This window comes from Cryptomeria japonica, chromosome 7, assembly GCF_030272615.1.
Source record: "Cryptomeria japonica chromosome 7, Sugi_1.0, whole genome shotgun sequence".
In the NCBI taxonomy this organism is placed as follows: domain Eukaryota; kingdom Viridiplantae; phylum Streptophyta; class Pinopsida; order Cupressales; family Cupressaceae; genus Cryptomeria; species Cryptomeria japonica.
In genome coordinates this window covers 763,444,635-763,588,813 of record NC_081411.1, presented here as the reverse complement: position 1 = coordinate 763,588,813, position 144,179 = coordinate 763,444,635, and positions in this window count along the sequence as shown.

Genomic DNA, 144,179 nt, shown 5'->3' with positions numbered 1-144,179 from the left:
AGAAGGAGGATTCATCAACTTCTACTTCCTCACAATCAAAAGGAAAAGGGAAAGCATTCATGACTTCAACAAGTGCGAAGAGTCACTATTTTTTGTAAAATAAAAGAACAAGTTCTTTGTGCTACTGCAAGTCATGAGTCAGGGAGATGGATTCTATATTCAGGGGCTTCTCATCATATGGCATCTTTGTAGTCTATGCTCTCTACATTTGAGCCTTGCACCATGCCACAGATTTTGATGGGCAACCATACATACATGGATGTGATTGGGAAATGAACTATTGCCATTAGGGATAACTCCTTCAATGATGTGTTGTGCGTATCCCATTTGACAAATAATCTCCTTTCCATCTATAAAATCATACATGGTGCAACTAAGATAATTGTGGAATTCACACCTGAGTTAGTTTTCATTAGAGACTTGGAGACTAGAGCTATCATTGTGACAAGGGTGGTGGATCATGCATCTTGGTTATATTCCTTTTCAGATTTTGTTGATGAGGATGATTTCAAATATGATGATTCTATAGATGATGATCACACTTCTTGTGATGATTCATATTTTGAGGAGAACTTTGGGTACTTGAACTTGGGGATTCTTACATGTGACCCCATTGTTGAGCCTTGTGTTTCATCTCCTCCTATTGATATTACATCACCTATTTGGTGCAGAAGCACCTAAGACTTAGGCTATCTATTTTCCTTAATTTTGGATTGTACTGACCTTAGCCAAGTTAGTATTAAATAAGGACACTAGGAGGGTCCAAGAGTTAGTGTTTTGAGTCAATGTAGGCCTAGGTTGAGTTCATTCTTCTTAGGTTTGCATTTTTGTGTAAATAGTGGGTTGGAGTACGTAATTGACCTTCTTGATGGTCAAAAGTATCTAAAATTGGTCTAGGCATTAGGGAGGGTTAAATTAGCCTTAGACATGTTGGGAAAGTCATGTGTGATGACTTAGAATAGGTCTTGTAGGTTGAGAAGACCAAAAAGTGCAAAAATGCAAACTTGCAAAATGTTGTCATGACAACTTTTGAAAGTTGTCATGACAACTTTTGTCTTGAATTGGTTAGCGATGAAGTTAGGGATTTTCCAATGCCCTAAGATGACTCCACACATGGGAAAAGATATAATTACCTTCTCTTGCATGGATACCAAGGTTGGAGAATGTGTTTTGCAAGTTCAACAATCTGAAACTACTCATTTTCAGACTAGTTGATAGCATTTTGGCTTGATTTTTACTCATTTTGTAATTGAAAATGGATTGAATCCATTGATACAAAAATGGAGTGAGTTTAAATAGTGTCTTATAGTATTTTTTGTTCCATTTCAAGCTTTGTAGATAGTTTACTTTGGTGTTTTCTTGCTTTGGTTTGTAAACAGCCAGTTTTGGCTTGTATATAGCAGTTTTATGTGAAAATGGTTGCCTCATGAATTCCACATGTGCTACCATCACGGCCTATTGGTAAATGAATGGAAACCACTTTTACGGTGTACATATTTAGGGACAAGTGTTGGAGATGAGTTTCAGTATGAGTGTCACCTTGTTCTAGGCGAGTCCAAGAGCAACCTGGCTAGAGGAAATAAGGTGAAATTGAAGTGTTAAGTGCAGGGCCGAATGCCAAACCACCATATAAGCTTTTGGAGGGGTCCATGAAGTTAGGATAGAGTTTATAATTCAAGGATAAGCCTTGATAAAGTCATTTGATGCCTAAACCCCAACTTGACCAGTTACTGCTAGTTAGAAGGCCTAGAAATCCTTCAAAACCCTCATTTTTGGGATTAGCATATTGAATGGTGAAACAAGAAGCCAAAACCAAAAAAATCTCTTGAGGTTAGGTTAAAAATTGAAGAAAATCCAAGCTTTCTAGGGGGTCTTTTGGACCATTTTAACTCAAGCCCTAGAAAGCCATATTTTGGAGGCCTAATAGGGCTAATTCCTTGTAGCCCTTTCCTAGGCAAGATTTTGAAATCGGTAAGAAACCTAATGATTGAAAACCTCAAATGGACCCTAAATGCATTCAAAACATGTTAGAAGACACCTCCACACCTCTACATCAACTCATGATAGTAGGAGGTCAATTTGACAAGTTGAAGCCAAGAAGCCATAATTGAGCACATGGGAAGCACTGTGAATTGGTAGGGTTCCTAGCCAAAACACTTGAAGAAAACACCTTGGAATGGTCAAGAGTCAAGCCCTTGAAGAGACTGAGAAGGAATTGGAGGTCTAGAGAGAAAATAGGCCTGGTGAGTTGGTGGAATTGAGCAACACCAACTAGGTGAAGTGTTGAGAAAACTAGGTGAACCCCATCAAATTGGTATCAAAGCCTATAAGATTTGGGCTAGGTGAGTAGATGTCCTTAGTGGAATCTGTAGGAGACAACAACATGGTGACCAATGCAGATTTGGAAAAGAAGGTGGATGATCAGGAGGAAGAGAATAGACTCCTGAAGGAGACGTTGCTAGAATTGGAGAGTAAGCTTGGTGAGGTTGAAACCAAGGCAGATGAAGTGTTGGTAAAGGTTGAAGGAGTAGAAGGGAAAGGTAAAGAAGTGTCAGAGATAGAAAAGGTGCCTGAACCTTATCCTATCCTAGAGAAAGAAACTTTCTTGAAGGCATTTCAAAGGCCTTAAGTGGTAAATCACTATAAGGATTGTCATTGTTCACCGGTAAGATGGAGGCAAAAGTGGTCCTAGAGTGGATAGAAGGCATGATAAACCATTTTGAATGTGAAGGCATAGCTGAAGCCCAGAGAGTCAAGGTAGCCAAGTCAAGACTTCAAAGATTGCCTTAGATTCAGAGGTAGGTGACAAATCGATGATAAGGAGAACTTTGATCAAAGAACCAGTAAGAGAAGAGCCAAGCCAAAGGAGGTCCTTATTTAGGATCAAATGCAAGATTATGGACAAAGTTTGCAAAGTGATCATTGATTCAGGGTCTACGAACAATATTGTGTCAGGAGAAGCAATGAGTAAGCTCAAATTACAAAGGATACCTCACAACAATCCTTATAGAGTCACTTGGTTGAGCAAAGGCAAACATGTCCTAGTTAATGAGAAAGCATGGGTAGATTTTACCATTGGGAGGTATAAGGACAAGGTGTTATGTGATGTCCTACCCATGGATGCATGCCATTTTCTATTAGGAAGACCATGGCAATTTGATAGACAAGCTATCCATGATGGAGCCAAGAATGCATACTCATTCAAGAAAGATGGAGTCACATTCAAGATTCAGTCTATCCTTGAGGAAGGTGAAAGGAGGGCAGTAGGTCCTAATGTTCTTTTGGTAAGTGAAAAGCAATTCTTGAAGACACTTGAGGAAGGTGAAGGTATAGGGTTTTCACTAGTAATGAAACCCAAAGAGAAAGACAAAAAAGAGTAGCCAGATTTGCCAATAGAGGTGCAAGATTTGTTGAAGAAATTCAAAGGCATAGTAAGTGATGGATAGCCAACCACCTTACCTCCTAAAAGAACCATAAGCCATCAAATATACTTCATTCCCAGAGCATCCTTGCCTAATAAGGCAGCTTATAAAATTACTCCCCAACAAAATGTTGAGATTGTCAAGCAAATCCAAGAGCTCTTAGACCAAGGCCTAATTAGGAAAAGTATTAACCCTTGTGCTGTCCCTACCATGTTAGCCCCAAAGAAGGGTGGTACTTGGAGATTGTGTACTGATTCTAGAGCCATAAATATGATCACCATCATAAATAGGTTCCCTATTCCTAGAATAGAAGACCTAATGGATTGTTTAGGGGAAGCCAAGTACTTTACCAAGATTGACCTTAAAAGTGGATATCACCAAATTAGGATTAAGGAGGGTGATGAATGGAAAATTGCATTTAAGACTACTAAGGGTCTTTATGAGTGGCTTGTAATGCCATTTGGCCTATCCAATGCTCCAAGCACCTTCGTAAGACTCATGAATGAGGTGATGAAGGACTTCATAGGTAAATTTGTGGTGGTATATCTCGATGATATTCTCATTTTCAGTAAGGATAGGGCAGATCATATTAATCATTTGCTATATGTATTACAAAGATTGTATGATGAAAAGCTAACCATGAACTTGGATAAGTGTGAGTTTTTTAAGCAGGAGTTGGTTTACCTTGGTTTTGTGTTGTCTCAAGGAAACCTCAAGATGGATCCTAGCAAGGTTGAAGCAATAGTAAATTGGCCTACTCCTATGTCAGCAATAGAGGTGAGAACCTTCCATGGACTAGCTCAGTACTACATGAAGCTCATTAGGCAATATATGTGCACCAATGTTAGACACCATTAGAGGTGGAATGAAGGAAAAGTTTCAGCAGGGTGAAGAAGCAAACAAAGGTTTTGAAACCTTGAAGGAGAAAATAGCTACTCAACCGGTGCTAGTGTTGCCTAGTTTTGAGAAACTTTTCATAGTGGAATGTGATGCAAGCAATGTTGCAGTAGGTGTTGTCCTAAGCCAAGAAGAAAGACCAGTAGCTTTCCATAGTGAGAAACTAAGTGATGCCAAGAGGAAATACTCCTCTTATGATTTTGAGTTGTATGCTTTATTGCTGGCTTTGAGGAAGTGGAGACACTATCTCCTCCCTAAAGAATTTGTAGTCTATATGGACAACCAAGCATTGATTTTCCTAAACTCACAAGACAAAATAAGTCATAAACATATGAAATGGGTGGAGTATATGTAGGCCTATGCATTCACCATTAAGCACAAGAAAGGGCAATTAAACCGAGTAGTTGATGCATTAAGTAGGAGAGTTTTGACAGTCCAAGAAATCCAATTGAGAAGCCTAGGTGTTGACATTTTTAGAGACTTATACCCAGAGGATGAAGACTTCTCAAATGCCTACAAGGTGTGTAAGGAGTATCAAAATCACTTTCATAGTGAGTATTCTAATTTTACTTTGCAAAATGGACTATTGTTCAAAGATGGGCAACTTTGTGTGCCTAGAGGCTCAATGAGAAAAAATCTTATACAAGAGAAGCATAATGACAACCTTAGTGAACATTTTGGAGTCAATAAGACTGAAGAGTTGGTTCAGAGGTATTACTATTGGCCAAGGATGAATTAAGATGTGAAGAAGTACGTGGAGACTTGCATAGTTTGCCAAAAGGCCAAGGGTACTTCTACAAATGCTGGTTTATACCAACCTCTTCCCATACCAAATAGACCTTGGGAATGCATTGGTATGGAATTTTTAGTAGGTTTACCAAGGACAAAGCAGGGATATGACAACATTTATGTCATTGTGGTCAAATTTAGCAAAATGGCTCACTTTGTGCCTTGCAAGACTACTCATGATGCATGCCAAATTGCTCATTTTTTGTTCAAAGAGGTAGTGAGGATACATGGTTTACCCATGAGCATTATTTCAGATAGGGACTCAAAGTTCATGAGTCATTTTTGGAAGACACTATGGCAAAAGCTTGGCACCAACCTCCCTTTTGGATCAACCTACCATCCTCAAAGAGATGGGCAGACCGAAGTGGTGAATAGAAGCTTGGGAAACTTATTAAGGTGCCTTACTAAGGAATATGGTCAGACATGGGATCAAGTACTCTCACAAGATGAATATGCATATAATGACACCATTAACTACTGGCAAGAGCCCTTTTGAAATGGTCTATGGTGTGCACCCAAGAGGCATTTTGGAGTTGAGAGACTTGGGAAGTGCAGCAGCAAGAAGTGGATATAAAGAAGAGTTTTCTCAATCAATGAAGGAGGTACATGAATCAGTCAAGCAAGCATTGATGGAGAACACAAGCAAAATCAAACAAAAAGTTGATGAAAGAAGGAAGAACCTCCAAATTCAAGTGGGAGACCTTGTCATGGTTCACCTTAACAAAGCAAGGCTACAACAAGGAGTGCCTAACGAGTTGCAAATGAGAAGGATAGGTCCATGTGTCATTCTAGCCAAGTATGGACAAAATGCATACAAGGTGGATCTACCTAGTGACATAGGATTGTCACCAGTTTTCAACATAGTAGACTTAGATGCCTACAAGGGACCAATTCAAGGTTCAGATTGTAGTCACTCGGAGGTATCAGATGATGTGAACAACCTTCAATTACCAACCAAACCAAATCCAAAGGCCGAGAAGGTGTTGAGTTCAAGGATCACCTGTGACTATGCGTAAGATGATGAAGAGTGGCATCGTACATGCTGTTGGCTTTCTCCCTACTATGCAATACATGGGGTTGGTAGTTGAGTGTGCTAGGCACTATAACCCTGATAGTAAAGATGTTATAGCACTAGATGGAAGAGTGTTGGCTAATATTAGTGATGTAGCCATAATGGAAGCATTTAGAATCCTAGAATATCATAATGTTGTATATGTGACCAAGGATGAGGCCAATCAAATGTATCAAGACCACATGGAGGAGTACGAAGCCATCATCAATCATTCATGGCTGGACAAACCAAGAAAGGGCACCTCTAAGTTGTCAAAGAAGAACTTGGTGAGGGCATATTTTAAAGAAGATATTGGAGACATGATTGTTTTGTTGAACCAAATAATAGGTAATCCCCAAGGTGATAGATGTGAGCCTTGGATGTATTACTTCATAAATGAAATAATGAATGGAGTCAAGATGATTGACTAGGCTCAGATAATAAGCAACAACTTGGACAGTCAGCTGAGAAATTTGGAGGGAGATAGAACCTTCTACATGAGTTCATATTTGTTCTATTCCCTTGCTAGAACTTACAGATACAGAGGCCTCACCTACAGTGGAGAGGTGAGAAATAAGGAGAATCAGTTTCCTATTTACGATTGCTACCCCAAACTGCATATGGAAGAAAAGTTACATTTCAAGAGGGTGAATGATGCATTCTTTATGCATATCACATGAACACTGCAAGGTGGATTGCATCAGAGACTCTCTCAAGAGGCTAAGGACTTCATAAGAAAATTCGAGTATTGGTATATCCAATACCCAAGATTCACTTATATCAAAATTCAGGGTTTTTCTAAATCTCCCTACAAGCTCCCAATGTATCCCACCAACCAAGTTGTGCTACTGGAAGTTGTGAGCCAACTGGAGAGCTTTTCAAAGAGTGCTTGAGGCAGAGTTTAAGAAGCTTGGAATTGATCAGAATCTGATTCCCAAAGAGGTGACATGATTTTCTTTTGTTTGGGAGAATGGTGCAGGAGCACCTAGGACTTAGGCTATCTAGTTTACTCAATTTTGGCTTGTACCGACCTTATCCAAGTCAGTAGTAAATAAGGACTCTAGGAGGATCCAAGAGTTAGTGTTTTGAGTCAATGTAAGTCTGTGTTGAGTTCATTCTTCTTAGGTTTGCTTTTTTGTGTAAATAGTGGGTTTGAGTAGGTAATTGACCTTCTTGATGTTCAAAAGTATCTAAAATTTGTATAGGCATTAGGGAGGGTTAAATTAGTCTTAGATATGTTGTAAAATTAATGTGTGATGACTTAGAATAGGTCTTGTAGGTTGAGAAAACCAAAAAATGCAAAAATGCAAAGTTGCAAAAAGTTGTCATGACAGCTTTTGAAAGTTGTCATGACAACTTTTGTCCTGAATTGGTTAGCAATAGAGTTAGAGATTGTCCAATTCCCTAGGATGAATCCACATGTGGGAAAATATATAAGTACCCTCTCTTTCATGGATACCAAGGTTGGAGAATGTGTTTTGTAAGTTCAACAATCTGAAACTACCCATTTTCAGACTAGTTGACAACATTTTGGCTTGATTTTTACTCATTTTGTAATTGAACATGGATTGAATCCAATGATCCAGAAATGGATTGAATGTCACTAGTGTCTTACAATATTTTTGGTTCCATTTCAAGCTTTTTAGATAGTTTAATTTGGTATTTTCTTGCGTTGGTTTGTAAACAGCCAGTTTTGGCTTGTATATAGCAGTTTTATGTGAAAATGGTTGCCCCATGAATTCCACATGTACTACCATCATGGATTGTTGGGAAATGAAGGGAAACCACTTGTAAAATGTACATATGTAGGGAAAAGTGATGAAGATAAGTTTGAGTATGACTGTCACCTTGTTCTAGGCGAGTCCAGGAGCAACTCGGTTAGAGAAAATAAGGTGAAATTGAAGTGTTAAGTGCAGGGGTGAATGCCAAACCACCATATAAGATTTGGGAGGGGTACATGAGGTTGGTAAATAGTTTTTAATGCAAGGAGAGGCCTTGAAAAATTCATTTGATACCTAAACCCCAACTTGACCAGTCATTGCTAGTTAGAAGGCCTAGAAACCCTTCAAAACCCTCATTTTTGGGGTTAGCATATTGAACGGTGAAACAAGAAGCCAAAACCAAAAACATATCTTGAGGTTAGGTGAAAAATTGAAGAAAATCCAAACTTTCTAGGGGGTCTTTTGGACCATTTTCACTCAAGCCCTAGAAAACCGGATTTTGGAGGCCTAATAGGGCTAATTCCTTGTAGCCCTTTTCTAGGCAAGATTTTGAAATTGGTAAGAAGCCTAATGATTGCAAACCTCAAATGGGCCCTAAATGCATTAAAAACATGTTAGAAGACACCTCCACACCTTTGCATCAACTCATGATAGTAGGAGGTCAATTTGACAAATTGAAGCCAAGAAGCCATAATTGAGCACATGGGAAGCACTGTAAATTGGTAGGGTTCCTAGCCAAAACACGTGAAGCAAACACCTTGGAATGGTCAAGAGTCAATCCCTATAAGAGATTGAGAAGGACTTGGAGTTCTAGAGAGAAACTAGGCCTGGTGAGTTGGTGGAATTGAGAAACACCAACTAGGTGAAGTGTTGAGCAAACTATGTGAACCCCATCACTATTGCACCTGATGATGCGGATAGTGCGACAATTTTGCCTTCTTGTGATTTAGTGCAATAGGATATATCTTGTCTTCTAGCTTCAGTTTCATGGGATGATTACTTGACAAACATTGCAGGTTTGTTTGTGGAGTCCTACATTGCAAATTTGGGAGACATCATTGATGATATTCATTTTCTCTTTCATGAAGATGATCCTTCTTCGATTGTTGTGAGGGCACATTGTGACCCTCTTGTTCATTCTCTACATGATCATTCTTTTGAGGTTGACATGATTGTGGATTCTTATGTACAGTAGTTGGATGAGGTCTCTTTATGCTTAGAGGAGACATGTGAATCTTTGGATCATGTTCTACATTCATCTCCACTAGATCTTGGAGTGCCTTTTTCAGCAATGTGGAGCAGTTCACCACCTTTGGAGGGGGTATTTTTCAGCATCGACATGGGGACACTTGAGCACTTTTTAGAGATTCCATTCATCATGATTTTTTTTCATACATCTTCCCTTCATGATTGGCGAGACTTCATGGATACACCTTTGGTTTTATTTCTTCCTAAGGGGAGGAATGTTGTTTGACATTCATGGAGCAGTTTCTTAATTCATTCTCGAGCTTCTACCATTGGTGCAGACTATACATTGAGGGGGGGCTTCCTAGCTTCTCTTCTTCTCTCATATGGGGGGGGGGGGGGGAGGGACTTTTTCCTCACTTGGGGTTTTGTTCCTCATATTCTTCTATGGGAGTTCTCTTGTATTGTTTTCATCTCTCTTTTGGGGGAGGTTTCTTTCCCATTGGTTTTTTCTCTCTTTCCCCGCTTTATGAGAGATTTCATTGCATTGGTTTTCTTTGCATTTGCATTTGTACATGGGTACCTAACATGGCCTCGTAGCTAGGACCCATCTTGCATTGCTTAGTTGCATTCTAGACTTAAGTGCATTCCCCTAAGTTGCACTTAAGGGGGGGTGTTGGTGTAAATATTTATTCATCTTGGATATTATTACAGCTTACTTAAGTTTACTTAGGATAATGCATTTCGTAGTAGTTTGGGTATGAGACACTTGGGTGTTTGTGCCACATTAGGATAGTGTGTGTAGGATAATTTCCACCTTTTATGGTGTGATCTTGTTACTACTCTATCATATCCACTTATTGTGGAGTGTTAATTCCACCTTCGATGGGTGATCCACCTCATGTGGAATATTTTATTATTTCTCCTACCTACCACACCTATTTCCTACCTATCCTTGTTCCTTATTGAGTCACATGTCATGTTTGTGTGCTCACATATCCATATTGCCTTGCCTATATATGCAAGCTCATCTACATTGTATGTAACAACTGTTGAACAACTATTGAACTATTGATCATTTATCTATTGATGAGAATACAGTTTATTCTTGTCCTATATTTTGTATATTTCATTGAGCTCTTGATCTTGGCAAAATCTCACAGATATTATGCCCTTGGGGAGTTATGCTGATGGTAGCATGTAATTTGATTATTATCTCCATCTCCATCTCTCTCCTTTATCTATATCTCCTTACCTCTCCCTATATCTCTCTCTTTTCCCCTCCTATCATTTCCACTGTATCTAGCTCTCTCTCTCTCTCTCTCTCTCTCTCTCTCTCTCTCTCTCTCTCCCTCTCCCCCCTCTCTATTTTTTTATAAATATTTTTTCCTCTTTATATCTATCTCTATATAGCTTTTACTCACACATTTTGTCTTACTTCCTCCTGTTTATGGTGAAAATTGATTAACAATAATATTGAAAGACTAAATAGATTCAACCACAAAACCCTAGCCTAACAACAACAAAGATCCACCATAACATATGAAGATTACCTAAGACAATGAAAATCAAATAAAATCACAAAGATTATAGCATCACATGTCCAATAGGGTTTGAATCTGCATTCTTCCTATCTCCATTGATCTTGCTTGATATATTTGCTCTCAGATTTTATGTGTGCACAAGAGCTCAACAAAGAACGGAAATGTGGTTGCAAGTAGGCTTGATCGCATATGAAAGTTCGAAAGCTAGAGTCGACGGGGCTGAATAGAATGATTAGAATGATTAGAACAAATTAGGTCTGATAATGAAGGAAGAATCTCCTTATAGATAAGACACTATAGGAAATGGAGGGATAAGGTTGAGAGGTGTAAAAGATAAATGGTCGGCTAGGATTAGAGGGTAGGTAAAAGAAATAAGAAAATAATGAGAGGGTAGGTAGTATATGAATTAAGAGATGAATGACATGTGTCATGGGTAGAAAAGGCTAATGAATTAATTAAATAAATAAAGATTTATTTAATTAATAGAGGAAGTGGGATCAATTAAATAAATAAGATATTTATTTAATTTAGGAAAAGGATAATTTAAATAAATAAATGTATTTATTTAAATGAGAAATAAGGCTAGAAGAGGATAAATAAATTAATTAAATAAATAAAGATTTATTTAATTAATAGAAGAATTAGGCTTAAAAAATTAAATAAATAAAGATATTTATTTAATTAGACTAGACAATTTTAGGTGTCTACACTTCTTTATCTTTATATCTATATCTCTCCCACTCACACAAACACACACTCCAGCCTATTTCTCCCTCCCTATCTCTATTCTATCTCACCGTCTCTAGATATTATACACTCCTCTTCCTTCATCTCTCTCACTCTCCCCATATCCCTCTCTACCTTTCTATATATCACTTACTATATCTTTATCTTTCTATCTCTCCATCTCCCCCTCTAATTCTCACCATCTTTCTATCTCTATTTCTTCCTCTACCCCTTTTCACTCCTTCCATCTCTCCCTCTTGCTCATCCCCTCTATATTTTACAATATATATTTACTCTCTAGATCCTTTATATCCCTATATCTATCTCTTTATATCCTTATATATCGCTTCTCTACATCTTTCTATCTTATGTCTCCCTATCTCCCCATCACTCCCTCTTTTTATACTTCTCTACTTCTTCTCTCTAATGTATATACACACACTCCATGTTTCTCCCTCTCTCTTTCTCTATCTCTATATCTCTATCTTTCCCCCTCTTTATCTCTCTAACTCTCTCTAAAGTCTAAACCTTTCTCTCTCTATTACTTGTCTTTGTCAACTCCTTTCTCTCACTATGGCTCCCCCCCTCCTCTCTCATTTTCTCCATATCTCTTGCACAAATATATCTTTTTCTATATTTATCTCCGTCTTTTTTTGGCTCATCTATCTCTTTCTATACATATATTTCTATCTCTCTCTATCCCTCTCTATCTATCCATATCAATTTACCCAACTCTCTCCTTGGGTCATCCCTCTCTTTATCTTACCCTCCTCTCTATTTCTCCCTATCTCTCCCTCCCTCATTCCCTCCTTATCCCCCTATTTATCTCTTTAGGTCTCTACCTCTCTCCCTTTTTCTTCCTGTATATCTCTATATCTCTCTCTTTCTCTTCCAATATATATCTATGTCTCGTATTTATCTTACCCTCTCTCCAGTTCTATCTGTCTATTTATTTATCTCTCTCCCTCTTCCCCTCTCTATATATTTGTAACTCTCTATTTCTATCTCATCATATATATATGTATACACTATCTCTTCCTCTTTGTCTCCCCCCATCTATCCCCTCTCTCTATCTCCCCCTCTTTGTTGCTCTATCTTTTTTTCCCTCCTCTTTTTCTCTATCTTCATCTCTCCCCCTAATCCCTAGACATGCCTCCTTCTATATATCCATCTCTGTCTCATTCTCCCTCTTTATGGACCTCTATATCCATATCTTTTTTCCTTTCTATATGTATCTCTCCCTATCACTTCTTTCATCTATCTGTCTATCTCTATCTCTCTCTACCACTATATCTATCCCTCTCTATATATCACTTTCTTTCTCTATCTTTATCTTTCTATACCTTCATCTCTCTCCAACTATTTATTTTCCTCTTCCATATCTATATATTCCTCTCTCCTCTCTTTGTGTCTCTCTCATATCTCTCTCCTTCTCTCCATCTTCCTCTTCCCATTCACTATATCTATCTTTGAATCCATCTATATCTTCATCTTCTTCTCTATCTCTATATCTATCTCTTTACCAATCACTCTCTCACTCTTACCCCTCTATATATTGTTACAAGCTAGGGTTGTCATTGCAATCAATTTGTCAATGCCCAATAAAACCACTAGACTTATAGAATCCATAGGAGGCTATAAAACCATGTCACGAATCCCCATGAGGGACGCTGACCCACTGCCAACATATATCCCTCTTTATAGTCCTATCTCAACCTTACTTTTGCACTCACCCTAGTGCAAAGATAATATGAGCCTATTTCTACTAAAACTTGATTATCTTCTAAATTCAAAGGTTTCATTTTAGTTATGATTGAATCCTTGTAAGTGGATCCATAGTTGATTTTAAGCTATCACCTCTCAATGAATTCCTTTTTTGTACAAACAACATCATGGATACAAATTGACCTCATGCACTACACAAATTTATCAAAAAAATAGACCAAATTTTCCCCAATTCACCTGCCACACCTCTTTGGCATACCCATGTTGGCATTATGGATGAATTGATTATGTGTTGCATTGATGTTACTGACATACAGGTTTTGGTTACCGGTAGAAGATCTAGTGTTACTGGTAGAAGAGACTATTTGTTAGACACTTCCAGCATGTTTGGATCAATGGAGTATGTTTGATTTTATGTGATACATGTTCCTTGAGCATGTTTTGGTCAGTTGGTATTGACTTGGTAATCAGATGCTATCATACACTCTTGTAAACCCTTACCGACATTGGTTTAAGGTTTAACTGGCAGAGCTTTCATTGAGAAATCTTGACAAGATGCATAAGTGGTGTTGGTGCAGCTTCTACATGGATCTCAGGATACTGGAGATGTTCTTTGATCATGCTACAACTTCTTAAGGACATTGCTTCGGCGTGGTGGACCCAGAATAGGTCTGGTGCCTATCTAGGTTATGGACTAGTATCATGTTAACGTGTTCTCTACACGTTACTGGGATGTTTTGGGATGTTCTATGGATTGGTCATTGTTGTTTTGGTCTTATGCCTACATGGCATATTATTGTAATATGGATTTATGTAATGATCATTGTAATATCTTTTAGGTGGCTAACCTAATTGGTTTAGGCCTTAGGGCTGGTATAAAATGATGTAAGATCTCATTGTAGATCAAAGGATGTGAATGTGAAAAATATATTCGTAGTCGTGGAATGTAATATCATATGTGAAGGAGATTCGATCGATCATAGGTGATCGAATTGGGATTAAGGAAGAGGTCAAAGGCCTTCGGTATTGAGATTAACTGGGATTGTAATCAGGCATGGTAGATGCTATCTTTGACAGTTCATTATTTTGGATTGCTGTCCATTTATCTTGAGGTAGTTTTAACCTCTCTATAGTCAAAGAGACTCTTTTGTAATGAGCAATACGCTCTAGGCAGTGTGCCTTCTTGCATATGCAGGCCTCTCATTGTATCACTTTCTGCAGAAGTATCATCTGACTGTGGGTAGGCTTCCCACTATGGTTTTTCCCTTTTTGGATTTTCCACGTACAAATCATGGTGTTATGTGGTATGGTTGCTTTGTATTGATTATTTGTTTAATTGTTAAGTTGTATTATTTACCGTCATCCATTTCTGCTTTGTTGGTACTTAATCTGGTTAAAGGTTATTAAGTTGATTAATTGATATAATCTATTAACAACTGATTGCCCCCCCTCTCAGTTGTTCACCGGTTATCCTAACAACCCATTGCACACCAAAGTGCAATTGCTAGTTTATATTAATTTATTAAAATAAGAGTTGTACTTAATTAATATTAAATAAATATTATTATTCTAATATAATTTTAAAATAACAATGATTCAAAAATACAATAATTAGAAATTATAACAAATATTTGTATTACAATACTATGATGGCAAGTACTCGCCACTACGTGGCACTTGTTGAATAAGACATCAATAAAAAAATAGCCTTAAACTTCAACGAAGTTCAATGATATCAAACTACCAATTGCACCTTGGTGTGCAATGGGTACGCCGAAGAGGTATAGAATGTGAATTAGGAAAAAAAATTGTCTATTATTTGCATACCTTGGTAGTGTACACGAATTCAATTGGTAGAGAGATGTAAAAGGGCAAAGAGGGAGATACATAAGGGTAGATAAATCTGAAGATAGAGATGGAGAGACAAAGAGATATAGATATAGAGGTTTAGGAAGAAGGAGATAGATAGGTAGAGGGAGGGATGGATACAAAATCTTCTTGAGATTTGGTCTTTCAAGCAAATAGTTTGAGTTGTTTGTCAAAATATTCTAAGTTGTCATTTTGGTGTGAATGAAGAATAGTGATTTTACCTGAGTGAAAGGTTATCATTCACTCCTTGCTCACCCAATCCTCGAATTTCTAAATTTAAAGAAACCAAAAAAATGATAACTAAAAGCCCATTAATAAATTTAACCTTTGCCAATAGCCACCCACTTTATCCCTGGTAGTTAGAATTTTTGGACTTTAATTGGAGGAGTTGTGCAACTATTGGTACCCATAACACACAACTACTAGGTCATTTTTGCATAAGTATGGGTCATTTTTGAGGTGGTTGTAGCCCAAGGTTATTGGGGCATCTTTAAGTAGGTATCCAACAGCACTTTGAAATGCCCACTTTTTGACCTTTGCATGCATAATAGAATCTGTGGGTGTGAAAAGTTAGTTATAAAGACTACTGATACACTTCCCGTATGTCTCACATGGAAGATCAATTTAAACTTGTAAATAAATATCACTTGATTGTGGAATACAATGAATGATGTATTTATGCTTGTACAGAAAAAGGAGAAGAAAAATCATTTAGATCAAAATAAATTAAAGAGAAAAGGTGATGAGCTTGCCGTTATTATGGAAGCAAACTTTGATTTCCAAAAATAGTGGAGAAATAGTGAGTACCGAGGAATCAACAAAGGCCCTTTAAATTTAAATTGATCTCATTATACCACTGCAATTCTACTGCATTTTTTAACAATAATACAGCTATCTATCCATGGGACCGTACCGTCGGATAGACAATACTGGTCAAAAATGCCTTTTATTTTACACAAATACAATGTGACTATGAGTTCTTGGAGTCAAAGAGAACAACGGACTACAACTTCTTATTGGGTCTTCATTTCCTAGCCCCTAAATATCCTACACTATTTTTAATTAGGAAGTCTGTGTTGGAGGGTGCTATTTATTTAATGGCAAGCCTTAGTGGTAATCAATTTGCTTTCTTTATGAATAAGTTAGTATTTATAAACATATTTATATGTTTAATGACTATTCCACATCCAAGTTTAAATAAGAAAACAGTCAATTAAGCCATCACCTCTAATGCAATGTGCTGATTCTGGATGAAGGATATCTATAATACTTTTGTAAAACATCATTGAAGCAAAGAATAAGAATGTAAAGCTAAATACATGGTAAGGAAAATATGATTGGATGGTCCTTTATTTCTATTTTTGTGAAACAAGTTGAGCCAGAATAGTTTAATCCAAGCTACAGGCAATGATGCTAAAGGATGTTCCAATTGGCCTTTTGTTTTGAGGTGATTGTGATGTTCCGATCAAATCAAACAAGGATGCTCTCAATCCTTAATCAGTACAACATTGAGTAGCGATCATTAAATATTGTTAGAGTACTGTGCTTCAGAAAATAGTTTAATTTTGTGAAGGAGCTGTATTTTCCTGAGTGTGTTTTTTGTAACTGTATTGAGTTAGTGGTAAGATTGGTTGCATGGCAGAAAATTTAGCAGTTTAATTACATCCTATGGTATTAATATAACAATATCAAAATTCACACATTGATTGTATCTAGTGCAAGCAACCACGACTGAAATATATATGAAGGTGCTTCTTGTTGTGGGGTGGGAAAGAGTGAAGGGCGTTTGGAAATCAAATTTGGAGTAGTTGAATCCATTAATTTTTTGTGTAGTGAATTATATCGGCAGCGTTTCTTGTCCATCCAAGTGGCAAGATATCCAGCTTCTAGTAAAAAATTTATGGCAAAGCATTTTCCTGGAAGGAGGTATGAAAATGAAGGCAGCTTTTATGCCTTTAGCTGCACAAATTAGCCTTCAATCCTATTTAAGACTTGCACATTTGTTTGCAGGCAGAAGAAGTGTCTTTGCCTGTTGGGGGAGGAGGAGTTTATGGGAGAGCTCTGCAGTGGATTCTGTCTTTGGTGCAGAAGCACAGGGATAAACTGGTGATCCGAACCAACAAAAAAACACTTCTCTATTTGTTTTCTTCAGTTTTGTTGGGATTGATGGTCTCATTGGCATCTCTTCGTCAAAATGGTATAACTCGTACTAAATTTCAGTATGTGAAAGCATCTCGAAGTATCACAAATCTCAACATAGTCTTTCTTAGCCAATTATAATAGTACCATAAGAGAATGCATGCTACGCCTTTGAGCCCAAAATCTCTGCTAAGGATATACAAGATGGCTCCTTATTTTTCATATGCTAGCATGGCTCTTTATTTTTTATGTGCTCCTCTACATTTGGTTCCAAAATTAGTCGTTCATCCTGGTCCAGATGCATTGAACTCTAGAAGTGCTTTCATTGTACAGATTTCATCTACGATTTATGTTTGGATTGGAAACACTCGCAACCCTTGAATCATGAAAGGGGAGGAAGAGACTACTGCACTCGAAGCGTTGACCGCTTAGACTGGCTCGAGTGGGGTCCACATAATCCGTTCCCGTTTTCATTCTTGTAAGCTAACCGTCAACCACCATAGTCAGAAGCTAGCTGTAGTTAGCAACCAAAACCGAGTTTAAATTCACTGTTCCCGCGCTGTGGAGGATGGGACGTGCTTAGTAAATGAAACTGCAACCATTCGTTTGAATTTCAAATTTGAATCTCTTTCTTCGATTGGATCAAACAGCACAGCCATAAGAGTTGCAAGAGTAAATGGGCCATCCTGAGATTTGTTAACGGTTGGAACTGTATACATTACATAACATCCAGAGAGGAGCTGGAACAGTTTGGCATTGTCTGATGTATTTACTTGAAGCGCACTTGAATTTCAAGTAGTGGATCCGCTTTTAAAGAATCAAAGGGAGTTGTCTTTCTTTTCTGCTACCATTGCTTTCTTTTCTGCAGTGACGATATTCACATGGCATCCATATTGTTTAGAGAGCAATTATACCAAGATTGAAGTAGAATAATTACATGTTTTGTTTCCCTTGTCTGCGATCTTTTGTAAAATATGTATATATCAGTTTGTAGAGTATGAATTCTTTTTGTAGCCCGTGTTCTCTCCAACAGAGATGCCATTGTGTTGTTTCAGTTTTGTCTGGTATACGTTGGCTTTATACAATTCTTATAAGAGAATTATATGAAAAGAATTTGACTTTCACGAGGAGAGAACTATGATACCCTTAAATTGGAAGATGGATCCTTAAACTATAAATTATTATTCTAATAATATGATTTATTAGTGATTAAGTGATGCTTAGAGCTTGTGATATCACAAGGTTAGATTTTATGAACTTAATTTGAGAATACTTATATATTAAAATTAGTTTAAACATTAATAGTAATTTTTAAATCGAAGTATAGTATTTCATGAGTAAAATGCATAAGGCTTACCCCATGTCCCCATGCGGCTGCTTAAGTACAATTTCTGCTTAAAATTAAGCGGTCAGAGTGTTCCCATGCAAATTTTTAATTAAGAAGAAAGGATAAATTGGAATCTTTTCCTATTTAAGTGGAGCAGCAACTGCTTAAAACTTAAAAATAAGCTTTGAGAAAAAGGGGGGGCTAGAAATAAGCAGCAACTGCTTATTGAGAAGGTTGACATGTGGCTCTCCAAAACAATTTCCCTCTATTTATTTGTTTCCAATTTTTCTTCCACAATTTATATGACCAATTAGAATTAAATATTTATTTTAATAATGCAATTTAAGATGACTGCTTATTTTATAAGCAGCAAAATTTTACATTCATGGGGCCACCAGCTCCACAAATTAATGCGAAAAAAATTGAGCAGCACCAGCTAGCCAAAATAAGCTAAGCAACCGCATGGGGACCTGCCCTTATGGATAAAAAGATTTATTTGTTTTTTAATAGTAAGACTACATATGATTATGTTTTGGTTCAATGGATTATAAATTTAATTCATTAAATTATCAATTTTTTATTGAATAAGGAAAAATTATTTTACAAGTTTAATTTTAGAATTAGATATTGTGAGCTTGTATAATGTTAATATACAAAATATGGACATACTAATCTATGAGGTTGGTAATTTACATGTGGTTGATATTTGAGTTTGCATTGAATTATATTTCTAATGTTTGTGAATTTAATTGAACCATTGATGAATATTATATATAACTATACTTCTTTTTTTAAGCTATATGTATGGATTTCTTGGTATTTCTACAATAAGGAACAACTACCAATGAAAGAACAAAATAATCATCTAAACCTTATCATTTAACCACTTTACATTGTGAATAATGTGAATTTTGACTATGTATGGTAGACAAATAAACAACTTTGCCTAATGAAAACTAAGACCTTAAGGGTGAATCAATTATATTAACAATGAGTGATTAAAATTTATTATTTAAGCCTCATGATTAGCAATGGTGTCTATTTCTTGATATTATACCACATTAATAATTTTAATTATCTTAGGTATGTATTTAATGTCTTTTCAGATTATGTAAAGTAGACAAATGCAAATTTGTAATTTAGAAGACAAAAATTGTTGATCTTTTAATGGTTTATATATTGTTGGACTCCTAAAGGTAAGGTATTCCTTTAAGTCATGATTTGAATGGGGTAAATGAATGTACTATATATACCATCACATTTAAAAGACTAGTATCAATAGATGTGGAATAATAGCTTGACCAATTATTCTTCCATGAAAGGTATTCACACCCATGTGATTTGCAAGTGCAATCTCATGCCTTCTATTCATGATATGTAAGGAATTTGGTAAAACGCATTTGGGGTTCCATCTTCAGTGTGTGACATGGAAATCCCTTGAAACCATTCATTTTAGTCTTTTTCCATTTATTCTTTCATTATAGAATTTTTTTTTAAGGACATTTAGGGTTGGGAGTGGAAGAAGATTTGAAAATATGGAAGCTTAAAGGAGGAGAAAATTAGTATATCCGTGAAGCTCATTTAGAGGATAAAATTTATCACCTACTACTTTTCATTATTTTTTGTTTTCAATGAAATAGAAAATAAACCTTGCATTTAATTTTAGTTGATCTATGCTTGTTCTTGTAAAATGTATGGCTTTTATTTCTCTATTGATAAATGACTGTTGTGTGTGTATGTATGTTGAAGAGAAGGAGCACCCTCATGTTGTTTGTGGGATGGGAATGGGACCGACCCCTCCATTCTATTTTTGGTGATTGTAATCCCTATCACCTTTGCTATCATTTTGTTGGTCTTACACTATCCTTGTTGAAACTAGATTATTGATATTCCTCTTGCTTCAGTAGTGGTGAGATCCTTATATGATTTTTTGCACCATAGTGTTTGGGTGGAGATCATTATCTTCCCATTGATATTCTTATCATGCTTACCTTGAGCCTCTATTATGTTGAATTGATTGACTTCTAATTAGAAAAAGGCAATAAATAACATCATAAATTGTATATATTTATTATTCATAAATGTATTGTCCCTCTTTCAAAGGACCATGTAAGTTGAAGGGTTGTGATAGAAAAAAATATTTTTATGTGATAAATCTCACATGAATGTGTTTTATATGTATCGTGCTTGTAAGAGAGTAAAAATTATTAATTTTGTTACATAAATAGAAAAAGCGAGACTGAAATTCATTCAATAATTCATAGATTTAAAATATTAAAATATAAGGCGGAAAGTGTATAGGTATATTGATTTATAAATATTTGACATGGATTAAGTTTGATGGTTTTATCATTATTTATGATGAAAATTTTGAAAGTACCTCTTATTAACATTCCTAATCCTATGTCCTCTTGTATAAACTAAAACAACTATGTAGAGAATAATCTTATGATTATATTTGGAACATAATAAATTGCATATAAAATATCACATAATTTTAATAATATAGAATGAATCTTTTAAATTTTATGTTATTTACTTAGAACCTCCTATATTATGACCTTCCATCCTATTTCCAAATTATCCTATCTTGCATGACCTAATAAAACATTCCTTACTTTTGGTCTTGGGTAAACACATACAAACATCTCCTGATCTCTTCTCCCAAAGATATAAATTCAAAATATTAAATCTAAATTATAATAAAAAAATATTAATAACAAATAATATCACTTATAATATAAATCAAACAAATTAATCTTAATACAATACTGCTTAGAAAATGCACAATCAACATATACAGTAAATCTTAGTTTTAGATGAAAAGTTACACTATAATTTCAAGCCATATCACATTACTATCATCAATCTTGCAGACCATATGAGTAATGCTTTTCCAGAGCTCGCAACCCTAAATAATAGTGAATAAAAACAATTTAAATTCTAAAAATAGTTCATGCGAATAATCAGGACCCCACATAAACAGTTTGCCGATTGCAGAGGAAAACCAACAAACTTTACTGAAGAACACCACAATAAATCTGTAGCCCCATGAGAAAACTTGCAACAAACGCCTCGCTAAACGAAGGAAGCCCGATTGAGTCGTTACCTCTTCACAGTTGTGAAGATACTCCACGATGGGTCATGTTCAAAAATCCTCCACAACAAATAATATTCTTAAAATTTGTATGCAAACATCATAAACTACTGCTTCACCCATCCACTTCCCGCAACCGTAGACAACTCCCTTTGATTCTTTAAAAATGGATCTACTCCTTGGAATTGAAGTGTACTTCAAGTAAACACAGCAGACAATGCCCAACTATTCCAGCTCCTCTTTGGATGTTATGTAATGAGTACAGTTCCAACCGTTAACAAATCTCAGGATGGCCCATTTACTCTCGAAACTCTTATGGCTATGATTTTTTATCCAATCGAAGAAATCCTCTTCTTAGTTCTTACTCCTTTCAGTGGGGCGGGAGATGATAGATTCAAATTAATAGTTGTAGTTTCATTTACTATGTACGTCCCATCCTCCACAACACAAGAACAGTGAATTTAAACTCAGTTTGGGTTATACATTAGGTTGCTACCTATAGCTAGCTGCTGACTGTGGTGGTTAATGGTTGGCTTACAAGAATGGAAATGAGCATTAGCTATGGGAATGGATTATGAGGGCCCCACACTAGCCACTCTAAGCGATCAACGCTTCGAGTGTGTTGGTTAAGCTCAGCCGTTTGGAATCGAGGGTGAAAGTAAATAAATTTTTCAATTTACAAAGTAACTGATTAGCCTAGCCCATGCAAAAATAGGAGCTTGGAAACAAAGTTTGAACATCCATCTGAGCGTAAAAAATAAAGGAATCATGTTAGGTGTTGTGTTTGCGACTACCCTAGTAGACCTATTTGCAAAATGTGGAAGCATAGACATGGTACTTAAAAATGTTTTGACACAATGCCTCATTGAATTGTAGTCTCATGGTTTGTTGTGATTATAAGACATATAAAGAATGAATTTGTTGAAGTGACTTACTTCCTAGCTGATGCAATCGAAGTAGATATGGAAGGTGCATTTTTGGTTGAAATGGATTCATTGAAAAGGCATTAAAATATTTCAAACAAGTTTTATGACCATTGAACTCTAAGACCAAAATTTGAAACAATGAAATAAGAGGTGAAGTGAACCGGCATATAAAAATATAGAATATATATATGAAATATGTGTTAATCAAAGAGGGGGAGAGAGGTTGTGGAAAGTAGAATCGGTTTGAGAAGTGTGTGTGGCTACAAAGAGAGGAAAAATGACAATGGAAAGGCAAGAGAGGTCATCTTGCATTAGTCTTCTCGTATAGGTAGAGAAAGGCATGTTAACTTTGCAGAGCTTGAAGAAGTATGCGAATTTGTTGGAGATGATCAATTCAAAGTGATGATCAATGTAGAGAAATGATTGAAGTGGTTGATCTCAATGGCCACAAATTTCTTGACCAAAATGAGATTTGTGATCTCATGCCTAGAGGCTCACAAATGGCTAGAAATTACCCTAATTCAAGAGCCAGAGGGATTTGTATAGTAATAAAAGAGACAAAGAAGAAGAGGATGGAGCTTGTTCTCTTGAGGGAGTTGTACAGTAAAAAAAGAGACAAAGAAGAAGAGGATGGAGCTTGTGAACGCTTGCAGTTTTCAACTCAAAGTTGGCAAAAATCTATTTTGTTGTCCCATCACTTAGAGGCATAGATAATGGCAAACCGACAGAAATGAATCAATGGTTGTAGACGATGCAATTATCTTGCTAGATATCTTTCAATGACTATGGGCCATTGATGGACAAAATGAGCTCTTCAATTTTATATACGGAGAGCTTTCACGTAATTATAGAAAGTCTATAACATATTTCTATAATATAGTTTAGCTTTATTAATCTATTTAAATTTATATATTATATTAATTAAAATAATATTATTAGGTTATTATATTACTAAACTAATTTAATATATTTAGATATAACACTTTTTTATATAATTTATTAAATATTATATCATAATTAAATAACATAATCATTAAATAACTAAATCAATTATAAATTTTCTAATACTAAAATTGTCCAAATGAATTTAAAAATGTAGAAATATAATTATAATATAAGGTTAATATAACATGAATAAATTTAAATTATGTTAAAAACATATTTTTATATATAAATAAAATTAAGCTCTAAAGTTAACACAAAACCAAAAGAAATCCTATTGAAACCTAATGCAAACCCAAATAGAATGTTGACTATAAATAAATTTGAACCCTAACATTATAGAAAATTAAGCCCAAATCCTATGCCAATTTGAATCCTCTTTTACAAAATTGAACCCTAACCCTAAAACTAAACTAAAAGAAACTCTATCCATAAACAAATTGAACCCAAATCCTAAACCAAATCATACCTTAACCATAAACCTAATCAAGTTATAACCCTAACCCTAAAAAAAATTAACCCTACCCCTAATCCTACTTGAATATCGAGCCAAATCAAACCCTAACCATAAACCTAAATGAAAAAAATCTATCATAATCCTAACATTAAACCAAAATGAATCCTAATCTTAAACCAAATCAAACCATAATTTAAATTATAAATCAAATTAAACCCCAATCCTAAACTAGATTGAACATTAAACCCAAAATTAACACCTTAACCCTAAAACAAAAACAAAAAACATTAAACCAAATAAAACTCTAACCCTAACACTAAAACAAGATATACCCTAACTTTAAATCATATTGAAACATAACACTAAACCAAATTAAATTCTAATTATAAACCTAACTGATCTATAAAACAAATTAAATTATAACTGTAACACTAAATCAAATTGAACCTTAATACTAAACCAAAGTGAAGCCTAGCCTAAAACAAACAAAAATCCAAATTATGAACCAAATCAAACCCTAAACATAAATAGAATTAAACCCTAACCCTAAAAAAAATTATATTCTAACCTTAACATTAAACAAACTTAAACCCTAAACCTCAACCTAATTGAATATTAAACAAAATTGAACCTTACCCCTAACCCTAAACCAAATTAAACCCTAACCCTATACCAAAATGAACCATAAACCTAACAGTAAACCAAATTGGACTTTAACCTTAACTGTATCCATAACTAAAATCTTATTGAACCCAAACCCAAAACCAATTTGAATCTTAACTCTATACTAAATGGAAATATAAAGATTGAGAGATATAGATGGTGAGATAGAAAAATAGAGAGATAAGTAAACCAAATTCAACGAGGACTATAAAACACATTTTGAATGGTGACAAAATGTGCTCTTCAATTTTATATAAGGAGCGCTTTCGGCATTATTATAGAAAGTCTACCATATATTCTTATAATATAGTTTAGATTTATTTTAATCTATTAAACTTTATATATTATATTAATTAAAATAATACTATCAGGTTATTATATATTACTAAACTAATTTTATATATTTATATATATCACTTTTTTATATAATTCATTATATACTATATCATAATTAAATAACATGAATATTAAATAACTAAATCTATAATAAATTTTCTAATACTAAAATTGACCAAATGAATTTAAAAATGTAGTAATATAGTTATAATATAAGGTTAATATAACATTAATAAATTTTAAATATGTTAAAAACATATTTTTTATATTTAAATAAAATTGAATTCTAAAGCTAACATGAAACCAAAAGAAATCCTAATATTGAATCATATTGAAACCTAATGAAAACCCAAATACAATGTTGACTATAAATAAATTTGAACCCTAACATTATAGAAAATCAAGCCCAAACTCTATGCTAAATTGAATCCTCTTTTACAAAATTGAACCCTAACCCTAAAACTAAACTAAAAGAAACTCTATCCATAAACAAATTGAGCCCAAATCCTAAACCAAATCAAACCTTAACCCTAAATATAATCGAATTGTAATCCCAACCCTAAAAAATATGAACCCTACCTCTAATTGTACTTGAATATCAAGCCAAATATAACCCTAACCATAAACTTAAATGAAAAAATATATCATAAAACTAACATTAAAATGAAATGAACCCTAACCCTAAACCAAATCAAACCATAATTTGAATTATACCCTAACCCTAAAACAAAAACAATATTAAATTGAATAAAACTCTAACCCTAACACTAAACGAATATATACCCTAAATTTAAATAATATTGAGCCATAACACTAGACCAAATTAAATGCTAACTATAAACCTAATTGATCTATAAAAAAAATTAAATTATAACCATAACACTAAATCAAATTGAACCTTAATACTAAACCAAAGTGAAGCCTAACCTAAAACAAAACTAAATCCAAATTATGAACCAAATCAAACCCTAAACATAAATATAATTAAATCCTAACCCTTAAAAAATTATATTCTAACCTTAACATTAAACAAACTTAAACCCTAAACCTAAACCTAATTGAATATTAAACAAAATTGAACCTTACCCTAACCCTAAACCAAATTAAACCCTAATCCTATACCAAAATGAACCCTAAATCTAAAAGTAAACCAAATTGAACTTTAACATTAACTGTATTCATAACTAAAATCTTATTGAGCCCAATCCCAAAACCAATTTGAATCTTTAACTCTATACCAAATGGAAATAGAAATATTGAGAGATATAGAGGTGAGATAGAAAAATAGAGAGATAAGTAAACCAAATTGAATGAGGACTATAAAACACATTTTAAATAACTAAATTATCTATAAACCAATCCAAAAACCAAAACCAAAAACAATTGGTATATTTAACTCTATTTCAAATTGAAAAAGAAAGATTAAGAGATATAGATGAGGAGATAGAAAACAAGAGAGATAAATGAGATATAAGGCTTAGTATAGAGAGAGGGTAAGGGAGAGAGGTTGATAGATAGATAGAGAGATGAAGAAAAAAACAACAAAACAATAGTGTAGATAGAGATATATGGGAAGAGAAAGAGAGAGATATGTATTGGAAGAGAGAGGTATATATATATATAGAGAGAGAGAGAGAGAGGGTTGGGGAGGGATATATAGAGAGATAACTTAGACAAATAGAGAAAGAGATAGAGAAGGAGGAGGAAACAAATAAAAGTGGAGATAGAGATATTTGATAAGAGAAAGATATATATATATATATATATATATATATATATATATATATATATATATATATATATATATATATATATATATATATATATATATATATATATATATATATGTTAATGTCTTTGAAAAGTGTGTCAACCATTAACAAATGAAAGCAATGTATAGATGAGACAATTAATAAAATGGAAAGTAAATTAAGAGTTGAGAAATGCAAACTTTGATCCCCTTGAAATGTCATATCTTCCTCTAATTCTAAGGATCTTGAAGATCAATAGATGTGGCTCTTAGCAAGCATGATCATCAAAATGTCAACCTAGAATATGAGTAGCTACATGATTCTATGATGGATGCAAGATTATTATGATATGATGCTAAGATTATGTTGAAATTGATATTCTAAATGCTAATTGATAATCATATATATAGAGAGAGACAGAGAGAGGGAGATAACGCGAAAGCAGTGATGAAGATTTAAATATTAATATATAAAAAGTGATATGCAAAGAGGGGTATGGAGGGATATATAGAAAGATAGAGATAGAGATAGAGGAAAATAAAGTGTGTCTATGTGAATGGGAAGAGATACAGAAAGAAAATGAAACTAATTTTCTTCTTGAATAATATGTGTTTAAAATTTCATTCTCCATATTAAATCTTCACTTTATCAAGCTATAGTTTGTATAATGAGTTAGTAAAATCTTACAGATGAGAGAAACCTTAAATTTATGTACTCTACTCTAAAGTATGGTTTTGATTCAAGAATTGTTTGAAATTTGTTATAATCTGAAGAGGATTTATGTAGTTAGTATTTCTCTCCAAATGGGAATTCGCATCTAAAATTGAGCAATGGTCGAGTATATGGTTCAAATTTTTACGAGTGGTTTAAATCTCTTTTAATGTTTTGATGTGTGTGTTAGTTAAATGAGAGGGGGGGGTGAATCATATATACTCATAATACAATGTTCTAATCAAATTCAACCTCGGTAGAACTTACTTGATATGTAACTATGACTGTAAATCATTCAAACTCATAAACTGATAAACTTGAAACATCAAAACACATTTAACACCAGATTTAATGTGGAAACCCTAATAGGGAAAAACCACCATGGGATTTCAAACCCACAAAGAAAGTATACTCTTCTAGAGTATGCTTGGTTAAAAGCCAATCCTATTAAAGATTATATAAACACATTGCTAGATGTGACCTAGTCAAGAGATTTCCCTTAGATCTATTAGAATCTTGCACTTTGTTAGAAGTGACCTTGTCAAAGGATTTCAAACACTCAATTAGAATGTTACCTTGCTAGAGGATTTACAAATAAGACTATTAGGTCCACTCGGTTAAGAGATTTCTTGTCACTTACAAAAATAAATAACAGTAATAAAATATATCTGCAACTTCACATCTGAAATGTTATAGCAGACTCTATGTGCTCAAAATAATCTTGTCATAAGACTTATCTTCCTCCTTGCTGGGCTTCTCACTCTATTCTTCAATCATATCTTCAATCTTCTGTACTCGGTAATCACCTCTGCAGTATCACTACTCTTCTATTTGCTCGCATATTTTGTTCATCAACTTATCTTTATTTATAAGCAATTCCTAACCGCTTAATCTCCTTAATCACATTTCCCATGATTAATCTTAGCTATCAGATCTTCAAACTTGACTAGGTTCATTGAATCCTTCGAACTGAAAAATGTTTTTATCTTGCCTTGAAACTTGTATTCCTTCCTTGGTACTTGTGCTCGGTTATGACCATTCAATCTGTGTTGTAGATCTAACTCTTGAATTTTCATTGCTGTTGATCCTTAACAAACTTCTTGCATGACATTCCAATCTTCTATAAATCTCCAGCTCATTGGCATCCTTCATTTAATATTGTATTTATTCATCCAATGCATTCTGTTACTACTCGGTTGATACTCGGTTAATTCTGAACTTTAATCAGTAGACATTTTATATTTGTCTCAGTTATTGTCTCGGTAACTTTGCTTGCTGATGATGCTCGATGACTTCTTTCTTCTTTAACCGACACTAATAACCTTGGAGTTTACTGACTAGCTCCTTGCTCGGTAAAATAGAATAGTATCAACCTTTACTCATTCTATTGCATGGAATCCTTTCTCCTTCTTATTCAGTCTTCGAATACACATATATAGAATATCAAAATGATCAAAATATCATAATCTCATCACTATCTAACTTGGTAATAGTTGCCCATTGAATAACTTATTAATCCCATTCATTTTTACATTCTTTTTGTGTCACTTACCGACATCTTTATACTCATCAAAACATACTCTTTAAGATATGGCAACATCATACTGAATCAGAAAATCAACTACTTGACATCAATGACAAAATAATATTATTAAGATAGTAATCATCCTTTATCAATTATATCATCAATCTCCAACAACCTTCTCAATATCATCATACCAACAAAATTATTGAAATGCCAACAATCTCCCCCTTTGGCATTGATGGCAATACCAACTTGATTTATTCCAATTGATTCAAACTGCTGCTATTCTTCTCTTGTTAACCTTGAGTTGTAAACTTCTCCTGTAATCTTCTCTTCCTATCATTAGTCTTCTCTTCCTTTGACAACAATGCCAAAGTAAAACTAATCCATGATTACTTCCCTTATGAAGTAATTCCCTTGTTGTTAAAACATATACAAATGTATCATCTTAGTCTCGATTAGAGCATCTTGTCTTCATTCACTATTTCCTGCACAACTTTAGACAATCTCCTAAAGTGTGTAAATCAACATCAACTCACAAATAGTATTCTGTAGAGTCATAGAATTGATGCTTTCACTGAACTCTATCAGTGAGTACTAGATAGGGGTAGGACCCTAACTTACTTCTGAGATACTCAAAAGTGTCCCTTGGTAGTGGCTTTGTGAAGATGTCTACTATTTGTTCTTTTGTGCTAACATATTCCAACACAACTTTCTTTTCTTGAACTTCTTCTGTTAGATAATGATACTTTATAGAAATATGCTTTGTCTTAGAGTGCATTACCGGATTCTTTGAAATGTTAATAGCACTTGTATTATCACAAAATATAGTTACTGGCTTGGTAATTGTCTCATTCATACCTTCCAACAGTTGTTTGATCCATGCTATATTGGTACAATTCAATGCTGCAACGACATATTCAGCTTCAACTATTGACTGTGAAATGCATCCTTGTTTCTTGCTAAGCCAACTCACTAGTCTTTCTCCCAAAAAGAAAGCTCCACCACTTGTGCTTTTCCTGTCATCAATATTTCTTGCCCAATCAACATCAGTATAGACTTTTAAGTCAAAATCATTCCTCTTTTTATATAGTAAATCATAATCTTCAGTGCCTCTAAAGTATCTGAAAATTCTCTTGATTGTTGTCATATGGGTTTCTTTGGGATTTGCAAAAAATCTTGCAGTTATACCTACTACATGTGCTATATCAAACTTGTTGTGAAATACATATTGCAACTTTCCAATCATAGATCGGTAAAGTGTCTCATCAGTAGATGTAGATTCATCATTATTTGATAGTTTACAATTAGTATTCACAGGTGTACTTACATGTTTAGAATCCTCCATTCCAAATTTCTTCAAGATTTCCTTTATATACTTGGATTGAGTAATGAAAATCCCATTTTTCATTTGCAATATTTGTAAACCTTTAAAATACTTTATTTCACTGATTAATGACATCTCAAATTCTTTTCACATTTCATTTCCAAAGTTCTTACATAAAGCATCATTTCCACAAAAAATAATATCATCAACAAATATGGCTAAAATCAGTATTCCATTATCCTCATCATTCTTCATATACATGTTGTTGTTTTCACTAGTCCTTATAAATCCAATCTTGATTAAGTAAGAGTGCAACCTTTCATACCATGGTCTAGGTGCTTGCTTTAGGCCATATAAAGCTTTGTTCAACTTACATACTTGATCTTTATTCTTCTCTTCAATAAATCCTTCAAGCTATTCAATATAGACTTCTTCTTCTAGTATACCATTCAAAATTGTAGATTTAACATCCATTTGATATACCTTGAAATATTTGTAAGCAGCATATGCCAAAAATGTTCTCTCTCCCTCAAGTTTTGCCACAGGTGCAAAAGTCTCACCATAGTCTATTCCTTCTTCTTGAGCATAACCTTTCCAAACTTGCCTTGCTTTATTCCAAATGACCTCACCTTTTTCATTTAGCTTATTTCTAAAAATCCACTTTGTACCAATTACATTTTTCTCTTTTGGTCTTGGGACCAGTGTCCATGTTTCATTTTTCTCGATTTGTTCAATCTCTTCTATCATAGCATTCACCCAATCTTCATTGCTTAATGCCTCTTTTACTATCCTCAATTCAAACTCAAATATCAGATATGTGTTCTGTTTCAGTTTGTTCCTTGTCATCACTGGAGCATCCTTATCTCCTATAATCTGACTTGATGCATGATTTTTTTTGACATATTTTGCTAATATAGGCTCGGTAGGCTCTGTATGATCTTCTTCATCACTTGGTAACTGAGTATTATCTTCATTGGCTTTCTCAGTAAGACTTCTCAGTTGTACATATACAAACTCTTCATAGTCTTCTATTTCTTTGGAATTTCCTTCATCATTCCTTTATGCAAATTCATCAATTTTCACATTTGCACTTTCCACTATTTTGTTAGATGATTTGATTAGACATTTAAATGCTTTACTCCTAGAGGAATAACCAAGAAATGTTCCTTCCTCGCTTTTCTGATCAAATTTTCCATTTCCATCATCTTTGTGAACATAACATCTACCTCCAAATATTTAAAAATAACTTACATTTGGTTTCTTGTCATACCAGATTTCATACGGTGTCTTCATAGTTCGTTTCTTCAGTTGTAATCGGTTCAGTGTGTAAACTATAGTGCTTATTGCTTCTCTCCAAAATATTTGAGGTACTCTCTTTTCTATCATCATAGTTCTGGCACAATCTACAATTGATTTGTTTCTTCTTTCAACTATCCCATTTTGCTATGGTGTTCTTGGTGTAGACACTTGTCTCTTTATACCATGATCATTGCAAAATAAGTTAAATTCATCTGAAATGAACTCTCCTCCTCTATCAGATCTTAGACATTTCAACGGTCTTCCTGTTTCTTTTTCAACTCTTGCCTTATACCATTTGAACATTTGAAAGGCTTCTGATTTCTCTTTTAAAAACATAACTGACATCATCCTTGAGTAATTATCCACAAATAATATGAAGTATTTATCACCATAATAACTTTGAACTTTCATATGACCACAAAGATCAGTGTGTACAAGATCTAAAATTCCTTTAGAAGTGTAAGACTTACTTGTAAAGCTTGATTTTGTCATCTTACCCATCTGGCATCCTTGACATATTGCATTCTTAGGTTTTTCCAAGCTCGGTAGACCTCTTACTCAGTGCTTCTTACTTATTTTGATCAAGTTATCAAAATTTACATGACAAAACCTTTTATGCCATAACCAAGTATCTTCTATTTTTCCATACAGACAATTGTTCAGAGTTGAGTCAAGATGAAATGTATTACCTCTTGTTTGAGTCCAGGTATTAGCCAACTTTCCATGTTTGTCATGAACTCTGACAATTCCTTTCTGAAACTCTATTCGGTATCCTGTATTGTTTAGTTGTGCTACACTCAACAAATTGTATTTTAGACCTTCAACCCAATATACATCATCACATTTAGCATTGTCAAGAAGTATGATAGAACCTTTACCTTTCACATGACATGGTGCATCATTACCAAATCTTACATAACCTCCATCATAATCTTCTAAATTAACAAACTTGTGTTTATCACCTGTCATGTGATGTGAGCATCCACTATCTATGATCCAAGAATCATTATTATTTATGTGTGATATTAAGGCTTTTTCTTCATACCTTTCTTCATCGGATCCATCTTTGATAGCCACATATACAACTTCCTCTGTCTCACTCCCATCAGATTTATCATCATTGGATTCCTCATCAGCTACTAGGCATGTCTTTCTATCTCTCCTTTTGAAGTCTCGGTGCCCTCTGTATTGGTTGTCTTTCTGTCTATCATCTCGGTATTCTCTCTTTTCACTAGATTCTTTTCCAAGACAGTTAGAAGCCATATGTCCAATTTTATCACAGTTAAAACATTTTAAAGGTAACTTTCCTATATACTTACCTTTGCCTCTCGGTAACCTCTTGGCCAATAATGCTTCAAACTCTTCTTGATTTTTGATTTCCTCATATAGTTTGTGTACTTCTTCCATGTTTTTACGAAATCTCTCACTTGCTACACTGTGATTTCCTTCAACATACTTATACATTCTATCACTATAATCATTAGATTCACCAAGATGAAAAGAACTGAATGCAGATTCAACTTTGTTTACTGAAGACCCACTATTATCAAAATTATTTAACTCAAAAGCATGTAGCTTACCGATAGTAGCATCCAAAGAGACTCGCATGTTTGGTACAAACCTTAATTCATTAATTGCAGAGACTCGAATGGCATAAGCAGGTAGAAGTGTTCTCAGCAACTTACTTGTTACATCCTTTTCTTCAATAGTTCCTCCTGCTCCTTTGATTTGATTGACAGTTTCCTTTGACCTTGTACTGTATTGGATTATGTTCTCACCTTCATTCATTCTCATGGATTCAAGTTGTCCTCTAAGACTATCTACTTTTTCTCTTTGAACATGTTCATCACCACCATACACAGATGTAAGCTTATTCCACATAGCTTTGGCATCATTACAACCTTCTAGATCATTAAATTTTGAGTCAGTCAATGCTGATATTATTTCAATCATTGTCTGAATATGTTCTTACTTTGCCTTTATTTCTTCCATTTTCATAGGGTAGGTGCTAGGTGTAGTGTAATCATTCTCTAGATAATATGTTGCATATTCTCCAATTCCTAATAAGTGCAGCTTCATTCTTTTCTGCCATGTGGTGAAACTTGACTTGTTCAACTTTGGTGCATCGCTTTTATACATCTTCGGATCTTGCCTCAAGTTCCTTTAAAATTTTCTTTCAGAGTTCTAGCTTTGATACCAATTGTTAGTTAAATGAGAGGGGTGGGGGTGAATCAGGTAAACTCACAATACAATGTTCTAATCAGATTCAACCTTTGTAGAACTTACTTGATATGCAACTATGACTGTAAATCATTCAAACTCATAAACTGATAAACTTGAAACATCAAAACACATTTAACACCAGATTTAACATGGAAACCCTAATAGGGAAAAACCACTGTGGGATTTCAGACCCAGGAAGAAAATATACTCTTCTAGAGTATGCTCGGTTAAAAGCCAATCCTATTAAAGATTACATAAACACATTGCTAGATGTGACCCGGTCAAGGGATTTCCCTCAGATCTATCAGAATCTTGCACTTTGTTAGAAGTGACCTTGTCAAAGGATTTCAAACACTCAATTAGAATGTTACCTTGCTAGAGGATTTACAAATAAGACTGTTAGGTCCACTCAGTTAAGAGATTTCCTGTCACTTACAAAAATAAATAATAGTAATAAAATATATCTGCAACTTCACATCTGAAATGTTATAGCAGACTCTATATTCTCAAAATAATCTTGTCATAAGACTTATCTTCCTCCTTGTTGGGCTTCTCACTCTGTTCTTCAATAAGATCTTCAATCTTCTGTACTCGGTAATCACCTCTGCAGTATCACTGCTCTTCTATTTGCCCACATACTTTGTTCATCAACTTATCTTTATTTATAAACAATTCCTAATCACTTAATCTCCTTAATCACATTTCCCATGATTAATATTAGCCATCAAATCTTCAAACTTGACTAGGTTCATTGAATCCTTCGAACTGAAAAACATTTTTATCTTGCCTTGAAACTTGTATTCCTTCCTTGGTACTTGTTCTTGGTTATAACCGTTCAATCTGTGCTGTAGATCTAACTCTTGAATTTTCATTGCCATTGATCCTTAACAAACTTCTTGCATGACATTCCAATCTTCTATAAATCTCCAGCTCATTGGAATCCTTCATTTAATAATGTATTTATTCATCCAATGCATTCTTTTATTGCTTGGTTGATACTCGATTAATTCTAAACTTTACTCAGTAGACATTCTGTATTTGTCTTGATTACTATCTCGGTAGCTTTTCTTGCTAACGATGCTCGGTGACTTCTTTCTTCTTTAACTGACAGTGATAACCTTGGAGTTTACTGTCTGGCTCCTTTCTCGGCAAAATAGAATAGTATCAACCTTAACTCATTCTATTGCATGAAATCTTTTCTCCTTCTTATTCAGTCTTCGAATACACATATATAGAATATCAAAAAAATTAAAATATCATAATCTCATCACTGTCTAACTCGGTAATAGTTGCCCATTGAATAACTTATTACTTCCCTTCATTTTCACATTCTTTCTGTGTCACTTACCGACATCTTTATACTCATCAAAACATAGTCTTTAAGATATGGCAACATCATACTGAATCAGAAAATCAATTGCTTGACATCAATGACAAAATAATATTATTAAGATAGTAATCATCCCTTATCAATTATATCATCAATCTACAACAACCTTCTCAATATCATCATACCAACAAACTTATTGAAATGCCAACAGTGTGAATCTCTTCCACAACTGGGACACTTTACTAAATAAATAACCCCGACACTATACAAAATAAATAATCACCCTAAAGCAGCCCTAATACGAAAGTAAATTGAATGCTAACTATGAACCAAAGTAAAATCTAAACAAAAATCAACCCTAACCCTAACTCTAAACAATTTTAACTCTAATGCTAAACATAATAGAGTTGAATGAAGCAAATCAAAATCTACTCCCATCCTCAATGAATTTTCAGAATCACAAAATATAATATAAATCATGTCTGATCATGGATATAACAAATAAACAAAAAACCTAATTGAACTCTACATCGAACCCTAACCATAAAACTAAATGTAACCCTAAGTTAAAATTTTAAGTCTAGTCCTAGTCTACTCTCATCCCCAACCTTATTTACTCTAACCCTAAATGAAATGAAACACTAAGCCTAACAATTAAAAGCATCATACCCTAACGCTAACATTAAACCAAATTATACCTTAAATATACAACTGATTAATATGAAACCAAATTAAATAGTACCTCTAACTCTAAACCAAAATGAATCGTAAACCTATATACCTATTGATCCCTAATTAGGTCTGCAGACCTGAAGTGGGGCAGTCGGGAAGTTCCACAGAGGTGGGACTTAATGCTCTCTATGAAAAAACCTCCAATATCTCAAATGTCGACTGTCCGTAATAGTAAATAGGGTGAAAAGGGAAGAAGAACATAAAAGAAAACTAATACTAAGGCGATACACTAGAACTATAATGCTAAGAACTTCTTCAATTAATTCACAGGTATTGTATCCTCAGAAAAGGGGGCGACATAATAAAATCACTCTTTTGAAGGAGAACAAGAGGCTTCAAGTTTGAAAATATAAAAGCCAAATGCTCGAAAACCTTTAGCAGAATTATTCATTAAGGCTCGGGAAAAGATACATGCCTCTCATTTATTGTTTGAAAAAAAGTATTTCATTCACATTGACATCATATGATAACAAAATATCATTCAAAAGTCATCAAAGAGTTTAACAAAACATAATTTACTATCTTGAATTTGATAAATAGAAAATTATAAGAGTCAAAAAATATGTAATGGTAACCTTGACATATTACTTTAAAAAAACATCAGAGATGAAAAACACAGAGGCCAATATAACATAGTCTATAAGTTTTTTCTTAAATTGTGAAGAAAAAGCATAAGTCCTTATCTTCTCTAGAAAATCCCTTATATCATAGTAAATTTTACCCCAAAAAATCAAGACAAACCCTAGACCTTTGCCACCATAAGGTGACAAATAGTCATTAAGAGAGTCGCAATTGCCTTCCTTTTCAATCTGATCCCGATTCATATTTGGGTAAGTTCAAGGTAATGGGTCACAAATTGACCGAAGTTTGTGCGTTGGAAAACACACTCTTAGAAATGAGGGCCCATTTTTTCTTCAGGCCCCCGAAGCAAAAGGTAACGGGGGCTCGACGCAAAACTAAATGGGCCCCCATTTTGTTCTCAAACGAGGGCCCACTTGAAAACGAAACGGGGTCCCGTTTTTAAATCTGATTTTACCCATTTTTCGGGTGCATTTTGTCAATTTTACCTACAACTATTTTGAGAAAAGGAGATAAAAAATGGGCCCCTGTGCTATGGACTTCGTTTCAAGCCTCCACCACTATCCCAAGTAGACATTCGATCATCCATTTTCACATTTTTTAATTTTCTTGTATATTTTTCTTGTTTTTTGAGTATTATTTAAGTTTTTTTGGTATTATTTTAGTTTTTTTTTAAGTATCCTATAAGTAAATTTGTTTTTATATTTGTAAATTCTTAATTTTTCTCTAAAATATTCTTCAATAGATAACCCTAAACCCTAAACCAAAATCAACAAATTTATAAATCAAAACAAAATCTAGATAGTTAACAAAATAAAATATCAAATTTACAAGATACAAGATATCTCACAAACATCAAAACCAAAACCAAATCAAAACAAAACCGAAACTAAATGGATGTATCAAAACGAAAACCAAAACCAAAATGAAATATCATGGCATGTGTCATGGCATAATAGGTCCTGGCATAATAGGATCTATTATGCCATGACATGGCATAATAGGACCAATTATGGAACTATTATGGCTTGTCATGACATAATAGGACATATCATGTCATCATGGCATAATATGACATATTATACCATGATATGGAATAATAAAGTCAAACTATGACCTATCAGATGTGTCGAATAAAGAAAATGAACTATATGCTATTGAGCATAGATAATGTTAACTAACATATGCACAATCATGTCTATTAAAGATTATGAAAGAGACGCTAGTGTATGAGTTATCATAAAGTTTATGTCTCAATCTCAATAGTTTTTTTCCTTTTTTCTTTCACTTTATAATGGTTATCAACTTGTTTGACCAAGTGCTCTTCCTCTATGTTAAAATTCCTAACATTGTAACCATTCACCCTAATGGTGTGAACTCAACATTAACACATACATTCTTACACATGGAAGTGGTGGGCTACCAAGGTCAAGGTCATCCATAGCTCTAAATGTAAACCTCAAGGGTCCTCATTCATGACGACCTTACTTAGATATTCCATTTGGTAAATAAAAGGCTTCATAGTTTATACACCAATATTAGAGGGATTTAATTCTCTCCTCTTGTATAATATCTATAATTTCTTAATGAGACCTTCAAAACATGAATATTCATTAAGAATTAGCCATTGACATAGTCAAATTATTATAGATTTGATAACTATTTTCTTATTATTCCATGACATGACATAATAGGACCAATTATGGACCCATTATGGCATGTCATGGCATAATAGGACATATTATGCCATCATGTCATATTAAGGCATGTCATGGCATAACAGGAATATAGTAGGTCCTATTATGTTGTGACATTGAATAATAGGACACATTATACCATGATGGAAAATTTTGTTCCTCTTATGCCATGTCATGGTATGACAAGACCAACTATGGACCTATTATGACATGTCATGGCATAATAGGACACATTATGTCATGATGGCATAATATGTCCTATTATGCCATGACATTGCATAATAGGTCCATAGTTGGTCCTGTCATACCATGCCATGTCATGGTATGATAGGACCAATTGTGGACCTATTATGCCATGTCATGGCATAATAGGACATATTATGCCATTATAAAAAATGTTGCATGGTGCACCATGTTGTCTCAAAAATGTAATCTTGACATCAAAAACCATACTAGAACTATTTAGATCTTTCCATCAAGATATGTTAGTTTTCTCACCAATCACATCACCATCTAGATGCAAGATAGTCAATGAATTCATGAAATCCATAGTGAAAACTACTAAGACATCAAGAGACTTTACTTGTAGTAAGATTTGATCCACTATAGTAAATTTCAAATGGACTTTGAATCTTTCAAAATTGAATTTGTGAGACTTGGGTTAAATGTTTCTAGGAATTATCTTTTTAGGTATTGGGCCTTTCAACCAATAAATGAAAAAAATTAACCACTTCTAGCAAGCCACCATTCCAATTCCTTAAATCACATATGTACCAAAATTGTTCTTAATCCTCATTAGGCAATGCAAAAGTTACCACTATTAGTTATTGGTACCTTTCTAGTGCCTTGGATCATTTTTAGGTGACCATGTGGCCTTTTGGGCTATTCTAGTGGGTTATGGGAAGTCAAAAAAATAGGCGAGATGTTTTAAATTTCATGGATTAAACAAAATCCATAATTAAAACCACAATTTGAGCTATTGGACATTGGGAATGTTTCACATATTATGGAACAATATGACTTTTAAACTCACTGATAAATGCATTCACACTATTTTGTTCTATAATCAATTCTAAAAGTTTCCCCATCTTTCCATCCTTTAGAGGGTATTCTATATTTTAAAATCTCCTAACATTGACATTTTTTTGTCCAAACTCAGATGAAACATGTTCATGCAAACATTTAGCTATCAAATAATAGTTCCCACATAAATTGCAAAGGCCACAAATGCATGAATTGGAAAGAAATAATTGCTCATTAGGTTGTTTACAAAATAAACTTGCAATAAAATCTTTTATAGTTTCAGGTGGAACATAAACACCACAATCCTGCACAAGATCATTACCATGCAACATACACCATATATATCGAAAAACATCATAATAGTAACGAAATTGAACATGAGTTTTACAACAACAAGATATTCTTTGTTTATTTATTTTAACATACTAGGGTTTGCATTTTGCAAATGATCTTTGACTAATTCGTAAATTCATTAACACAGATTCATCACTAAATTTTTTAAAGAATTCTGTTTGAGTCATGTCAAGAAGATGTTTTGTATGAGGATCATGAATTTTTGATCTCACCCTTAACTTTAAAACATTTCTATAATTTCATGAAACTCTAGTGTTATGATGCCAAAATTTTGCGATTAATAGTTTAGTTTCATCATTTATTTTCATGTCCGACCTTTGAAGTCTACCACTAAAACTCCAACAATGGTTTAGTGGATCAATTTCATTGTGTCTCTTCTTTTGGCCACTCTTGACAAGGTTCTATGATGTAGGTTTAAATAGCCACTTATATCACTTAACATTCGTTTACTAACAATTGTTTTGTCACTATAGTAGTAGTTATAACTCTATGTGTTGCATTCTTATCTTTATATCGAGTTGTTTTTCCGATAGAATTGATGGCACTGGAAATAGTAGATATAACTTGCTTATATGATTAATCTTTTCTTTTTGGTTTATTTTTAACATTTTTACTAACATTGGAATCCTAACTTTTTATTATAGAAAAATTGTTTATATAATCTATTTGCATGTGTTCTGATTTGTCTCCAAGAAACTAACCCATTAAGATTATCTAGCACATTGCTATCAATAGTAAACAAATTACATTCATTTTCTTTCAGACATGGTGGTGTAATATTTTTAATTTTTATTTCTCTTTGTATTAGTGTATTAAATTTATATCCAACTTCATTTAAATCAGCAATTTGATTGACATCATAGTCTTGGGGATTTAAAAACATACCAGGATTCGCATCCATATGAACATTTGCATCAACAATCATACACGTGTTTGGTTCTACATTGCTTGCATCCATCATGATCTCTTCAATGGTCTCATCTACAACTGGCACTGAACTAGATGCTTCAGTGTTCTTCAATTGTCGTCGTTGTGATCTTCGATCTCTTTGGTGTTTTGCCTCCTTCTCTCTTTGTGCTTGAATGCCATTGTCTTCATTTATTTCTTTTGACATTGCTTTGAACCCATCTTTACAAACTCCTCTTCAAAAAATAATATTTCTTTTTATTCGAGTTCTTCTGAAATTTGTGTAAAAAAGATAAAAAAGTAGTGCCAAATGCTGTAAAAAATGTTTGTCAGTACAAATTCCAATGATAATCTGGTAAATTGATGCAATCTGTCTTTTTTTTGAACAATAATGGTAATTTTAGGAATGGGACCCATTTTCAAAACGGGGCCCGGTTATTTATATAATGGGCCCTTGTTTTAAAAACAGGGACCCATTCTGAAAACCAACAGTTAAAAAAGGAACGGGCCCCCATTTTGTAAACGGGGGCCTGTGTTGTGGAAGTTGATTCCACAACCCGCCACTTTCCTCAGGATTAGGTCTAGGATAGGCCTGGGATGGTCACACCTGAGACATGGACTTGCGAATTCAAATCTCCATGAATGAAAGCACAAATATGAACTTATGAAATAGTTTACATGCCTCTATGTAGAGAATTTTTATACAAAATTAAAACCTATTTCAGATTATATTGTCTAGATTCTAAATATGTAATTTTTAAAAAAAATTGAGTATTTTAACTATTTTTCATTTAATTTATACTAAATCGGGTCCATAAACTTGAAATATTAATTAATTTTGTTAATTTAATAACTTTTGAAAAAAAAATTATATGTCATCAATCTACACAAAATTATTTTCTATTAAAAAAAACTAAAAAATGTTAAGTTTACGTCAAATTATGTGGGCCGTACACATCAAATTTTTAAAAAGATAATTATGGTCATTAAAAAATTAGTTAAAAAAATATAGAAAAATAGGCTCATCAATCTTCAATGTGTTACAAACCATTTCCCAAAACGGTTTGAGAAAATAATTTTAATTGTGTCAAAAAGTGTGGGTCGTACATATGTATGGTATGGTCCTAAAACAAACATTTTTAAAACATAGTTTTTAGAACTCCATTCAAAAAGTTATTTTTTATTATGTGGGTATTAAAATAAATTACATATTTAGAAAGTAGACTCAAAGGGATATCTTTAATATTAATGACTTTTTCCAAGATTCAATCTCCAAGTGTTCCAAAATTTAAGCTCAAATGAGACAAAGCCTGAAAAATCAGGGAAAACACTTCCACTTTTTGGCCAAAAAGTGGACTTAGCTTCTTGCACTGACCCATTCTTTGATAAGTGTGTTGGGAGATCTGAATGTTCTTATTCTCATTTAAAAGTGTCAGCAACATTAAATCACCCTTATCATCTGATGTTGATGATGATTTCATCCTTGGTATGTGGTGTGAATCAAATAACAAAATTATACTGCCATTCCCTAGGCACGTGGTAGTATGGTAGAGAAAAGGTGTCCCCTGACTATCGAAAACCTTAGCAGTTTTGTGGGGAGGCCACATGGAGAGCACATTATCAAGAGCTCCAACACAGAAATTCAGGTCTACCAAAACATTCTACAATAACACCATGTCCCACAACACGGCCAAAACTCTGAAACTCAATAAAATAAGGGAAAATCCATTCAGGGTGCAAACATACACTAGTGAATTTTCCATCCATGGCTTGGTGGCATTTATCGGCTTACTGTCAAGGAAAAGGAGAACCCAAAATCTATGGTTTCGCACCAAGCCCATTCAAAAAGGAAATTAGAAAGGAGTTAAATATCCACAAAATCAGATTGTAAGGAGTCCCAATCTTCATTTGAGGGTAGTTGATGACTCTACCATTCCTCAAAAGATAGGTCTAAGACAATTATTTCTCAAAAAGAGATATTGGCCAAGGTGGAGAGTTCCACTTCCAATTGGAAATGAAGTCCAATGAGAGGTTGTAGGATCTGTTCAACTTTGGGAATGTCGACAACTGGCTCAAGATTTTGCAAAAAGGACTAGTCTTGAGTTCCAACGAGTCTTGAATTTGATCACAAATTAACACTATCACATATGGTAATATAGGAGGAGGGATCCCCAAGGTACGTGCAAGATCATGGTGGGCCAAAGTGGCAATGAAAATCAAAAAATAGAATTAGGCAATTTGATGTAAAAATTTGAATTTAAGTTACCAACATTATTTAAAAAATATGTAAGAATAGAATCTGTAGGAAATTGAATGTAGTTTCTAAGCTACTAGTTTTTCTTAAAAAAAAATATCCATTTGATGAAAATTTGAATATTCAATGCAATAGTACTAAAATTTTAGGAAAACGATAAGAAGTGGCAATGAAAATCAGAAAAATAGAATTAGGCAATTTGATGTAAAAAATTGAATTTAAGTTACCAACATTATTTAAAAAATATGTAAGAATAGAATCTATAGGAAATTGAATGTAGTTTCTAAGCTACTAGTTTTTCTTTAAAAAAAATATCCATTTGATGAAAATTTGAATATTCAATGCAATAGTACTAAAATTTTATGAAAACGATAAGAAGTAGGTGTCTATTTCACCACCCAGACCACAATCAAATCATAATATTTTTTTATAAGATTTTAGATATAAGTAGAAGACTCATGTATAGATGTGACACATATTTTTTGGTAATTTTTTAAAAATAAATAATTAATTATAATATTTTTACTACAACTTTTTAAAAATATATTAAAAACTCGTATGTCTGACCACCATAACTTAGTCAAAACTTTATGAAAATAATTTTTTTAATCATATAGTATATGAAGCATAAAATGAGACACATGTTTCAGAAAAATGTGATACTATTTGAAAGTCATATATATTTTTCAATCGGCATATCAATCAAGAGTTTAGTCAGAATATCATTGCTTTTTGGCCCCTCATGATCCTACATATACCCACCATTTGAACCAATTGATCAATTCAAGCCTCTTTACTTGAATCATAAAAAATATGAGGGCCATTAGGGAATACTTGCACTTTAGAGAAAATGCATTATACTAGATGAATTCATTGGCCTTCTTGGCGATTGATCTTCTATCAACAATACCTGTAGAAAATAAGGCGTCATGATCCATTATGCATAATTTTTTGATAATGACCTAAGATCAAACCACACTAGGGGTGATTCCCTCTAATGTCTCCAAGGCCATTGCCTACACCCTTCTTTCCAATTCACTGACATTCGTGATGAGCTGAAATGTAGGTTGCAGAGGGACAAGACCACCCTTAATCTTTTCCCAATAAGATACATATAGTTATTGTAGTATAGGAATGAATTCCACTTGTTGGCTAGAGGGTACGGTTGTGGCCTGTAATTCCTTCTCTTTTATTTCCTCCCTCAGTTGATCCAAAAGAAACATTGAGGTGTCATATGTTCGATGAAATTCAAACAGCTCTCATTCTTTGGCTTGAAGTGTAGATCCAATGATACTTTTATCCTATTGCTCAACTTTAAGTGTCATTTGGACCTCCTATAATACTTTCTGGAGAATTTCATCCTCTTCTTGCTAGCGCCTTTTAATCTTGACCTTTGCAACATTTTCTTTTGAGAATCTATTTTGTAATTTAGCCAATTCCTTAGAGAGAATGCTCCATACCTCCTAGGCCTTTCTCAAAAATCCATGCTCTTTCTCCTATAGCTTCTAAAGCAATATTTCTTTTTCTTTTACCTTTGAATTCAGATGGGCTCTTTTTGTGGTTTCTTCTTGACAACTAGCCACAAGCCAAGCCTCCAACTCCTTCATAAGATCATCAACCTCCAAGGTCTTTACTATGAGATCTGTGTCCTTTCAGTGTAAAGTGGCCTCTATATTCTTTAATCTTTTTTTCCAACTTGGAGTACTTCTGGCTCAATCTTAAGAAATCTATCATAACCATATTTTGTGTCTCCTCTATTAATTCCACCTTGTCTTTTGAGTGAGCAGAGCTAAGGTAAACTCCCACAACATGAACATTATAGTCATTTGATAACATCTCCATCTTCAGCTTGATGACTATAGGGAAATTGTGTGTCATAGTGAGGGTGTTTTGTTGTTCATTCAACACCTTATTCTTTTGAGTTGTGGCCAAACTAGTGACATCATTCTCCATTCTCTTTTGGATTTTCCTGGTTCTGTACTACTTGGACACACTAAATTGTTGTTCTAACTTTGTTGGAGAGCCAATGTATTGTCATGCAAAAGGCACACCCTGGGGAAGACCGAAAGGTATTTGGATGGTAGGAAATGTCAGTTGCATTCTTGGGTAGTTTGGGAAGCTTAACTCTCTAGGAGTGAACGGAGGAATGTCATGTGAAACCATGGTGGAAATGAGAAGGCTAAAAAACTTTGAGCAAAGACAAAAAAATCCTAAAGGAAACATGTGGGTTGGAACAAGTGATTGGACTGGCATACTCATTATTTTGGTCACCTAGGGTTGGGAAACCAAGCTTTGGGGTGACAGTTGGGAAGTAGGGGCAATAATTGTAGATACCACCGGTGTGTTGATATGAGAAAAATTGACCCCTAGAGATCTATTGGAGGATAGTGGCGGTTAGGGAAACCCCTTCTGGGAATAATTGAGCCCTAGTTTTGAACTTGTTATATGACTAGAGGGCTCCACCAGATAATGAGATGAAGAACGGAGAGGGGAAGAGAAACTTACCTGCTTGACAGTTGGGGTCAGAGGGAGGACCTCTATGACCTCTTCATCTTGGGATTCAACATGGTTCTCTATGTTCTTCTTCTTCTTTTTTGACTTTTCAATTCCTTTCCCATTTTGGGGAGTCTCATGCTTTGGTCCTTTATTTGAATGTGGTTTTAGTTCCCTAATGACAATTTGAGGCTCACTCAATCTTACACTATCTTGAGGAGGAGGGGACTTGATTATAACTGCTGCCTTCGACCGTCTATCTCTTTGAACCATTCTGACAATTGGAATCCCCTCACCCTTGCTAGCCTCACACCCTTTGAATGTTGATGGATCCAAAAACTAATGATCCTTTTTTCATTTAAATACCGATGAGTGATATTAGTCTTCATGGATGGAGGAATTTTCCTTGTTGGGTTTGGACTCTCTATAATAGTGTAAAAACTATGCCACTTAGGCCTTTTGGACTCGTGAATGTATGAGAGCTCATGGACAAGAACATCTCTGGTGCAGGATTATGCCTTTGGTCCCAATAAGGCCTCAGTTAGTAATGGATTGAAAGGGGCTTGTTAGCTAAACAACCATCTGTGACATAATGCCAAGGATCAACAATGAGATGGAGACCCATACAAGCCAAATTGGCAAGTAAGACCACCTCGATCCTTCTCTTGTGGCTATATATGGGATAGAATACTAAGATATGTGAATCTATAATCAATGTATGATAATAGTGTATGTAGCCACATGTGTAGTACAACTCTAATAAACAAGAAAGGTAGAAGGCACATGTACTACCTAAGTAAATAAAGTAAGTTTATCATATATCTTATATATATTCATCAATTGTAATAAACTACTAATGTAAATACACTAAAAATAATATGCAATGATAAATTACATGTTTATATTACATTATTTTCATGTACTATGTTCCCTACTTTAATAACTCATTATATATTATGGATATGACTAATTGTTAGGATAGGCATATCCTATATTCAACATTCTATGTCTAGATATGAAAATATATACATGTTCTCATAAATAGAGAAAAATATTATAAAATATTGTTATCCTTGATTTCCACATTGTCAAAATTTGATGGTACCCCACAATTGTTTTTCCCATTTATGGTTTCAAAGCTCTATGCACACTTTATGAGACATTTTGGCATCGTACGCATGTTTTTCCACTTGTTTGTCCCTTTTTTCACTTAAGTGTGAAATCTAGGTGCAAATTGGGTTCATAAACTCGATTTACACCAAGTATGCATTTTAGGTGCAAATTGGGTTTGTAAACCCAATTTATACCTCCAATGTCTATTTTTTCTCATAGGTGCAAAATAGGTTTATAAACCCAATTTACACCTTGTAAGTGCAAATCGGGTTTATAAACCTGATTTGTACCTATTAATTGCCCTCAAGTTATTAATTTCCAATTTGTATAGTTTGAATAGGAGTCTTTCTCTTTTGATTTTAAAAGTTTGTTCATCATCTCATCTGCATTTTTATCCATTTTGAATCACTTGGATTCGAGAGAGAAGAGTTTCTTCAAATTCTAATTCATGTATGTTTTTCCATGCCCAGTTTTTTAGGGTTTTGATAACCATTTTATTTTTCAATGCATATCTTTTTAATTTGAATGAGGTATTGGCAAGTGATGTTGCTCGGGATCATAGGCTTGAATGACATCACATTTGTGATATCATCTAGGTCAATTTTTTTGCGTACGATGATTTGTTTACGTGAAGTACAGTATCTGACATTTTCATCATTATTGCTAATGCAGAAGAATATTGGAGTGCTATACTGCTGACATAGTAGACCCAGTGGCCTCAATCTTCATGATCAGATACTTAATGAGGAGGTTGCACATATCAGACATCTAGGTTTATATCATGTGTTACATCTTCTAGAGATTATGGCCAACATGACCTTGATCACCATGTTAGTTGAGCGATGACATTTTGAGACTTGTACATTCCATTGTCCTACCAGGGAGGTGTCCATTACATTAGAGGATGTTTGGAAGATTCTTCATATTCTCATTCATGAAGGCAGAGTTTTTTTTATCACAATGATGGTATCACAGGATTATGTGCCCTTTTTGAGTGTGATGAGTAGGACTTACAGATCAGTGGTTATTATGATATACCATGGGCTCATTTGGACTACGATGATTTGACAGTAGTATTATGTAGTATTGTGAGCGATGTACTCATCCCTGATAGGAGAGGTCATGGTTTCCCAGTCGGATGGGGTAGAGTCCTTCATGATATTATTGTTCATCGACGTGTATATGCTTGGGGTCCTTTTCTCTTAGCAATGGTTTATTATTAGATGCACAACATTGTATACTTAAGATACAGATTTGTCAGTTGTGGTGTTACATTGCTTCAGACTTGGGCTTGGAAGCATATTTCTATTTCTAGGCCAGTTATTCATGTCGACTTGCAGATAGAGGGGCCATATTCTTACATATATACACTCGGGATCAAGTACATGGGCTCAAGTAACACATTGTACTGGTGACATCAGTTTGACATTTTACAACACTTCATTTGGAGACCGACCTTGGATTGTCTAGGTTGGGCAGATGATGATCAACATTTACCATTTTGTAGGCAATAGAGATATCTCATTGGTAGGACTATGGAGATGCAGAGGATCATTGAGATGTACCTACTAGGATAGGTACATAGGCAGTTTAGGGAGGTACAGTGAGTACCTACTTTCACAACTTATTATGCTCGAGTTGCTTGTGAGGTTTTAGATTGGGGTGGATGTATACAGCCGCATGTGGCTGCTGCAGAGTTTGATGTGCTTCAGACATTATAGTGGGGTTGGAGGGTAGGTGTTACCAATCCAGGGATGACACCTTAGTATGATGCATGGTGGGCTAGACATAGGTCTATTCTATTTACTGATCTGACGGTTCCTATCACACCTCAGTAGATACGTCATCTGAGACAATGGAGGAGGGATGATAGGAGGAGAGAGAGGGAGATGAGGGGGATGATAGAGGAGATGGGGGTAGAGGGGGAGATGAGGATGAGGACATAGACATCGGTGATGACACTGAGTCTATCAGCAGCATAAATGAAGATGATTCAACTTTAGGATCATCGAGTAATGAGGATGGGGATGATACTAACATGCCCGAGTTAGAGGATGCACTAGCTACAAAGGGGGGTGGGGATGGAGGAAAGAGTGGTGATGGTGATGATGATAATTTGCAGATTCTTAGAGTGTAGATTCAGAGTTTAGAGGATGAGGTTTTGAGACTAAGGGAGCGACAAAGTGATGAGTAGGATCTATTATGTAGGGATTATGCTACCTTAGAAAGGGAGAGAGACTAGATAGCTAGCAAGAGGGATTTTCATCAGAGGGAGAGCGATGATGCAGTGAGGAGGGCTCAATTGGTACATGATGCATATGATGAGTATAGGGCCTTTGATACAGGTAGACTGGCACATAATGAGCACATCATTCACTTGTCCAAGGAATGTATGTATTAGTGTCGGGAATATGAGAGAGTTTTCCAAGAGGGAGAGTAAGTTCCTATCTATAGTGCATATATAGCTAGCAGGAGATCAAGCAGATCTACTTTGAGAGATACTAGTAGCGCTGTCATCATGGGCCCACTTCAAACATCATTAGGACATCTTGGGGCAGGATCTAGTAGACAGGATCCACCTGGAGATAGAGGCAGTATGGATTGAGATATTTTAGATCATGTTATTTGAGCCTTTGGGAATTTTATGATGATTGTATTCTGTCACATTACCATTTTGATTTATATATATGATATAAACTTTTTTTGGCGGCGATCTATTATGCTTTGCGTTCTTTATATGATGTATGATTCTATGTTGTGTGATGCATGTCTATATGATTTAATGGAATGTTTTCTATATGCTATGAATATGATTAATGCAATGTTTTCTATATGCTTTGGATGTAATGAGTAATGTAATGCAACTTAGACTATATGAATATAATGAAAATGACTAAATGAATGCCATTTAAACTGTATGAAAATAACTTAAAATGAATGCAATATGTAATATGAAATGATCTAAAATGAATGCAATATGTAATATGAAATGATCTTAAATGAATGCAATCTAGAATATGAAATTAACCTAAAAGGAATGCAATCTATAATATGTTTTTGTTTAATAGTGTTTGAATATTTCTTTATCTCCTTTGACTTAGATATACCTTTGAAGAAATGATAGTAAGATGAAAGAGAGAATAGACTGGTGAAAGAACAATGTCAGACGATAGAACATGATTTAGAAAGGGATGATGAGAAAAGAATTGGCAAACTAGAAATAAGCAAATGAGGTGAAGTGAGAATGATTGATTCACGAACTTGTGTCATTATTCACAGCGCAATATATATTCATCACTGAGCCTTATTATGGAATAATGGATCTTAGCACATTAGGGTATAGAGAATCAAGATGTAATATCTCATTGAAGAAACAAACATGTAGCAGAGAAGGAGTGAACCCTCCATTCTAGGAATTATGCTAGGGGTTGAGGTATGTGTGGCATCCATAAGCTGAATGCTCCTATCATAGACATCCACTAGAGAAATTTCCCCAGAACTTCATTGGTTCACACCACAAATAGAAAACAAAGAAAAAGATAATGCCATCATGGATCCTCTAGTAATTTTTGGACATCCTTGAGTAGCATAGGAACATAATCTATCACCAAATGATAAAAGATAGAGACTAACCTAGACAAAATTCAGCAGCTATATCGATCTATTCCTTTGTTCTCAATTTCTTGATGTGATGGTTGATAATGTATGATCTCTAAAAGTGTGGACCCCATTTAAGACCGACATGTCTGATTTTGAGTGTATCCATCTCTATTTAAGACAAGATAATGATCACTTGATATGGATATGATACGATTGATAAGACAGTTTGATCAGTTGATTGCAAATGTTTGATTAGGTAGTTGTATCCTTTATGAACTTCGTGTGAAGTGTTTGTTGGATATATGCTAGGGTGTTTGATTCTTGTGAGACATTTTATTGCAAGTTATTTGATTGATTTTTTATTGTTTTTGGATTTTGTGGATTGATATTTGAATGTTTTTGATATTATGTTTCAAGACTTTATCTAAATGTTTTTGGTTGATTTTTTGTTTTCTCAATGTTCTTTAGATTTTTTTTTCTTCAATGTTTTTGAATTATTTCAGGACTTTATATTATTTTTAGGATTTTCTTTACTTATGCCCCTAGTATACAAACCTGTTATGATATGATGATCTAGGTGATGCATATGGAGACAATGAATTTTAACTTGATCTATGCTAATGCAATATGCATGATGAAAATGCATTTCCCATTTCGACAAGGATGGTTGTGTTTGTTTAGAATTTTGTAGTACACCAATTGAAGTAGAGGTACAAAAAATTTCATAGATAAGCAATCAATCAATCCTCAAGATCCTTTGGAATATCCAATTTAGCACACTTGGTGACTAGGATTTACAAATGGAGATGCAGAAAACTCTCCCATTGATTCTTGAAACTTTGATCTTCTTTCATCCATGTGTGTGCAAATGAGTTACTTTTTGATGTTGTGTTCACTAAAACATCCTATATGACTAGCTATGCAGATTATTCTAACTCCAAAAGCATCTCAGATAGAGCCTCACTGCCAGCAAGATTTTAGGGCTCTAATGAGGTTATACATCGTAATCTCTTAAATATTTCTCCCTTGCCAGTAGGTGTCCATAGCTTTGATGGAGTTATTCGCATGTTCCCATAGTCAAGATTTTTGTCACACTTGTATGCGTGATATTTCAGTTATATATCATTTCTCTTTTTCCTTGAGATGGATATTTGGCATAGCACTTTTTCTTTTCCTTTTCTTGCCTTGACTTATAAGTAATGAAACCTACTTGGGTGTGACAATTATAGCGGAGCTAAAGTAGAATATTGGATTTTTCACTAGTCATATGATCAACTAGGTGTCTAGAATGAATTAGAGATTTTTTAAATGTGTTTGAGATATAGAAATTGATAAACTTTGGGTTAGCAAGACTCAATTAATTAATTCACTACCCAACCAAAGGTAAATCATCATCAAAGAGTAATTTTGAAAATGAATGACCTTAGGATCTCAAAGACTTCATGTCCGAATATCTAAGAAAGGAGAGAACCCTTGTTTCTCTTGAATGTAGACAGATGATAAAATTGGATAATTGACTTGTTTTATTGATGTTATTATATGCAAATCTAGAAACTATATGCTATGAAAATTGTGAATATGATGTGCTTGAAAAGAAACTATATGCAATGCAGTTCTTTTAAGAAAATGAAATGCAATGCGGAAAGTAAAACCTAAACTAACCCAGGCCTTAGATATAGTATCATTTAAGGTGCATGTTTTTCATAGGGTCGGGAAGTGGATCTCCCTTTGTAGTAGTCAAATTATATGCTCTATTTCCTATGACCCTTGTTATGATAAAATGACCTAACCAATTAGGTTGAAACTTCCCTAGCTTTTCACGCTCTACTAGATTCCTTTGGTTCTCTTTGAGAGCTAAATCTCCCACTTCAAAATTCCTTGGTCATACTCATTTATTGTAACTCTTTCTTAGTCTATTTTGGTAACCTTGCAAGTGATTTAAACCAGTTTGTCACTTTTCATCGAGCATTTCTAGCTCCTATAATCTTGCAACTCGATAGTCTTTGTCTGATATAATGTGTTTTAAGGAGACTCTTAAATAAGGTAGTTCTATTTCAATAGGTAAAATTGCTTATGTAACATAGACCAATGAATAAGGTGTTTCTCTTGTAGGTGTGCGTACCCCTGATCTGTAAGCTCAAAGTGTGGGATTTAACTGGAGATGCCAGTCTCGTCCTATGTTAGTGACAACTTTCTTTGAGATCCTCAATATTATTTTGTTTGTTGCCTCTACTTGTCCATTACTTTGTGGATAATAGGGTGTTGCAAATCTCTATTGTATCTGGAATAATTCACATAGTTCTCTCATTTTTTGACTCTTAAATGGATGTCCATTGTCAGTCACTATACACATTGGAATCTCATATCGATAGATAATAAAGTTAAGCATGAATTTAGGTATCTTCTTACTAGTGGTGTATGTTAGAGGGATTGCCTTGATCCATTTGGTATAATACTCAGTAGCTGTTAAGATGAATTTGTGACCATTGGATGAAGTAGGATTAACTTTGCCAACAAGATCTAACCCCCACTGTGAAAACGACCATGGTGATGTGATAGGTTGGAGATCCTGCACTAGTGCATGAATGGTATAGTCATATGAGACCTTTGTATAGTTAGCAGTGTTGTCTTCTATTCCTGATGTGGATGCCTTAACTTTGTCTTGTTTGACAAAAGGGTCTTTAAAGATGGTGTGATTTGTGTTTGTTGAAGCTTTTTTGGTGTCCACTATGATATCACCTTGATCTATCAAATCCTAAATTAGGTTCTTCAACTTTTAGCAACTTCCAGTGTTATGACCTTTTGTAAAATGATATTCACATTAATCATTATCATTATACCAGCTTGGTTTGAATGGACCCGGTTCATACACTCTAATCTCTGGAAAAGTGATCACATTGGTTTGTATCAATTTATTTAATGTTGATTCAATGGGCTCACCCAATGGTGTATATTTCCTTCTTGGAGCATTCATTATTGGGAATCTTGTGTTTGTATCTTGTGCAACATTTGCATTTATTGATATTGTGTTGTTTTATATACACGAAATATCACTCTGATTGGATGATGGAATTGGTCCTTGTAAAGATACAATTTGTTGAGCTTTGTTGACTGTATGGGCATCTACAACATCGTTATTAGTCACATTCTTGTTTCTTGACCAGAACTTGGATTTATCATTATTTGTGTTGTTTGTAGAAGCTCCATATTTTATGATACCTTGTTCTACAAGTCCTTTCTCTCATTTTAAAGCATTTTCATTGATTTGTTTGAATGACGTCAAACATTTCATTTGTATTTGGTACTTAATCTTTGGAATTAAGTTTTTTGAAAACATGTCAACTTGCATATTTAGTAGAGAGATCTCCATCTTCGTAAGAAGGATGTGAATGTTTCATTCTCATTTTGTTTTGTAGCACATAGAATCATGAATGTAACTAGGGTATCAATGTAAGCGAGAAATTTACAATGAATTGTTTAGCAAGTTCACCCCATGATGTGATTGTTGGTGGGAGGTGTGAAAACCACTCTAAAGCAGGACCTCCAAGACTTTTTGGAAACATTCTCATTAGATAGGTGTCCTCTTGTGTAACCTCTATACATGCAGTGAAAAATTCTCTAATGTGATCTCTAGGATCACCTTTCCCTCAGTATCTATCAAATTTTGGTGTTTCAAAATGTGGAGGGAAAGTACACATGTATATTGTATGATCAAAGGGATAAGGACGTAAGTCCTACATTATATAACTCTTTCTGTCATTACCAATTTTTATAGTTGTCACCTATTATTGGAGATTTTGAACATGTTAGGTTAGAATTTCCATTTGAATCAATGGTACATTTTGCATTTGTATGTTTCCTACAAAAGGATTTGTAGTAGTGTAAATAGGAGCTTGTTGAAATGTACCATAACTATAATTCTACGTGTGGTGGCTTCTGCTAGGTGTTATGAAATAAGAAAATTGTGATCCCATGTTTGGTTGGGTTGTACTCATTGTATTAGCGGAACTTGGATTTATGTTCTGATGACTGTATGTGGAACCTATTGAGTGACACCAGAGGTTCTGTTACACTTGTCATATGGGAAACATTCGAGGCTTGTGTTTGACTAGGTGTCGAAACACTTGACATTGCTGGTGTAGTTTGAGAGGCTATAATAGCCTGTGTTTGCACGCTAACATTCATTATTGAGGATGATGCACTTTCTTGAGAACTTGTGTTTGACACCAGAGTTGCTTGAGTTGGCGATGTTGATGCATTTTAGGAGGAACTTGAAGTCATAGTTTGTGTTTGTGTTACATTGGGTACTTGACTACTATTTTGACCTAAGGTAATTCCTGGTGGTAAGATTGTTGTGACATCAAAACCCTAAGGTAACTTGACACCATTTTGTAATAATAAAGAAAGATATATCAGAATCATAAGGATGTGTGGGTCCTATTAAGTTGACTCAATTTATTCACGTGTTAAGTTTTGTTATAGTTCTTGTATTGTTGGCATTCCATAGGGATTTGACTATTGATAGTTTTGACTGTTTGATATACCCATGTTCCAAGTAGGGTTAATTGGCGAGTTGTTGTTTGGATCCATTTTACTCTTTTCCTTTTGTGACCTTGTGATGGGCATTTAAAACTGCTATATGAGGACACTAGGACCTAATGAAAGACAACAACCAACCTTGGGTATGAATGCAAGATTCTAGACCAAAAAGTGATGTATGCAAAACTAGACCTAACTCTCTATTAGGGATTAGGATGTGGAACTTTTTGAGTACTTTGTTGAGATTTTTGTAATGCAAGTTTCTCAAGTTCTTTTCTAAGGAGTTCTGCTACAATTTCTCTAACAATTATGTGGGCAATCTTATACTCTCTATCTAGTTCAATCCCGACTCTTATATACTGATGTGCACTTGTCTTTAATTGCCAAGCCAAGTTATCTAAGTCGTTAATGATTTCTCATTGACCATCATTCGACACTAGATTAGGTTTCTCAAAGGGGAGAAACCATCACCTTGTAGACCCATTAAGACACATGCTATGACTTTCTAGGATGATTATGCAAATGATGATGGACTATGACAAACGTATATGGAGTCTAAACAAGGACTAAAATGAAGATTATGATGATACTAGTATGAACTAGGATGCTAATGAGACACAAATAATGACTTTCTAAGAACTATGTAAAACTTATGCAAGCACTTATGTGAAGATTACGATGATGTATATGGGATAATGAGAACTATGCAAGGACTATAATGCAAGGACTGATGTAAAATATGGACATAAATGAGGATTATAATGAGGTTGATAATGAGGACTATGCAACGACTATATGCAAAATAAGGACGTAAATGAGGACTATGCAAAACCTAAGGACTCTAAGAAAACCTATGGTCACAAGTATGTAAAATTTTTGACTTTTGTGGACTGTCTGATGTTTCAAGATAGACTTTGTTTCAAGTAACTCTGTTTATTGGACAAGTCTTTTTTCAATTCTAAGAAAACTATTTGAAGATAAGTATAGTTGGAAGAACTCTATTTTGACAAACTTTGAGAATTCAAAGATACACAAGGTGGGGCCTAAAATAGCCCAAATACTGGCTCAATACTGGTTCGACACATTGATAAATAAAAGCACAATTCTAAGACAATCTTAGGCTAGATAGTGGAAATTTTTCAATAGGGCCCCTGCAATAAAATATCAAAACAAGATGAACAGATAGAGAGCCTTGCAAAATTGGTTCCACTCCATAGAACACAATTCTTGAGCATGGTAGTCTCTCTTACCCCGAAGATCCGAAGATCTTATCACTGAGGATTTTCTGTCTCATCATGCAAGGTACATGGAGGGTATCGATGGGGTACAATCTGCACACTTAGAACCAATAAACATGGGATTTGGGCTACTAAGTTGGTTCTTATTGTAAGTTTCAATGGATCCCAATCCAATAAACCCACTTGAGAGTATGTTGGGAGAGATGATATCCCCAACGCATCCCAATTTGAAGTACCTCTGTGGGGTGATGAAATCCCCAGTCAAAGATATCCCTCACTACTAAAAAGAAAAGTGGGTGTCATTATCACCTTTCTCTCTCTCCCAAGACCTTGAAGGAAAGTGGAAAGGTACTTAATGCAACAATAGGTCCACCCAAGATACAAAAAAGTTATTTTTCTCTTATATATCACAATGTGTGATTTATTCTATTCATAGGCAGATTCATGTCAATTTTAAAGCCCAAACTGAGGTGTGAGATACACATGTGCGTGTTTATTTTAAACACCAAAGTAAAGTGTGAGATCATGCATGCCAATTTTAATCCCAAGATTTATTTTAAGCACCAAGAGGAAGTGTGAGATCATGCATGCCAATTTTAATCCCAAGATTTATTTTAAGCACCAATATGAAGTGTGAGATCATGAATGTCAATTTTAAACCCAAAATCCAAAAGTGAGTTAACCCTAAAGGATGTGGCAATCAAATTGTTAGTAGTTTCCAAAATAATATGGGATGATTAAGCCTTCTCTATAATTTTGCCACACGCTACAAACAAGGAATTAGTAACCAGAAAAAATTATAGAAAATTAGGAAACAAAAAGTCAAACTATCTATTAAATGAATATGTGATACTAACTGAATGAATGCGTAATGGTAACTGCATGAATGCGTGACAAATAAACAAAAAATTAAAAAACCTTGTAAAAAGAATAAACTTCACCAGAAACCTACAAAATAGAGTGTCAGATCTTAGTCAGATCTCTCATCAACCATTCTATATTAATCAAGTCATATTTCACTGTGTATGATAGAATAAGGCTATTATATTTGGAAATAGCTTCTTGGTACTTTGGGTCTTGTATTCTCTTTTCTACCTTCAGGATTCACTAGTAATGTCTTGCTTGCCTCCTTTGTTCTGTCATTCTTCAAGCACCTAAAATCTTAAACTTTACCTTATGTGCCATGAGATATTATATTGAAAGCATCATATAAGGATTAAAATCTTTAGATTAGCAGATTTAATGCAGAATTTAGACAGGACATAGAATTATAAATCAGAAACCTACATATGAATAACGAATGCATAATGATGTATAAACTAATGTGTGATGGGTTTTCCATGAATGTGTGACCCTATTTATATGAATCCATAAATCTATCTATATGGTTGTGTGACATTGTTTGCACGAATGCCTGATGTTTAAACCCGCCTTTAAAATCCACACAAAACCTGTTAAAAATATGAAAATTCGTACGATCCTATCAAAATAAAAAAGAAAAATAGAGGGTTAATTAGCTGTTGTTCATGTCAGGTTCACCAAAATGTATATGCTTAAAATCATCATTGCTAAATAAGAAACAAGAAAAATCACAAATTCTTTAACTATTCAAGCAATTCAAAACATAAACCAATGAAATAGATGCATACTTGAATCAAATCAAACAATATAAAACTCCCTATTGTGCATCATGTCTTCCATTGTTCTTCTCTTCTTTGTGGTATGATGGCTCTCAGATTTTGCACTATTAACCTGCAATTGACATAAAGATTCAAAGTTCAAGACTGTTGAAAATGGAGAATTGATCCTTAATTTATAGAATTTTTAGGTGAGATTGATTGAGAGGTGGAACAAAATGATCAATCGGTGGAACTCAGGTGAGCTCACATGTTGATTGATACTTGAACTTCTAATTTGGAGGTGGAACTAAATAGGTTGAATAGATAAATGAGTTAATTGATGAGAAAAAAAATGATTGAAAGATGAAAAAGAATGATTGGAGGAAAATTAAAGAATGATGCAATTAATCAATTAATTGAATTGATCAATTAAAGTAGATTGAATTGTTAACTAAAGATGGCTGATTAAAAGCTTTTTGGAAAAAAACAAAGTGAAATATAGAAATAGAGATTGGAAAGAATTTATTTAATTAATCAATTAATTGAATTGATTAATTTAGCACTTGTTGTAGGATTTTTATGTAAATTCAATTCCTTGTTTGCATGCTTTTGAACTTGATTTAAATTTTCAATTTAATCTTTGCATGATAATGAATTCTCATAATTCAATTTAATATTTGAATATATTTAGAACTTAACTTGGAAATTCAATTTTATTTTTTAATGTTAATTGAATTTTGATTTTATTTAAATTCAACTTGACCTTTGAATTCATGCAATCTTGAATTTGGAATTCAATTTGTTTTTTGAAATCATGAAATTTAAATGCACATGTAATGAAATTAGATGAACTTGGAGGAATATGAATTTGAATTTGAATTAGAAGAATTAATGAAATTAGACAAAATTAGAAGAATGAATGAAATTAGAATTTGGGGATTCAGAATTTGAATTAGAAGAATTAATTAGCTAATTAAATAATTTAAAGAAGTTATTTAATTATTTAAAAATTGAATTTAATCAAATAATAAAGATTATTCAATTAAAGGAATTAAATCATAATTAATATTAGAAAAGGGTTTAAATGATTAATTGACTAGGATAGAAATTGGAATAATTAGTAAAATATGAATTTAGAAAAATAAGATTAATTATATTAATTAACTAATTATATAATTATTTAATCAATTAGAGGAATAATTAGTACATGGTCAGTTAGACATTTTTAGGTTTCTACATTTTCCACTCTTTGAGACAATGTCAAAATGACGTTGTTTCGAAGAAAACAAAAAATTTTGCCCCAGTGGAGCTTAGAGTGTAAATATGCCCCCTCGGGAAAAGTGGTCGAAAAATTCAGAAATTGAGACCATTTTTTGAAACCATGCTATTGAGCAATCATGTGAAGTGTTTGGCAATTTTTGAGTCTATTAGAATGACCTTGTAATGCCCCACCAGGAAACCCCAAAGGGATTAAACTAAAACACTAGAAAATAGTACAATTTTTTTTTTTTTAAACTTAATAAGTTTAATGGTACAATGAGTTAACAATAAGTTTAGATTATGCAACAGAAGACTTAACTTAAAACCTAAAGGGTTTCCCAACTTGGTCAACTAGGTCTACCACTAACATTAATTAATCTAATTAAGTTGATTAAACTTAATAACATAATTACATTTAAACAATGGTTAAATTCATCCAATAGTATAAATTACAGACAAAAAGTTTAAGTTTATTCATGAGAAATCTAACCATTACATTACATTTATAATAAAATGAAACATATGCATTACATTTAATTTCCATATATACATTGATTGCATCATAAGATAATAATTACATTGCATTTAAGTAAATCACTAAGTACAAAATCAAATAATGTTACATTACAATTTACATCTTGCCATGAAGGAATAAATATCAAATTAATAAAAACTAGCCATGAAAGGTCCAAGATATACAAAGAATGATCTATGACAAATGGAATCCAACCAGATAACACAATGCTTGAATCCAAGCACAACTAGAACACCTGTGAAGCCAACTCCGCAAGATGGAACAAACACACACCCAATGGAAAGTGGCACTACCACCTGACCATGTGGCTCCAAAAAGAACCACCCCACCATGCTAGGAGATAGGAATAAGACCAAATAGCAACCTATAGGTATGCACACATACATGGTTGAACTCAAAACATCAGAATGACTCACAAGAAGTAAACTCACAGAACATGACTCCACATCAAAACAAGTGAAATCAACAACACTACACACTAGTGACCATAAGGGAAGAGTTTCATCACATAGCTTGGTATGGTTATCCTGGTAGACCTCCATAGGTCTCGACCCCCATAATGGGTTATCCTAGTAACCCCTTCTGAACCCTCAGCCCCATCCAAGTCTCATGTGGACCCAAACAATCCTTCCATAAGGACAAGGTTGTTGGTTTTCCATTCCAGGCCTTCTCGCTACATCCTGAGTTTGTACACTTACTTAAGCAAACTTTCAATGGGTTACCTAGCTAACCACTTTGGGTGCAGTCCCCAATTGAAAGCCACTCTCCCATATGACACTTAACCAAAAATCATACGAACTCTCAAACCCAAGGTATAACATGAAATTGGACACAGAGTTCAAAATGGTAGAAAACCCACTTGGCAAAACAAGCCCTCACACGATGTAACCAATTGAAAAATCCATGACTCAAGACATGAACAACCACGATATCCACCACATGACAATATTTAACAATCTAGCCAAAGACTTGCAGATTTAAAAGCATAAATTCAAGCAAGCAAAACAATGGTTCAACATGAATACATAGAGAAATTTCATTTCCTTTTTTTTTTAATTAAACAAAACACAAATCAAATTCCTACTTGAATTAGATTTACTGGATGAAAATATGAGAAGAGCTACCAATTTCCCACTGTAGAAGTTCTTCAACAAACTAAAATTCCAAATTTGTATTCCCAAATTTCTCCTCCCCCATACCCATGAATGCCCAAGTTAAATAGAAATTTTTTACAAAAATATCTATTTTTATGTTAAAATTATTTTCTACCAATCATGTCATTTCTCCAAAGTGAATTTCAAAATGCTTTTCTCTCTATTGATTTATTTTCCCAATTTAATTAAAAACTAAAACTTCTATTTCAAAAACTCAATGAGGGAAGATATTTTGTTTTTCTAATTTCTAAATAACTTTTTGCCTCTCTCAAGTGCCCAGTTCATTCCATCTACCTGTACCAACCAACCATGCTTCCTGTCTCACTAAAGAGAAAGCATGATTCTCCTTGCCCTCACCCACTCCTTGCCTCCCAATGATAATGAACTAGTCTATGGGATTGTTGGCAGTCTGATTTTTTATCGTGTATCTATGCAAAGAGGTTCATCTTTTTAGATGAGACCTACGAGGTTCTCCCTATTCCTTTGGAATTCTTACCAAAATGATTTGAATTGTTCCAAGAACCCAACATGCTTTTTTATTGTATTGGGCTCTTTCATTAACTGATATGAATGATCTATAATCATTTGCAGATCTAGACTAGGTAATTGTTCTCTGATAGCTTTTCCTCATGCATACACATATTTAATTTCATAATTAAAATAACCATTTAATCAAATTCCCTAATTTAATGCATTGAACAAATTGATTTAACAATTTATAATACTAAGGGATCTAATTAATTTTTTATCCATTTTATTTAAATATGTAAATAAAATACATTAACTAATTAAATACTTTAAAATTTAATAGTTAATTTCACAAACGAATAATACGTAACTCAAGAAAACAAGATAAACACATGACCTGCATACCCGACATAAGGAACTGATGGACAAATAATGATGCTCACTTTGAGCAAGACTAGGGTTAAAAAAATAGGGCCTTACAACTATCTCCTCCACTTCCATCGAGTCAATAAGGTACGCTCAGACCTATGAAGCTAGGTGGAGATGATACCCCGTACCTACACGGTACTTGTACCTACAATTCTCTGCATCAACAAACCACATATGCATATATATACAACCACAGTAAACACACCAGTGAAGAAGAATCGTGACGTTCCTTGTCTCACTGAAGTGAGTGAAGGAAAATAATCTCCTCACACCGCATACACCTACAAACATGAAACATGTATATAATGCATCGCATGTATAAAATAAATGTGTCAGTCCATGTTAGTAATCCAATAAATTAACATTTAACCATCATTAAGGGAAATAATGCATAAACAACATACATTGAAACTTAAATCAAAGTATAACATATCATCACATAATGTCCAAGTAAAATATCACAATATAATGTATCCACTGAAAAAAGTCAATAGAAGTCAAACATGAGTCTAAAACGTTTGATCGAGGAAGGGGTACTACATTCTCCCCCCCCCCAAACTAGGCTTACTCCCGGAAGCCTAAAATAGATAAGAATAAAGCTCTCTCAACTTCATTGCATCCTCCCATGTAGTCAAGGTCTCATCATTTGGGTCCCATAGGACCCTTACCTGGTTGATGGTATGACCCCTGAGGGTGAAACCTCAATGTTGCAGAATGTGCACAGGCTCCATATGAAGTTTCTTGTCTTCGACCTGCAATGCAATCCAATCAAGAACATGGGTCACATTAGGATGATAAGGTATAAGAACTAAAACATGAAAAACATCGTGGATGCAGGATAGGCTCAATGGTAAAGCAATATGATAGGCAACAAGTCTTATCCTCTCAAGGATCTCAAAAGGGCCAACAAAATGAGGCACCAACTTAGAACCCTTTCCATAATGGATCGAACTCTTTCGTGGATGCACTCTCAAGAACACATGGTCGCCAACAGAAAATTGATGATCCATTTTGTGAGCATCGACATACTTCTTCTTCCTATCATGTATAGCTACCAAATTCTCATGAATTTGCTCAACTTGTTTCTCCATCTCTCGAAGCATATTTGGTCATATACGCACCCTGTCCTCTAACTGATCCCAACTCAAAGGAGTAAAACAAGGATGACCATACAATGCATGGAATGGAGACATACTTATGGATCTATGATATCCATTGTTGTAAGAAAACTCCAAAAGGTATAGATACTCCTCCCAACGCGACTGTTGATCCATAGCATACATGTGAAGCATGTCCTCCAAAACTTGATTCACATGCTCGATCTAACCGTCGGTCTCTGGGTGATAAGCTGAGCTCAAGTTCAACTGGGTCCCTAAAGCATGTTGAAGTGAGGTTCATAATGCTAAAGTAAAGATAAGATCTCTATCTAGAATGATCCACCTAGGAATCTCATGAAGCCTCATCACATCCTCCATGAAAACTCATGCCACCACTGCTACTGTATAGGAAGATTGAATAGAAACAAAGTAAGAAACTTTGGTCAATCTATCCATAATGACCATGATGGCATCATGACGATGCGAAGAAACAGGCAACCCCACTTAAATCCATGGAAATGATATCCCATTTCCAGTTTGGTACCAAATTAGGTTGTAAAAGCCTTGCAAGGTGCTGATGCTCCAGCTTTATCTGCCGACATTCTAAATAGTTTGACACAAAATCAACAATGTAAGGTTTCATACCAGCCCAATGATATGTCTGTCTAAGATTTTCATGGATCTTCTTGACACCAGGATGTACCGAATAAGGTGCACGATGGGCCTCAGTCATGATCAAAACATGAATTCTATCCAAAGGAGGTACATAGATCTGCCCAAGATGTCAAAGAAGACCATCTGCCTCAAGGTTATTTCTAGAATATCTACCGTCTAATGGCCTTCTCATCTTAGTCATGGCTCTAACCTCCTGATACCAGGTGTCCTGAGGAAGAATCCCAAGAATTCTCTCTTTCAAATCCACCCCAAGGGATAGTGCTACAACCTCATGTCGCCTACGACTCAAAGCATTTTCCACTACATTCTCTTTCCCTTGAATATATCGAACCTCAAAATCATACTCACAGAGGAATTCCATCCATCTTTGTTGTCAAGCATTCAAGTTTGGCTGCATGAAAATGTACTGCAAACTACGGTGATCACTGTGCAACTCAAACCGAGGCCCCAACAAAAAAATGTCACCACCTGACCAAAGCATGAACTACAACTACCAACTCTAAGTCATGAACTAGATAGTTCAGCTCATGGTCCTTGAGTTTGTGAGACTCATAGGCTACCACACAACCATTTTTCATAAGCACTGCTCCTATGCCTTCTAAAGAGGCATTTGTGCAAACCATAAAATCTCTGGATGGATCAGGAACTGCCAAAATTAGAGCACTAACAAGGAGTTCCTTCAAAGTACAAAAATTTGCCTCACACTGTTCTGACCAAACAAATTTCTTCCCTTTCCTCTGAAGAGAAGTGATCAAGTGACCTATCTAGGAAAAACTCTAAACAAAGAGATGGTAATATCTGACCAAACCCATAAAACTCCGAACCTTAGAAACATTAGTCAATGTTGGCCAATCTACAATGCCTTGAATCTTAGAAGGATCCATGGATACACCTTCTCTTGAAACTACATGACCAAGCTAGTTCACCTCTGATTGGAAGAAATCACACTTCGCCAAGTTGGCATAAAGTTGATTCTCCCTCAAGCATGGCAATACCTATTGCAAGTGGCCCTCATGCTTTGCCATAGATCTAGAATAAATTAAAATGTCATCCAAGAACACAAGGACAAAATGATCAAGGTAGGTGTGGAAAACCCCATTCATGAGGCTCATGAAAATAGAAGGCACGTTCGTCAACCCAAATGGCACCACTATGAACTCATAGTGACCATAACGGGTATGAAAAGTTGTTCTATGAATATCTGCATCATGAATGCACAACTGATGATACCCAGATTTTAGACCAATCTTAGAGAACGCCTTGGCTCCCTTTACCTGATAAAAAATATTATCTATATGAGTTAATGGATATCGATTCCTGATTGTTACCTTATTCAACTGTCGATAATCAATGCATAACCGAAGAGAACCATCCTTCTTCTTAACAAAGATAATTGGTGCACCCCAAGGAGATAACCTGATGGTAGAGGACCACTCAGGAGTTCTTCTTCAAGAACTAAATCAATGTGAAAGTCAATATCTTTCTTTGGAGGCATACCAAGAATGTCAATAGGAAACACATTGACATACTCCTGAAGAAGAGGGTGGCTATCAAGAGAAACTTCCCTAATTCTCTCCTCATCCATATCCTCAAGAGAAACTACAAAAATTTGACATCCCTGACACATGCATCGCTTAAGCTTTATAACGGAGATCATATGAAGGGAAATAGGTCTAGGAATACCAACTATCACAATTTTCCTGCCATCATCATTTAGACAATCCATTGTCTTTTGATGACAATCTACTCTAGTACTGTGAGATGCTAACCAATCCATCCCCAACACAGCTCCATAAGACCCCAAAGGAATAACTCAATGATCAACTGAGGTAGAAAAGGGTCCTAGGTCTAACTCACAATTGGTAATGAAGGAATCTATGGCCACACGAAACCCAGTAGCCAACTCTACTTTCCACTTATCCGCCTGTCTAGCAGACATGAGTCCACACCACTCCACAATGGAGGAAGATATAAAAGAATTAGAAGCACCAGAATCAAATATTACCAAAATAGAAATACCACCCAACACACCTATAGTCTCGGTCATTGTACCTTGGTGCTCAGCTTAGCGATCATCAACCACCATTAATACTCTATGGGATCTACCTGCATCCCCAACTGTAGGCTCCGACACTACCGGTCTCTTACTACCAATCTGATGTGAACATTGTAGACATTGTGTAGCTATATGGCTATACTATCCATGGGAGAAACAAGCTCCTCTACTAGGTCCTCTACCTCTAGACAACCCACTATACTACTGGAAACTTCCCCTACTAGGGGCTTGTGAAGCACTCTGAGAGGACTGTCCTAGAAAACTCTACCTACTCCTCTACCAATTTTTATTCTTCCTAGATTGAGAGTTGCCCCCTGCTAGCCCTGAAACTGTTTCGGCCTCGACTGATAACTCTGATGCTTTTGTTTCCCACCCTTGGCAGGTGTCTGAAAGATCCTATAAGGTACATCAACCTAGGATGGGTTCCCTCTATATCTAGACCCACTATAAGGCACACTCCCAATCTGTACTCCAGAATGACCACCATGAGCTCGGGCAAGATTCTGCTCCACTACCTTGACTTTCGCCATGGCTAACTCAACTAATGCTAGCCCAAAAACTCTCACACCTCCACTAATGCGGTCATTAAGACCCCTCAAGAAATGCTAGAGCAACATAGCCTCGTCATTCCTAATACCAACATATTATTTGAGCTCATAGAATCTATGCTCATACTGATCAACAATCATGCCAAATTGACGCAACGCATGAAACTCATCAGCCCGACACTATCTCCACTAAACTGAGAGAAAGCATGCTCTAAACCTCTCAAGGAATATCTCCCATGACATTGTGCTAATGTCTATGTCGATCCTCTCCTCCTCTAGTCTCCATCAAATAGACACAAATTTTTTGAGATGCATGATAGCACACCTCACCTTGGTGTTTCTACCATATGGATGCATGGTGAAACACCTATCCAAGTCTATCAACCAAGTATCAGCCTCGAGTTTGGTACTTGAACCGTCAAAGGAAGGAGGATGAGATCTCAATAGATCCCTCATATGCCCCATAGTGACTAAATCCTAGTCCACATGGACCTCTCACCTCTTGGGAGACCCCTCTCTCTCCCTCTCCTCAAGATCCTACTAGTAAGACTCTCCAATCTGCACATTACCCTATTGTTTGGCCTCTAGTCTAGGGCCTAGTCTAGCTAACACTTTCTGAAACATCTTCCTCAGCTCCTCCCTTTCGGGAACCTATTGTATAGTCTATTGCTCACTCTGATGCATAGACTGAACTTACTCTACACTCTCATGAGTGGGCTGTAGTGAAGGACTATGACGGATGATACTACGGCTAGGTCCCCTACCTCTACCTCGATCATAGCCACCTCCATGACCTCTAGCTTTGGCTTTCCTAGCCATAATCCTAACACATCACAAGAGAAAAAGTTTACATCTACAGCTAGGATACTAACAAGGAAAACACAACCACTAAGACTTAGCAAAAGGTCAAGTTTAATGGGATCAATTTAAAACCAAAGTACCCAGTGTTCAAACTTTGGCTCTGATACCAATTGTAATGCCCCACCAGGAAACCCCGAAGGGGTTAAACTAAAACACTAGAAAAGAGTGCAAATAATTTTTTTTTTTTAAACTTAATAAGTTTAATGATACAATGAGTTAACAATAAGTTTAGAATACACAATGGAAGACTTAACTTAACACCTAAAGGGTTTCCCAACTTGGTTAACTAGGTCTACCACTAACATTGCTTAACATTAATTAATCCAATTAAGTTGATTAAACTTAATTGCATAATTACATTTAAACAGAGGTTAAATTTATCCAATAGTATAAATTATAGACAATTTTATGTTCATTCATGACAAATCTAACCATTACATTACATATGTTGGCATTATTGGCATTAAGTTGTCATTGATGTCAAACTAGTTTGGCAAGGTCACCAATCAGTAAGAAGTGGTGACCAGTATAAGAAGAGAAAGACATATGCTGAGAATGCATGCACATGTGAGTAAACATATAGAAGGAAGGCTACTGGTACACATGACTTGTGTCATTTGTCGGTAAAGCAGGCTTACCAGTAAGTCACAAACTGGGATGAAGGTTGTTTGTTTGTTATGAAGGCACAACACCCGGTGAACAGAATAGAAACGATGTGTTGTCAGTACAAAGGATGTTTGATGGTCATACCGGTAAGGTGAATTGAACCGATAGTCAACCTTGGTCAGCAAAGAATGTCAAACCAACATAGGACTCTAAGTAGAAGATGATGTCGACAAGCATGACAGTTGGATGTCAGGTGGAGGTATTGCACAGGTTGGTGGAGTGTGCATCGATGTAATAATTCAGCAATAGGCCGACTTTAATGAAGAACCTGCAAGTCATGGAGGATTGTAGAGGATTACGGCTTGAGGAAGGCAAGCTAGAAAATGACTGAAATGATCCTGCAAGAAGATTTTATCTTCGTACCCATTTGCTGAAGGAAACAACAAAATCATTAATGGCATATGATAGAGAAAAGAAGAAAAGCATAATGTAGACCTCCCGGTTTAGAAAATGCACATTGGAATGCAAAGCTTTGCTGGAAATTGATCGATGTCATGAAGATCTTATTACTGGAAAAGTAGGTCAAATCAAATCAGATTCGAATCATGTTGGAGAAGGCAAAACCTAACACGACATTGATTGAATGCATTTTTGGTGGGAATCCAAGATTATAAATATGTGAGATCGAGAAAGAAATGATTGATTCTTGATATGAAGGAGAGTGAAGTGAGCTTGAGTGAAGAGAAAGATCATCTTCCTTAGAATTTATTCTAAGAAAGTTGCAGAGTGAGTTAGCAGGCAAACTGGTGAGAGGGTTTAACCGACAGTGACAGGGTACCAGTAAACTGTTGAAGTTCCAACAGTTAATCTAACTAGTGAGGAGTGATTGATTAAGAAGGCATCCAAGTGTGACATAGAGTGTTGTGTGACTGAGAGTGAAGGAAGAGTAGACAAAAATTAGAGATAATAATCTCATAACTGGTAGTGTGAGATCCAATGAAGAAGAGAAGACCGTTAACTGATAGAAACCTATTTGATCAAGAGTTTCATAACTCATTTACAACCAAAATCTATAACTGTATCAAAATTATATTTCATCATATATCACCAAGTTGGAGCTTGGTGTAGGGGTTGTTTCTCCTTGGGTTGGTGCCCTTAATCTTTGTAATTCAATGTTTCACTTGTGAGGCTGGATTGCAGCAGTAGTCTCCAATAGCATTTCTCACTGAGGTTTTTCCCATATTGGGTTTTCCTCGTACATCTAGTGTTGTGGATTGCATGTGTGTGTTTTTCTCTTTTGATATCCTCATTTATCTTACTAGTTTGGTTGTTTAGTGCTTAGGATAACAACCAATATTCTAAGGTTGGTTTAAAAAGGGAAATAATTTAGAAACCATTGATTCACCCCCTTCTAGTGGTACGTTGTGTTCAACAATTGGTAACAAAGCATAGGTTGCTAGTTGTTTAAAAAACTTGGGTAGATTCTAGTCTTAGAATACAATGAAAAGAAATGAGTTTGCCTCCTCAAAAGCTCCCATGTTTGATGGGTCTAACTATGCCTTCTAGAGTAGAAGAATGGAGACCTATATTTCCTCCCTTGGTTTTGATGTGTGGATGTCTATCAAGAATGGGTATACTATCCCTAGTGTTCCTCCCATTGATCCTAATGTCAAGAAGGAGTATGAGAATGAGTTTGTCAAGGTCATGCACTGTGCATATGCCAAGGAGACTAGGGATAAAATGTAAAGGTTATTTGAAGGAGATGCAAAATTCAAAGAGGCCAAGCTTCAAGCACTAATGGGCCAACTTGAAGGCATCAAGATGAAGGATGAAGAAAAGATTACAGACTACCTTCACAGATTTGATAAAACTGTGAATACCATCAAAGGACTTGGGGAAGAAATTGCAGATGAGATCCTTGTCCAAAAGGTACTTAGGTCTCTTACACCTAAGTATGATACAAAGATTGCTGCCATAGAAGAATCCAAGGATCTAAAGATCTTTACAATGGATGAGCTATTTGGGTCACTAACATCCTATAAAATGAGAACAACTGGTGATGCATCCTTAAGGAAAGAGGAAGCATTCAACTCCACCTAGAAGGGAAAAGAAGTAGCTTCTCATAAAGGATCAAGTGAAGAATCTGATGAAAAGGTAGAAAAATTTGTCATAAAGCTCAAAAGAGGATCTCACAAGTATAAAGGAAAGCTACCACTTAAATGTTTCAACTGTGGTAAAGTTGGACACTTCGCTGCAAAATGTCTTTATAATGAAACTGGTGGAGATGAGTTAAGAGGTTTTAGCAGATCTGTTGGTAAAGATAAAGAAAGAAATGTATACTAGCAATGAAGAAGAGGCTACCAGAAGCAGGACAACTTATACACTATTGAGGATGATGTCACAGATGAAGAAAGTGCATCAAAAGATGACTACTATGAGAATGACAAAAAAGTTATTCTCTTTATGGCACTTGATGAACTGGTTGGTGAAGATGAGGAAGAGGAAGATATTGAGGCTAAAGTGGATCTAGAAGGAGAGATTATAAGTGCTCTTGAGGAACTGAGTAAAACAAGAAGAGAACTCAAGAAGTTAAAGCTTGTTGCAGTAGAAGAACAAGTTCTCTTGAAATAATCCCTAGATGAGTCCAGTCAAGTTATGTCTGACTTGAAACTAAAGTTGGAAGAAGACAAAAGGACATGTGAAGTTACATCCTCTGATATAATGAACAAAGAAAAGGAGCATCAATATTTGGAAGCAGAGATAGTGAAGCTCAGAAAGGAACTTGAAGAAAGTAAAGAAGAAATAAAAGAGAGAAGCAAATATGAATGCAACATTGAAGCTTTAGACAAGATGTTGAGCAAACAGAAGCAATCCAAAGATACCAGTGGCTTAGGTTTTGAAGAAGGTCAAATTTCAAATAGAAAAGACACGTCTAATAAGGAGATACAGTTCACTTCTTCAAATGAAGGTGAAGAGAAGAAGCCATTCACTGTAAGTAAGGATACCGATAAAAAAGACATATGTAGATGCTGCTAGAAATCGCCAAACAAAGTGGTATACACAATCAATCAACCAGAAGCAACACTCAATGCACCGACATGTAGTTCCAAGGAGAAATGAAAGAGTTGACCATGAAGGATTCACCAGAGTCAGCAACATGAAAGGAAGACCCCTGGTGAGGCAGTTGTTTGCAGGACCAAGGCAACCTAACCGATATGTTCCAAACTTTCATGGTTATTGTTACCGGTGTAACAAATTTGGGCATAGAATAGCTGACTGTAGATTAACCAAAGATCCCACTATGAGTTATGAAAGTAAAAATCCTTTTAATGAACTCTAGGATGTAAATATTGTTTGTTATCAGTGCAATGGATTTCATCATGGGAGATTTGAATGTAGGAAGAATAAACCATTGTCCTACAATAATTTCAAAGATTCATCTTTTTATGAAAATATGAAATTCTATAATTGTCAAGATTTTGGACATATAGCAAACTTTTGTAAAAAAAAGAAGAACAAGTAGATGAAGATAGATCTTGATCAAGAACATGTAGTTGAACCAAAGCATAAAATAGCAACTGACAAGAAGAAGGAAACCAAACTGGTATGGGTTGAGAAAGAAAGGGACAAGGAAGAATCAAGTCTGATAGTGCAAACTACTTGACATTCTGAAAGGAAAAATCTATGGGTTGTAGATAGTGGCTATTCCAACCACATGACTAATGATAAAAAGAAATTTATCAAACTTGAAGACTGGAATGATGGTTCAGTAAGATTCAAAGACAACTCATTCATCAAAATAAAGGGAAAAGGTACTCTAAATATTGATGGAAAATTGAAGGCACATGATGTATATTATGTGGAAAGCCTAAATCACAATCTACTAAGTGTGAGTCAAATGTGTGACAAAGGTTATAAATTCACCTTTGACTCAACCACCTGCCAGATAATGAAAGAGATTACTGGTTAGGTTGTGGCAGAAGGAAATAGAACAGATGGCAATGTTTACAATCTGAAGGAATGCTATGAGTCCCAATGCGTGATAGGACATGTTGATGAAACTTGGCTATGGCACCGAAGATTAGGAAACATAAAATTTGATAACTTAGATACAGTAAGCAGAAAGGGTGTGTAAGGAATATTTTGTTGGAATACAATTAATCCAAGAACACTAAGAGGGAGGGTGTGAACCAGTGTTCTGTCGATAACCCAAGATTTTAACCTTTTATAACATACACATATAAACCAGTAAATGAAGAGAGATATAACATGAAGTAAATAAAGTAGCCACATGAATTAACACCATAACACATAGATTTTATACGTGGAAAACCTCAAAGAGGAAAAACCACGGTGGGATTTGTGACCCACAATATCAATTCACTGGCCATATGAAAGATATTACATAGAATGGGGTCTGCACATGTAGGAAGGCACATTGCCTAGAGAACACTGCTCAACACAAAAGAGTCTCACTGACTACAAGATTTTGCTGAGATAAAACAGTACTAGTGAACTCACAAAATGCATCTGCAATGCCAAAAAGAGTTCTAGTTAAAGCTTTGTTTTGTACCGGTTCACAAACCCTGAATCCTTCTACCAGTATCTCCTTTCCTCCAAGAATGCTTTACAAACCATGTACTAATCATAGCATGATATTACATTCACATACAAATGACCTACATACATATCCTTTGGATTACACAATTCTACTTCCTTATTCATATCTCAAAATGACCTAACAGACTAACTTATATACCCTTTACAAACAATATGCCTTATGTCGGCTTACAATACAAAAGATATTCAATGTCAGCCCTATACAATTTTTACAAAATGATTTTACAAATAAAACCTTTGCAATCCAGACTGATGTTGGCTTCACTGAAGTGTTGGATGCCAGTGCCGGTGATGACCCTAATTACTCCAATGTCAGTATTCATCGGTTTATGCCTCCAAATGCTGGTATATGCCTTCAATAGAATCTTGTTTCTATCAATGACAACATATGAATCTAGTGAGTGTCAATTTCCAACAATATCCCCCTTTGGCATTGATGGCAACACTCATGTTAAAAACGGATTCCCTGTTGGTTCAACTGAAACATGAGACATGCTCCCCCTAAGCCAATTGACTCTGTCTGCAATATACTCTATCGATATCCTCCTCCTAGGATTAAATACATATTTTTCACATAATATACACTCCCCCTTTGGCATCAATGCCAAAGACCTATGAAAGAATTGAAAGAATAATTACAGATTACTTTACCAAAGCTTGACCAATCTCAAAATTTCCAAATAAGATTTCTCTAGCAATTGTACATAGGTATCCCAACCAGTTTTGAATGTTTTAGATATGGATACAAGTCCACTCAGTAAATGTGCTAGTGTTTCTTTCTCAGTGACTTCTTCTGGTGTGGGCTTTGCAAGCATATCCATACATTCCCTCTTATGTACACCAAGTGAATCCAATCTTGGACTCACCAAACCTCTGGGATTCCTTGCTCTCTGAATGATCTTGTCTCTTTCCTTTTCAAAAGCAAAAACTTGGTTCTCCAAAGTCAAAATTTTTCCATCAATGGAAGTTGTAAGTGAAGTTATTCCATCAAAAGAATTAGCAATATTAGCAATTTTTTCATGTAATTCTTTTAACCTCTGATCTACATTTGCTGTAAGAATCTCTATATTACAACAGACCCTATAGATGTTAGTACACTATTTCAAAGAATTTTCAATGAGCATAAGTTTCTCTTCAACCTTCATCTTCTCTGTCTCAATAATCTGGTCAAAAGCAACTTTCTTGGCCAGAGTAAATCTTTCAAGTGCTTTCTTGTCGGAAATCTGTTGCAATGATTGAAAGTTTTTAGATATTTGTTGTGTCAATAACTTAAGCTTGCCGGAAGGGCTTGCTTAATTTTCAATCGTACAATCAAGAATCAATCTATACAAAACTATTATTAATTGATATATTATTCCTTTGTCTACAAATCCTTCCTTCATTAGCTTTTGAGTAGCCATCATCATTAGCTCTATGGGACTCATCTCTGTGATTGATTTCTTCTCAACTTGAGAAGTGTCAATTGCCAAAATTTTTGTTGGGGAATTAACTGTCGGTTCAGTCTCCTTTTCTTTTTCTTTCTTATCCTCTCCTGGTGTATCTCTATTCTCATCTTCTATTGCACCAGTGGCTTCACCACTTGGTGCAATATCAATCACTACCAGTGGAGTATTATCCACAATATTATTTGTAACTTGTACATTGCCTATATTACCTTGCCTAGACAGTACAAATGTAGTCTCTACCGGTTTAGTCTGTATACTCTCATCATTTTTGGGTTTAACTATCAGTTAACTCAAAATTTGATCTGAACTTCCCAAAATTCCTTTCCCTGTAGATTTGTCCAGAATGGTGGGAGCTATTGCCTTAGCAAATTATTCTTGAGAAGTGAGAAAATCATGATTCTTTTGGAAGAATTTGGTCCAACCATCTCTGGTCTCATTTACTATCTCATTGGCTCTACCCATCATTAGGCCTATTTGCCAAGTTTTGCTGCTAAAGACTGTTCTATTTGCAACATCTATACACCTTTTCATATCCTCATTATTTATAGAGCCACACATACTCAAGAGTTCAACTTCTTTAATTTCTCTGTCCCTCTTGATTGCATCTAATCTCTTTCCATCTAACTTATTATACAATGCTAAGGGAATTTCCTTCAAAATCTCTACCAAAGCCTTCTTATATATGTCTAAATATAACAAGATTGCTTCTTCTATTTCATTATGCTCATTATCTTCTAAATCTTCATAAAAATTTGATACATTCTTCAACATTCCATCTTTAGTTATCTCATCAATCAATTCTGCACAATTCATTGAGGGGATGATGGCAACATTACCAAATTTAGTTGCTTCATCAATCACACTCTTTTTCTTCTTTTTGGGGGTTGCAGGAGTGGATGGAACAGGTTGCCTCTTCTGAGTAGGTTTCCTTGCCGGAGGTGTGGGTGAAGTTGTTACCTTTCTAATTATCTTCCTCCTTAGTTCCACCTTCTTCTCCTCTACCGGAGGCTTGTCAGCTTTCTTCGTATGTAACCTTCTGAATGCAAGAGGTTGATTATCCTCTGGATTAGAGTCAGAAGTGATAGAAGAAATGAAAGTCTCAGGCCTCTTCACCTCAGGAGCACTTGCTGCTACCGGTTAATCTACCATTTTAGATCCAAAACCTAGTTTTGTATCTATCTTGTGAATTACATCCTGATCAAATGCAAACATTTTGTCTATCTTCTTTTCTCTTTTGTTCTTGTTGAAACCAATCTTAACCTCAAGAGCCTTCTCCTCTGCAGTGCCAAAGTGTTCAGCCTTATCATCCAAAGGAGCATCAAACAAAATTTTAGCATATAACTCCAAGATATTGTCATCTACTTCATAACCTAATTCAATGACACATATAGTTCTAGGTTCCACTACTTCCATCAGTGTCTCATTTGTTTTTACCATGAAGCAAATATCCGTAGAGTATTTCTCCATAATGTGTTTGGAAATTATCTCCCTCAGTCTCATATTCTCTAAAAAGTATTGAAGTAGCCCAAAAGCTTCTCATCCCTGTTACTACCAAGACTGGTGATTGCATCTTTGATCTTCATACATACTAGTATGTCATGATCCCAATGCTTCTTTCCCAAACCCAGTAGCTCATTTATAAAGTACAACATCAAATAGACAATAATATTACCAAATCAAAATCTTCCTTTCTTAACCCCTTTGATCTTGCCAAGATTAATCATTAATTCACTCCTTAACCATTCACACAAGTCATACATTTTATTATTCTTTATCATTTGGTGTGCAGCATGGATGGGGGAACTGGCAACAAAGTTCAATCAATTTCATTGAGTTACCTTGTAGCCGATGATCATGCTGGCAAATTTCACATCAGTGTCTTTGATGGTGCTGACCCTCATAGATCTTCCATCATGGGTTGTGTCAGTGAGCTTCTCAACCACAGTGTTGGAGATCTTCTTTCTTGGTTCTTGTCCAACTTTGGGTAAGCCGGTGACTGCCTAGATTTCTTCTTTGCTAATCATGTGGGGCCGGTCTAGCCAGATGAATTCATTATGGACCCTTCTTAGAACATATCTAATCACTTCATCCTTGAATTCTGGTATATACAGGATTCTGGTTAACCCTAGGTCTTCAATAATTTGATATTTTGGTTTGATTGTTCTGGGGCTACCTAGTATCATAGATTGATACATTCCCTTGATTTCCTCAGTGCCTAAATCCTCCAAGATGCAACGAATATAGGCCCTGACATCTTCCACATAAACCATGCCATCGAGAACCCTCAAAAATGTGTCAGTAGAGTCTTCCTTCATAGAAATTTGGGGGACTTCCTTGAAAATAGGCCTAAGCCTAGCCTTGACCTCAACAAAAGTGGGATTCACAATGAAAGGAGGAGAAAATGATGATCCAGATTCCATTTCAAAGAAATACCTGGAAAATAGTTGTTGGTTGAAATATTTTGATTAATTCTCAGATGATTGCTAGAAATTATTTAGAATGCCTTTTCTCGCTCTTGATCACCTATGATTTGTCTTTGCTTTTCTTTGGTTTTCTCGAGTGCTGGGTGAGTGAAAATGAGTCCATTTTCCCTTTTATTAGTGAGTAAACCCTAATTCATCACTATCATAAATGCTTAGCGATGTACCCTACCGGATGTCAGTTTCATAATTTTATGTCGGGTAAACCTCCATCAATGACCAATACCACTCTCCAGATCTCTTGTAGGGAATATGAAAGATTTGCAATGAATTTCCCAACCTCTAAGGTGTATGCCTCAGTTACCAGTTGAATTTCTTGTCGGTGCAGGAATGCTTTGTTCTACCGGTGGAGTTAATGGTGCAATTACCGGTGTAGTTTCATCTCCTCTTGGTTCTTCAGATTTTCTAACCCATCTCTTGGGGTGATCTTGTTGTATTTCATCTACCTTTTCTTTCCTTTCTCATTTTCTTTATCATTGCTAACCGATGTAGTCTTTCTTCTGCAATATTGAGCAATATGACCTATTTTGTGGCATGCATAACATGTAACATTGTTCTTTTGAATTGCTTTGACATATCCGGTTTTGTTCCTTGACCTAAATTGATTAGCCAAATTACCAAACTTTCCACATGCATGGCATTTAACATTCATTCTACAATCTTTTGACTTGTGACCATATTTCTTGCAATTTGTACATTGATCAGGAACTAATTGTAGTTTTGATTTGCTCCATTTCTACATTGTCTAGTCATACGCCCAAATTTATTACAAACAAAGCATCTACCATTGAATTTGTAAGAATTAGATTGCCCTACCAATTTCCTCTAGTCTGATGAGTTCTACATATCAGTTGTCTAATCTTCATTTGTAGTACCAAAGCTTTCACCTTGCACAAATCCAATTCCTCTAGAATCTTCACTCTACCTTTGTCTATTCAATAAATCATCCAACTGTGCAACACTAATCCTGAATTTTTCTTTATACTCACTCGAAGTAGTTAAATCATCTCTCAAAGTTATTATTTGTCTTTCAAGCTCTTGTTCATTATTCTGGGATTGTAGCAAATTAGTTTTCAACATATCATTCTCATGAGCCAATCCGCCACATTCTTCAGAGATACACCAAGATTTTCTTCCTTCTTCTTTCTATCCTCAATATCTTTTGATAACCTCATAGTTAGGTCTTGTATTTAATTCTTCATGAGCATGTTTGCTTGACTTAGTTTCTGACATTGTTCTTTAAGTGCATTTTTCTCTTCATCATCCTAGTTTTGCAAAAGTTCCTTTCTCTTAGCTTGAGCTAATGATAACCTTTCTTGCATAACAAGAATGAATTCATTAGCAGAATGAATTCACTAGTAGAATGAATTCATTAGTAGAATTCAATTCATCTTGTAGTTTCAAGTTCTTCATCCTTTCAGCATCATAATCCTCAAGTACCATCTCAAGTTGCTTCTCCATAGCCATATTCAATGATTATGGTTTCAGGATCTTCCTCAATCTATTAAACTTCCTCTGAGGTACCAAGCTCTGAAATGAATTTTTGGAATAAAATGAATCCAAGAACACTGAGAGGGGTGGGGTGAATCAATGTTTTGCCAGTAACCCAAGATTTTAACCTTTTATAACATACATATATAAACCGGTAAATGAAGAAACATATAACATGAAGTAAATAAAATAGCCACATGAATGAACATCATAAAACATAGATTTTATACATGGATAACCTCAAAGAGGAAAAACCATGGTGAGATTTGTGACCCACAATATCAATTCACTAGCCATATGAAAGATATTACATAGCATGGGGGCCTACACATGCAGGAAGGCACACTACTAAACACAAAAGAGTCTCACTGACTACAAGATTTTGCTAAGATAAAACAATATTGGTGAACTCACAAAATGCATCTACAATGCCAAAAAGAGTTCTAGCTAAAGCTCTATTCTGTACTGGTTCACAAACCCTGAATCCTTCTACCGGTATCTCCTTTCCTCTAAAAATTATTTACAAACCATCTATTGATCATAGCATGATATTGCATTCGCATACAAATGACCTACATACATATCTTTTTCATTACATAGTTCTACTTCCTTATTCATATCTCAAAATGACCTAACAGACTCACTTATATACCCTTTACAAATAATATGCCTTATGTCGGCTTACAATACAAAAGGTATTCAATGTTAGCCCTATACAATAATTACAAAATGATTTTACAAATAAAACCTTTCAGATCCACACTGATGTCAGCTCCACTAAAGTGTTGGATGTCAGTGCTGGTGTTGATGTCGGTGATGACCCTGATTACTCCAATGCCAGTATATGCCTTCAATAGAATCTTGTTGCCATCAATGACAACATATGAATCCAATGAGTTTCAATCGCCAACATATTCCACCCATCATCAAACTGGTAAGCACATTTTGTGATGAATGTGTAAAAGGGAAGCAGACTAAGGTGAGCTTCAGGACAAAAGAGAACAACACCTCAAGACCACTTGAAATTGTGCATATAGATCTGCGTGCTCCAACTAGGACAAGAGCTCTTGCCGATGAAAGATATTTTATGCTCTTTATTGATGATTATTCAAGAATGACATGGGTCACTTTCCTACAAGATAAGTCACAAGCATTTGATAGATTTAAGATCTTTAGGAAGATGGTGGAGAAGGAAAGTGGGTGCAAGCTAAATTGTCTAAGATCAGACCAGGGTGGAGAGTTCACATCAAATGAGTTTGAATATTATTGTGAAAGACATGGAATTAGAAGGTAATACTCAGCCCCTAGGACACCACAAAAAAATGGTGTGGTAGAAAGGAAGAACAAGACAGTCAAGGATATGGCCAGAACTATGTTAAATGAGGCCAATCAGCTAGACACATATTGGAAGGAAGTTGTTCATACTGCTACATATACCTTGAACCGGGTTCAACTAAGAACAAACAACAAAATGACACCTTATGAGTTGTCGTATGACCAGAAGCCATTAGTCAAATACTTCAAAGTATTTGGAAGAGAGTGCTTTATCAAGAGAGACATGTATGGTCTAGGTATTTTTGACTCCAGGAGTGATGAAGGAATCTTCCTTGGTTACTCATCTAATAGAAAGGCCTACAAATGCTACAACAAAAGACTAAGAAGAGTCATTGATAGTGTGCATGTAAAAATTGATGAGGATATGGACAAAGGAAGTCAATCACAGGTAAATCGATATGATGATTTCGGCGATGAAGGTGAGGAAGCTCAGTCAAACAATGAACCAGAAGAAGAATCCAAGAAGGCTCCCAACCGGTATGTGCAGTTGAATCACCCAGAAGAGAAAATTCTAGGAAATAAGAGTGATGGTGTGCAAACTAGAAGAAGACTTTCCTGAAATGATGAACAAGTCAACTTCTGCCTCATGACTGAAGTAGAATCTAAAACATTCAATGAGGCCAATAAATGAAAGGAATGGATGGATGACATGGAAGAAGAACTGCAACAGATTGAAAAGAACAAGACCTGGGAATTAGTCCCTAGACCGAAAGACAAGAACATCATTGGCACTAAATAGGTCTACCGGAATAAGATGAATGAAGAAGGTAAAATTGTTAGGCACAAAGCTAGACTTGTGTGCAAAGGATACTCTCAAGTAGAGGGCATTGACTTTGAAGAAACATTTGCACTGGTAGCTCGATTAGAAGCAATTAGGATGTTTTTAGCCTTTTCTGCCTACAAGGGTTATAAAGTATATCAAATGGATGTAAAATCTACCTTCCTAAATGGAAATTTGGAAGAAGAAGTGTACATGGAGAAACTGGAAGGGTTTCTTCTACATGATGATGAAACCTTTGTGTGTCGGTTGAAGAAGGCCCTATATGGTTTAAAGCAAGCTCCTAGAGCATGGTATTCAAGATTAGATCAGTACCTGAAGGAGAAAGGATTCAAAAAGGGGAGTACTCACAACAATTTATACATAAAGAGAGATGGAAACCATATGATCATTGTGGTTGTGTATGTAGATGTCATTATTTTTGGAGGCAATAAAGACACCCTTTGCAATGGATTTGCTGATCAAATGCAGTCAAAATTTGAGATGTCAATGCTTGGTCAATTGACATACTTCCTTGGTTTGCAGATATTACAGCAAGATAAAGGAATCTTTATCTCACAAACCAAGTATGAAAAGGATATGTTGAAGAAATTTCAACTGGTGGATTGCAAACCGGTAAGTGCCCCCATGGTGACCAGAAGTAAATTAAGAAAGAACGATGAATCACCGGTGGTGGATCAGACATTGTATAGATCCATGACAGGCAACCTATTGTATCTAACTACTTCTAGATCAAATATAGTATAGGCATTGTGCATGATGGTCAGATTTCAAGCTGCACCAAAGCTGTCACATATGAATGCAGTTAGCAGAATTTTTAGGTACCTACAAGGAACACTCAGTTATGGATTGTGGTACCCTAAACAAGGGAAATTCATCTTAGAAGCATACACTGATTCTAACTAGGTAGGTTGCATTGATGACCGAAAGAGCACAAGTGGTGGTGCATTCTTTCTAGGTGACCGGTTGGTCTCATGGCATGGTAAGAAGCAGGATTTAGTCTCCCTATCAATTGCTAAAGCAGAATACATTGTTGTTGATACATGTTTCTCTTAGCTGCTTTGGATGAAGCAAACCCTCAAAGACATATAGGTGGACATCATTGATCCTATTCTCATCCGATGTGATAATTTGAGTGCCATCAATATAGCAAAAAATCTAGTGATGCATTCTAGGACAAAGCATATAGCCAGATCAAGTATCATTTTCTCATAGAGAAAGTTGAAGGATAGGAAGTAAAGATGGATTACGTCCCTACCAGAGAACAAGTAGTAGACATTTTCACCAAACCGTTGTCGGTAAGCACTTTTGAGTACCTAAGACACAAGTTGGGAGTTGTGTCATCTACCTTATGCACTTGAGAAAGGAAGGATTTATATGGTTTAGGGGGAGTTCATAATAACATCTATAACTCTTGAACCACATCTTAGTACCGACTACAATCACTGGTAGCAGCCTAAGGGAGAGATAGGTATGGATCAAAGGGGGAGTATACAACACCCTTTGTCATTATGTCAAAGGGGGAGAAATCAACCGGTATGAAGTGTCTTGCATTAAGTTGACATCAATGCCAAAGGGGGAGATTGTTGGCATTAAGTTGTCATTGATGTAAAACTAGTTTGGCAAGGTCACCAATAAGTAAGAAGTGTGACTAGTATAAGAAGAGAAAGACATATGATGACAATGCATGCACATGTGAGTAAACAGATAGAAGAAAGGCTACCGGTACACATGAATTGTGTCATCTTCCTATAAAGAAGGCTTACCACTAAGGCACAAACCAGGATGAAGGTTGTTTGTTTGTTATGAAGGCACAACAGCTAGTGAGAAGAATAGAGAGGATGTTCCGCTAGTATAGAGGATGTTTGATGGTCATACCAGTAAGATAAATTGAACCTGTAGTCAACCTTGGTCAACAAAGAATGTCAAACCAACATAGGAATCCAAGCAGAAGAGGATGTTGACAAGCATGACAGCTGGATTCCAGGTGTAGGTATTACACAGGTCGGTGGAGTGTGCATTGACATAACAAATCAACAAGCAGGTTGAATTTTATGAAGAACCCACAAGTCATGGAGGATGCCACAAGATTGCAACTCGAGGAAGGCAAGCTGGCAAATGATTGAATTAATCCTGCAAGAAGATTTGATATTTGTACTCGTTTGCTAAAGGAAACAACAAAACCATTAATGGCATATGATAGAGAAAAGCAGAAAAGCATGATGCAGACCTCCCAATTTAGAAAATGCACATTGGAATGTGAAGCTTTGCTGCAAATTGATTGATGTCATGAAGATATTATCCTTAGAAAAGCAAATCAAATCAAATTGGATTCGGATCAAGTTGGAGAAGGAAAAACCTAACACAACATTGATTGAATTCATTTTTTGGCAGGAGTCCAAGATTGTGAATATGTGAGCTCGAGAAAGAAATGATTTATTCTTGATGTGATGAAGGAGAGTGAAGTGAGCTTGAGTGTAGAGAAGGATAATCTTCCTTAGAATTTATTATAATAAAGTTGCAGAGTGAGTTAGCAGGCAAACCGGTGAGAGGGTTTAACCGGCAGTGCCAGAGTACCGGTAAACTGTTGAAGTTCCAATAGTTAAGCTAACTAGTGAGGAGTGATTGATTAAGAAGGCATCCAAGTGTGACATAGTGTGTTGTGTTACTGAGAGTGAAGAAAGAGTAGCCAAAAATCAAAGAGAGTAATCTCATAACCGGGGTTGTGAGATCCAGTGAAGAAGAGAAGACTATTAACTTACAAAAACCTATTTGATCAAGAGTTGCAGAATTCATTTGCAATAAGAAGCTATATCTGTATCAAAATTGTATTTCACCATATATCACCAAGTTGGAGCTTGGTGCAGGGGTTGGTGCTCCTTGGGTTGGTGCCCTAAATCAGTAGGGGTTGGTTCCCTAAATCTTTGTAATTCAATGTTTCACTAGTGAGGTTGGATTGGAGTAGTAGTCTCCAGCAACATTTCTCACCGAGGTTTTTCCCATATTGGTTTTTCCTCATACATATGTTATTGTGGGTTGCATGTGTGTGTTTGTCTCTTTCGATATCCTCATTTATATTACGGGTTTGACTATTTAGTGCTTAGGATATCAACCAATATTCTAAGGTTGGTTTAAAAAAGAAAATAATTTAGAAACCACTTATTCAACCCCCTCTCAGTGGTACATTGTGTTCAACAACATTTATAATCAAATAAAACATATGCATTACATTTAATTTCCATACATATATTGTTTGCATCATAAGATAATAATTATATTGCATTTAACTAAATCACTTAAGTACAAAATCAGATAATGTTACATTACAATTTACATCTTGCCATGAAGGCATAAATATCAAATTAATAACAACTAACCATGAAAGGTCCAATATATACAAATAATGATCCATGACAAATGGAATCCAAATGGATAACACAATGCTTGAATCCAAGCACAACTTGAAAACCTATGAAGCCAACTCCGCAAGATGGAACAAACACACACTCGATAGAAAGTGGCACTACCACCCAACCATGTAGCTCCAAAAAGAACCACCCCACCGTGCTAGGAGATAGGAATAAGACCCACTAGAAACCTATAGGTATGCACACACACATGCTCGAACTGACAACATCGGAATGACTCACAAGAACTAAACTCATATAACATGACTCGACATCAAAATAGGTGAAATCAACAACACTACACACCAGTGACCATAAGGGAAGAGTGTCATCACATAGCTTGGTATGGTTATCCTGGCAAGCCTCCATAGGTCTTGACCCCATCATGGGTTATCCTGGTAACCTCTCCCAAACCTCCGATCCCATCCAAGTCTCATGTGGACCCAAACAATCCTTTCGTAAGGACACGGTTGTTGGTTTTTCATTCTAGGCCTTCTCGTTGCATTCTAAGTTTGTACTAGCACTCAACCATGAGCAAGGCATAATTATCTTACTTAGTGTTTTCATCTACCACACCCCCTAATAATTTATTTAGTTATCACTTACTTAAGAAAACTTTCAATGGGTTACCCAACTAACCACTTTGGGTGTGGCCCCCAATCAAAAGCCACTCTCCCATATGACACTTAACCAAAAATCATATGAACTCCCAAACCCAAGTTAGAACATGAAATTTGATACAGAGTTCACAATGGTAGGAAACCCACTAGGGCCAAACAAGCCCTCACACGAAATAACCAATTGACAAATCCATGACTCAATACATGAGCAACCATGATATCCACCACATGATAGCATTTAACAATCTGGCCATAAACTTGCAGTTTTGAAAATAAATACGAATATAGTAATTAAACATGCATATTTTCTAACCTAGATTGACAATAATTGTCCATTTCGTTAAAAAATACATGTCAACCAATGTGTACTAATTCATCTATATTTCCAATAAATATCAACAACTCACAATAAATTTAGAATCAAAATCTCATTTATATAATTATATATATATATATAAATTAATGTATGTATTAGTTAAACTAATATTGATATTTTTCCCAAAATTAAATACTCATTTCTCCTTTTTTTTAAATAAAAATATCTATTCTAATTTTCCCAAATTTAATATATTTTTCTCCATAAATAAATAAACAAAAACTAAACTAAATACATATTTTTTAATTAATTTAAAATATATTAAAAAAAAATTTAAACTTTATTTTTTTTAAGTTTTTTATTATGGAAAAACAGGTTTTGAGGGGACCCAAAACCCCTTACAATAGGTTTTGGAGGGACCCGAAACCCTCAGATTTTACTAGGATTTGGAACCCAAAGAACAACACTGCCAAAGAAAATAAACCAAGAAAACTAGCAGCCCAAACAAGGCTGAGCCGGCAAAAGCCAGTAGAAGACAACAAACACCAGCAAACACCAGCAGTAAGAACCAGCCAAACACTTAAGATATAATTAAAATAGATCAAGTTGGCTACACCAACTAGGATAAAGATTCAGACTATGATGAGGGCATACATCCTCAGCCAAACAACAGGGATATTTCCAGCTCCCTTGACCTAAAATAGAGACTTCAAAGAACAAAACTCATGACTAGCCCATAACCAAAAACAACCACAATCTGGACTGGGCCCTTGAAAACTATCAGCAACCAGCCAGATAAGAAAAGACAAGGAAAAGGGATTTTGAAAGGCTTCCCTAACCTTAAAACTAGCTTTTTAAATGACTCCCAGAACCATTTTAAAGGGTTTTGTAGTGGTACCCTCAACCACCTTGAGCTGAAACAGAGGCCCTATCAGGAAAGCATCCATCCAACCAAGCTCCGCCGCATTCTCTACCTCAATAGGAGAATACAAAAAATATCTTGAGAGAAAAGATCCAGCAACCAAAAAATCACCAGCCTCAAGAGAAAGGTCCTCCAAACAATGAGAGGAAGCACCAAAAAATTCCTTAACCACCCAAACAACTAGCAGCCACTCCACCTCCATAGGAAGGCACAATGCCTCAAGAAGAGATCCATGGACTGAGTAGTAAGAGAAAAAGCCCTCAAAGGGAAGGGTTGGCTAGGGGACCATGTTGTGGTCTCCCCACAACCACGACATGGCCTCGGCGCCATGGCTCCTCAGCATGGCTTGGGGAAGCCATGACTCCCAATACCCCACCCCCCCCTCCCTCCTCATAAAAATAAATTTTATAATATATATATTTTTTAAAATTTATTTATTTTAAACTACACCCCCCTCCCCCACTTTCTAATAAAATATAGACTCAGAAATTTTTTGAGAAAATAAAATTTTCCAGAATTTTTTTTTTAAAACAATAAACCCCAAAACAAAATAAACTCAGAAAATTTTCTAAAAAAACTAGCAAAGAATGAACCTCATTTCTTAAAAAAAATCTGGCAGCATAACAACTTGCTAGAGAGGTTTTTTATAAAAAAACAATTCAACTACTCCCAGCTATAACTAAATGGGAGTGAAATATAAGTCAAACTATTATTAACTAGAAATTTGGAGATAGAATAAAAATTTCATGAAAACTTTTCCAGCCAATTCATTTTTCCCCAAATTGGAAAAATGGAAACAAATAAAATTTAAACCCCCAAGTATGTTTAATCAGTTGGATTTTAATACTCAGGAAGATTTTAAAGAACAAATTCAAGCAAGCAAAACAAAGCAAAACAATGGTTCAACATGAATACACAGAGAAATTCCATTTCCTTTTTTTTAATTAAACAACACACAAATTAAATTCCTACCTGAATTAGCTTTCCTGGATGAAAATCTGAGAAGAGCTACCAATTTCCCATTGTAGATGTTCTTCAACAAACTGAAATTCCAAATTTGTATTCCCAAATTTCTCCTCCCCCATACCCGTGAATGCCAAGGTTAAATAGAATTTTTTTTAAAAAATATCTATTTTTAGGTTAAAATTATTTTCAACCAATCATGTCATTTCTCCAAAGTGAATTTCAAAATGCTTTTCTCTCTATTGATTTATTTTCCCAATTTAATTAAAAACTAAAACTTCTATTTCAAAAAGTCAATGAGGGAAGATATTTTCTTTTTCTAATTTCTAAATAATTTTTCAAAATGCATACACATATTTAATTTCACAATTAAAATAACCATTTAATTTCACAATTTATAGTACTAAAGGGTCTAATTAACTTTTTGTCCTTTTTATTTAAATATGCAAATAAAATACAATAACTAATTAAATACTTTAAAATTTAATAGTTAATTTCACAAGCACATAACACGTAACTCAAGAAAACTAGATAAACACATGACCTACATACCTGACATAGGGAACTGACGGACAACTGACGATGCTCACTTTGAGAAAGGCTAGGGTTAGAAAAATAGGGCCTTACAACTATCTCCTCCACTTCCATCGAGTCAATAAGGTACTCTCAGACCTGTGAATCCAGGTGGAGATGATACCCCGTACCTACATGGTACTTGTACCTACAATTCCCTGCATCAACAAACCACATATGCATATATATACAACCACAGTAAACACACCGGTGAAGAAGAATCATGGTGTTCCCTATCTCATCGAAGTGAGTGAAGGAAAATCATCTTCTCACACCCCATACACTTACAAGCATGAAACATGTATATAACGCATCGCATGTATAAATTAAATGTGTCAGTCCATGTCAGTATTCCAATAAAATAACATTTAACCATCATTAAGGGAAATAATGTGTAAACGACATACATTGAAACTTAAATCAAAGTATAACACATCATCGCATAATGTTAGTAAAATATCACAATATAATGTATCCACTAAAAAAGTCAACAAAAGTCAAACATGAGTCTAAAAAGTGTAATCAAGGAACAGGTACTACAAACCTACAAGAATTTTGAATTTCAGGGGAACCACGATCATCGGAGTGGTAAAAAACCCTTAATTTTGAGCTATGAATAGTGGTTTTGATCTTTCATTTGCTCATTTGCATTGTTTTGAGTTCTTGGAGTTCATTGTGATTTTAGTGCTTTCCTGTGATTGTTTGATCATCATGGCTGGCATTTGTGGTTTCAAAGCTCTATGCACACTTTATGAGACATTTTCTCATCGTAAGCATGCTTTTCCACTTGTTTGTCCCTTTTTTCAATTAAGTGTGAAATCTAGGTGCAAATCGAGTTCATAAACCCGATTGACACCAAGTATGCATTTTAGGTGCAAATTGGGTTCATAAACCCAATTTACACCTCCATTGTCTATTTTTGCTCATAGGTGCAAAACAGGTTTATAAATTCGATGTACACCTTGTAAGTGCAAATTGAGTTTATAAACTTGATTTGCACCTATTAATTGCCCTCAAGTTATTAATTGCCAATTTGTATAATTTGAATAGGAGTATTTCTCTTTTGATTTTAATTTTTTTTCATCATCTCAATCTACATTTTTATCCATTTTGAATCACTTGGAGTCAAGAGAGAAGAGTTTCTTCAAATTCTCATTCAGGTATGTTTTTGCATCCCCATTTTTAAAGGGTTCTGATAACCATTTTATTTTTGAATGCATATCTTTTTAATTTGAATGAAGTATTGGCAAGTGATGTTTCTCGCGATCATTGACCCGAATGAAATCACATTTGTGATATCATCAAGGTCGATGGCCACGGGCAACATCTCGTTTCTACACTATTTTTAAATGTAACAGTTCTCATTTGTTTTGGTGTTGTGCAAGGTCATAGGCTTGCCACACACCATACAAAATAATGTGTGATGGGTCTGCAACCCCATGACACACACACACACACCATGTTCATGTTTTACCTTTGAACTTTGTTAAACCTTGGGCTGTGAGGTGGGGCCATAGGCCCAAGACTTACCACCCTCTATAGTGGTGCATGGCAAGTTTGTGGCCCTGCCATGGGTAAAAGCACAAAACTATTTCATGTTTTAGGCCAACTTATCAACACAAGTGAGTTTAAGTAATTCTAACTAAAACTTAATTTTAGTCAAACATATGTTCTATAGAGATGCATTATAGCTATCTTATACATGGGGCACAAATTTTCTAATTGGAATGGTCTACTAAATGTATATTTTATACCACTTTGGGTCTAATTACAAAAACAAAATTCTTTTTGAAAAACTCGATGTTTCAACAACTCCTCTTATAAATAATATTTTTATTGAAATGTAAAAATACCCTTTTATAGATCTATAAGTGATTTTTCCAAAATATATCTTTTAATATTTTAATTAGTTTTTATATTTTCTATTTTTTTTTTTATTGAAAGTAGGTCATCAACACTAAAATATAAGGCTGATTATCTTGTAAAGGAAAAATATTAAAAATTTTGAAAAAAATAAATGCACTAGAAAGAAAAGAGTCTATGTCAAGATGATATAATTATTTTCTAATTTGGATAAATAATTAAAAAAAAAGTGACGCCAAATGAAAAGAGTTGTATTTAAGTACACACAATTTTCCAAATTTATTGAAAAATACATATACATAAAAAATAGTTAAAAATATATTTTCGCACTAAAGTTTCAAGTTATCAATATACATAAAAATATTGAAGAGAAAAAGGTAAAATTTCTTATATAATGTGTGATGCCACGTGTAACTTTAATTTAAGTATTTTATCAACAACTAAATTATAGTGTTTCCTTTATAAGAAAGTATATTCAAATAAAATTTAATTTTTTTTTAATTACAAACATAAAATACAAAAAAAAAAAATATACAATTTTATTAGTTCACATCATTTCAAAATTCAAAAAATATATTTTTCTTTCTATTGATTCAATTTAAAATTTTGAATCAACAATTGCAATTTCCTTTATAAAAGTGTGGCACAACTTTGTGCTTTTACCTCCCATGCCATTTTTACTTTGCACAATGCTAGTGTGTGGTTCTTAGCAGGGCCATAGGTCCACCATGCACCAAGGTATGGTGTACGGAAAGGCTGTGACCTTGGCAAACATATAATTATGTTTTGCCCTCTAAGGTGTCAAGCGAGGTTGTAAACCCGCTCGACACCGATTCATAAGTTGTCAAGTGTATGACAGGGTTACAAACCTTCCTTACACTTGGTTTTCTTTTGGTTTTAAAAAGTGTAATTCAGGTTTCTAAACCTGAATTACACCTTGTTTTTGGTTTTCCCTAAGTTTAATTCAGGTTTAGAAACTTGAAGTTCACCAATTATCCACACTTGTTCATAAGTGAATTTTTCAAGCTTAAAAAATTGGAAATTCATTTATCACACATGCCCAATTTACCCAAGAGATATCATGTTACTATGAGGGTCTTGAAAACCCTAATAGCTGCAAGTGAATCATTTCTTGAAGATTGTTCAATTTAGATGAACAAAATGATCGATTAGTTGTATCATATTTAGATGAACAAAATGATTGATTAGTTGTATCATTGTAATACTAATGATTTTCGTTTTCTCAGTGTTATTATCATACAAATGGCATAAAATTCTCCAAGAAAGAGGGTGATTAAGTTCAAAAAGGATCCAAGTTAACCATAAACCACTCATCCTATCGGGACCCAAAGGGTGTCGGTAAAGCATCCAGACAGCTAGTATTGACATCAATGACAAAACATCAATGCAACACATAATCAATTCCACCAAATGGCCAACACTTATGTCATTGGTATCATATTCTCTTGAATGATTAAATTAGGATATAGTTCTTGGTGCTAAATATTGAAAAGATTTTGATTCCTTATAAGTAATCTTTGTGTTACTTTGAAAATTCAAGAATTGGAAATTGGTTGAGAGAAGGTTTCTTTAAGTGTTTGAGCTTTTACAACTTATCTCTGGAAATCATATTGGGAGGATAAAAAGTATAGTCATTGTGCTATATGGATTATCTATTTAGAGTAGAAGATCTTATAAATATAATTGTAAGTCTTTGAGATGACAATATATTTGGGTTATAGTAGTTGATAGGTGTTTAGTATATAAAAGAATTTTTGAGTTCTTATGTGTGGATAATTCTCGTCCCTAAGTCATTTTCAGAAAAAGGGAAGTAATGAAAGGCTTTCTTCTTTCACGAACACTTTAATTCCTAATTAGATTAGTTTGATATTACTAAGTTGTTTAAGTTAGGAGAAATCTATTCTTAAAAGAGAATTAGATATAACTGGGGTTGAAAAAAAGGACTAAGTTGTTATTGTACTTTGGATTAGTGTAAAGTTAACTAGTAGATAAAATTAAAAAGTAATTTCAATAGAAATGGGGAGAATTCCCTTATAATTAAGAGGTATCATATCTTTCCTTCTCGGAGATATCATCCCATGTGTTGTCGTGAAACACACATTTTGTGAACCTTCATCAGTTTATAAAATTTTCACCCAACAAATACATAATAAAAGGAAAACATACATTGTCATACACTTATAAGGTGCACTGATTTATTTGACTTCCCTATGGAAATATCTTTTGAGTGTTTAAATATCTACTTTACATGAATTTTTATGAGCACTACACTTTGAGATACAAGATCAATTTAGGATTCACATGCACCTAAAAGTAGAGGTAGAATATAATGGTGAAATTTACATATGCATGAGATTTCCTATTTAGTTTCTTTCCTATTTTAAGGAGATATATTCATACATGTACATAATGATATAAATGACATCATCATTTGTGAAGTTGTGCTCATTCCCCTATATTTTCATCCATACTGAAGGAACACAAATGAACCACTAAGAGGGGGGTGAATTAGTGGTATCTCAAAGCTTGAACTTTCTAAAAGATAAAAGTTATAAAATAAATCTCAATAAAATATGAGAAAGGATATCAAACTAAACTTCACACACACATAGAAAGAAAACCCATAACACAAGATATATGAGGAAAACCCATGGTGGGGAAAAACCTCGGCGAGAAATGCTACTAGTGTCTACTACTCTAATCCAGCCTCACAGGTAAAAGTTTGATTACACATTTATGGGAACCAACCCAAAGGAGCACCAATCCCCTATCTAAGCTCCAACTAAGATGATATACAATGAGTGAATATTAAATTGCATTATGCACCTTGCTAAAAATGATGTTTTGTCAAACGTCATGTTTTCCACACTTGAAACTGAATCTACTCTTTTCAACTTATGGGCTTTGTCTTCTTCTCTTTGATCTCTACAATATCTCTTTGGACTCTATCTTGTCTTTTTAGATCTTCTGATCTCTCCAATATCTCTCTACACTCTATCTTGTCTTTTACTAGCTCTTTTGGTCTTTGTTTTGATCAGCTCTTTTCTCTCTGCTTATTCTTACTCTGCTCCACATGATGTGAAATACACACTGTGTTGCTTACACTCTTTGTTCTTCCTTCTCTTTCACCTCCAACAACATGCTTATGTTTGCCTACAAGAACCACACAAACAAATTTTTGTTCACCTTCAACAACTCACAATCAACTCTCTACAATTACTTGGTCTCATAACTTCAATTAATCATAATCCTCTTACTTAGAGCTTTCCCTCCACAAAAAAAAAATCCCTCAAAAAATAACTCAAAAAAGATATTTTCGAGATCTTGAGTAAACTACCCTGATTTTAGTCCTGATTACTAGCCATCCACAAGGGAATTGTTCTTTTTTTTCTTCTTCAAAAATTTCTACAATTTGAATTTTCTTGGAACAATTCCTTAATTCTTGGAAACGAAATTCCTATCTGTCTCATTAACTCATTTTTTGTTTGTTGTGTGATCTGTCAAGAAAGATCTTCTAGAAGCGTATCATTTTCAGCAACTACGATAAATTAGCAAGATTTGTCCAACCAATCCCCACGTAACTCACTCAACATCATCTTCATCCTCAGGTGAGAATGTGGTCAACAACTAATGTGAACAACTTCTGTGTGGGCACTGTTGACCACCTTTGTATCAACATTAACGTTTCTAGAAATTAAAGAAAATATGGTTTGGTGAAATAACTGTTGCTTTCTCGGCATCACAATAATATACCGGTAGCATGGTGGGATTGCACACCATCTTCCTCTTTAATATTCCACAAAATCATTTTTCTCCAATCTTCTTATAGCAATCTGATTTGATCAAATGGACAACAACCATTCCATGTCATCAACATCTGATTAGTTTTGTATACACCACGTCCTCAGCATCTCCCATTGTGCCATCGAGTCAAACGTCCACGTATGCTACTTTAATTTTGGCTTTCATTTGTGTGGTAGAAAACACATTGCATATACCACAACATTTTTTTGAAGTTTTATCGCATGCCTATCTATTTGCAGACAACATGGCCAAGGTGAGGTCTACCTATTTCTTTCTTACCACACAATGGTCACTAGTTTGGTCGAAGTGTGGTCCACCCTCCTAATCAATGGCTATCAATGCACCATGGCCTCATTTTCTCTGACAAATAATCTCCCCACGGATGAATGTCCATCATTAGATCTATTGGCGATGGAATTACCTCTTGTGGATGTGCACAAACCATGGTGATAAACATGTTGTGTTATCTACAATTCTATTTACCAGCCATCTTTGGTCAACGCAAACATGTTGACCTATGAAACAATGACCACCTTATGTTCTCTATCTGTGCATGTGGTGATAAAAAAATTGGATTTGCCACAACACATTTTCAGAAGCTTTATAGACAAGACTCGATTAATCTCCAAGGTAGTCAAGGCATCTTCCCGAAATGAAATCTTTCATCAATAAACTTAGGCATGCATAATGAGTGGCAACAAACACATTGTTGAGTTGACATAAAAAATCTCTCATGCATTAATGCCAACACTTGAACCAAAACTTCTCCCCTTGCATCCTGAACCTAAATCAACTCTACATCTGTGTATGCTGACATCAATGACAACTCAATGCCAACACATATATAGATATCCCTATGCGCTTATCCCTACCCTATCCATTTACATGTACTTTCTCTTATGTATTCACCTTATTTGACCACTTATGATTCTTATCTATGCACATACCTCAATTTAGTTATATACTACCAAGATTTGACCATTATTTCATTGTGACATGAGTTCATTGTTGAAATATTATCTCCTTCCATTTTTAAATTAAAATTTTAAATTTGGCCAACTAGTACTTTTGATCATCTTGCCTTGAGCTAACTAAAAAATGTTTGGTGCAATTTGATGTTTTTTTCTACTATTCAAAGATATTAAATGTATTCATTATAATATTTCATTCAAGAACTTCAAAATACACCATTATATAATATTGAATCAATTAACAATGACTGATTATGCCAAGAGACATCTTCAATGACATCAAAATCTCTGTAAACAAAAATTTATTTTTGAAACAATTTGACATGCAAATGATGGGTAAGTCTCCAACTAGATTCACAACCTATTGCATGCAGTTTAATGGATTTGTATTCTTGATGTTTAGTATTTAAGAAGAACATTTATTTTACAATGATTCTCTTTTATTATAAGATATCTCTGGGCATATTTTATATCGATATTTTTAATATAAGTATACCAGTTTTATTTTTTTTAAATAAAATGAGTAACAAATATGCATAAATAAGTATATTTCCTTTTTTTGTTTTTTTATCTTGTTCAATTTTGAGAGGTTTTTCTAAAATAAATTGACTCCCTATAACTAATTAAAATCTATTAAGGTTTTTTAAATACCACCATGTCCCTAGATATTCAAGTAGATCAAAGTAAATTATCACTTATTACTTATGAAATTGCAAAGAAAAACACCAGTAATTTCTAGGATGAGCCTAAACCTAGAGTATATATCTATAATTATGAATTCACTATACACTCACAAACTTATCATTTAATGAAGTAAAAATCTAACATACATTTCTATCAAGTTTGATAATCGAAAGCTGCTATTTTTAATTTGGATATTATGTAGATTCTAGAATCTTTATTAGTCATCAAGCTAAGTATATGTATGTACTCATTTAATTTTCCAAAGTATAAAATATCAAATCTTAGGTTGATTGTGCTTATTTTGTTGTATTTACTTTACTAGATTGGATAAAACCCTAAATAAAACATTGTTTTCTTTATAATCATATTTGTGCCCTACCTATTATCTCTTTGACCATTAAAAACTCTAGACATGTCTATATTTGAATACCCCTTATGATCATCTAATTTAATTATTAAAATTATCATTTTAAACTAAATAACATATACTCTTATCAATAAAGTTCCTTTATTCAATAAAATTGTTCAACGGCATAAGTGGCTTGAAGGTTTTTATGTCAACAAAACAATATTCAAAAATTGAATCAATAGATCAAGGATACTAAGTTGAAAGACTCAACCAATATAATAACAAAGACTGAACAACCTTCTCTTGTTTAAATATATATCCTCCTTAACCTTCTTTCATTGGAATGAGTACCTAACTACCCTTAATATTGAGAGGTAGACCATCAATCTGTATGTGATCTATCAATTGAATGCATCTCTCAGTGTCAAGGAATGTTAATTGCACTCCTAATTAGTAATCCCACTAGGTATCTCATTAATTAAACACTCAATGGAATTTCATCAAGAGAAGGAGAAAAAATCATCATCCTACTAGAGGATTTCATAAAGGTGTTTAGTAGGAAAGTCTCAAACTATTGATGAAGTAAATTTCTATCACACAAATTAGTTGATTATATATGCTTCACATATCAATTGGTAAGCTACAAAAAGAGTTAACTATTTTAGAAAATAATGTAATATTTGAATTATCCATTTTGCATGTTAAAAGTCTTAGAGTTTGATCATACATATGTAAAAATATTGAATCATTTGTCAATTTTGTATTGACTAAAATCAAAACCTTGTATTGCAAAACCATCTATAACCCTTCTTATTTTCTATGATAAAAACCTTTGACAAGCAGGAAAATGAAGAAATGTAACAATCTAATTCTTTATTATAATAGATAATAAATATTAAAGATTCATTTTTTAAGTATTAAATTAAACTACATACATATATATGTAGTTCTTTTTCAAAACATCTTATAATTTTATAAATATTATTTTAAAACTCATATCCATAACGCTATATGTGCATGTCATCTAAACTGAACTGAATATAGATCATTTTATAATATTGTTTTATAATATATCACTGATTACGCCAAGAGGCGTAACCTACAATGGCACCCACCCATTTGTAATAGTTAAGAAAAAAGAATTGAATCATATTCCTGATAGTTATAAAAAATAATTGAATTGTATTCCTGACAATTACTAATAAAATTAATAAATTATAATAACAACAATCATAGAACTATAAATGATTCTTTAAAAAGTAATTTTTTAAAACAAGAAAAAGAAGAGGTCGATTAAGAACTTTGTAATAATCTACTACGGAAAGAAGATTACTCTGTAATCTCCACAACCATTTCTATAGATCGCCTTGAGTTGGTGGCCTCAGCAGACTTGATCTGGAGACCTCAGGTACAAACTTATCTATCATCAACAATTTATTTTTGGCCCTGCATAGACATATCTCAATATCAATCCCTCATACCAGCATTTTGTATTATCATATGTAATGCCAATACTGACCTTATCTCGAATTCCTCTAGATATCCTCTGTGTTGCATTACCAATAGTAGAATTTTCTTCTTTGTGTTCTTCTTTAATCACCTGTGCAATAATCAAGATAGAATAAGAGTTTGCATTGTTTTAATTTTATGAAAATGGGAGGGATGTACGATCTCCTAGTGCCACAGATTGCCTCAGTTTTCAAACAAAAATGATTTTGTTCTAGCTATATATTAAACTAAGCATGTATCTTAGTGGTTGAGCAAATAAATTTCCTCTTGCCTATCGATGTAGTTGTAATCTGCAAGAAAATATATCTAGGAAAATATAGAAAAATTTCATTTAAATCTAGATTTTAGTTTTAAATTTATTCTTAAACTAATTGATGATTCAATTTTTAAAAATTAAAAAAAAATTAATTTATTTGAGAATTTGTAGTGATTTGCATGCAAAAAGGAAAATAGAATAGAAATTTTGTTTATATATCTACAATTTTTTAGAAATATTTTATTTATATCTAGATTTTATTTTTAAATTTAATGTTAAACTAATTGTTGATTCAATTTAAAAAAGAAAAAATAGAATAGAAATGTTGCTTATATATCTAGATTAATTTCTATTTTTATTTTTTTCCAAGTAAAAAAATACTATTTAAAGTTAGTTGATTTATGCTAATACCTACACAACATAAGTTTAACTTTGTATCAAAAAAGTATAATAATATATTTTATATAAATAAATATAACAAAAAATAGAAATATCAAATTAGTATTTGACAATATTAATTTACTATTGTTATTTAGCATAAAAGTGTTACTTTATTTTACTTTAAAGTTATTTATAAAAAATATAGATTATAATATAAATACCATAATATGTTCTTTGATTGTTTTTAAAACATTAGGATCCTTAAATTAATGGTTTCTGTAATAACCCGCCATGATTGATTCAACAAAATTGTGTATTCTTTTTTTTTGTGTGTTTAATTTAATCATTATGTTTTATTCAATTGCATACTCTGGGCATCCATCCATTAGGATTAGGCATTCATCCATCTGGGATGAGCATCTAACCATACGGGTTAGGCAATTGTCCATGCAGGACATAAGATTCCATCTATCCAATACGGGATAGGCATCTACCCATATGGGGTAGGCATCTATCCAAATGGGATAGGCATCTACCCATACACGGTAGGCATCTATCCAAATGGGATAGGAGATGCTCTGGCCAGAGACTTAGACTCATTGGGACCATTTGGGTCCTGAGCCACTCACTAAGTACTACACTCTTCTAACAAAAGTGCACCGAGGTCACCGTCCTTAGGAGTAATTAAATAATACAAGCTTGAGTTCTGCCTTAGAATTTGGCTTAAAGCCTCGGAAGTCAAGCGAATCCGTACGGGATTCCTTCTGAGTATGCATTGAATTTCTTTTTCTAATTTAATTATATTATAAATAGGATTCTTACTCAACCAAGCCTAGACCCCACCCACGAACACCTGAGTACGAGGGACAACTCCATCCCAAGACTGCCTACATACCCGCTTTGGCACGGGATCAAGGCGTAAAGTATGTAGTTCTATTTTCTATTCTATGGTTTGATGTAAACTGATTTGTGGGTACGCAACCCTTTCTAGGGTCAATGTCCCAGACAGTTTATCTGCGGTTGCTACCCATGATGGTAGCGCTTAAGCAAGTCTCAAGATGGCCTATTGCTTGTGGCCTAAAATAACTAGATCCTAATTCTTATCATGAGCGTCACCCTTGACCAAATTGTAAATCACTGATATCTCTTCAAGATAAAAAAGAAATCAATTTCATAAAAGCATTTAACTTAGCCATCCCTAAAAGGGGTTTACTATGGTTTATCTCAACAGATGTGAATCATTTTCAAGTTATCTTATTAGATTATTGATCCAAGGGGGATTACCCACCCCTTGGATTTTAACTTCCAAGTGTCCCTAATTACTCCCTGATGATTTATAGGGACGATGCCACAGACGTCGTTGATGCAGCTTTATTAGGCGTTAAGTGCAGTAGTTCAACACGATGGCATTACCCATAAGCATGACCCAGAGGCATCGTATATACCGAACATTGCTAGTTTTGGTTTTCCAACTTCCTTTGATTAGTTTCTAAACTAAGAGCTTATGAAAACATCATGCTTGAATATAATTATGAAATGAATGTACATAAATTTAAACTTTGCGAACTTTAGTGACACTTAAATACTATTTGAAAATGAGAAATACCATTTTTCTACAACTAAACAAATTAATACATGTATTGGCATGATAATGATAATTGTGAACTTACGTGCAATTGCATGAAGATAATGAATGCGAATTAATTTAAATGCAATGCAAAAGTAGCATCATTTGCATACAAAATGAAGAAGTGTTTACTCCTATCGTGAGAATAATTAATTATAGAGTTAATGGCAATTAGTTTATACTTTTTGAAATTTTGGATCAAATCGAAATAATAAGACTCATTTGTTTTTAAGTGAGTCAAAAGTCATTGATCAAATAATCCAATAAATCCCTAAGGGGATTGAGACAATAATAATTTTATGATTCCAATCTCTTACTAATTTATTAACTTTAAAACTTAACTATGCAATTATGAAGATTAACTTTAATTAAAATGATTATATATTTTTTTTAAAAAGAATTATATAAAAAAAATTTTAATTAAAATTATAAAAAAACCCATTGCAATTTCCAAGTGTAATGATATATAAAAAAACGCATTGTTTAAATAGTGTAGTGTCGTAAATTGTACGCACTCGCTAGGGTGGTACAATTTCACACCTAGTTTAGCACCCGCCTTAGTGCATTCTGCATTCTGCATTGCATTTCTCCTTAAGCACTTAATTAATCAAATTAATTAGGTCTAAGGTCCTATTTCATCATCACAAAGTTGGGCCCTTTCACTAAAGCACGCCCTTCGCATTTTATTCCTCCAATACATCACTCAACCAAAAACCCTAATTAAGTCCTATTTCAAACTTGGGGGCTTGGTTTCGGGGTCAAAACATCTCGAAATCACCTGTAACTTCGGGATTCTCTCTAAAATCATCATATCCGACGACCCTGAAAATTTGGTGAAAAGTTGCCGGGACCGTGGCGCCCGGTGCACATGGTCCGTGACATTTTTCCCAAAATTTTAGGAGCGCGATCCAATCATAAAATAAAGCTTAACCCCAAGAAATTGGCGGGATATTCAATCTCTAGGTCGGCCAAAATACGAATTTACGACCTAGGGTTTCATACATAAGAGCTCTCTTTCTTCATTTGGAAGGATCGGATTTTTGTTTCCAGGAACTTCATATGCAACGAAAGAGCAGATCTTTGAGGACTTCAACAACATTCAACATCTTTTTATCAAGCATCTATCAAATTCATTCATCCACTTAGGGCTTGGAAGACATTGAAGAACAATAGGAGATTACCGACTGAAGATTGGCTTGTACTCCTCCCTTGAGGGTTGGGTATGATTTCGTATTGTTTTCATGTCTTTACATAAGCTTTGATACATCATTTATTCATGCTTTAGATCACATTGCATCTTGATTTAGAGCATTTACATTATCATTTGCAAGCAATTAGGGTTTACTTTCTAGGTTGCTCTAGTTTGCTTTCTTGCATTTTGGACCTTGCACACACACTAGGTCTGCACACACAATACATTTTACAAAACAACTTGGCTATTCGTGGAGGTGGAAATCACCGAAGCGGGGGTTTGACTAAGGCAAAACCCTATATAGCTGCCCCTCCCCCTTTTTCAGATATTATTGCAGGTTTCGGGATTCGGACAACGCCAAGGGATACAGATCCGGAGAGAGAAAGTTGGAACAGCACTCTGTGTGAAATTGCAGAGCAGGAGACTGGGACAGGGGTGCTGGGTGCCCTGGTCCTGCCAGGACAGGGGTGTTGGGTGCCCTGGTCCTACCAGGACAGGGGCACTGGGCGCCCTGGTCCCTGGGACAGAGGTGCTGGGCACCCTAGTCCTCCGGACAGACAGTTTGCAGACAGTTTCCAGACAGTGTTTCAGAGTGTAAAACAGTGGTTTCCGGTGCAGTTTTCAGGACAGTGGCGCCCGCGCCCCCATCCCGAACATTTTCAGTCCGATTTTGACTCTGGGTACATATCTGCATTCTTATTTCATCCTTGTACTTACAGCTGTTCATTGTTTAATCTCAATTCTGCAATCTTGTTATTAGTTCATACTTGCATTTTGAGATTAGGGTTTGAACTTGCATTACTTGATCTTACAATTTCAACAAGGGAATAGGAATCCTAATAGATATCCCATGGCTCTCTCTTTCACCAAAAGAAGTAGCCAATTGTGCTATATCTCTAGGCTCTTTCATATTCCGTAATGTGTGTCAAAGAGTAGGATTAGGGTATGTTGACCTAGTCTCGCTTTTTTCCCTACACATTTTGGTGAACCCGACGTGAATCTATCATTGATTCCTCTTGCATTGCATTTATTAGATCTAGATCTAGATTTAGTGTGTTTTCATTTCATTTTCGTTAAAAAAAGAAAAAAAAAAGAGTGTGTTTCTTTGCATTGTGTGTTTAAATTTTATGTAATCCTTTCAAAATGTCAGATTTTTATTTGCAAAATGTTCATGCTTTTGATGATTATTATGAGTATAGCCAAGATGAATTAGATGAAGCTTTAGATGAGTTTTTAAACCCTAAGGATGCTAAACCTTCATTTTACCAAAAACTCATAAACCTTGTTACTATGCCATTTAGGTGTGATGAGAAAGATAAGTCGAATGATTCCTCTCAAGGATACATTCCTATCCACTCTTCCCCTGAATCTAGTAACATGGTTGTTTTCAATAATCCCCTCTATGAGGAGATGTCTCCTTTTGAATCAAAAGACAAACCTTTTAACCGATATGATCATGCTTTGTTGGATGATGCTCTTGATGACTTTGTGGCTTTATCGAAATCTTTAAACAAAAACAAAACTTCTAAATTGGTTAACATGATAAACTTGAATGAGCATAAAAAGCCTCTCTTTGAAGTCCAAGGAGCTTATCCTTCTCCCACCTTTCAAGTTTCTAAATCACCTCTCCTTACTGTTCAAGGAAGGTATGATCATGATTCCTTTCGTACCCCGAATAAACCAATCATCACTGTACAAGGAAGACAACCTATAAGTCCTTACAATTATGCTAAGCAAATAACTAGAGAGAGTTATCATGCGGTTGCCCATACCTATCATACCAGAAATAATAGGCAACCTAATCCTCCTCCTATTATTCTAGTCTCTCTTCCTAATCCTCAACCAATTCTTCCTCAAGCTCCTCATATTTCGCAAGTTATGGGTAAGGAATATGATCTCATAGAACAACTTAAAGCTACCCCTGCTAAGATATCCCTTTGGGATTTGATTCAAACTTCTTCCGCTTATCATGGAATGTTACAAGATGCCTTGAAAGATTTGAATGTTCCTCCACCGAATACATCTAGTAATATAGCATTTTTGTTAACTTTGTGATGAATCCTAAAGCTCAAATTGTGTTTACCCAAGATGAGTTGCCTACTAGTGAAATTCAACAACAACATGATCCCTTGATGATTGTGGTTGTCATGAAAGACAGTGCTATAAGACGAACACTAGTAGATAATGGCTCTGGCCTTAATGTGTGTAGCATTAATCTATTGCATAAGATGAATGTGGATACGTCTCTTATGGAGCCTGACTCTCGTCCTATTTGTGGCTTTGACAATGTGGCTAAGACTTCATTAGGTATCATCACCTTACCTCTCACAGTGGGACCTGTTACTTTGCCTACTCCTATCCATGTTATGCCGGGAAATTTAACATATAACTTGTTATTAGGGAGGCCTTGGATTCACAGCATGCAAGCTGTCCCCTCTACATTGCATAGACAAGTTAAATTCGTTTATAACAATAAGACCTACACTTTGATGGGTGATACTAATTTTCAAGCTTGTCTGCAAACATCTAATTCCAAAGGAGATTCTTCTAAGCCATCCTCGTCTAGTGATGACTCTTTAAACAAGAAACCTATCGATGAGTCTTCGTTCTCCGATGATCAAAATCCTTTGGATGAGTCTAGAACTCCTGAAGAAGATCCTTCTCGACTTGAAACTACACATAAAAAGGATTTTGATCCTGAGAAGGTTCTCGCAGAGGATGATTGGGGATCTCTTGATTTTAACCCTACCTTTGTAGGTGAATATAAGGTTCCTTCTAGAGAAATTAAAATTGAAAAGAAGGAAGAAGCTGAGAATCACAAAGTTGAAAAGAAAGAAGAAACTAAAAATCAATCAACCTTACCTGAATCTATGAGTAATAATTTTGTGGCCGCTTCTCAAACTTCTTCTTCTCACATCAATAATTATGAAGAGTTTGATTCCTTGTCTTATGAAAAACCACCTTCTCTTCCTGAAATGGCTGATCGTTATGGTCGTGGTTTTCGCATTTTCGCTAAGCATGGGTATCATGGAAAAGGTTGTGGTGCTAATGAACAAGGGATAAGAGTTCCTCTAGAGACTAATTTTCACAATTATGCCTTTGGACTTGGCTATAATCCCTGTAGACGTACTAAAGCTTCTAAAAGACCATGCATTAGTGTTAATGCTATTTCTACATCTATATCAATGCAACACCCTGAGTATATTGATGGGGATCCTTCAGGTGATTGTGCTTTGGATATCTTCCCTACCGACGATGCTTTAGCTGAGTTCTTGGGAGCCTATGACACTCTTCCTCATTATCATCACAATAGGGGACTCCCTTATTGTTTGAACACTGAAGCCTATTTTGGAAAAGAGATTGATAATGATAAGATTGTGAAAGAATTCCCTCAGTTAAAGGATACTCCTCAACAAAGTAATCTTCTCATAAGTGATACCCTTGATGTTAAGATGGATCCTTGCAACAAAGAGAAAGTTATTAAGATTGGAAAATGTTTGGATGAAGAGGAACAAAAACAATATGAAGAACTATTGCATGAATTCCCTGAGATCTTTGCTTGGACATATTCTGACATGCCTGGTATAGATCCTAAGATTGTTACTCATAATATTGTCTTAGTTCCTGATGCTAAGCCCGTGAAACAAAAGATTCGAAAAATGAATCCTAAGGTGGCTCTGCTTGTTAAGGCTGAGATTGAAAAATTATTGGAGGCTGGATTTATCCGCCCTATTGACTATTCCCCATGGATTTCAAATATTGTCGTTGTGGCTAAACCAGATAACAAAATAAGGATGTGTACCGACTTTCGGGATCTAAATAAGGCTTCTTTAAAAGATGATTTCCCTCTTCCAAACATTGACATGATAGTTGATTCTACGGCAGGACATGCCTTGTTATCCTTCATGGATGGTTTTTCAGGCTATAATCAAATTTTCATAAACCCTCAAGATCAATTCAAAACCGCTTTCACCACTCCCTGGGGTACATTTTGTTGGATAATGATGCCTTTTGGACTTAAAAATGCCGGTGCAACTTATCAACGAGCGATGACCCTTATCTTTCATGATTATATGCATAAGATTTTAGAGGATTATGTTGATGATATTTTAGCTAAATCCTTTCTTCGCATGGATCATGTTAAAATCCTCCGCCAAATTTTTGAAAGAATTCGTAAATATCACATGCGCTTGAATCCCCGAAAATGTGTTTTTGGTGTGGATAGTGGAAAACTATTAGGATTCATAGTTTCGCATCGTGGGATTGAGGTGGATACTAAGAAAATAGATGCTATTGTCAACATGCCACCTCCTAGAAATGTGTCTCAACTTAAAAGCTTACAAGGAAAGATTCAAGCTATTCGTAGGTTGGTGTCTCAACTTGTGGATCGTACCTTTCCTTTTACTCAACTTCTTAAAAAGGATATCACTTTTCAATGGAATGAGGATTGTCAGCAAGCATTTGAAGATTTAAAAGTGTATTTGGCTAGTCCTCCTATTCTTCAACCTGCCGAACCTTCTAAAGCCTTCCTTCTGTATACAGTTGCTTCCTCTCATGCTCTCGCAGCATTGTTGGTACAACATGATAAAGATGGTAAGGAATGTCCGGTTTATTACATAAGTCGTACCTTACTCGATTATGAGACCCGATATTCTGCGATAGAAAGACAATGCTTGGCCTTGGTATTTGCGACTCAGAAATTGAGAAATTATCTTTTAAATTCAAAAGTCCATGTCATGGTTAAGTTTGATCCTTTGAAGCATCTTTTCTCTAAAACTGATTTATCAGGACGTCTAGCTAAGTGGGTTATGATGTTAACTGAATTTGACCTTAAATTTGTTTCACAAAGAGCAATTAAAGGACAAGCGTTGACTGATCACTTAGTTGAGGCCCCTTCACCTTTCTCCTTCCCTAACCCTGAGTCCTTTCCTGATGACTTCATTCTTTCTATAGAGAGAGATGAAACTTGGGAGTTATACTTTGATGGCTCTAAGTGTCGTACGGGATCGGGGGCAGGTGTTGTTCTGATTTCTCCTACAAAGAAGTCCATTCCCTTATCCTATCGTCTAAATTTCCTGTGTACCAATAACATTGCTGAGTATGAGGCTCTTATAGCGGGAATAAAAGCAGTCTTAGCTCTGAATATAAAACACATACATATCTATGGAGATTTGCAATTGATTATAAGACAAGTAACAGGAATATATCAAGCAAAACAAGACAAATTATCACAATATAAAGACCTTGCTGTCTCTTTATTACAAAATTTTGATTCTTATACTATGGAACCCATTCTTCGAAAAGATAATCGACATGCGGATGCAATGGCATGTGTGGCTTCTCTAGTATCTTTAGAGGACCCTATGGTCGATCTTAATTTCGTTATTCACAATCTTATTTCTCTGGCTATTGAAGATGATTCTAGCTTGGAAACATGTTGTGACTTTGTAGACTCAGACGAATGGTACTCGCATATCGTAAGATATTTGACTGATGGTACCTTTCCTGATTCTGTTAATAGGAACACTAGGGCTAGAATCTGCAAGCTGTCTACTAGGTATATCATTCTTTCTAATGTCCTATACCGAAGGGGTTATGATGGTCTTCTCCTTTGTTGTCTTAACAAGTCGGAAATCCCTGTTGCTCTTGAAGAGGCACATTCAGGTGCCTGTGGGGGGCATTTTGGGGGCAAATCCTTGGTTCATAGATTGCTTCGTATGGGATACTATTGGCAAACTATGCAGAAGGATTCCTTTTCATTTGTTAAAAAATGTCATCAATGTCAACAACACAATAATCTGATTCATGCTCCTACCCAAGAACTTCATTCTCAAGTAGCTTCTTGGCCTTTCTCCACATGGGGTTTGGATCTTATTGGAAAAATCTCTCCTCCTTCTCAAGGACACACCTTCATTATAACCGCAACAGATTACTTTACGAAATGGGTAGAAGCTATTCCCCTTCGCTCTACCACTGCTGAAGTGATTTGTCAATTTCTTCTAGAAAACATCATTTCTCGATTTGGGATACCTTCTACTATTATTTCAGATAATGGGACATCGTTTAAGAACAAGGACGTGAAGAAATTCCTCAAGAAGTATCATATCAAACATCGATTTTCTACACCTTACTATCCTCAATCAAATGGCCAAGCTGAATCATCCAATAAGATACTTGAACAAATTCTTCATAAAACCATAAATAAGCATGGTAAGGATTGGAGTAACCAGCTAATCTATGTTCTTTGGGCCTACCGAACGAGTGTACGAATTGCTACGGGAACTACTCCTTATAATCTTGTTTATGGTGCTGATGCTATTATGCCCTTAGACTTAGAAATTCCATCACTTAGGGTTTCTCTCAAAGGTATAGTAGATGATGACTCTTATAGAGAACAACGACTTCAACAGCTTGAGATGCTTGATGAACAGCGCATAAACGCTCTTGAGCATATTCAAGCGTATCACAAAACTCTACAACGAAGCTATAATGACAAGGTTATTCAACATTCCTTCTCAGTAGGTGACTTAGTCCTTTATGAGAATCAGCGCAATGTGAATGTCTTGCCTGCAGAAAAGGGAAAATTTAGTCCTAATTGGCTTGGACCATATATCGTTATTGAGGATTATGGATCAGGTGCTTACAAAATAGTAGATGTAGACGGTATGCCTCTTAAAGAACCTATTAATGCTATGCACTTGCGTAGATATTATGTTTAATTCTTCATTCTTCATCTATCTTCTTTTTTTTCAATTCTTCAACATTGGATAATATGTTAGTATCTCTTAATTAAAGCAAAATAGAATTAAATGTTATGTTGTTTAATCTATATTGCTTCGTTCCTGACAAGCATGTCTTCTTACTTTATAGTTTGTCTTGAATTCATTAATGTAAATTGTAAAAGGTTTACATTTCTCATTATGCTAGCATATTATACAATGTCTTTATGTATTAAGTAGAATTGTATCATGTTGTGTTTAAGTTCAAAATTAAATCACATTAGTTATATGATTCTTAGACTTAATGCATATTTCTTCCTTATCATCAATGTAGCACTTGATTAAATATTTTAATTAAGTCACACATGTATCAATTTAATCATGGAGCATTGAGAAATCAATCACATGGCAATTAAAATTTTGAACATACATGTACATTTACCAAATGTATTAGATTTAATCAAAACAAAACATACATTGTTTTAAGCATTAAAGATAACATAATTGAGACAAAAGATAAGCATGTATATATACATATATATGTGTGGATCGTATACAAATCTAGGTCACTGTACATCATAAAATCATCTCCTATCCCTAGGGCTAGTGGCTGGAGAGTGTCGACTGGATGCTCCCTCCTGGTCTGGCCGTGAAGGTGGACCCATGGGTGTGTAGCGTGATATAGATCGTGAGTGACTCCGAGAGGAACTCCTACGATCCCTATCCATAAGGATCGCACGGTAGGTGGTAGCCTCGGTCTGAGCCGCTGCTAGATCTCGCCGCGCCTGCTAGAGGTCCTCTGATAGGACTCTCTCTCTCTGTCGCGCCTACTGGAGGTCCTCTGATAGGACTCTCTCTCTCTCCCTCCATATATCTACCTGTACTCGGAATGGGAAAAACAAATCCTCATGCCGACCTGCGTTTCCCTGAGGCCTATAGGCAATCTGTGAGGAACTGGGGATCTGTGCTATCATGGAAATGTCTGTCATTGCCTGCTGAATCAAGGAACGCCATTCCTGCACATTAGCTGTGGCAGTAGAACAGATTTTTTGTTAGTACCATGCTATATCATCAAAACATTAATCAATCAATATAAACCTACTATACCTGGATCTCCCTCGCGCCAGTAGGGATCATGATATGGTAGTATCTGTGACTGAGAACCGCTAGGCTCCCCTCGCTCGTATACTCTATCCACGATGGGTGTAGGCTGGATGGTACTGGTGACAGGTCTCCGTATCGCCTCCTGTTCCCCCTATTGGAGAATAGGGGGTGGATCCAGAGCTATGGTATCGTCTCCTGAATGGTGGGGAGCTACATCCGACTCCTCCTCATCATCTCTATCCTCCTCCTCGTCATCCTCCTCGTCATCATCATCCTCGTCCTCATCCGCATCATCACCTGCATCCTCCTCGTCCTCCTCTCTATCTGCATCCTCATCCTCCTCCTCCTCATCACTGGGTTGATCGCCTGTAGGTGGATCAGGATCTTCCGCCTCCTCATGATCCTCTCCCTCCTCTGGCTCCTCTGACCTGGATCCCTCATCCTTATCTCGGTCTCCATGTCTCCATGGGCCTGGATAGCCTGTCGGATGATCTGGTGGAAAGATAGGACCTGGATATGATCTCATGAACCATGAAACATATCTACGCTGTGCTCCAGGCTCTGCAGAATAGTCAGTGACTACATCCTGATCAGATCCCTCTAAGTCTGCCATCTCAATCTCATCTACCGTCGGTCTCGCTACTGCTCCAGGTCTGGGAAGGACCCGTGAGTGTCGAGTATAGATTGGCACATCGGCTGGAACACACTGCTCTAGTCCGAACTACCTCCGTACTCGGTCAAAGTAGAAAGGGACTATGATGTGTGCATATCGTCCTCGCAGTAGGCGGTTCCTCTGTAGACATGCTAACTGTCTCTCCATACCATCCCATCTGTGCATCAGTAGGTAAGGTCTCCACACTATCACCTCGGATGTTAGTCTGTCAATAATCACTCTCCAATATAACAAATCTCCAAATCTCCACTCGTTGGTAAGTGGATAAGCGAACACCCTAGGTCGCTCGCTCGCTGTACTCAGTGGGAAGCCGACGGGCCTGGTGCATGTGAAGTGCTCTAAAATCCACACCTGCAGAAGTGTGCATGTCATCAAACTGCAACCCTGTCCGAATACATACTCCTCAAGGTCGTGATAGAGATGTGCTAGCATACTCCGACCCCATGCATACACTCTCCTGTGTCTCTCCATCGCTCTGATACACCATGTGAGGCCCCCATGCATGTGTGTCCCTCGCCCATTAGGGCAGATGGCTAGTGCTATGATGGCTATCATAAGGCGTCTCAGAAGTGGTACCTCCCCTGTAGGATGTAAGAGCCAACTGACCATGATGCGACCTCTCGTCTCGCTCGACATGACTCTCCCTATGCAATACACCTGCTCTCTCTGATGATCCTCCACTGACCGATCGGTCGCATATGTAACTGTCGCTCCTCTGATAGGAAGACGAAGTATACGGTACACATCCTCGAGTGTGACCGTCAGCTCTCCTACTGGAAGGTGAAAGGTGCATGTGTTAGGATCCCATCGCTCCATCAAGGCCATCAGCATCGCAGGATGAAATCGAATGGCCGGCATCAGAATCACATACCACAATCCTACAATCGATAGTGTGTCTCTCTCTGACTGGGTCAGCCGCGGAATCTGATCTCGCAAAGTGCGAAGAATATGTCCCGCTGTGTGCTCTCTCATGTACGGGAGACCCTGCAAAATGAAAACATGATGATAATCAGTACTCGATCATCGAAATCGCAAATGCAAACTGTTGTACATTGTATGCTAGCCTTGTAACCTCTCGCCAGGCCCTGATTGGGGACCATGGCGCCCTGTCAGGGACCATGGCGCCCTGTCAGGGACCATGGCGCCCCTGTCAGGGACCATGGCGCCCTGGGGGGACCAGGGCACCCCTCAGGGACCATGGCACCCTGGGTGGGCCCCGGTCGGCCTTCGAGGCCCGCATACGATCACGAAAAAGTCAAACATGCAAAAAATCAAAAGTCAAACGTTCAGTCAACTCACCTCATCCAGTGGCTCGTCGTCGATCACGACCTGGCGTAGGATCTCGATCCTCATGGGACGCTCCGGTCATCGTGAAGGCATGATGATGGCTATGTGGGCTCCGCTGCACTGAATAGTATTCTCAAATCAACAAAGTGACGAATACAAGTGTCACTTTCGAGGTATATACTCTCGTTCATTTATTTTTACTTTGTGAAACCCTAATTTTTCCTCTCTCATTCATCTTATCATAACATGAGTTTGGGAGATGCGATTTTCGGGCCGTTTGTTGCGTTGGAATCATATTTTCCTTCTCCTACTCTTGGGATGTTCCAAAAAGTGCTCTGATGAAGCCTATTTAGTGAACACCCCTCATCAATACTCTATTACAAAATTTGTTGCAAGTAAACATGCTACCCTGTTTCATCTCCCTAATAAGTAAGTCGAAACAGGGGGGGGCATATAGCTACTCATAGATTTCATCACTTTCCCTAGTAAGCATTAGGTGATTTTGTGATCTAACGTGTGTTTTGTAGGGTGCGGTTCCTAACTGTGTACTGCAGATACCGCTGGGGGCTTCGTCCGACAACTTATGGATATATCCTTTTTCAAATAATATTTACTTTTCTGTACTTTAGCTTGCATATGCACGTAGTACTCATATGACCACTAAAGTGGGGGCTAAATGTAGCTTCATAAATTGTACGCACTCGCTAGGGTCGTATAATTTCACACCTAGTTTAGCACCCGCCTTAGTGCATTCTGCATTCTGCATTGCATTTCTCCTTAAGCACTTAATTAATCAAATTAATTAGGTCTAAGGTCCTATTTCATCATCACAAAGTTGGGCCCTTTCACTAAAGCGCGCCCTTCGCATTTTATTCCTCCAATACATCACTCAACCAAAAACCCTAATTAAGTCCTATTTCAAACTTGGGGGCTTGGTTTCAGGGTCAAAACATCTCGAAATCACCTGTAACTTCAGGATTCTCTCCAAAATCATCATATCCGACGGCCCTGAAAATTTGGTGAAAAGTTGTCGGGACCGTGGCGCCCGGTGCACATGGTCCTGGACATTTTTCCTGAAATTTTAGGAGCGCGATCCAATCATAAAATAAAGCTTAACCCCAAGAAATTGGTGGGATATTCAATCTCTAGGTCGGCCAAAATACGAATTTACAACCTAGGGTTTCATACATAAGAGCTCTCTTTCTTCATTTGGAAGGATCGGATTTTTGTGTCCAGGAACTTCATATGCAACGAAAGAGCAGATCTTTGAGGACTTCAACAACATTCAACATCTTTTTATCAAGCATCTATCAAATTCATTCATCCACTTAGGGCTTGGAAGACATTGAAGAACAATAGGAGATTACCGACTGAAGATTGGCTTGTACTCCTCCCTTGAGGGTTGGGTATGATTTCGTATTGTTTTCATGTCTTTACATAAGCTTTGATACATCATTTATTCATGCTTTAGATCTCATTGCATCTTGATTTAGAGCATTTACATTATCATTTGCAAGCAATTAGGGTTTACTTTCTAGGTTGCTCTAGTTTGCTTTCTTGCATTTTGGACCTTGCACACACACTAGGTCTGCACACACAATACATTTTACAAAACAACTTGGCTATTCGTGGAGGTGGAAATCACCGAAGCGAGGGTTTGACTAAGGCAAAACCCTATATAGCCGCCCCTCCCCCTTTTTCAGATATTATTGTAGGTTTCGGGATTCGGACAACGCCGAGGGATACAGATCCGGAGAGAGAAAGTTGGAACAGCACTCTATGTGAAATTGCAGAGCAGGAGACTGGGACAGGGGCGCTGGGCGCCCTGGTCCTGCCAGGACAGGGGCGCTGGGCGCCCTGGTCCTCCGGACAGACAGTTTGCAGATAGTTTCCAGATAGTGTTTCAGAGTGCAGAACAGTGGTTTTCGGTGCAGTTTTCAGGACAGTGGCGCCCGCGCCCCTGTCCCGAACATTTTCAGTCCGATTTTGACTCTGGGTACATATCTGCATTCTTATTTCATCCTTGTACTTACAGCTGTTCATTGTTTAATCTCAATTCTGCAATCTTGTTATTAGTTCATACTTGCATTTTGAAATTAGGGTTTGAACTTGCATTACTTGATCTTACAATTTCAACAAGGGAATAGGAATCCTAATAGATATCTCGTGGCTCTCTCTTTCACCAAAAGAAGTAGCCAATTGTGCGATATCTCTAGGCTCTTTCGTATTCCGTAATGTGTGTCAAAGAGTAGGATTAGGGTATGTTGACCTAGTCTCGCTTTTTTCCCTACACAAATAGTAAATGGGCTGAAATAGGGGATGGGGACCGTGGGTCCCATCACCCCCTGCGGTCCTGCATGCGCGGGCCCGTAGGGGTTGAGGGGACTCCACGGGCCCCCCCACTCCCCTGCGGATCACTGCCATAACAATGACTGTAGGGCAGTGGGGGGTACCGTTGTCCCTCCCCGGCGGTTACAATGACCATCTGTTACACCATGCAGAGTTATTAGCTTTGACCGCCATTAATCATCGGCATTAATATGCATTTTGCCTTCTCTTTTTTTTTTTTTTTTATTCGAAACGAATTATATATATGTGTGTGTGTGTGTGTGTGTGTGTGTGTGTGTGTGTGTGTGTGTGTGTGTGTGTGTGTGTGTGTGTGTGTGTGTGTGTGTGTGTGTGTGTGTGTGTGTGTGTGTGTGTGTGTATTTATATAATTTATATAACAAAGGAGTATTGACTTATGAAAAATAAAACATGAATAATATAGGAAATCAAATAACTATTTAATTTAATTTAATTAGACATAGAGAGTAGATTTTTAAACAATAAGAGTTCATTCACAGGAGTGAATAACCCAGAGAGTTATTCATAGAGATAAAACAATCCAGGAAAATGAAAAGATAGATGCTTATGCTGGGGAATGTATTTTAATCTAATTTTCAATTTAAAATTTATAGAGATAAAATTATATTTTGCTTCCTCACAGAGATAAATAATCTAGAGAAAATAAATCATTTCCAGCCATGTACAGATGAAAGCTAGATGATTATGCTAGTAAATGCAAGCTCATAAGGTGTATTTACAATCCATTTTTCAATCTAAAATTTATAGAGATAAACTTATATTTTGCTTCCTCATAGAGATAAATAATCCAGAGAAAATAAATCGTTTCCAGCCATGTACAAATGAAAGATAGATGATTATGTTGGTCAATGCAAGCTCATACGGTGTATTTATAATCCATTTTTCAATCTAAAATTTACAGAGACAACCAGAATAACAAGTATACTAATATTTGCAAGGAAGCTAACTTATTCCTACAGGAAGATTTGATTCATCCATAGCAAGAAAAAAAGGTAAGATTTTATTCTTTAAATTTAATTCACAGTGTGCATATAAAATAAGATTAATCTAATATACAACAATTAGATAAGAAACAAGATTTTAATTCTTCAAACTAACAAAAATCCAATCTATTGAAAGACAATATTTTAATTCTTCAAACTAATCCACAACAAAATCCAATTTACAGTAAGGAATTGAAAACAGATTTCAAACTAATTTCAGCAATGTATTAAACCAAGATTGATCTAATTTAATTCATAGCAAAAGTAAAAATGCATGATTCAAAATAAAACTAAATAAGAAGAAAAACCTGGATACTTGCAAATGAAGAATCCCCTATGAATCCTTCAATCAGCCTCCCTTGATCTTCAAACTTGAAAGAATTCCTCCAAAGAAAATCTTAGCTATTTTCAAAATGAAATATGACTACCAAAGAAAAAGATTACTTGAGAGAAGAATTTCCTTATGGAATAACCAACTCCCTTTTTTGAAAACTTGTATATCTTTTATAAGAAAAATCCCTCTATTCCACTACCTAAATTTTTAATTTAAAAAAAGAGATTCTTTCCCAATTTTGGCCTTCATGCAAATTGATTAGACTTAGTGGGAGGAGTTACATGCAAGGTGGTGGAGAAGCTTCTTATTCTTCCTACAACATGTGCCATAATTTGGGTGAGGAAAATTAAATAAACAATTAAGAAAAAAGTATATTTTCCATGTGTGTGTGTGTGTTTTATTATTTTTTTATCACTTTATAATATTCATTCAATAGTTTATCCAAAAGAAATATAATAGAGTTTGTATTTTAAATCCAAAGGTGATAAAGGAGGGTTGTGACAGTTTCATTTTTTTAGAAGTTAGTAAAAGGGAGCATTGATAATCTATACTTAGAATAGTCATGTATTATTATTATTTTCTTTTGATATTTGACAATGAACTTATAGAGTATATGGATTTATATTAATTATGAACCACTTTAATCGGTGTAAGATTGTCATATTATGCGATTTTAAAATATGATTTAGGATATATGAAAAGAAAAAAAAAGAAAGCATAAATGAGAAGCACATCAAAGATTTACAATACTTTTACATCAAGTAATTGAAGTTATTACGAGGAGAAAATAAAATATTTGTAGTTCATATGAGGAGTTCCTATTGCTTAAATCCTAATCCTTATTGTAAAGATAACTCTAACAATAGTTCAAATCCTAACCCCAATTTTATCTTTAAACTTTACCCTAATCCTAACCATAATTCTATCTATAACCATAATCCTAAATCTATTTATATATCATATTGTAATCCTAATCATAAAATTGAATCTACCTATAATTCAAACCCTAACCTTAACCCTAATTTTATCTTTAACTCTAACCCTTACCCCCATGGTCCTAACCCTAACACTAAAAGTTAACCATGGCCCTAAACTTAACCCTTATCCTAATGTAAATCCTAACAATAAACATAATCATAAATACTAACCTTAAACATAATACTAACTCTAACCCTAACCATTATGCTAATCTTATCCCTAAACCATTATCTTACTCATAACCCTAACCTTTATGTAAACCCCCAATACTAAACCCTAACCCTAAACTTTATCGCTACCCATAATCCTAACCCTAACCCTAACCCTTATCCTAATGTAAACCCTAACCCTAAACATAATACTAAATCTAATCATAACCATGATGCGTATCCTAATGCTAACCATAACCCTAATCCTAAACCTAAGGTCCTAACCATAATGTTTATCCTAACTATTATCCTAATCCTAACCTTAAGTCACTATCTTAATCATAACCCTAACCATTACCCTAACTCTAACCATGGTGTAAACCCTATCTTGAACAATAACCATGATGAAAACTCTAACTCTAAATATAATCCTAACCATAACCCTAAATAATCCTAACCCTATCCCTAAATATTCCTAAACCTAAACCATTATCTTACTCATGACCCTAACCATGATGTAAACCCTAACCTAGCCATGACATAAACCTCAACCCTAGCCATAATATTAACCATAAAACTAAACTCTAACCTTAACCCTAACCCTAACCCTTACCCTAACCATAATCATAAACCCTAACTCCAAATATTATACTAACCTTAACCCTCACCATGATGTATATCCTAATGCTAACATTAACCCTAATCATTATCCTAATCTTAACCCTAAATCATTTTCTTACTCATAACCCTGACCATGGTGTAAACTCTAACTGGACCATGATGTAAACCCTAGCCATTACCCCCATGGTCCTAACCCTAACACTAAAAGCTAACCATGACCCTAATCTTATCCCTTATCCTAATGTAAATCCTAACCGTAAAAATAATCATAAATCCTAACCCTAAACATAATACTAACCCTAACCCTAACCCTAACCATGATGTATATCCTAATGTTAACCCTAACCATTGTGCTAATCTTAACCCTAAACCAAGTTATCTTACTCATAACCCTAACCTTGATGTAAACCCCCCAACACTAAACCCTAACCCTAAACTTAATCACTAACCATAATCTTAACCCTAACCCTAACCCCTACCCTAATCATGATTCCAACCCTAATACTAAAAGCTAACCATGACCCTAACCCTAACCCCTATCGTAATGTAAACTCTAACCCTAACCCTAAACATAATACTAAACCTAACCCTAACCATGATGTATATCCTAATGCTAACCATAACCCTAACCCTAAACCTAACCCTAACCATTATCCTAATCCTAGCCTTAAGTCATTATCTTAATCATAACCCTAACCCTTATCCTAACTCTAATAATGGTGTAAACACTAACTTGAATCATAACCATGATGCAAACTCTAACTCTAAACACAATCCTAATCATAACACTTACCCTAATGCTAACGTTGACTCTTACCCTAACCATGATCCTAACCCTAACATAAAAATCTAACCATGACCCTAACATTAACCCTTATCCTAATGTAAACATTAACCCTAACCATAATCATAAACCCTAACCCTAAAAATTATACTAACCCTAACTCTAACTATGATGGATATCCTAATGCTAACCATAACCCTAACCCTAACTATAATGTTAATCCTAGTCATTATCCTAATCCTAACCCTAAACCATTATCTTACTCATAACCCTAACCATGATGTAAACCCTAACCTAACCATGATGTAAACCTTAACCCTAGCCATAATATTAACCCTAACCCTACCTCCAATTATCATTCTAACCTTAACCCTAACTATAACTATGGTTAAACTAATAATAAACCCTAACCCTAACCATAAACTTAACCTTAACAATAAACCCTAACCATAAACTTAACCTTAACAATAAACCCTAACCATTATTCTAACCATAATCCTAAACCTAAAGCAAACACTAACTATTATCATAACCCTAATCCTAACCCTAACAATGATGTAAACCTTAACCTTAACCGTAATACTAACCTTAACCCTAACACTAAACCCTAACCCTAACCATGCCTTAAATAATCATAAATCAAATCATAATCTTAACCCTACCCCTAGTTATAATTATAACCCTAACCCTAACCCTAAATTTGATATAAACTCTAAACATAATTGCAACACTAATAATAAACCCTAACCCTAACCCTAACACTAGACCCTAACCATAAGCCTAACCCTAAATTTTGATATAAACTCTAGGCATAATTGTAACACTAACAATAACCCTAACCCTAGCCATAAGCTTAACCTTAACACTAAAACCTATCCCTGACCCTAACCCTAAAATTGATATAAACCAAACATAATTGTAACACTAACAATAAACCCTAACCATAAACTTAACACTAATACTAAACCCTAACCCTAACATTAAACCCTAAATTTGGTATAAACTCTACACATAATTATAACACTAATAATAAAACATAATCCTAACCACAACCTTAGCCCTAACACTAAAACCTAATCATAACCCTAACCTAATTGTAATCCTTAACCCTAACCCTAACCATAATCCTAAACCTAAACCAAACCCTAACCTTGATGCTAACCCTAACCATGATATAACCCTAACCATTATCATAACTTTAACCCTAAAACCTAATCCTAATCACAATCCTTAACCCTAACCCTAACCATGGTGTAAATCCTAACCCTAGCGACAATCCTAGCCATAATTGTAACCCTAAGAATAACCATAACCCTAACCTTGACTCCAATCCCCACCATGATATAAACCATAACCCTAACCATAATCCTAACCATAATTCTAAACCTTAACCCTAACCTAACCATAACCATAAACCCTAACCTTAACAATAATACTTATCCCTAACCCTAAAACCTAATCCCCACCATAACCCTCACTCTAACCATAGCTTGAAACCTATCCCTAGTCCTAAGAATAAATCCTATCTATAATCCTTATCCTAATCTTAAATCCTAATCTTAAATCCTAACCTAAACCATGACCCTAACCATAACCTTAATCTTAAACCCTAACCATAACCTTAATATTAAACCCTAACCCTAACCATAATCCTCACCCTAAACCTAACATGATGTAAGTCCTAACCCTAAGACTTAACGTAACCCTAACCATGATGTTAATTATGATCCTAACCCCAATCCTAACCCTAATCCTAAACCTAATCTTAACCTTAACTCTAGTTATGATGTAAACCCTAACCCTAGCCATAATCCTAAACCTAAACTTAACACCAACCATGATGTAAACAATAAACCTAACCATAACCCCAAACCATAACAATAATCCTTAGCCCTAACCCTAAAACCTAATCATAACCCTAAACCCTTACAATAATTCTAATCCTAAACCTAAACCCTAACCCTAACCATTATCTAAACTTTAACCTTGACCTTAATCTTAAGCCCTAGCCTTAATCCTAACCATGATACTGACCCTAACCCTAACCCTAACCATGATGTAAACCCTAACCTTAACCTTAATCTTAAGCCACCATGATCCTAACCATAACCATAATTGTGATGCAAATTGTAACCCTAAGCATAACCCTAATCATGATGTTAACACTGACCCTAACCCTAACCCTTGCCATGGTGTAAACCCTAACTTTAGCCATAATCCTAACAATAACCCTAACCCTAAGTCTAATCATAATCTTAATCCAACCCCTAACTCCAACCATAACCCTAAACCCTAATCACAATCTTAACCTTAACCCTAACCCTAAATTTAACCCTAATAATTAACCTTAACCCTAACCATAAATTTAACCCTAACATTAAACTATAACCATAACCCTAATGCTAACCATAATCCTAAAACAAAACAAAACCCTAACATTGATTCTAACCCTAACCATTATCATAACCCTAACCCTAACCCAAACCATGATGTAAACATTATCCCCAACCATAACACTAACCTTTACCCTAACACTAACCATAACCATAATACTTTCCATTAAATAAAGTTTAATATATCTTAGATTTTAGTATTTTCTTTGATCTTGCAACACATATATATTATTGAAAATAGTCTAAATAGATATATAAAATTTCATATTACTCTATATAATAATATAATAATATAATATAATTTATTTTAATAAAAAGATACTAGATATAATTATATATTGATTTACTTTATGTTTACCATGTTGTGCGGCACCACTGCCACTAGCATATATACGTTAAATTTTAATTTAACCTATATAAAGTACCCCAAGGGATATCCTTCTCAAGACACCTATTTTTAATCAATCTTACACCATAAAGTAAAATAGGCGCCTCGAGAAGGATATCTCTCGTTGTACTTTATATAGATTAAATTGAAATTTAAGGTATATATGCTAGTTTAAATGAAAGTAGTGGAGTTAAAGTATGGGACATTTTTTAAAAACTATATCAAAATTTAGGTGATGTATGGATTTTATCTCACCATAGAATTATAAAACATGAAATTATCAAGCTCACGGGAGTTAGTTCCACATTTAAGTAAATTAAAGGAAAAGAAAAATGAGCTAGCCTCTCTTGGAAAAGATATAGATGATAAAGATTTTGTGCAAATAATATTACAAAGTCTTCCAGGATCTTATCAATCATTTATACGAGGATTAGATATTGTAGATAAATTTAAAAGTATTAAATCTGAAGAGTTATGTGCTAAGTTAGTGCAAGAAAAAGAGTGTCAAATTAAGGAAAGAGAAACATTTAGTGATGAATCTCAAGAATTCATAATGAAAGTAAAACAATGTTATAAAAAGTCACAAGATAATCAATCCAAAGAAAGAAATTGGAAGAATGAAAATAAAAGTATGCCATCTACAGATTATAATATAAGTAAATGGAAATGTAATTATTATGGAAATATGGGTCACAAAGAAAATGAATGTTTCAAAAGGAATAGAGATATAGAGAAGAAGACAAATAAGTCTACTAAATTTGTTGATTCTAAAAGAAATACTTTTTGTGTTGCACTTACAGAAAACAATTCTTTTAAGAATGATTGGGTTATTGATTCTAGTGCTACACAACACATGTCTCATAATATGGAACAATTTGAACTAATAAGTAAAAGTAGTACAGAAAAAATATATTTGGGAAATAACAATGTTTTGGAAGTTAAAGGGACTAGAAATGTCAAAGTTGATAATGGTGTATTTAAAAATGTGAAGCGTGTTCCTGAATTGAAAACAAATCTTCTTTATGTTTCTCAAATTGCAAATAAAGGGTATAAAATAGAGTTCTATAGTGACAAATATTTAATCAAAGATGTGAATGATAATTATAGAGTGACAACAATTGGTAAAATGGAGAATGGATTATATAAGTTTCAAGAATTTACTTCTAACAATGGAGATGACAATGTGTGTGCTATTCCCAATATGATGATATGAGAAGGTTATGGCATGAGCAATTGGGACATGTCAACTATCAAAGCCTAAAGCTTATGGAGAAACTTCATATGGTACATGGGCTTCCAAAGATCTCACCAAGACATAAGGTATGTGAAGGATGTGCAATGGGAAATGAGCATGTAGAAAGTTTCCCACAAGTAAAATCATGGACGGCAAAAACTCCTTTACATTTGGTTTATAGTGATGCAATGGATCCTTTTAGAACACCTTCACTTGGAAGATCAGGGTAGGTTCTCACTTTTATAGATGATTATAGTAGAAAAATTTGGTTATATTTTCTACAAAATAAAGATGAAGTGTTTCATAAGTTTTAAGAGTTTAAAGCTCTGGCTAAAAAGAAAAGTGGAAAATGTCTAAAGATAATAAGAACAGATAGAGGGAGTGAATATATGAATAAAGCCTTCTTAGAATTTTGTAAAGAATATGGAATAAAAAATAATCAACTATTTCTTATTCACCCCAACAAAATGGGGTTGATGAAATAAAAAAATAGAACTATAATAGAAATGACTAGATGTATGCTTCACTCTAGAAATATAGAAGCTAAATTTTAGGCTGAAGCAGTTCATGTTGTTGTATATATCTTGAATAGAACACCTACTAAGGCCGTTTTGAACTTAACACCAGAAGAGGCAGGAGTGGAAGAAAGCCTACAGTGTCTTATTTTAGAGAAATTGGTTGTAATGCATAAGCCCACATTCCTGATGAAAGAAGGAACAAACTTGAAAGGAAAAATGAGAAGTGCATAATAGTAGGATATAGTGAGGAGTCAAAAGGATATAGGTTATTCAATCCTAAAACAAATGAAATTCATATCAAAAGGAATGTATGGTTTGATGAAGATATTAAAAGAAATTATTCTCCTACATTATCTTATTTTTCAATTTTGAGTGAAGAAGATAAATCCACTCATACTAATAATTCAAATGAAAGTGTGTCATCTTCTATAGGAGAAGAAGAAACACAAGTTGAAAAATCAAGTGAAAGTGATGGTGAAAACAAAAGGAAATGAAAGAAGCATTCAAAAATTATACCAAGAAGGCCCTAAGAATTTTTTTCTAACTATGATCTTATGACTAAGATGATGCAGGTTGATACACCAAGTACATACAAGGAAGCAAAAGGAAAAGATGAATGGGAAGCAGCTATGCAAGAAGAGTATAATAATTTGATGAAAAATAGAACATGGGAATTGACAACACTCCCAAAAGGAAAAAATGTGGTTGGATGAAAGTGGACCTACAAAATAAAGTTCACATCAGATGGAGCCATTGAAAAACACAAATCAAGGTTAGTGGCTAAAGGATTTTCACAAACGGAATGTATTGAATATATTGAAACCTTTGCACCAGTTGCTAAAATGACTTCCATTTGTACAATAGTTGCTTTAGCTACAAAATTTGGTTGGAGAATTTTTCAAATGGATGTAAAAAGTGCATTTCTACATGGTGATTTAAACGAAGAAATTTATATGCAACAACCACTAGGATTTGTTAAAGTTGGTGAAGAAAATATAGTGTGTAGATTAAAAAAATCATTATATGGTCTTAAACAAGCTCCAAGGGCATGGTACTCCAAAATAAATGAATACTTTATAGGAGCAAAATTTAAAAGAAGCAAAGCTGATCTAGATGTGTATGTAAAGCATATTGATGAAAAAATTGTTATTATTGTATTATATGTAGATGATTTGATTATTACAGGAGATCATACAAAGTGTATAGAAAGTACCAAGGATTAACTTAAACAATTTTTTAAAATAAATGATCTAGGATTGATGCATTATTTCTCAGGAATGCAAGTTTGGAAAGAAGAAGGAAGGATCGTGCTATCTCAAACAAAATATGCTCTTTATGTTATGATATTGCTATCAGGGTTCAACTATGTAGTTTTTGAGTCAAACTCATTGACCCATGTGTTCACGAGTTAAAAAGATTTAATGAGTAATTGTAAACCATCTAATACACCATGTGAAGTAGGGTTAAAATTGAGTGCTACTTCAACTCAAAAGAATGTAGATGGGAAGTTGTATAGACAACTTGTTGGAAGTCTTTTGTATCTTACTATAAATAGACCAGATATTGCATATGCAGTTAGTATTGTATCTAGGTACATGGTAGATCCACACATTAAACGTTGGAAAGCAGCTAAAAGAATATTAAAATATCAACTTGGAATTGAATACAAATATGGATGAGATCCTACTCTAGTTGGATATATAGATTTTGATTATGCAGGTGACATTGATGATAGAAAATCAACTTCGGGCTACATCTTTCATCTTGGATCAAGACAGATTTCTTGGAGCAGCAAGAAGCAATCAACAGTATCACTATCCTCAATAGAGGCTGAATATATTGGTTCATCAAAGCATCTCAAGAAGCATTGTGGCTTAGAAGAATACTTGAAGAAACATACCATTCGTAAGATTCTCCTACTATAATATTTTGTGATAATCAAAGCACTATCAAGTTGGCAAAAAATCTCATGTATCATCCTAGGTCTAAGCATATAGAAGTGCATCATCATTTTGTTCATGATTTGATTGAAAGACAAGAGGTGGAGGTCTAATTTTGTGGCACAAGAAGAACAAATTGTTGACATATTCACGAAAGCATTGCCTATTGTAAAATTTGTCCAACTAAGAGACATGTTGTAATCAAGGAAGTTGCTATTCTCTCCAAATAAACATTATGCAGGGGGTGTTAGAATAATGTTTAGCTTAATACAAACTACAATGTTGGGTTGGTGATCATTTATTACAGTCTTTTCCAGAATAATCCAGCCACCACAAGTTTCCTTTGCTTCTAGATTTCTCTATCTTTCTAGATTTCTCTTCCACTGTAGACTTTAAGAAAAGTCCAGAAACTTCTAGAGCTCAGAATACTGTCTATAAACTACAGCCTCCCCTAGACATTTGCAGTGTAAAAAAAAATGGTAACAACACATTGTTGTGTAATATATGAATTTAATTTCAAAATTGGGTCGTGCTGCCCTTCTTTTCTGTGCAAGTGTTTTTTTGCTCTATTTTTTACTGTGACTTCTTGTTTGCTAATAGTTTTATATTTATGTGTAGAGGCCTAACCTACAATGACACCAAATAGAAGTCACCAGCCCATCGATGTATGAAAAAAGAAATGATTTTCGCATCCACCAAAATGAAATTCTAATATGAAATGTGAAATCTATAGAATATTGAAATTCATTCTATTTAAATAGAGAGGTGTCCTATAGTTACATCGAGAGGCGTCTCTATAGCTGCAGCAGAGTTTAAGAGTCTGTGTACACATTAAAGATTTTGCGGACAGTTATTAGTGTAGCTGGTGCGTTACATTTCATGGACAATAATGGCGAGCGCAAGAATGGGACACCTGAAGAGTCTAACCAACATAGTGGAAGAGCAGTGGTTTCCTTCCACACAACACGATAGTGGAATATTCAAAGACGGTCTCTTTAAATGAAACCATTGTGTTCCTATATCTTTATTATTTTGCAATCAATTTGTTTGCAACCTGGATGAAGATCCAAATATAGATTACAGTCATGGCAGGATTTCAATATTTGTTTAAAATCTAGATTTCTTTCCTCTATCAGATATTTTAAGCAGTGTATTCATTTATAGGTTCAAGCGCATTATAATCGAGTTTCTGTCAAGCTATCAATTCGTTATTTACTCTGCCTTTTTCGTGCATAAATCATATATGCTTTCCTTCGATCTGTTATTTACTCTACCTTTCTCGTATCTGCATGTTGTCTGTAGACTATACAAGTTGATTTAATCCTCAATAATAGTGAAACATAGGCCCAACATCACTATTTTGATAGAATGATTTTGAATGAATAAAACTTAGACAAGGAGAAGCACAATAAGCTCAGTTAGTCTAGCATTTCCATGTATTGTTATGCTTGATTGCACATCTAAACGATATTCTAATCTATCGATGCATGCATGTCTATATGTCTGGGTCTTCATGACAGAAATGTCTTTATGGAGGCTATGGATGAGGCTGATGAAAGAGTTAATCAAGCAAACCACTAGGCGATCAAAGCCAATAATGGGACCCAAATCGTTCACTTAAAATTTTCTACTGTATTCTTGTTTTCTGCTATCTTCTGTTTTCCCCAAAGTCGTATTCCATTCTCTCTTGTGTTATGATGTCTTCAAATGGGCTAATTTGTACATTTGTTTTGATGATAAATGTTCTTGTATGGATGTTTGTAGGCGAGCAAGGTCAAAGATGGATGAAGCAGTATCTCAAGCACCTTGGCTATGTCCTGTGTGATTTCCTGCAACTATTTTTGTTTCTGCTTGCTACTATCATTATTATTTGATGGATGTCCATACCTGTATCCCATTCCAATGCTTCCATTTTGTTGCAGACTGCAGACAGGAAAGAAGAAAAGAAAAAGGATGTGTTGAATGCACAGATCAAGTAGGCCATAAGTTCTTGGGGTCCTCTGCAATTCATTGTTGCATTTGTTCCTGTAGTTTTTTAGTTTTTTTTTAAATAATTATTTATTCTTATATTTGCATTCCACTCATGAGCATAGATTTTTCATCAGTAAAGAAAAAATATCACAAATAAAAATGTAGAGTTCTGCATTACCCTTAGTTTCTACATGGCACACAATGAATGCCCAATAGATTAAATCCCTATTTAGGAACGATTATCCGAAGAAAAAGAAGAAAATCAGTTTATTGGGACTCTTTCTGTTCAATTTATATAATTTATTTGACCTTTACTTATAATTTTAAATAGATTTGTTTATACTATTGATAGCATAGGCTTGGCTTAACCGGCACAGTAGAAGCTGGGACTTTCTACATTATCAAAGTCTTATGTCTGTTTTCCGTTTGCCCGTTTTGTTATGTTTGTCCTTGTTATCACTGTCACGGGTAAGGTTTAACTCTTTTCAAAAGCCTTTCTCCCGCCCAACCAACAGTCACAATCATAATCTCCCGCCCAGTTTCAATGTGGACAGCAAGGCCTAGAAATTGCAGAGAGGAGTTGCTAGTTACGAGTTCAGCACCAACTCTTTGCGCGACTTCATTGCAGAGAGCGTGCAGGGCAAGATCACTTCGATTAAACATCTTATTCATCACTTTAATGGTTCGATTTGTCTGTATTATTGGAGGACATCAAGATGTACATTGATGATGGCCCTCTTGCTATCAAAGTAGAGCATAAACAGGAGAAAGGGGATGCTGATTCTTAGTCAGGTAGAAGCCACGCCTCCTAAAATACAACATTTATTCAGTAAAATCTCAAGAGTTAATGTGTGTTCATTTATCTCTTACTTTCGAATAAGTTGATGGAAAAACTAGATTTATTGTTGGAATTCCACATTCAACTGACCTGAGGGGTGAATGTTGTGTCTCTAGTTTGTGGAGGAGATAGTCCTTCACAATCTAGTAATTACAAGATGCAAATATATTATATGTTTTCTTAGGATAGCGACGATTACAAAATGGACTGTGATTTGGTAGATGGATGATGAGATTATTTTGCATAAACAGTTTAGCTATTGTTTCCGAAGCAACAGGCTTCTGCACAAGGATAATTTACTTTTCTTTTTTGGCCTAAATCCAAGCGATAATCCGGTCTCTCAGCATAATAAGGAAATATCCAGCAGCACTGAGCATGAATGCCAAGGATCTCTCTGTCAATTCTGTAAACGTTTTTGCAGAATCTCTCAAGAAATGCATTATAGCAGTCCCCAAGAATACCCCGTCTGCGAATCGAGTACCCAGTAAAACAAATATCTGATTCCACTTTAAGCAAGTGCTCCAGGGCAGCGTAGTTCCTGCCCAGTGCTGCAAAGGTTGGTTCATGCATGTAATTGTCTCAAAACCAGGTAAAACTATAATGAATCTAGATCAACCTTTGCTAAAAGTTGTTCAAGCAATCTTATTGCATCATAACAACCTTATATAACTGACCTTGTCATAAAACTCATTAGAATTCCATAACTTTCACTTAAGATTCAATAGAACTACAATATAATTGTCACCCTAATTTGAAAATAAATCTTTGTCATCATTGAGTACTATACATAGATATATTCAGATTAATGTTAATCAGACTGAACAACTTCAGTTTCAGTTTTTTCATAGTACAAATAATCGTTTAACTTAAATTATCACCATTGTATGTCTAATATTTCTTAATAAAAATAGAATTAATGTCAATCATACTAAACAGCTTTAGTTTCAGTTTTTTCATATTACCATATTATTCAATTGAGCATTATATATATCTATATATAAATTTTTTTAAGTATATTTATTCCTATATCAAAACTGTTGATAAAGAGGCTGAAATGCTAAGTTTATCTCTGTTCATGCTAATAAGCTGAAAGACTAAGTCTGTTCTTCATAACAAACCAAAAGGATTTTTTATACATAAGTCATCAAGTAAAGGCCAATAAGACCAGATGCTACATACCTATGTGTTCAGCTGACAAATCAATGGGACTAAGATATAACATCAACAAATCTCCAAAATCTGAAAATACTAGTACTATGGGAAGATGCTGCAGTTGCACAAGGGTGAAACCCATTTATGATTGTAGCTGCACCAAGGCTTTTTTACTTCTTACAATTGAGTTAACAATCCATGCCCAATGTACTTTTTTACTTTTTTACTTCGTACATTAAAATTCAGAAATGATTGTATCATAAAAACTTCTTAAGTTAAAGAAAGTCGTTATTACAAAACTAAAGTCTGAACTTTATACCAGTACTCCGTTTACCCATACCAATACCAAAACAGGAAGGTTGGAAAAGATTTGAGTTCTCACTAAAACATAAAGGAAATTTATTTCTGAGAGATGTTGAAACCGCTAATATCACTAAAAACATGTATGCAGCCTATAGAAGAATACAAGTATTCAAATGAATAAATTTGCTGAAAAAGTGTTCGGCAATCTCTTAGTAATTACAATGCTTTGGTAGGTTAAGAAGAATGTACTTCCCCATGTCTAGTCTAGAATGAGAATCTTCATTGAAACATATCAAACATGTTTGTAGTGATCATGACTACAATTTTTTTGAAAGGTTCTATAAAATTTCATTTACATTATTTTGCACTGTGAATTATTTTACCAAATGATTTGAAGAAATGAATGTAAACTGTTGGCTATCATGACAATTGTTTGACAAAATGAATTAGTAAATGTTAATACAAAATAAGAAAATTTGTATTCATACGCAAAGGCAGCTTTTCGAGAAGTATCCTAGACCAGCTAAGCAACTCTACTATAATTTGGTTTTTCAATGTATTTTGTTTCTTTCCACTAGTGTTTAGAAGCATTTTACTAAGTTAGTTATTCAGTCTACGAAGCTTTGTGTCTATAGTGGTGCCAACTGATCAGAAATATTGAACATATACAAAGTGGAAAGCAAATTATTTTTAAAGAGTTGAACAAGGAACAACTACAAAGTGGAAATTGCCTTCTCGCAAAGTCAACTAGTGTATTTTTGGAGCTAGAGAGAACACTAGTTCAAAATCTAGAAAGTTTAAGGTAAGATAATGGAAACCCAACTCTGCTAAGTGATACAAATTATCCAAGTTTTAACTTGAATGTTGTCCTAGACAAGGTTCTAAAAGAAACAACTCCTTTAAAAAGAAGATCTCGAATAACGATCAGTTCAATTGTGTTTTTGTTCGTGGTTGATAAGTATAACTTATGTGGAAGGTCCCAGTTAATTGGTCATCTCTGCAGGCCCCTGCTCTATTGTGATTTAAAAGCTTCTGAGCTGTAGATATTGTCTAATTATGAAAGTAAAATAGGAAGGAGATCATAGTTGTAAATAACTTTAATTTTGAAGGTTTCAAATTGAGAAGATAAATTCTGTGTTAAATATCTGTGTTCAAGAAGAAAGTTGAAGTTGTCTATCCAATTGATCCCTCCTTTTTGTTATTGATACAGTCCTAGATGTATGAAAATTTAGAAAGAAAACTTAGTTTCTAGGAACCATTACAGAGGTAAAGATGATTCTATTTAAAAAAAAGTCTTTGTGAAATTGACATGCAGAAAGAGTGAAAATTTTGTATATCATTACTATTAAATTTTTTCGTTGTAGATATAGTCCTGGATGTATGAAAATTTAAAAACAAAACTTAATTCACTACAGAGGAAAAGCTAATTCTATTTTTTTTTTAAAAGTCTTTGTGAAATTGACATATTATAAGCGACTGGGATGCTTAAGGCATTGTAAGGTTGATGTACTATTTTTGCTGGATAATAAGAAAGATTGGACGGCTGTGTATGGTGGACGTAACCCATTTTGGGGGAACCACTTTAAATCTCTGTGTTATCTATGTCCTATTTTATTTCTTTATCTTTTGTATTTAAATCTGCATATAATTGTTAGTTCATATTTGCTTTGGATCTGCTTGAAACTCTGACAATTGGTATCGAAGCGAGGTTTTCTGTAAATTGGCAGGACTTTCAGATTTGAGTGGGAGCAATGGAGGATTCCAAATTCAAGGTCAAAAAGTTTAACGGCCAGAATTATCAATTATGGAAAATGCAGATGGAGGATTACTTGTATCAAAAGGATTTGTGGCGACCATTGGAAGGAAAGGCAAAGAAAGCGACCACAATGTCAGATGAAGAGTGGGACATTTTAGATAGAAAGGCACTAGGATCCATTCGATTGTGCCTTGCACTGTCTATAGCATTCAATATAACAGAAGAAAAAATGACTATAGATTTGATGGCGACATTGGCTAAGTTGTATGAGAAACCCTCGGCTTTGAATAAGGTATTTATTATGAAGCGTCTGTTTAATTTGAAAATGAGTGAGGGAGGATCTGTAGCAGAGCACTTAAATGAATTTAATACAATTACCAGTCAATTGTCTTCGGTAAAAATTACTTTTGTAGAAGAGGTTAGAGCTCTCTTGATTTTATGTTCTTTGCCAAAAAGCTGGAATAGCTTAGTTATGGCTGTAAGTAACTCTGTCTCTGGTAAAAATATTTTGGTATTTGATGATATTGTTGGTGTTATCCTTAGCGAGGAAATGCAAAGGAAAAGCACAGGTGAGAATCCAACATCATCGGGTAGTGTTTTGAATGTGGAGAATAGAGGAAGATCAAAGGAAAGAGGAAAAGGCCCTAGGAATGAGAAGTCACGAGGGAAGTCAAAGAAAGGACACTCTCAATCTAGAGGAAAGAAAGATTGCTGGTATTGCAAAAAGCTTGGTCATCTAAAGAAAGACTGTTGGTCTCGAAAAAATAAAGGAGACAAAAATGAAAATGACAGTAAGGAAGCTAATATTGCAAGTAATACTTTACAAGATGCTTTAATCTTATGTTTGGATAATGTTAATGATTCTTGGGTAATATATTATGGGGCTTCATTTCATGCTACACCCCATAGAAAATATTTTCTAGATTATGTTCAAGGTGATTTTGGACAGGTATATTTGGGTGATGATGAGCCCTATCAAATTGTTGGAAAAGGAAAGATAAAGATCAAGTTGCAGAATGGAAATGACTGGTTTTTGCAGAAGGTAAGACATGTTCCTAACTTAGGAAGAAATTTAATTTCTACAGGGCAACTAGGTAGTGAAAGTTGCATAGTTACCTTCTCAGACAGTATCTGGAAGGTCTAATAAAGGATCATTAGTAGTAGCTAAAGGTGCAAAGGTAGGCACATTATATTTGTGTACTGGTAACACTTACTCTACCTTAGCTGCTACAAATAAAGTTACTGTATGGACAACAATAATAGATGTTGCAAGAACAGATTCGATAATGTGGCACCATAGGCTTGGGCACATGAGTGAGAAAGGGATGAAAATCCTTCACTCCAAAAATCTATTGCCAGGAATAAAGAAGATTGATTTAGAGTTCTGTGAAAACTGTGTTTATGGCAAACAGAAAAGAGTCAGATTTCTCAAGGTTGGGAAAGAGAAGAAGAGTGAGAAGTTAGAGCTTGTACATTTAGATGTATGGGGACTAGCTCAGGTATCATCTCTTGGTGGCTCTTGTTATTATGTTATTTTTATTGATGACTCAACTAGAAAAACATGGGTATATTTCCTAAAACAAAAATCAAATGTTTTTAAAACTTTTAAGAAATGGAAAGCTTTGGTTGAGAATGAGAGAGGAAAAAAGTTGAAGTGTCTCAGATTGGATAATGGAGGTGAGTATTGCAGCAAAGGATTTGAAGATTACTGCTCCTTAAATGGGATTTGAAAGCAGAAGACAGTTCCAGGAACTCTACAAGAAAATGGTGTGTCAGAGAGAATGAATAGGACTATCATGGAACAAGCAAGGAGCATGAGATTGCATGCTGGATTGCCCTTACATTTTTAGGCAGATGTTGTACATACTGTTGTCTATTTGATAAATAGAGGACCTTCAACCCCTTTGGATGGTGGTATTCTAGAGGAGGCATGGACTGGTAAAAAAGGTAAATTATTTTTTCTAAAAACTTTTGGTTGCGAAGCTTTTGTCCATGTTGATAAAGAAAACAGAACCAAGCTTGATGCTAAATCTCATAAATGTACCTTCATTGGATATGGGATAGATGAATATGGCTATCGGTTATGGGATTTTCAAAATAAGAAAATAATTAGAAGTAGAGATGTTATATTCAATGAGAAGGTTATGTATAAAGAATAGATGCAGGAAAAGAAGCATAAATAGGACAAACAAGAATATGTGGTGTTGGATGAGATTCCTAAAAATGAAATGCCACAGGTACCTGATGCTCAACAATAACAGATTGTCCCACAAACTCCTATAAGTGTTAGACGTTCTACGAGGACAATTAGACCCCCTGAAATATTTTCTCCTTCTTTGTATTCTATTTTATTAAGGGATTATGGTGAACCAGAAGAATATGAAGAAGCAATGCAGGTAGATGTCAAACAACAGTGGGAGCTAGGCATGAAAGAGGAGATGGACTCCTTGATGAAAAATAAGACTTGGGGCTTAGTCCCTTTACTTGTAGAAAAAAGAGCCTTGCCTAAGAAATGGGTTTATCGGCTGAAGGAGGAGGAAGGAGGTCAAAAAATATATAAGGCCAGACTTGTGGTAAAAGGTTTTGCATAGAAAAAGGGTATAGATTATGATGAAATATTTTCTCCAGTTGTAAAAATGACTTCAATTAGAACTGTACTTAGTCTTGTGGCTATAGATGATTTACATCTTGAACAATTAGATGTCAAAATAGTTTTTCTCCATGGAGATTTGGAGGAGGAAATTTACATGTTGCAACCACAAGGATATGAAGTCAAAGGTAAGGAGAACTTGGTGTGCAGGTTGAAGAAAAGTTTGTATGGCCTAAAGCAAGCACCCCAACAATGGTATTTAAAATTTGATAGTTTCATGGCTGAACACGGTTATCATAGATGTCATTCTGATCATTGTGTATATTTTAAGAGATTTGATAATGGCAGTTATATTATCCTATTGCTTTATGTTGATGGCATGCTTGTTGCTGGGTCTAACATGCAACATATAATTGATCTTAAATAGAAATTAGCCAGGTCATTTGCTATGAAGGATTTGAGTGTAGCTAAGCAAATTCTCGGTATGAGGATTACACGAGATAGGAAAAATAGAACCTTGAATTTGTCCCAAAGTGAGTATATAAAGAAGGTGATGAAAAGATTTAACATGCAGGATGCAAAAGCAATTAGTACACCTTTGGCTAGTCATTTCAAATTGACTAAAGAGATGTGCCCAAAGGCATAGGAAGAAGTTAATAAAATGTCTAGCATCCCATATTCATCAGCTATTGGCAGTCTGATGTATGCAATGGTATGCACCAGGCCAGATATTGCACATGCAGTGGGAGTTGTGAGTAAGTTTATGAATAATCCAGGTATGGAACATTGGAATGCTGTGAAATGGATTCTTCGATATTTGAAAGGAACTACTACGAAGGCATTATGTTTCAAAGGATCTAATGCTACTCTGAGTGGATTTGTTGACTCTGATCTGGCGGGTGATATTGATTCACAGAGGAGTACTACAGGGTATGTTTTTACTATAGGGGGAACTCCAGTCAGTTGGATTTCTAGGCTACAAAAGGTTGTTGCACTTCCAACCACTGAAGCTGAGTATGTTGCTGCTACAGAAGCCAGCAAAGAGATGATTTGGTTACAATGTTTTCTGGAGGAATTGGGTCAAACACAGAAGGATCGCCCATTGTATACTGATAGCCAGAGTGTCATTCATCTTGTGAAGAACTCTTCTTTTCATTCAAGGACAAAGCACATTTAGCTCAGGTACCACTTCATCCGGACTGTTTTGGAGGAAGGTCAATTACAGCTTGAGAAGATTCACACAAGTGAGAATCCTGCCAATATGTTCACGAAGGCAGTTCCACAAGAGAAGTTGATTTCTTCATCTGTTTCTATTGGTCTTCTTGATTGATAATTGTGGAATGTATACCAGTCAAGTCCTAGTTTTTTTTTCCAGCGGATGTTGCATGTACAATGGTGTCATGTAGTTTCAATCTCCAAGTGGGAGATTGTTTGGTGTGGAGCCTGATCAGTCTCCAAGTGGGAGATTGTTGAAATGTAGCAACTGATCAGCAAAGTACTGTACACTCAGCATGTATCCTCTCTGGGGTCGGGCTGAGCCCCAGGCAGGGGTTCAGGGGTGACAGCCCCCGAGAAAAAAAAAATTGCTGCTTTTTCATTGATGAAAACCAACATTTTAATAAAACCCTAAAAAGGCTGACTTTGTTTGTTGCCCTAAAAACACATGTTATAAGTGGCTGGGATGCTTAAGGCATTGTAAGTTTGATGTACTATTTTTGCTGGATAATAAGAAAGATTGGACGGTTGTGTATGGTGGACGTAACCCATTTTGGGTGAACCACGTTAAATCTCTGTGTTATCTGTGTCCTATTGTAGTGTCCTAAAATTGCGACACTTGCAATTTTGACTGCATTTGGGTCTTCAAGATGGCGATGCAACATGAAACCTGAATGGAGACCCCGAAACTTGTTCATGACATCAAAAACTGCATTTTTCAGCACTCTGGCCTGATTCCTCCTTGCACCCTGCAGTCCCGGGAGGTGGGACCATGGCGCCCAGCGCCCTAGTCCTTCGCCCAGCGCCCTGGTCCCCCAGGACCATGGCACCCAGCGCCCTAGTCCTTCAGGACTAGGGCGCCCAGCGCCCTAGTCCCCCAGGACCATGGCGCCTAGCGCCCTGGTCTCTGGCCCTATTTTGGGCCCGGTCTCTTTTGGGCATCGGGTCTTTAAGTTTGCAAATTGGAAAATAATGTTTCCTGGTCGGCCTAAGGTTGGGAAAATCAGTCTATCAACCCTAATTGACAAGTATATAAACTACTTTTCCTCTCCTAGAAAGGGAGGAAGGAAAGAAGCAAGAACAAGACGCAGAAGCGATATTCAAACATTCAAGCATTCAAGCACTCAAGCATTCCTTCAAGCAATTGAGCATTCTAAGTCTCCATTCAAGGCTAAGTGTTGCATTCAAGACAAGGATTCAACCATTGAAGAGGTGATCACATACAACATACAACATACTACATACATTACACCTTCGCATGTTGCAGGTACGCGGCTGTAATTGAAGATCTGGAATCCTTGTGCAGAGACGAACAAATCCCCCTTCGTTTTGCGGATTTTTCAGAGGGCCGTGTGCACGCCGGGCGCCATCGTCTTGTCAACTTTCGCTCAAATTTGCAGAACAGCACCGTCTCGACATTTTACTGCTAATTCCAGGTCCGCAGTTTCATCCCATATCCCTATCTCTGTTTATAAGCGAATCTTTCCCACTTTACATGCATTCCTAGTTCAATCTTTCTATCTACATTCTTTGCAAAAGAGGGTATCCTTGATGTCTTAACCCTTGAAACTCATTTAGAATCCAATTTTGCATTGTGTGGGATTGGATCTTGTGGGTTTCAACCCCTCTTTTGAATGTAAAGTCTCTCCTAAGTGAAAACCATCAACCCTAGTGACTCTCCCTTCTCTCTCCTTGGAGTTGGGGAGGGGAGAACAACTAGGGTTCAATTTTTCCGCTTTACATTTTGGTGAACCCGACGTGAACATCCTCATTCTAATTATTCATGGTTAGATCTGAAAATTTTGCTTTCCTAATTATATTTCCATGTTTGATCTTTTGCAAATTTTAGAGGTTGATTGCATAAAAACCCTAAAATTTTCTTTTAAGTAATTAAACTTGTGAAATGTTTAATTGTTAATGCTTGTTTCAGATCTACCCTTCTATTGCAAATTGTCAATTCATATTTGTGTTTTAATTCTGAAAATTAAGTGGTTAAATGTCAAAACCCTAATTTTTAAAACCTTCTTGATTCAACCTTTGACTGATAATTTCACTAATCAAAACACCTCCAAATCGGCTGTAACTTTGGATTCCGCAATAAAATCACAATATCTTTCATCCCTGAAAATTTCGAAAAAAGTTGCGAGGACCGTGTGCACCCCGAGCGCCATCGTCCCCGACATTTTTTTCGAAATTTCGGGAGCTAGATCTTACTGTATTTTTCTGCTAAAATCCAGAATTTTGGCTGATTTTATCAATTTTAACACTCTCAAAATTAAAGTCAAAGTTGGTTTAGCGATTGCTTGGATTGAGGCTTCTAATCATTCAAAAATTGTTGAAATTGAAATTTGTATCAAAATTGTGTTTCTTACAGTCCTAAATCTGAAAAGTGTGTTGGCATTCATTCGAAATTTCAGTGCGTTATTCAAATTTTTACAATTTGTGACTTTTGAAATTAAGTGTTTAATTGCGGTAACTCTGAGTTCCGCTTTCAAATTTGAATTTTGCATGAAATTCAGTCAACTTTTAAATTTCAAACCCTGCATTACTTTCAGTATTCCTTCTAAAATCATAAAATTCAAAATTTCAGTTTCCCCCTCTTTTTCCAAAATTCAAATTTTACATTTTTTCAACAATCTTGGTAGGGTTCATGATTGCAACTTTAATTTGGCCTATCTACAGATCATAAAATCACTCATTTTTTTCAGATTAGCTTTAAAATCATCATAACTTTCATCCCTGAAAATTTTGAAAAAAGTTGCGAGGACCGTGTTTCGCCACGGTCCCGGACATTTTTTCTGAAATTTCGGGAGATTGTCCTGATTGCATTTAACAACTTAAATCTAGGAGATTGGCTGATTTTATTGAAATTTGCTACCTCTAAAAATCAAAATCTTCTCTCTTTCTTTAGTGCATGAGTTTTACAACAATAAGTCCTACTTACATCATTCCCGTTAGACGAAGCCTTAGAATTAAGTCTTTCCAAGGTTTAATTACTGAGGAGATGGAACCTAATTTGAATGGCCTTTTAACGAGGACATGGGCAATTCCTCTAATCCTCTTAATGATGAAGAAGCTCTCCATGAGGTTTCTGTAGAACAACTTTCAAAATTGGATAACCAATTTGATGATTTTTGACAATGGATGTCTCAAGAATACCCTGATAGTGAAGCTCTTTCATTAATTGAGGGTCTAAAACGTATGGTTCAAAATGATAAGAATGGAATTGATATTTTGTGTGGTATTTCACACATTGTGGATTCAAATGTGATGCATATGAAGAGTTGTGCCGAAACCTTAGGTTATACACAACCTCCTACTCAAGTTAATCATTCTATTCCTTTGGCAACCTCTATTGCTAGTATACCTACTTTCACATCAAACATAATGACTACTTCAATACAAGACATTCCTCCTATGATCACTAATCATGGGGGCAATCCTTCTTCTTCAATCAACCCTCTTCCTTCATTCAATCTGACTTCTTCATTCATTCCTTCAATGAGTGTCCCTATTATATCTCCACAAATGAACATGACGCAAGGGGGCAATTCATTTAACCCTACCATTCCTCCTTGTAGTGTTCCTCCTTTCCAATCATCTCCTATGACTAACTATCATAGTGTCCCACCACCTTACTCTCTACCTTCTTTCAATAACATAACACCTCCATCACAATCTAACACGTTTAATATGAACTCTTCGACTGAAGCGACCATTAACAATCTTGCACAAACTGTCTCTTCTTTATAGCAACAAATTGCTTCTATGAATCAATCTAAGTTTAGTGTGCCCACATTTGATGTTGCGAGCCCACTTTCTCTTGACATTGTTCGAGCTATCCCCCCTAAACATGTTGAAATTCCGCATTTGGAGCTTTATAATGGTAAGGGTGATCCTCTAACACATGTTAAGACCTTTCAAACAATATGTACTCATTTTGCTTATGACCAAAGGTTGCTTGCAAAACTGTTTACTAGAACATTAAGAGATAAAGCCCTACAATGGTATTGCTCGTTGCCTTCTTATTCTATTACTTCTTTCGAACAACTTGCAAATGCTTTCATTCAACAATTTCAAAACAATATAAGTCCTAAAGTTACTTTGATTGATTTAATGCATTGTAAATAAGGTGTTAAAGAAAAACTGACTGATTTCATTGGTAGATATAAGCATTTGTATGCTCAAATTTCTTTTCCAGTGCCTGACAATGATATTCAAAGAATCTTTATTTCTAATTTACAAAAAGATATTAGAGAAAAACTCTTGTTTTCTGAGTTTACTTCTTTCCAACAGTTGTGCGCAACTCTTCACAATTATCAACTGACTGTGAGTCAAATGGAACAAGCAAATCCTATGGCTCTGAGTGATAAGGGTGATAGTAGTCAACAACCATTTGGGAAGTTTAAACCGAACAGAGAGTCCATTAAATTCAATGAAAACATCATCAACAACAATGTGAATGCGGCATCAAGTGTGCCTCCTATTTCTAAGTTTTTCAAGAAAGAAAGAAAGTTTACTCCTTTGAATGAATCATTGCATAGTATTATGAATAAGTTATTGCAACAAAATGTGCTTACTCTTCCTCCTATAAGGCAAATAGATCCTGCAAAGATTAACTCACCCTATTTTGATAACAAATCTTTTTGTCAATTTCATCGTCATCCTGGGCATGATACTGAAAAATGTTTTGCTTTAAAAGGTAAAATTCAAGATTTGATTGATAATAATACTATCTTTGTTTCTGGTGTGAATGATAAAGACAACACATCTGTAGCTCCTCCTAACCAAAATCTTTAGATTTTTACTGATCCATTGCCTTCTCATACCTCTAATGCGATTGATACTACTGATTCCTCTGTCTCACCTGATGATCTTGTGTCCATGACTCCGAATGTGATTAACTTTGTAGAGCAGCAGAAAATCCCTAAAGAACCTTCCATCACATTTGATTCTAGTGAAACTATCAGGGCACCTAATGGTCCTTTATATATAGTTGCAAAAGTCAAGAATACACCATGTCGTGGAGTGCTTATTGATCCATCTTGTATGGTTAATATCATTACTGAAGAATTTCTTTTTACTTTGCAATTGAATCAAGTGATCTATGATGAAACAAATGTGGTTGTGAAATTATTTGATGCATTTTCTTCTCCTGCAATTGGTTCTATTATATTACCTATTGAGGTCCATAACAAATCCCTTGATGTGGACTTTGCTATTATTCCATCATCTGAACAATTTCATGTGAAGCAAGGTTATCCTTGGCTATCTTCCATGAAAGCTATTGCTTCTCCTATTCACAAGTGTTTGAAATTTCCCCACAATGGTGAAGTTGTTACTGTCAATCATAGCCTCTTTAAACCTGCTGAAAGAACTTCTAGCATTCCTGTTGATTACTTTTGGCCTGAACAATTCCAATCTCTTCCTCCGCGAAGTGATCATCTTTTTAAATCTTATCAAAAGTGGAAAAAAGACATGATCCTATCTCTAAGTGAACCTAGAACACCCAAACTTGACATTCCTATCGTTCTTGAGAAGGAAGTTCTTCCTTTGAAAGATAAAACTAATGTCTTTCCTCAAGAAGATTCCCAATCCATCCCTATGAATGTGACTATGCCTATGACTAATAAACTTCCTAAAAGTAGACCTATACCTCCTTGTCATGATGGACTTGGTCTACTTCCTAAACCAAATATTCCTCCCTTACATGGAGCAGTTCCTCCTCCTTCCTCTTATGTAGAGAAGAGACCTTCCTCTTCTCCTATTGTTCAACCTAAGAGATCACAACCTAAACACCCAAGTGATAAGGATGAGAACATTCCTCCTCCTCAATCTTCTCAACTTCCTACTAAGACTAGATGGAATTGTTCTGCACGTGAACGCCGATGAAAGCATCGTCTTAGAGCTCAGGCAGTTGCTTCTCAAACTTTGCAATCCCCAAAAACACCTCCAGCTAGTATTATTCCATTTTCTCCTCAGTCGACGATTGAGCCGAAATCTCCTAAACATAAGATGCATGATGGTCTTGATCCTGTGCGAGTTAAAAATCCTATTTTTATAAATCTTGATGATGATATAGATGAAAATGTTATTCATGATGAAAATGTTACTCCTGTTCATTCTGATAGTGAGTATGAATATGTTGATGTTGATAACCATTTATCTAATGAATTTTCTAAAGCACTTATCCTAGCTCCTAGACAAGAACACTGTGGCTTGGGATATGAACATAGCCCTTGTTTGGATCTTGTGATAGCTCCATCTGTTTTGTTGGATGTTCCTCCTCTAGCGTGTTTCCTACCTTCCCGAAATATTGATCAGCAAGATCGGGGGGTAGATGACGTGCTAGACTAGTTTCATTAGCATAGCAGACTCTCTCCTCCTCTCTTGATCTCTTTTGTTACTTCTTCTATATGTTATTCTCATTCTTCTATTTGTTGTCCTTAGTGTTGTCTACTTGAGGATGATGCAAAACATTGGCTCAAAAGACACATGCGTTCCCTTCTTCTAGGTGACCTTCCTTGATTGGGGAATGAAGAACAATTATGCATACATACATATGATATACATGAATTATCATACAGCATACTGACCCCGAGGAAAGCGAAGTCACCTTGTGCTTTGTGTTTTGTGTCTATTATCCTTGGGCTTATCTCAGACTTGGGGGCTAAATCCTTGTGATAACGTGCTCCTTTCTCATTTCTTATATGTATCACTACCTTAAAGCAATCACCCTCGGTGAGGCATGTGCGATCGCTTTAACGTAGGGGGGCATACATCCCGTTCATATCTTTTCAAGATACTTCAAAATTTCTTGACAAATTTAGCTTTGCCTTGAAAATTTTTGATATCTTTCTTGCATGACTCATAGTGAGGGAACCTTACTACTGACAGTCATGGTTCTCCCTCGTGATCTTCCCTTTTACTTTGTCAATCGAAGTCGTAAGATCCTTAGTCCACTGGGGGCTTGGTGTATCTTGCCTCCTTGACATGGTGAAATTTTTTCAATGTTGTTTCCTTGTACTTTACCGGAAGTATGAGCATACGCTTATACTCCCGCTAAAGTGGAGGCTAAATGTAGCGTCCTAAAATTGTGATACTTGCAATTTTGACTGCATTTGGGTCTTCACGATGGCGATGCAACACGGAACCTGAATGGAGACCCCGAAACTTTTTCATGACATCAAAAATTGCATTTTTCAGCACCCTGGCCTGATTCCCTGCTGTCCCGGGAGGTGGGACCATGGTGCCCAGCGCCCTGGTCCTTCAGGACTAGGGCGCCCAGTGCCCTGGTCCCCCAGGACCATGGCGCCCAGTGCCCTGGTCCCCCAGGACCATGGCGCCCAGTGCCTTGGTCCCTGGCCCTATTTTGGGCCCGGTCTCTTTTGGGCATCGGGTCTTTAAGTTTGCAAATTAGAAAATAATGTTTCCTGGTTGGCCTAAGGTTGGGAAAATTAGTCTATCAACCCTAATTGACAAGTATATAAACTACTTTTCCTCTCCTAGAAAGGGAGGAAGGAAAGAAGCAAGAACAAGACGCGGAAGCGATATTCAAACATTCAAGCATTCAAGCATTCAAGCATTCCTTCAAGCAATTGAGCATTCTAAGTCTCCATTCAAGGCTAAGTGTTGCATTCAAGACAAGGATTCAACCATTGAAGAGGAGATCACATACAACATACAACATACAACATACATTACACCTTCGCATGTTGCAGGTACGCGGCTGTAATTGAAGATCTGGAATCCTTGTGTAGAGACGAACAGATCCCCCTTCGTTTTGCGGATTTTTCGGAGGACCGTGTGCACGCCGAGTGCCATCGTCCTGTCAACTTTCGCTCAAATTTGCAGAACAGCATCGTCTCGACATTTTACTGCTAATTCCAGGTCCGCAGCTTCATCCCATATCCCTATCTCTGTTTATAAGCGAATCTTTCCCACTTTACATGCATTCCTAGTTCAATCTTTCTATCTACATTCTTTACAAAAGAGGGTATCCTTGATGTCTTAACCCTTGAAACTCATTTAGAATCCAATCTTGCATTGTGTGGGATTGGATCTTGTGGGTTTCAACCCCTCTTTTGAATGTAAAGTCTCTCCTAAGTGAAAACCATCAACCCTAGTGACTCTCCCTTCTCTCTCCTTGGAGTTGGGGAGGGGAGAACAACTAGGGTTCGATTTTTCCGCTTTACACCTATTTTATTTCTTTATCTTTTGTATTTAAATCTGCATATAATTGTTAGTTCATAGTTGCTTCGGATTTGCTTGAAACCCTAACACATCCAGAATATCACCTAAGTCTGTGATCTCAATTCCATCAATATTCAGTCTGTCAATCTTTTCTGTCGCATGTTTATTCTTAAGGATATTAAGAACAACTTGGAGCCCTTGTCCCCATGTTGCAACCAATGGGTCGGGCTCTGATCATAGAACCTTTGACTTGTACTCGTTGGTGGGAATGGAGAGCATTTCTGGCATTGGTCACATGAGTGGCTAGAGATGGGCAAGAGGGGTTAGCTTGGAGATCATTTTCCAACCAGATCAACTCAAAGTTGAGAATTCTTTCTTCAAACCTATAGTCCTTGGCCCTTTTCTGACCAATTGTCTGCAAAAGCTTTTGCCAAGAGCTAACATTAAGATTCCATTTGTCAATGTGTGAGGCCCAATGGTTATTGCCTTTATTAAAGAGGTTGATGATTTTAATAGCCATGAGGGTATCCGAGTCACTAAGAAGATTGTAGTTAAGAATGAATTTCCTGCTTTTGACAGTAGGGAGGGAGTGAGTAAGTCTGATATCAACAGAAATAGGATGATGGTCGGATAGGGTGAAGGGCCAGACAACAACAGGGTTGTTTTGGTCAGAGGGGGTAGAGGAGAAGGTATCTCTATCAACATAGAATCTGTCAAGCCGATAGTATATCCTATGACCACCCTTTTGGTAATTGCACCATGTGTTCCAAAGACCTTTGGACTCAGCTTTATTCCCAAGCAAAGGATCAAGTAGGTTTTTAGAAGATTTCATTTTATCCCAGTAAGATTTCTCCGAACCTTTCCACTCAAAGGGATTACCCCCATTTTATCCTCACAATCTTCAATCATGTTAAAGTCACCTCCTAGGATCCAAGGAATGTTAGGTAAGGAAGTGAGCCACTCCCACAAGGTGATTCTGTCTTTATAGTCGTTAGGAGCATATATAGAGAAAACCCCAAAGAGGGTGTTATCAATGTTAAGAGTGGCCTAGACAACCCTGTTGCAAGGGGAGCATCCTTTATCAATGACTTGATTACACACTCTAGAGTTGATAAGCATCCCAACACCACCTCTACCTTGCAATGATTTGAGCAAATCTTTATTGCATTTTTCCAAATGTAGTTGAGATTAGTCTCAAGATTGAAATTGATAGATTTTATTTCTTGCATCATTAAGAAATCAATATCCTTATGTGAATCAAGGAAATGTTTAACAATATACTTTCTGTCAGGGGCTTCCAGCCCCCTCACATTCCATGAGATGCACTTCATGGCTAACATGGGAGAGAAATTACATATCCTTAGTAGCATGAAGGCTGCTATCACTGGCAGGCATAGTCTTCCCATCCTTTTTTTGGCTTGAGGTGGACTTATTTTTGGAGCCCAAGGGTCGACCTCTCCTATTGGATTTAGCAATGTTATTGTTTGAGGCATCAATGTCATCCCCAGATTCATCCTCACCCTATGTATTCTTCCCAATGGGGGTGTCATCAAGGACTAAAGCACGAGAAGTGGTAGCATTCATGTCAATCCAGGGCACATGCGTGGGAACAAAAGCAAAATTTTTGTCAACACCAGTGTTGGCAGTGATAACATGGATCATATCATCACTGTCAAGCTCTTTGAAAACTTTCGGAGGAATGATCTCATTATGAGCAATGATGGCGCTATGGGAGGCGATGAGATCTGTGGCTCCGAGGTCATCATAGAGTGGATTATCCCTCAGGGAAGGCACATCTCCATCGATTGCCATAGTGTCATTACTGCACATAACTAGGGCATCAAAGCTTTTCTTAAAGTTTGAAGGGAAATCCTCTAAGATAGAAGCATGAGTAGGAATAGGGACTTGTTGTTTCGAGGCATCATTATCCGCCTTAAGATTATCGAAGGCAATCTGTTGCACATTCCATCTGCGCTTTTTGGTTATGGAGGTAACAACGTGGAAGCTATCTTCTTGTTTATCTTCCAGGGTTGTGTCAATGGTCGCAGTAGGGGGGTTGAGGGGAGGAGTAGGAGCAGAGAGGGAAGGATTAGGGCATGCCTCTAAGACAGGTATTTCCTGTCCAAGAGCAGAGGAGGTGTTTATGGGATCATGGGAATCCTTTTTAGGAGGCTTGGGCTTAGGCCCATTAGTCTTGTTTTTCTGCAAATTTGGGGTTTCTTTTAGTAATAATGGGGCAATTTTTCCAGATATAGCCATCCCTTTTGCATAGAAAGCACGCGTTCAGGCCTCCAAGAAATTCTAGAGGGCACCAAAAAAATTCATTATCTATATTAAATTTAAGGATTCTAGGCAAACCAATCCCAGGCTTGATGGATAGGAGAACCCTAGCATCTAGGTGTGGCACAAGCCGAGGGGAATAATCCATCCGGATGAATTTACCCAGAGGTTCAACTATTTGAGGGATAAATTTTCATAAGAAGGGAGGGACGTTTTTCATCACAAGCCACCTAGGGCAAGACAGGGCTAAAATCTCTTCAACATTAGCTTTAGGGGGCCATCCTAAGGCACGGAATGAGGTTTTACCCATGTTCCAGTAAACCTTTTTCAGAATTTCAACCTGGGTTTCATGCGAATTAAAGAAAACAATGAATAAACCTTTCTGTAACTATCTACAAAAGGAAATATGAAAACCTAGTTTGATATTCCAGAAATTATAAAACCAATCATCCATAAACTTTCTTAGAGGGCATTTATCAATATCAACGCAAGCAAAGAAGATTGCAGTATTCTTGAGCCTAGATTTCTCATTAGCAATAGCGCTAGCCATAGATTTGTTTGGAGAAATGGAGAAAGAAATGGAGCCAGCACCAGGGTCCTTACCTTTTGGATTGGCTCCATTGTCCCCGTCCATTACCACGAACCCTGCATCTCACGCCACCGAAGCAACACCTCCTCCTACGACCTCGGAGAAAGACTGTTTGGGCGGAGAAGATGGTAGGGAACCTGGCGGCGGAGGGGAAGAATGAAGCGAACCATCGGTTTCAACCTCCATTAAAGCTAAGAGAAATACACACGCTCGACTAGGGAGGGAAAATTAAATGCTACTAACTACTAAAAGAAAATGCAAAACTTGAAACGCAAGGAGGAGTATGCAAGCTCTGCAGAGGAGGGAAACCTCCTCCAGCGAACGCCACCTCAAAGGTACTTTAGCGCCACATCAGCGAAAAAACGCAAAGCGACAAATTCTTTTTGTAACTAAAATGTAGAGTAGTAAAAACTCGTATTATTATTTTTATTATATTTATTCATATTAAATATATTATTAATATATTTTTTAATTGAAGTTAAACATATATTGTGTAGAAACAATATAAATCAAATAACCTAATATATATAGAGTATATTTTTAGTTGTGAAATTAAATAAAAATAATAATTAGCCAAGATATAAAAATTAAACTGTTTTTGACTTGAAATCAAACTTGGTCAATAAAAGAAATCGTGTTTCTATAAGAAAATGTGGTATGTTCTTTTTAACTTGCAAGAAAAGATGTTGATTGTTCCTTTTATCCCTTATAAAATGAAAGTTTGTCTTTGTTCATTTTTAGAAAGCACCAAAATAAGTGTAATCCTAACTTGCAAAAAGTAAGTTTGATTTTGTTGTTCTTTTTAACCTTGCAAGAAAGCAAAAATGTAGTTCCTTTTAAGCACCAAAAAGAGAGTTTTGATTATTTTTAAGCACTAAATGAAAATGAGGTTCTTTTTACCTTTTTTCTAGAAAAAGAAAGAAAAGATAAAGAGTTCTTTAAATTTACTATGAAATAAAATAAGAAAGAAATAATTTTAACTCCTTTGGAACCTGCAAACCACTGTTAGAACCTACACAAAACCAATTGGTAGTAATTTATCTTGATGGTGGACTTCACAAGCCTAAATTTCAATCTGTTACAAAAACTTTTCTTCTCTCTGTGTTAAATGCACCAAAACAGATAGCATATGTGCTAAAATAATAGTCAGATGCGCTAAAATAGAGTTTAAATACACTTCAAAAACTATTATATGTGCTAGAACAATTCTTGTATGTGCCAAAGTAGAGTTTGTATGCTCCACAAGATAGATTATATGCATTGCAAAAATGATTGTATGCGCTAAAACAACTACCTTAGGCGCCAATAGAAATTTTGTATGCACAAAAATAGAGTATTGATGCCCTACAAGAAATGTTGTATGCGCTAAAACTCTCTTGGCGTGAACCTGCGAAAAAATGTTAGAAATTTTATGGTAGCCCCATGATGGGGGCCATAAATGTATGCTTGAAAAGTGTGGAATCCTTCAAATGAGAAACAAACAATTCAAGCACACCAATGAAATATTATGTTACGGGATTGAAATCATAAAACAAGTTAGTGACATAAAACTCTAAGCACGTCCCATTGTCCTCTATTTCCAAGGATCCTTCACATTCAAGGTGGATCTCAACTTGAAAGAGCACTTTATCAGTAGGATGACAACCTAAAGAATGAGAGATATATGATTCTAAAATCTAAATGTATGCAACTATGATCTTAGTGAAATGCTATTGTTATGAAACTATGATATTTTTGTAAATTGATGAAATTAGTGTAATATTAAGCTAGCATAAGAATGATGTGAAGATGAGATTAATCTAGAATGGAAAAGAAACTAACATGACAAAACCTATGCTATGATGCAACTATAATGATCTAAAATGCATAAAGATAACAAAAGGAACTTCATGATAGCTTGCACAAGACAATTTAGCTATATCTTAGGTGCAAATAACTAAGATGTGATCCTTGATATGAGAAAATGAGTTCTATTTATAGAAGAATTGGTCAAATGGATGGCCAAGATTGAATAATATTGACAAGGGCTAGGATTGAAAGTTATCAATCCATGTGATATTTTCAACCCAATCTCATGTTGACAAGTGTCGCCATGAGATTGTTTCAGAGGAGAGGAAGGAAATATTAAAGGCATTGGAAGACTTAATGGTTAACCCTATGTGGGAAAGCCTTTTGAATAAAGCTTTTATCCAATGGTAAAAGATATTGTCCATTGGGAAAAATCTTTTGCAAAGGGGGGTGTGATGAAGAATCGAAGTCTCTTAAGAGCATTAAATGCTCTTTGGAGACTTTGAGGGCTTTGCTTGTGTGAAGGGAGAAACCTTCAAGGCTTTTGAACTACCCTTTAATTGTTTGGAAGAATTTGGAGGTTAATTTGTAAGAGCCTTACAAATTT